A 107,556-nucleotide genomic window follows, 5' to 3' on the forward strand; every position below is an offset into this window, starting at 1 on the left:
ATTATTTTTTCCTAAAAGCACTTTTGAATGCTCATTTATATACAGGCACTCTCTAACATTGTCGATAGCAAAGTGTCTCACGTTTTATTATTGATGTCACATATAAGACATGCCCATTTTGTGGAAAATAGAAAACCACCCCGTGTCAATGTAATTTTCATTAGTAAATGCATAAAATATGGAAAAATAGGCACGCTTTGGTGGGTTATAAGTAGACGTTGTAGGTTAGAAACTTGGAAAGATGTTGAAAGCAGAACCAAACTCGCACCTCTAAGCAACCTCTTTTCTTTCACCCACATCATATGTAATGTGTGTGTATATATGTGTATATATCATTATTATTATTATATTTATATATCTTTGTGTATTAATGACTTATAAGAGGGTTTGTTAGCCAAAACGTTTGCATCAATCGCAGGTGTAAGAGGTTTGTCCAATCCCTCCAACTCTCTAACGGAAAACACTTTCCCATCTTCCCCCACCATATATTCTCTTCCTGTGTCTCTTTCTATACTCCCTTGTCTTTATTGTTAGTTTCTTATCTCTATTATTCCTCTCTCTCTCTCTCTCTCTCTCTCTCTCTCTTATAGCTTTAATATTCTTTACTCATCATAGCTTAGGGAAGGGAAGATAAATAGATCAAGCACAAGAGGGAAAAATATATACCCTATTCTTGAATTAGGGTTTTTTTTTCTTTCTTTGTGTTTCAGCTCCTAGCTAGGGAGAGATAATTAATATGTGCAGTAGAGGCCATTGGAGGCCAGCTGAGGATGAGAAGCTTCGAGAATTGGTGGAACGCTATGGACCTCATAATTGGAACGCCATAGCTGAGAAGCTCCGAGGAAGATCAGGTGAAATATGATCGTGTCATATTATTATCTTCTTATTCATTTTCTTCTTGTTTGTAACAACTTTTTGTCCATTCAAATCAAATAATTATATTATCAGAAAATACTGTGGTAACAATCGAACTAATATGAAAAGGTTAGCACGACCTAACTCCTTTAACTTTGTTGTAGTGATTGTGATAATAGTTCAACTCTATTAACTATATTAATAATTGCTTTATATAGTGTAAAAAATTTCTTTGCAACTGCACATGGGGTGGGAGGTGGGTGGGGGGGTATGAATGAATTTTTGGGATGAATATTGGATGATGTTTCTCTCTAACATAAGAAAAAAACTTTGATTTTGCTCTACTTGATAAATCCATTAGGGTTAGAAAGGCAGTTTGAAGAAAAATATAGCAACTAATTAATTATGTAGTAAACTAATAATTAAGTAGCTAATATATTAGCGAAGACTGAAGATTTCACTAACTAATTTATTAGCTTTTAATTTCTAAGGTTTGATTAAAAGATATGATCCATGAAAATATAAAGATTTCTTATACTATATTAAAAGCTAATATAAAATTAAAGCATATATAACAAGTGTATAAACTACCATGAATTTGCAAGTTTGTGAAGTTTAATTGATATAACATAATTAAGCTAAATTAACAAGAATTGTTGTGCAGGGAAAAGCTGTAGGTTGAGATGGTTCAATCAATTGGACCCAAGAATAAACAGAAGTCCTTTCACGGAGGAAGAAGAAGAGCGTCTTCTAGCTTCTCACCGGATTCATGGCAATAGATGGGCAGTAATTGCAAGACACTTCCCAGGACGAACTGATAACGCTGTCAAGAATCATTGGCATGTGATGATGGCAAGGATTCGGAGAGAAAGGTCTAAAAATTATAGTCCAAAACAGCCACTTTTTCCTCCAAACTTGCAGGTCGATCTTGAGACAAATTTTGAGACCATCCCTTCTTTTGTTGACAAGTATTATGAAAAGTACAGCCACCCTTGTGTCCCACTCACTCATAGCTCTTTTCAATTTCCCACCAAGAATTTTTACTTTCAAGATCCAAGTTCTGCTGGTTCCACAGTGCCTCGAGGTACATACATTTCATGCTTTCTCTACAACTTCATTCAATAACCAATTGCATTACAAAAAAAATGAAATACTAGTCGGAAAAAATAGTAGTTATTAAGTTTAGTCTCATTAATATAGCTTTTGTATGGTAACAATTAAACGGTTAATACGTTTATTATAAGGATGTGCTTGATAAAATTAGAATATAAGTTAACTAAAAACTTATAAATTGTAAGTCACAAGTTGAAAGCTAAAATGCTTATAAGCTAGAATTAATTGAATTGATGGTATTTGATAAGATTAACTAATAAGATAAGTGATAAATTAATTAAAATGACATAAAAAAACCATAAAAGAATGTCAAGTTAATAAGGATAATTTTTTTTTTGAAAAAAAAAGCAACTAACTAGTAGCTTATAAGTTAGAAGTTAATTAAAATAACTTATGAAATTAAATTAAAAATTACTAAAATAAATTTGTATATTAAATAAACTTATTTTAGTTAAATTAAATTGTTAATTTTTCCATATCATGGAAATTTTTCTGAAAAATGAATTAAAGGATGTTTTTTTTAGCACAAGGAATATTTCATTCTAAATTACAACATATAAGTTATTAGACAAGTCATTTATGAAACACGCTATAAGTTTATGATTATGATATAATTTTCCAATGGAATGAAATTATCTATTAATATAAAACAGACTAGCTATTAACAAAAAGTTTACTATTTGTGCTAACAAATTCGTTTTAATATTAGAAAAGACTATATTCACAAAGACAGGTTCAATAACTTGTTAGTATATGAAATATTCGGGGGTTCTGCTAATAACCAAGTCATCTTAACCAGTGTTTTTAAGAAATTGATTAAGAATTAAATAAATAAATACAAGTTTATATTAAAAATTACAATAGATCGAAATATATTAAAAAACACAAGAACACACTATTACACTTTCAAATAAATTTAATGGCTATTTACTAAAATATAAAATAATTTTAAATTTTCATTCAATCATAAATAATCATTTGTATATAATTTTTAAAATAATTATTATAAAAATCAATAAATATATCATATATAATAATTTATAATTAAATAATAATGTAAAATTATTTTATATATGCTAATTGAAAAAAAGACACTTCGTATTTCTATCTTTATTTTTTAAAAAAAAGAAAAAACAATGGTAATAGTTTTTTTAAGGGAAGTGACAATAATTACATCTTAAAAGTTTATGAAGAAAACAAAAACAATTATATATATTAAATTAAAGGATAAATTAATAATAAAAAATATGTACACTAAATAGGATAATTATTTTTAGTAATAGTTATAGATACCAATATATGACCTTTTTTTCTCTTCTAATAAAAAATTACTTGTAATTTTCTAACCATTCTCTTAAGGGCGCTAATTAGCATTACAATTGTGTATTGGGCACCAATAGTCCATTGGCCAAAAGTACAATACATTATTTTTTTCCCCATTGGGTGATGAGAGTTAATAATGAAAATCCATGTTTGATAATATTCCAGACAATTGTGAATCAGTAGAGTTCTATGATTTTCTTCAAGTAAATACCGATTCGAATAAAAGTGAAGTGACAGACAACGCCAGAAGAGACGAGGAGGAAGTAAGTCAAGATGCTGTGGGAATGAAGAATAAGGACAATGGTGTTCCATTCATTGATTTTTTGTCTACTGGAGGCTGCTAACATATATATAATTGCCAAAGTACAACCTCAATTACTTCCAATATTGATCAATTGATCGAGTCTGACTACAGAACAAAATCTCCACGTACGTAGATCCATTTATGTAATTAACTACCTACTGCATTCACAAAACAGTAATGTATTTAAGGATATATACATGTACATTTATAACATGTAAAAAAACTGCTTCTAAGAAGCTCCATGCATCGAAGATCAAAAACGTACATTGCATCAACTGAAGAAAATTAGAAATGCTATAGATGTTTGCATCTTTCAAGATTTTATGTTCCCAAATCCACTTGGATAGGGAGATCATGTGGGATCGCGTACTATATGTTTAAAATCAGGGCATCCAAAATGCTAATTGAGACTTAATTAATGAGAGAGATAAAAGAGAAAAAGAATAAATATTTTAAGTAATATGATAAGATAGGAAAAAAGTTAGAAGGTCCTTTGAGCTCTCCATGTAAAAAAAAAAAAAAAAAAAAAGTCAGAGAAATTATAGGTGTTAAATAAGTGTTTGAAAAGTTAAGTGTTCAAATATTATCATAGTTTTTTTTATTTTACCTGTGATCAAGTTCTTAAATCAAATAATGAACAAATATATACACATCAGATACATGTATCAATTGATGATATGCAGTTAGTTAAAGACTGAAAGAGATGACTTTATCTTTTGTATATATTAATCATGCATACACCTCAAATATCAACTAAACTAACACTTGAGTAGGATTTTTTCCGATAAAAGATCCATATAATTTCTACACTCAAAGTAATGAATGAGTATAATTTTTTCTTCTTCTTGAATTATATATATTACTTTGAGAACTTAATAAAAAGAATATAAACAACTGAATCTTAATTCTGTCTCATCGTCAATTTATCTTTATATTAGAGAAAAATAGATTTACTTTAGTTTGTCATTTTTGGAGTGTTAATAATAAAATTAAGTTAATACGGTTAAAAAAGTTCAAAACCAAATAAAACCAATTAATTTTGGTATAAAAAAAAGAAAAGAAAAGAAAATGGAAATTTAAAAATTAATTGAACCAAACTAAAACGATTTAAACTAAGTTAAAATCTCATATCTTTAGAATAGAATAGTTAAATATATCTCTGTATTTTTTAATGTCTCAAAAAATCGCTGATCGTTTTTAAATTTTTCTTCTTAATTTAATTTATCAGTTAATTATATATGTCTTTGACATAATTCTCTAGAACTAATATTTTTAATTTCGACACAAATTATATATATTGTTATTAAGTATTTTTTTACCTTTAGATTTATATTTCTTATTTCATTCAGATTTAAAACATACATGTATAACATATAAAATACTTCGCACTTGTAATAAAATAGACAAGAGACTCTAAAGAGTTATAAATTATAATGGTCCACTAATTGTGTGAGTCAGTCCCTCTATGCTCATATAGATAATGATTGTTATGGGATCTAGTTTAATTAGTTGGATAGGATGTGTAAATTGTAAATTTTTTTATAACATCGTGGATTCCTATCAATAAAAAAATATTGATAATGATCATCATATAAATAAACAAATGTGATAAAAATCCTTTAAAGCAAGTTTACATTTTAAAGCGAATAAATAAGAGTGTATTTATTATTTAATCAAATTTAAAGTGCATCGTGATTATTAATATTTTAATGACAAATACATTTTTGTTAACTGATATTGACGAGTATATATATATAAGATAGGATCTAGGTATAAGTCTAAATCCATATCGTTAATATAGATTAATCTTATGGTTTATAATATCTTAATAAAAGTCAATGTACCTTGAATAAAAGGTAAATATATGTGAACGGTTAAAGCCTGCGGAGTCAAAACGAAATTAGATTTGTATGCCCCCTTACGTTTTGTTTAGAAAATTAGCAAGGAAGGTTGAAAATTAGACAAACATGCACGAAAAAGAAGGATAGATGGAGATGTATTCTCCTTTTATTTGAATAATTAATAAGGGAAAGAAAGAATATGGTAAAGATATATACTAACTCTATTATCCAAAACCATTTATTCAAAAGCTTCTGAAAGCAAATTTGGATTATTTAATCAACTTGTTTTAAGAGTAACTAACATGAATGAGACTTTTATTAAAAATAAAAAATAAAAAAACACTCTTTTTTAATTGCTTTTACTCCACCTTTTAAAGTGGAAAAGAGGAATTTTTTTTTTCCCCTCCTTTTTTTTACAATAGAATGAGGCAAGTGTAGTGCAAAAAACGGGATTGTCAAATAATTGATGCTTAATTATTTTTAGAAGAATATTAATTATTTTCCCCTCCTTCATTTTTAAATACACTTTGTTGATAAATTATGGGGCATAAAATAAGTTTCTTGCAATTTCAAATAAGTCAGGCATGCAATAAGCTCTGAGTTTGTACACCACATAAAGGACACAGGTCCGAATGAGAAATAAGGGATTTGCTATTGGGCCTTACACTATTGCTATTGGCTCCTACAACGTGGATGCTTTTTCTCATTTTCCAAAAAATACAACGTGGGTGGTTTTTCTCATTTTCCAAAAAACTACCCCTATAGGCCTTCCTCATGAAAGTATGATTTTTTTTTATAGTGTAAAATGGAAACAAACTATTATTGTAATGTTTGAGGTGAAAAAAAAATACTATAAAACGGAAGTATAATTTTACTATATATTGCACAACAGAATCATATTTTTCTTATATATTTGTGTTGAATTTTGAAGTTTTGAATCCTACAATTTTGAAAGGACATAATTTTTGAATCATATGATCAATTTTAACATATAATATGTTTATTTCATATAATTTTTTGAGAGGAATGCCTGGCAAGTACCTTGAAGGGGACTTGTTCAAACATTTTTACAAGAAAACCTTTCCTTCTATCAAATTTTTGACTTTAAATGAATTTTTTATATCTAGTGCCAAAAGAAGGATTTATATCAAACATAACAATGAAAACATAATTTTGTTATGTGTCAAAATCTAGACGACAACCGAATTATAATTATGTTACGTGTTACAATTCAAACAACCAAATTGCAATTTTATTATTTACGAAAATCCAAAAAATAATTGAACCACCATTTCATTGTGTCAAAATAGTGTGATGAAAGGGGGTGAAAATTGTTTCTTTCTAATTTGAGAATAGCAGTAAAGCAACTTGGCAAGTCAATGTAAGATCATAAAAAAAATCCATCTCCTTTCTATCCAAAATAAAGTAACAACAAACAGCTTAATTTACAAAACTTTTAAGAGCTCTGAATCTTTAATAAGCAAACTTACCACAAAAGGCATTGAAAAAGTTTCTGACTTTGCCATGTAGGCTGTAGCAGTGGTAGACTGAACAGGAGGAAAATTATTAGGGAGAAGGAAGAATTCAGATGATAAATATTGCATAGCCTTAGAAAAAGAAGCAATTAAGTATGCAACAATCAACTTTAACATCCAGGACAACTCAGATGATAAAAACAAAATATGTTTATACTTTTAAATCTTGGCTTCTGCAAAACACCACAAGAAATATGTAACCAAAAGAAAACATGTCTACTTTCTACAAATTGGGGTAAATAGAACAAGTAGAAGAAGATACAAAGAATTCCAAATAATCATGTCAAATTCGGCATGGTTTGCTATCTGAAACGCAATGAGCAGTGACTGAAAAATACTTGAAAGTAAATTAAGCATATCAACAGTACATTGTGAAGAAAAAGGATAGTTACTTTTAAGTCTTAAAAATGATTGACCATTATCAGCTTTTCAATATCAAAGTGACAGTACATTGCTTGTAAGAAAGTACAGTACATTACTCTTACAATAGGCTTCTAGGAATTATTTCATGATAAAGTTTCTCTGTCATGTCATTCTCATCTTTTTCTAGAAGAGCACCAATAATTATTTCATAAGTTACAACATCAGGAGGCAACCACCATCTTCCATTTTTAACAGTATATTTAAAGCTTCACCTCTTTACAAACCCTCAGTCAAAAGATCCTGGAAAACCTCTTGTGAGCATTATTAAGGTTGAGTTTGGTTTAAAAAAAGAAGTAAATTACAGAAGATGAAAATATAGTGAGTACGTTTGGTTTGTGTGATTTTGGAGAGAATAAAGTAACAAATTTTTCTCTTTCCGATTACATTAAAATCATTTTTTTTTCATAAAATTCAATTTTCTTTGGTTTTAGACAAAAAAAAAACAAAATAATCAATGTTTTAGATACAAAAAATTGATTTTCTAGAAAAAAAATTGATTTTCTTTGACACAAAAAATATTACTTCTCACATATTTCTCTTAAACCAAACAACACTGCATATAATTCTATTTTTACTTTATTTCTTTCTTTTCAAATTATTTCTTTTCTATTTTTGTTTAACCTATTTCTTTCCTCTAAATTAAACATAGATAATTCTTCCACTTTTACACAATTCATCAATAAGAATAGTGTAAATATCCACATTTGGCTGAACCCCCCTGTCTATAATTTGTAAGTTACTGTATTAGCCACCACATTGGTACATCGCATTTCTTTAAATAAATTCATTACTTCATGATGCTATAACTCCGAACATTGGTATTTAGTACTAACTTACTATGCTAAAACTCAAACTCAAATGTGCAAAGGCTAAAGAATTAACAGAAGGAAAGCTTTGAGGTATCCACCTTTCATACATAAAGAATGAACAAACTACTCGCTCGCATACATCAAATGGCATCCCATTTTTTATAATTTGAACGAATAGATATGGATATGGTTAAAAATAGAGACTGCCATTTGATGTATGGGAGTGTAGGAAATATTAGTAATTTATAAAAGTATTACCATGAATGTTCACTCTTTAATTATTGATGTTTATGATTAATGTACACAAATTAAGGAGTATTTAATATGTATAAGATATTAATGTATTTAGTCTAAAATTCTTTTACTTAATATAAGATGTAATTGTAATTTGTTGTTTGTTGAAGTACTTTTTAAATATATACTTCATCATTTCTAATAAAGATTAAATCTAGTTATTTTAAAGAGATATATAGGAAGAAAAAAATTAAGACTTTAGTCCTTAATTTGGGGTTATCCCTTTTTTTCCTAAAATTTAAAAATATTTTTTTAAGTCCCTAACATAATAAATTAATATTGTATAATAGTTTTTAGTAATTTGTGACAATTTTAAAATATAAATTCAAGCGGTTAAGAAATAAAAATTAATTTATGATAACTAAAAAATATCACAAAGTATCAATTTAATTTGTCAAAGACAAACAAAAATTCCAAAATTTAGAGACATAAATAATTTTAAATTTTAGAAACTAAAAAAATCACACATGAAATTTAGGACTAAAGAAGTAATTAAGTAATGGGACTCAAAATTTATAAAACATAAATAGGTTTGAAGTCAAGGAAGACCGGAACGATGCGTACTATAAGGGTTGCAAAGCAAACAGGACAATTATTTTTCTGTAAAAAATAAATTCTTTGGACATCATGCATGTCTTTTTCAACTCTTCTTTTGCGGATTATTTCTCAACAACTCAACTGCTTTGTTAGATGACGGGTTCTAGTGTGCGAAGAAGGAATTGAGTTTCGTAGGTGCGAAATCTAGATAGGTCATCTAATTTAACAGGTCTAATTTAACAGGTCCTAAAATTAATGATTAAGATAAGTAAAAGAACATAGATTAAATTTAAAACAAAATTTATTTTTTAAACTTTTTTTCTTTCTCCCTTTCTTGTTGTCCCTTCACCTCACCAACTCCTATAGCTTCATCGTTGGCATCCTTCACCTCACCAACTCTTATAGCTTCATCGTTGGCATCCTCCACATTCAACATCGATGTCTTTTTAGATCTTTAGAATATTTGTTTGGATGAAAATAATATTTTTTTAACTAGAGGTATGAAAAGAGTCATTACCTCTTCACATTTGTACTTTACCATATCATTCTCACACAAGTGCTTTGATTGGGAGCGAAGGCTTCGAAGTGCACGTGATGACGACAAAATGACATTGTGCTCACTAGATCTGGTTGTTCTAACGCCACAATTCTCATACCTACCTCCCTATTGTCAAGCTGGTTGTTCCACAAAAGTCAAACCCTCATATAGAAATCCTTTTTCAGAAAACTCTAATGCTCAGCAACATCTCACACACGAGAAGAATCGATGTCGATACAAATGTCGCTGTGATGTTCAATATTTTTCGTAGACGGGAATATGAGACATGGAGCAAGAAACAAAAGAAGACGATCTACGTCGATGCATTCACGTTTGTATCTAACGTATCACATTACACAATGTTTTTATTTCGCACCTACCAAACTCAGTTCCTCCTTTCGCATGCTAGAACCCATGTTAGATTTGGCCTATAGTTTGAACTGTGCATAGCAACGAAACTTCCCTCTTAGTTGTCTTTTCAAGATTTTTTGCTTTCTGTTTCTCAACTGCCTGGTTAAATTTGGCATCCAGTCTGAATTGTATATGGCAACAAAGTTGGATGCTATCTGATGAATTGAGTATGAGAAGCATTTTCTGTCTCAAAATAGGTACTCGCAGATAATATCTGATAACATTTCTAACACTTATCATGTAGAGTTGCCCCAAAAGTGTTACAATTTGGATTTGCAATAATCTTTATGGAAAACTTAAATGTTGACACAGGTAGAAAATTGAGATGTTGAAGAACGTTCATAAGGACCAAAAAGTATTGCAAGAGTTTTGTTAAAGAGATGATAGTACACAGACGTTATCCCCAGAAGCACCCTTTGCCATCTAACAAGTTGCTCTGGAAGCTAGAAACCCACCCAACCCAGCTTCCCTTATAGTACACAAAAGAACTGCAAAATTACTATAATTTTCTACAGAATTCCCTATGAAATGAAGACAATTGCTCTAGTGGAGTTGAGAGGACAAAATGCCTACTCACACTTAATGGATCGATAAATGTGGCGGACAAAGAACAAAGCAGCACGGAATCCAACGGTTCCAAGCATTAAGAAGAAACCATAGCATATACAGGCCATGTATCCGAAGAAAAATGAGGTCTGCATGAATCCAGACATGTCGGAGCGTGCATAGTAGTAATACAGACAGTAGGCATAGATAAATAACCCAGTTGAACCACCACATAGGAATGATCTGTAAGAGGAAAATAAGAACACATAGGTCAAGTGAGCTGGTCATAAACTTAACTGAAACTCAAGCCTCATGGAACTCCATGTGATCATCCATTTCCAAAATGCAAATCGCAAAAATAAAATAGATCAAAATACTATAATAGTCAACAAAGAGATGAATAAAGCAACAAAGCCAGCACTCTTCGGAATGCATTTCTTCCTGAAGAATGGTGGCATTAAGGTCCAGATATATAAAAACCGACATAAAAACATGAAAGCAAGAATATTTATCCGTGCTTGTTCATGAGTCAGACACTTAACAAACCATCAATAAAAATTAGCCAATTCAGTTATTAAGTCCTAACGTCAGGGCCGTGTATAATGGTAGACAAATTAGGCATCAGCCTAAGGCCCCAAAAAAAAAATTTTTTAGCCCCTAAATTTTTTTATTACTAACTATTAACAAATTTGAACTGATCAAAATAAAATAATTTAGAATCTCTCTCTTCCTAAAAATTATCAATCAATATCATCTTTTTAAAAATTAACCAATATCACAATTAATGTCATTTAAAGTATTTTATTTATCCCAAAAAAGTAAATCCTATTAACTTTCCTTTAACCCATCCAATTCCTAACTAACGTATCTCACTCTCCAGACTCCATTTTCACGTTTTTTCATCTCCTCATCTTCTGTTCATGAAAAAAATTTATTCTTCTCCTTCCCTTGAATGAAACATATTGTCTATTGATCAAACTCTGTCTCCGCGGTTCAACCTCTCTGAATTTGACATCGTCTGGATTCGGAACGCCTATAAACCGCATACATCCCGGCGTCCCGCGTACGGAGCCTTTCATCTCCATCCCGGTGGATTGATAGAAGATTCATTTCACGGCATGACTCTGGGTATGCAAATGCAATACAACACGTATCACGTAGCACCCTTGCACCTGACACAACATCTAAACAACAAAATCTCTGTCTGTTTCCAATTTAGGTTCTATCGTTCTGTTATCATCATCATTTTCTATATTTATTTTAGAGTTTAGTTTATTTAGATTTCTTTAATATTTAGTTAATTTTTTTATTTTGATTATTTACAAACGAAAATGTCAAATAGAAAGTCTGAATATGGTTATGAAAAATTGAAGAAAAAATGAAAAGTTGAAAAGTTAATTGAATCTCAATGTGGTGTCATGTCTTTAGCAACTCATGAACTTGAAGATTTTGAATTTTTATTAGGAATGAATATTAGGTATAATATTTTGTTTGCTGTCAATTCTGTTAGCAAGATTCTACAATCAAAAGATATGCATATAGATGTTGCTATAGATAATTTAAAAGGTCTTATCACTTATTTAAAACATTATAGAAAAAACAGGTTTGCATTGGCTTTAGAATTTTATTCTTGTAAAAAAAAAAAGACCCCTTTAACATTTTCGCCTTAGGCCCCAAAATGTCTATACACAGCCCTGCCTAACGTTTGAAGTAACTTGTCAAAAGACTCAAAAACAATATTACCGATATATCTGTCTTGAGAAGTTCATGCATTCTGATCCATCCATCATCATAACTTATTTTCATTGGAAAAAGCTCTATCTGTTAATTATAAGATTTAAAAAAATTATCCTAGTATTTCATATCTACGGTACTTATCTAGGTTTCTCTTATCATATGAAAATTAGCATAAGTGTTGGGTTAAGCATTTAAGCTTATGAAAATGGCTTATGAACTCCATAAACTCTGTTAACTTAGAAAGCTGGGCAGAAAATGGTCGCTTGGAACTCCACTCTCACTATGGGACAGAGTAGTTTTACTATTTATATTTATAGTAAGGGGAAGTAGGTCGATTGAATTGATCCCTATCCCTACCAGTCTTTGGAACTAAATGGAACCCGGTCTCTTTGATATGTAGTTCCCATTGGCACTGACCCAAAGGTGAAATTTATCAAAATAAGCTCATGATAAACTCTAACTTAACAAGCGCCTAATTAAATTGTTTTGCCCAAGCCCTCCTAACAGCTAACTCAGGAATCAGTTGACATCTCAAATTCACTAACTATCCACAAGGAATTAAACATCAAGCCATGAAAAACAAGAAAGAAATTTGTGATAAACAGTGATTTCATACCTCCACCACCACTCATGATCCTCAGCAGCAAGCTGGAAGTATGTCAATGCCACAGTGATGAAAGCAGTAACAATCAAGAGAATGATGAAGACAATGAACAGGATGCTGTAGATGGTGTAAATTCTGTGGCCCCAAACACTGGCAAATATATAGTAAAGTTCAATGTATATAGCACTGAAAGGCAAAAATCCTGCCATCGCCATCTGAGGAATTGTTCCACGATACCAAGGCAGAGGTGGAATCTCCCTTGGATATTTAGTTGTCCGAACAGGAGCTTGAAATTCAGCCTTGCTATTCTTCCCAGCAATCCCTCCCAATACAAGCAAAGGAGACGTAACAAGTGTCCATATGAGAACTATAACCACAATCGTCCCAAATGGGAGGGCAGCAGTAGCTTTGTAAGCAATTGCAACAGTGTTTAGAAAGCAGAAAGTCAGAAACAGAGGTCCACAGAAAAGGCATCCAGTCAACAGCAGATTCCTAACCTGTCATAACAAAATGGCAAGAATAAAACCACTAAGCACTGAAAAACAAACACAACCTAATGAAAACAGCACCAAATAAAAGAGAAAAAAATTCACGAGCAAATACCCAGTTTGTTCCTTCCAACTGACAATAGAATGAAGTTGCGGTGTATCCAGCAATCCCCGAAGTAAGTGCATATATGACAACCAGTGCAGTAAACAGTGCCCCTCGATTGTATGGATAAAACACACCAACAAGAGCCAATATGAATATGAACACCGTACTGCATACCACATATAATCACAACTCATTCAGATAGATAAATAAACAATGAATAAATTATCACAGTTTTATTTTCCCAAAACAAGCTTCACTGATAGACAAATTTCAAACAGGCCAGTGCAAACTCACAGGGTAAACAACTGAGTGCCAGATCCAAGCGCAGCCGCAAACAGAGACTTAAACTTGGGGAACCTAAACACATCCCCATGGATATATTTCCACCCAGTCTCTTCCTGATCCTCCGCAGACTCCTCATCATGTGCATACCTATTCACAATTCAAACAAAAGCAACATCCATAATTCACCCCAAACAGATAAACAACCAACCAAACAAGGTTATAAAAACAAGGTTATAAAAACAGTCTGCGACCGCATTTATCCACAACATCAAGAATTGCAACAAAATCACAACAGAAATTGTGGCTACATATATCTGCAATTTCCTGCAATATCAAGTGTAGCAATAAAACTGTGACTGCAATTGTGACCGCATTTGTTCACAATTTCCCTAATATCAAGGATTGTGACAAACAGCAACTGTAGCTGTCCTTGTCTGCAATTTCCCACAATATCAAGAATTGCAACAAAACCATAGCCGCAATTGTGATCACACTTGTCTACAATTTCTGCAATATCAAGTACTGTGACAAAAGCTGTGCAAAAAAAAAAGTATTGTGACAAAACTGCAATCGCAATTTGAAACCCTTGTAAACAACATATAATGTTCCGTAACAAAATCTCACATACTTGACAAAATCGTTCTTGAGCACCCGCATCAAAATGGTGGCGAGGAACCCGGTCAAGAGCAGCACAGTCACACACGAGTTGATAATCGAGAACCAGTGGATTTCCAAATGATGCGGCAGCGACGAGGACTGAGAGTACCTGTCCATCCTCTTCTCGAACGGCGTGTTCGTCTCCTTCCACTTCACCGTGTACAAAAACTCGGCATCAACCTCAGAATCCTTGGTGAGATCCACGAGCGCATTGGGATCGGTGCGCACGTTGATCTCGATGACCCTGTCCTTGTTGTAGAACACGTCGAAGTGAATGTGCTTATACAGGAAGTACCTATAATCACTGGGGTCCTTCCCTTCCTTGTCCACCTTCCCTATGAAACCCCAAATCGGAAGGTCGTCGTAGTACATCTGGAAGTAGTAGTCCTTCCTCACCGCGGATCTGAACCGCGCTACGTCCTGTTTGGAGAGCTTCCTATTGCACACGGAAATCGACTCCTTGTCGCGCTGGAACTCCAGCTTGTATGGCGCGCTAACCAAACGGTCCCCATTCAGCACCTCCCCGAGCGCCTCCTTCTTCTCTTTCAAATCACCTGGTAAGTAAGTAATCACAATTCATCATAAACTTATTACTAATTAAATGAAATCAAGCAACATTATATACCACCGAGGATTCAATCAACTAACACAATTTTTGTTCGAGTTTAACCAAAGCTTACAAACACAAATTCGAGTCAGCTTAACTAGAATTCTCGAATGAAAGTCAACTTAATTTAAATTATTCGAATTTGAGTCGGCTCAACCAGTGATCTCACATTCGAATCAGTTTAACTCTGCTCTCGAACTCAAACAGAATTGTCTCTCATAAATATATATAAATATAAATATATATATATATATATATATATATGACAGATGTGCGTTATAAAAAGGAGAGAAACGAACCTGGTTCACAGAAGGGAAGGTCGAAGTAACGGTAGGTTTCGCTGGAGAGAAGAAGGAAAACGATAAATAATAGTAATTAATGAAGGGAATGCAATGAGAATGGAGTGAGATCTGAAGTACCTAGGGTTGTGGAAGGGGCCAACTTTGTTGGCGTAGAGAGGGACGGAGTCGCCTTCTTTGTAGCGGTGATCTGAGGGATCAGATCTGACGGCGGAGAAGGCGGCGAATAGGGTGGTGATGAGGAAGAAAGAGAGGTTCTTCATTGGGAAGAGGTTTGGATCTTGAAACCCAACCCCCACCGACGAAGAAGAAGAGAGAAAGAGACGAAGGAATAGAGTGTGCGGTGTGAGTGTTAATAAACGGAAGAGGGAAAGAAACAGAGTGACGTAGACTCGCCGCCACACTCTAATGTTTGATGTTTTACCTCACGCCACAGGACTATTTCTATTTCTTTTTCACTCTTTTGTTTTAGCTTTAATTTTTTCATTCAGCTGCATATCCAAAGCATTCTTTTAAATTAAATATCAACTATCTATTTAAGTAGATAATTTATGTTCCATTTTTATCTTTGTATAAAAAATGAAACCAATAATAATTACAGATTATGAGTAAAATTAATTTTTGCCCCGGAATAAAAAATAAAAGGACTAAAAGAGAAAATATATATATATATTAAATTACAAGATGAAAGATGTATTAAAGTTTTTTATTATTATTTGATTGATTATTTATTTTTGTTTGTTGTTTTTCGGTGAAATGGTGCTTTAACTGACGGATTTTGTGAGTGAGTTTGGTACAGGAGAAGGTTTATTTTGACTTGCTTGCCAATTACTCAAATTCGGTGGGACTATGGTTCCATTGCTTTAACTTGCTAAATTTTTAATTGAACCAGATGCTGCTTTTTAAGATTATAAAATTCTATTTATGATTTTTTGCCCTATACAAAATTTCAAACTTGCCTTTTTCTGGTTTGAAGAAATCTGACAACTTAAGTTAGGCACGTTGAATTAAAAAATATAATTAATTTTCGGTTTCGTTAAATTAATTAAAACATCTTTAATGGTACAATTTTGTTGTAATCTTAAATAACCCACTCTTAAATGATTATTGAGTGATCCGCCTTTAAAATGATAATAAAATATTTTTTAAACATAAATAATGATTGTTTATAGAAACAACAAAAGTTAATTTTAAAATTGCAACACAATAGGTAGATATTCTTCAATGATATAGAAAAATAATAAATAATATTATTAGTACTAGAAATACTCTTAGAAAATTTAATTATGTTTTTACCATTTTTTTTCCAAAAAGTATTAGAAAGAGAAACCATTATATGTGCATCCATGCAATTTACTATGTTTTAAATGTTAAATGCCTGATTAAAATGTTCAAAGTTTTTCTTTATTAATTAAAAAGAAGTTTTAAAAATACAGATTTAGATATTTTTGTTATGTTAGTATTAAATATGTATTATGTGATGATTTCTATTTGAACTTTCGAATCAATATATTTGCAATAATTATTAACATAAACATAACTAAGTGTGAAAATAAAGATAAAGAATTTTATTTTACAAGGTTACTCTTTAGTTTTACCACCAAATTAAGCTTTGGTGAGCATGTGGATGACGTGTTAGCAGGTGATTGGGCATGAAAATGTGAGAGTGCGTGACATGGAATGGAAATTGTTGTCAACTCCTGGGGGCAGGACCATAAAACGTCATTTGAAAAAGTTGAAAACCAGATCTGATTTTGGATCCACGTTTTGGCCTAAGGCACGTGTAAGATAAGTCCATTATGTGCCACAAACATAATAAAAAAAGAGTAGGTGAATTAGCCATTAGGGATGGAAAGGTGTTATGCATAATTATTCTTTAAAAATTTCAAAATTGTGAGAAGACTCATTGAACTAGGAGTAATGTTGATTAGTGAAAGATCTTAAATTAAAATTTAATATAATTGAGAGGACAGAATTTTACTGAAAATGATTAATTAAATATTTTAATAAAAAATAATAATCATATTTTTTTAATGGAAATCAGTTATCAATAAAGTTAATAAATAACTTGTATTAATAACATGATTACCAAAAACTAAGAGTAATATTTATATAATTCTTAATTTCTAACAAATTTCAGTTGTTTTTTTGAAGAAACAAATTTCAGTTAATATACGAATACATATTTAAAAATATCAAAATGTATTATTAATATTTATACTTTAACACATAAATATTATTTTGGTATTTATAATTTTTATTGAATATTAAAATATATGGCATTATTTTTTTATCAATAAAAAATATTAAAAGTAAGCCTAAGATCTAGTATACACGTCCAAAAGTCAAAAATCAAGGTTTGCATTTGATAACACTAATGTATTTTTTTTTTTGTTTCAATTTTTTATTCTTTTCTTTTTCTTTTAAAAATTTACAATTACACTCCTTGGTAACTATAAGTAGCCATATGTTGATATGAACTTTATCTATATTTTAATAAACCTTTTTGTTGGCTGAAATTTATGTTTAAAATATCTCCTTTTTTTCTGTTTTTACTCCATTTTTGGAATGGGCCATCAAACCCGAAGCTTTTTTCAGCAATTTTGATGTGGACCATAAAGCCCAAAACTTGGCTATTAAATATACCTTCCTCACTTTTTAAATGTACCTCCCTTTCACATTTTTTTTTCTTCAAAGACTAATTTTAAGATTCAGATTCAGCTCTTGTAAAAAGCTTGTGAAAACTCAAGAAAAGTAGTAAATCAAGTTATTTTTGGAGGTTTTTGCTTGTTCTACTGTGCGTCTTTGTTTTGATTGATTGCTGCAAATTTTGATTTGATTCCATATCCAAGAAAGCCTCCAATTCTTCAATTTGATCGAAGTGTGGACGAATAATGTTTTTTTTTTTAAGAAAACTTTTTATTTAAACTGAAGTGTGGATTAATAATGTAATTGCTACTTGTTCTCTTCAATTGTCAAAAACTTGCGTCTATGAATTTCTCTATGGATCTTGTCAAATTTTATAGTTCCAAATAGCTGGAGAAGGACTGTGAGAAACCTCTAATTTTGCTTCCCAAAGGGTAAACTAATAGAAATATGGGATGTTCTTATTTTCGTTAAGAAAGCTCCAAGGACCAAAACATGATGATTTACGTAAAAGATTAATATTATTTTATAACTTTAGCTTAAATTCAATTGTGAATTTGAATTTCCTGAATAAATTTAAAATCAGATATAAATCTCAATAGTTTGTTTTACGGCAATCCATACCACCAACACCAAAGCGAACAGTAGCATTACAATGCATTGAATAAACTTCTCAATTAATATTTATTGCAAAAGAAAATAAATGTCTTTAGAATTTGAGTTTAAGGTTAATTTAACCCCATAACTTAGTTGATGAGGGGATAATTATTTTTTACTTATATATGTACTATTTTATTCTTTTTTGTTACATTAATTAATGTATAATTTTACACATATCTTTCACGCCAACAATTAGATATTGAGTGTAAAATTACATGATTGTACATTTGTGAGCCGTTTAATAATGATATGAAAATGGATAATCCCATAAACTCTACAATAAAAATTATACGACTTTGGTATCATATCAAAACTTGACTTTATGTCTAATTCAATTAAAATAGTTAGCTTATGAAGTAAGACCTATCCCAAATAATATAAATTATTTTGGTTATATGATTAGTTAATGAGATTTTTAGCATAAAATATAAATAAATTAAACTTTCTTTCACAAGTTAAAATTAACTTATGCACTTTAACTTTTATAAAAGTTTTTTTAGCTAATTTTCTATCAAGATTGTAATATAAAAGTTGGTTTTAACTTTCAAAAGAAATAATTAGATTTTTTTTTCTTAGAATTGTTTGTTAATAGTTTATTTAAATATAACTATAATATACTAACAAATATAATACAATTAATAGATGATTAAATTTTTTAAATATGATAATAGAAAATTGATTTTCTAATCGTGCATATAGAAAAAGTTAATAGATGATTGAATTAATTAAGTATGTTGATAATAGTTTGATCTTCCGATCATGCATATGAAGAAAATTTTGTTGGAAGATCTAAAACTCACTTCAATGATTTCTATGTTTCGAAAATTAGTATAATATATTTGAGGTATGAGATACATTTTTAAAATAACATAACTATAGAATAGTGCATGTTTGAAAGTGATTATTTTTAGAAAACAAAATTATTTATTGTTTAGTAGCTCCCTCAAGTTCAGCTAGTCGGAAAAAATATACAAATTACATTTTTTCAAAAGTAAAAAAAATAATCTGAACAAACACACACTTATGCCTCTAAATCCTAAGCCAAACTACACTAAAACTCAAAGCAAACACAACCATCACATAGTCACATTCACAGCCGTAAACCCCATATAGGAAGACAATCATTCCAGCATCTAAGTGTGTCCAGACAATGCTGCCATGAATTTCTTATTTTATTTGAACATAGATTGATCCTAAGGGCTAAGACTCATATAATTAGACTGAAAAAAGTTCGAAGTTTTGGCCATGTGCCCTTTTTGGGTTTTTTTCGAAGCAAAAAGAAAAGTTAAGGGAATTGAATTGAATCACGAATTGCAGTGGCTCTGGAACTGGACCAAAGTCACCAAACCACAGTTTTTTTTTTTAAGAGACCAAACCATAGTTGAACACGTGTGGCAGATGTAAGAAATAATAACATAGGATAACAACACTAGGAAACATTGTCATTTTGTCGTATCCATTGGACCTTATTGTTACGTATCTATGTAACCGTAATTTCACCTATAGTACTATTGGACCACGATAATTTTGGCCGGCGTTAAATTGCCCTTTTTTATAATAAATAAAAATTAATTTCATAAGCAGAATGAATATTAAATATTAAATAATATAATACTACTTTTTTTTAAAAATGATCAATCAACAAGAAAAAAAAATCAATGTATATATATTGATAATGTAAAAATCTTTTATATTATCGTCAGATTACACATCATATATAATTACGGATCCATAAATTATTTTTAGTTGGAACTAAAAAAATATGATATTGTCATAAAAAAAATATTCTGAGCTTTTAAAAATACATTATGTGATAAAAAAAAGTCCAAAGTATCTATGCTTATAATTTCTCTCGATGAATTTTCATTTTTAAAAATCATGTATGCAATACTATAAAACATTAGAAAGCTAAAATGGTAATATTAATATCAATTTATTCTCTCTGGCTTAACTCTTGTAATATTTTAAGTTCATTTTAGAAAATCTCATGGAGACAATATCAATTTTTTTATGGGGCTAAAAAATAGAAATTATAGAATATATTCAAAGTAAAATCAAATAGCTTGTGGCAACAAAATCTTAAACCCATGACTGGCTTTTATGGATATAGAGGAACAAACAGGCTGGTGATGTGTTTGACCGTTCGAAAGGAAGTGCATCAAGTTTGAGATTAGTTCTTCAGACAAATCGGCAACTATTGAGTAAGGTGGAGCAATAATTCGTTGGGAAAATATATTTTGAGAAGGTAATCAATTTGCTGATGTCTTGCCCAACCATGCATGCATTGTGGAGTTGGATTGCATGATTTTTTTAGCAACACCCAACTTTCTCAGGTCCCATTCGGGTGGTTATCTGTTTTTAATTTTAAAATTATTAAAAATTAAATTTATTTTTAGTTTTGAGTTTTAGTTTCCAAATTTTAGAAGTTGATGTAAGTTAAAAATACATAAAATATGTTTAGTGTTTTATTTTATCGTGTTCTATTATGAAATTATGCAATATAAAAAAATTAAACAATAAAAATAATTAAAAAGTATTAAAAAAAGTTACAATTTTTTTTCTTAAAACTAAAAAAAATAATGACACAAACATAACACTAATAATAGTGTGTCAGGTTACATATTGTAAAACAAAAAAGTGGATAGTGTTTATATATAAAAAATGTGATAATAATAACAATTAAGTATAATATAATTATAGTGTTATATTAGTTGCATCTCATAATCATTGAGCCAATCGATCTAAAAAATGTGTCATTCAACAGGTATCTACTATAATCATACATTGTGGCCTCTATTGTTGTGTCATGTTATTCTCATCTAATTCTTCAACTTCTACTTCAATATTTTCTTTGACATATTGCCTAAACAGAGGATCCTCTTACACTTTGATTTTAATAAAATTATAAAGAATACAACATGTAAGCGGTATATATTTTTGTCTTTTCAAGCCATATGGCAACATTAATTTTAGAAAGGGAAAATGTGCTTTTAAAACCCAAAAACATCTTTCAATTATATTGCATAATGAATAATGCGTGTAATTAAATAACTCTTTTGGACTTTCAGAGTGTTTTTAAAACCCCAAAGCATCTTTCAATTATATTTTGTGGTCATATATCTTTTTTTTGTATGTGGGATCTTAACCATATCATCTCCAACCACTTCATTCTCATCAGTCATACTGAAATAATCTTAACTTAATACACACAATAATAAAAGTATTTTCGTGCTAATCAATATGTGAATACAAAAAACTAAAGACAAGCCTTGGCAATCCTACCTACCAAGTACCAATCCAGTCCAACCACATTAACATCCAATCTAGTATGACAAACCTTGACATTTAAATATTTTTAATCTCTAAGAGTTTTGAATTTCCAATTAAGATTATTGTCATATTATGTTAAAATCAAATGCACAATCATGTTGAAGCATTAATAGTGGTCTCGTCATTCACAAATTTATAGGATTAATTGATTTCAATGAAAAAAGATATATTGAAAACTCCCTGTTTCGTGTAGATTTTCTATATATATTACCAAAGTAACATACTAATTAGATGAATGTAGAAGAAATATTCAAACCATAAAAACATATGAAACAACCTGTTGAGCATTTGGAGTTAAATTATTGGATTTATACTCCATCAATCTTGTATCTTTCCTTATCTATCATCCCTTTCTCTCAACAAACTTGCATCAAATTCACAGACAAAAAAAAAAATAATGCATGAGAAAATCTAGGGGATAAATAACCCAAGATTATAACTCAAAACAAAAGGTAGCCCCACATCGATGTTCTGTTTTTGGCAAGAAAATGTATTGTTTTCAGCAACAGAGATATTTGCACAAATAGGGACTGAAAATTTACACAAAGATTTAGCTTAATTCAAATAGGGATTTGCACAAACAAAGATTGAAAAATTACACAGTTTCAACCTTAATCAAACAAGGATTTGCACAAACAAGGACTAAAAAATACACAAAGATTCAACATTAATTCAAATAAGGATTTGCAAAACCAGAGATTAAAAAATTACACAAAACATTTAACCTTAATTCAAATTGCACAGACATAGACTGAAAAATTACACATTGATTCAACCTTAATTCAATTAGGAATTTCCATGAATAAGGATTGAAAAATTACACAAATATTCAACCTTAATTCAAACAAGGATTTGCACGATGTCACACATTCAAGAATAGACCTTGAGAGAAAAAAAAAAAAGAACAAGAGAGAGAACGAAAACAAACTTGTTGTTAAAGGACTTACGATAAAGAATCATGCAAAAAGTGACGACGACAGAGAGAACTCATTGACATAAAGTTTAAAAAGTTTTACATGATCATTCAATCATAACCCACTCCATCATGTATAATAAGTTTGTTGACTTTTAAAATAATTTTCTTACAATAATTCAAATAATGATTTGTGATTAAATGATAATGTAAAATTATTTTATACTAATGTTAGTGCATAAACATTAAACTCTCACCTTAAAACTTTGTTACTTTGAATAATAAAATGTGTTTGATTTAAAAAAAAATAATGATTAAGTAATATATAACAATTATTTTCATGTTTGACGGTAAATAAAATTAAACATTTAGTTTTTATTAATTTGATCAAATCCTATATATTGAGAAAGATTTTATCTAACTATTACTTAATTTTAAGTATTGATCTCAATAAATAAATAAAGAAAATCAATCAATAATTTTCTTCATTTTGAGTTTTAGTCCTTATATATAAAAATTGTAAGTTTTAATCTCTACATATATATAAATTATGTTTTGGTCCAAATTATTAACTCCATAAAAAATTAAGATAATCATTAAGCTCATGAATCTTTTAACACAAGATTATTTTAACTTAATTAATAATATTGAGTTCGAGTTTTCTTAATATAATTATGTTAAATATTTGTAAAGAGAATTTAGCTACTCTTGACTTCTACAAAAATATAGAGTTGTTATATCTTTTTCTTAATAACAACAATGACAATTGTGAAAATTGAATCTAAATATTTATATATCTTTTCCAATCCCATGGCTAGACTAATCCTAGTAGGTTGAGTACAAGTTTTTTATAGTAATAAATCACTATAAAAAATTTTTTAAAGAGTAAATTTAGATTGTGTTTGATAAAATATTTTAGTTAATTTTTAGTTTTTTTAAATAGTTAAAATTTTTGTTTAACTTTTTGATAAATAATATTTTTTAAAAAAGTGTTAGCTTTTAACTTCTAATTTTTTTATATTTATTCTCTTTCTATGTTTGAATATTTATTAGGTTTTCTTTTTAGTCTTTTCGTAAAATTTTATTATTTTTTATCATTTTGATAATTTTAAATTTTTTTAGTTATTATAACAAGATAATGTTATCAAGCACAGATGATCAATTAACTTTTAAACTAATTTTACTAAATATAACCTTCATAAAAAAAAATCTCCAATAAAAACTAAATCTTAGTAATAGATATAATTATAATAACCAAGTGAATAGTTTTTTTTTTTGTAAAAAAACTAATCATATCACCACCAGTGGGACACGTGTACAGGCTGCACAAACACAAATTCAAATATATGCCTTTGGCATGCAAGATTTGGGTCAAGAACTTAAATTAACCTCATAAAAGTTAAACTGAATTAAAATAAGAATATATATATATATATATATATATATATATATATATATATATATATATATATATATATATATATATTCTTATATTCAGAGCAACACAAAACACCTATAGCTTTGGTCCACCATCATCACCATTCACCACCCTCAATTCATCAGCAGAGGCAGCAGGGAAGGAAGGGACAAGAGAACGCAGCGTACCCTCTAAACCTTTTACACGCAAAACAACAAACAAAACACACCCTCTGCTCCCAGGTGCTTTTTTTATGCTTCTTTTTTTTTTTTCAATTTTATTTTTTTACAAATTTCAATTTCTTTTGCCATTTTTTTGGGACCCCAGTTTTTCCTCTCGTCCCGGCAGAGCCTGGAAATTCGTTCTGGAACGTAAATGCCAGATCTTGATGGCAATTGGCAATTGGCAATTGGCAATTGGGGTTTCCTCTGTGAAAAATCCCCACTTTGCAAAAACCTTTCTTTTTTGTTTTTCGTTTCTGTTTGGTGAAAATTAGTGCTACCCATTTCGTTGATTGGTTCTGGGTGTTTGGGGTTTTCTGCAGTGGCCTTGGATCGGTGATTGGGAAAATCTCGAGAAGCTTTGGTGGTTGCAGTTTTTCTTTGGGACCGTCTCCTAGGTTTCGTTGTTTTCAAGGAAAATAGAAAAGTTTACAAATTTCTTGGCTTTGGTTGGTGAAGATTTTTTGTTCTGGAAGAAACAAGCATTTATGCTTCTGGGTTTGTTTCGGTTTTCTGTTTTATTCAGGTATAATAGAAACACAAAGGTGGCATAGTGCCACCACTTGGTTATGCCTGATACGAGGTAAGCTTTTGGATTTCTCTTCAACATGGTCAATTTTTCTTTTTTCTTTTAATGGGATTCATGGAAATATGTATTGTCTTTGTTTTCTTAAGTCTTTATTTGGAATGAAAGCTCTTTTGTGTTTTGTTTTGTTTTTTAGTTCTGAAGTCTGTTATGTGTTTTTGTTTGCTGGGTTGAGTTTAGGTTGGCAAGGGCTTGAGAATGGCAGACACAAATTCAGTTGAAGTGATTTTGGATTTTCTGAAGAGGAATCGGTTCACGCGAGCTGAGGCAGCTTTGCGTAGTGAGCTCAGTAACTGTTCTGATGTGAATGGTTTCTTGCAGAAGCTTACATTGGACGAAAAGGACTTGCATGGTGGGTTGCAGAATGATAAGGGGAAGCCCGTGGTAGAAAATCAAGGGTTGGATTCTCGTGACAGTGTTGAAGTTTCTAAAGAACTGATTGTGAAGGAAATAGAGTGTGGGACTGGTAAAAATGCTTCTGAAAGCAAGTGGAAAACTGTTGCTCCTACTGGTGAAAGCAATAAGTCTAATGAAGTGGTTGGGACGAGTGACAAAAACTTCACTTTCTCCAAGAGTTCGGAGGACAGTGTTCTTGATTTGTACTCATGGAAGTTTAATGCCAGCAATGGTCCTGTGGAGCCTTACCAAAATGATGGTGGAAGTAGGCCTAATAATGATTTAAAGGCCCCGGTATCTCAGCAATCAAAGTATCAAACTAGTGAAGCCCTTGATGCAACCAACAGGAATGTGAAATCTAGGGAGGAAAATAATGTGCCTGCCGAAAAAACATCCTCATGGCTTGGAAATAGTGGTAAAGCCTCTACGGAACCAAAGTATGACCTTATGCAGAGCAAAGAACCTAGGGAAATTGATCGGCAGTTTAAATTTAATGCTTCATCTCTTAAAGAGAACTTGACAGATAATGTCTTATCAAGAACTGATGAGAATGTGAATTCATCTACAGAACTATGGAAAGATTGTTCTGTCAAGACTGTTTTCCCTTTCTCAAAGGGGGATATGTCTACAAGCTACAACGGTTCAACTTATTCTGACAGAAAAGAGGAAAAGAGAAGGGCAGAAAACAGTGATGTTAGGGCATCAGTAAAAGAGCAAGTGGATGAAGTGGGAAGAGCTCTTTACCTAGGAAAGTTGCAAGGCAGTTCTGGCAGCTTAAGTTTTCCTCTTGCACCAGAAAATCAGAAGGAAGAGTTTCCTAGGCTTCCTCCTGTAAAGATAAAGTCAGAAGATAAGCCTTTTACTTTTAATTGGGGGGAGAAGTTTGAGTGTGATGGACTTGCTGTGAAACTCGCTGGTGCTGACAACACCTTACTTATTGGGTCATATCTGGATGTCCCTATTGGACAAGAAATTAAAAATACAGGTTAGCTTTTTATACACTATTAAATTATTAAAATATGTGCATATGCCCTTATATTCTTGACATTTGAATTAGTTGTTTACTATTTGGGCTCAAATTAGCTGTTTCATTTTTTAGTTTCTCGTGCTGATACTTTTGCATGCTCAGTGGGAATTTTCCACTTTTATGGTTTGTATACGTTCCTTTTTACACCAAGTTTTCAAGTGTTACCGTTGATTTGACTTCTTTTTTGGTATTAAGTTTGTTTGGCAAGTGTGATACATCAAATGCTGAACTAGTCCTTGCCAGTTTGCCTCAAGTTAAGGGTAAAGTTTATGTTTGGTATGGCAATGATCATTGTGTTGACTTCACTTCTATTTGATGGATGATTCATTCAATTCATGCTATAAATTCTTTCTCTCTGTAAATTTAAGTTCTCTTGAATGTTAATGTGATTTGAACTCATATTTCAATGATATTTTGTTTGCAAAAAGAATCAGTTACCTTAATGTCAATGATTCCATTTTGTTCTTGCTAGTTCATACACAAGGTATTGATTGGATCAAAATGATTTAAATGTTTAATTCTTTTTCACATTTTATCTTCTGAATCTTTTTCTTAATCCCTATCTTTTAAATATAGGAAGAATTTCCCTCTTTGCTAATTGACCATGACATTATTGCTTTTGCTTCCTCTGTTTTCCGCTAGAACTAACATCAACAATTTGTGCATATTCAATGATTTTGACTTTTTCATATATGTTTCAGGTGTGAGGAAGGCTATAGGGGGCAGTTGGTTGTCTGTAAGTCATGGGATTACAGAGGATACATCTGATCTTGTATCAGGTTTTGCAACAATTGGGGATGGGTTGTGTGAATCTGTTGATTATCCAAATGAATATTGGGACTCTGATGAATATGATGATGATGAAGATGTTGGGTACACGAGACAACCTATCGAGGATGAGGCCTGGTTTTTGGCACACGAAATAGATTACCCTAGTGACAATGAAAAGGGGACTGGGCATGGAAGTGTTCCAGATCCTCAGGAAAGAGGTCCAGCCAAAGATGAGGAGGATGATCAATCTTTTGCTGAGGAGGATTCTTACTTCTCTGGTGAGCAATATATTCTACCAAAAAATGTTGAGCCGGTCACTGCTTCAGATGATCCTATTGGTCTAACAATTACTGAAATGTATGGAAGAACTAATGGTAATGATGTAATGCCTCAATATGATAGACAATTGATGGATGTTGAAGAACTGAATCTGATGCATATGGAACCTGTCAGGCAGGGCTTTGTCACTCACAAAAATGATCTCATCATGATGGGAGATGGGAAGGTTCTGAATCATAGTGCGAGGTCACGAATTGAGGACATGGAAGATGATCAACATGGTTCAGTTAGATCAATTGGGGTGGGGATCAACAGTGATGCTGCTGATATTGGCAGTGAAGTGCATGGAAGTTTGGTTGGTGGTAGCAGTGAAGGGGATTTAGAATATTTCCGTGATCATGATACTACTACACACAGTTTGGATAAGAATTCTATTAACAAATCATTCAAAAATAATAAGAAAAATGACAAGACTGAGTCAAATAAATATGTCATTGACAGTGATAAAGATGCATGCTCACAGATAAAAGCACATACTGATGGGAACTTCTCATTTCCCCAATCTCTTAGAGATAGCCAGATGATTCATGCTGGCTCCAGTAAGACCCTATGGTCGAGTAATTGTAATGTAGAAGAAGCAGATGACTGTATTAATGCATTTGTGGGATCTGATGACATGCTTACTTCATGGAAGAGGAAGAGTAGTGATTCTTCGCCTGTTAAAAGTTCTAGGGATGAGAATAATGCTATTGCGGTAAGATCCAGAAACTCTTCTCCAACTACAGTCTCGAATTATGGGTATACTGATGGAGAGCTTGTCAAACTAGAAAAGGATGAAAAAGTTAGCATTGTAAGGGAAGATGATCTAGGTGCATCACTAGAGGATGAAGAGGCAGCTGCTGTGCAAGAGCAGGTAAGGCAAATAAAGGCTCAGGAGGAGGAATTTGAAACCTTCAATCTAAAGATTGTGCACAGGAAAAACAGGCATGTCTTAAACATATCATGCTTACTATTTTCATTCATTTGCAAAGTTGTTGAGGAAATTAGTACTTAAGATTTTTTTATGATATAGATTATAGAAGAAATTTAAAACTATTGAAAATACGGTAGCAGCTTTGTGCATCCTTCCATTATATTTTTAATTTTATGTTGATAACTATTCACTCTATTTCTCATCATTTGTGATATATTGCTACTTCTGTCCTTTTATATAGGAACCTTACGAGAAATTTGCTTGGTCCTTCTTATAAGAACCTATCCACATTGTTTCTTGAATTAATTATTTTTATTTACCAACATACCCTTAATTTACATTTTTTTGCAGTCAATAAACAATAAATGTTGTAAATTAATAAGATGAACTTTCTCTCTCTCTTGTGAGGATTAGGGAAAATGACTAAAAAGATGAAATTGCTTTATCTCTCGTGAGGATTGGGGAAGATGACTAGCTAGATGAAATTAATAAGATAATTTTTCTCTCTCTTTTGTTTTTCCCAAATCCCAATAATTTTAAGTGTAAATTTTTAAAAACAATACAAATTATTCACATCTTTATTGCCACTAACTAAATTAACCAACTTTCTTATTTCTTGTGAATTAGTTAAAGGGTCTTATATAAAGGGATGAAGGTAGTAATTATTAATCTTTGGGTTGTATATTAGACATTATTTTTAATCTTTAGACACTTGGACATTCGTAATAGCAAACATACATAACATGTTGTGAACTTTTTTTGTCCCGTTAACAATGGAAAATAAGATGACATTACCATGACAGTGGATCTACTATTTCCTTTTTGAAATCTCCATTGCTTTGTTCAAATTTGGAACTGAGTATATTATTTTGTAATTTTTATAAATAAAATACATTATTTATGATTAGCAATGTTGTGAACATCTGTTTGTTCCTTCGTGAGTAATGAATTTTGCACGGTCAAAATGTCCATGTATAATAAAGCTAGCTTCTTAGTTGATAGTATGCCTGATCATGTGATTCCATGCTCTATACTAGTTGATAACTGCATTAAATTTTAATCCTTTTATGCTTACATTCAAGAAATGAAGAAGCTACTGTAATTTAGACAATATAACATGCATGTTTTTGTTGTGATAATTCTACCAAGGATATATGGTGAAATTCTTTCCCCTCCTCCTAGGGCAGTTATATGCTCTGATATATACAGAGCTTTATAAAATATGAATACATAAGTATTAATTATTGTGTTATGTTAGGAGGCCACAATGAGCTTGTCATTGTGTAGGTACTATTGTTATGTTGCAAAGTCAGTATTCTTGTCATTGGTCTGTGTTCCTTTTGGCCTTGACATGCTATCTGAACCCATGTTTTGTTGCTCAGAACTGGCTTTGAGGAGGACAAGAATTTCCATGTTGTTTTAAATTCTGTACTAGCTGGGCGCTATCATGTCACTGAGTATCTGGGATCTGCTGCATTTAGCAAAGCTATACAAGCTCATGACCTGCACACAGGCATGGATGTTTGTGTTAAAATTATAAAGAACAACAAGGACTTCTTTGACCAAAGCCTTGATGAGATCAAGCTTCTTAAGTATGTCAATAAGCATGATCCTTCAGACAAGTACCACCTTCTAAGATTGTATGATTACTTCTATTATAGAGTAAGTGAATTTGGATGTTCTATTGTTCTACTTATTGCTATCATAATTTTCTTTCAATCAATAGTTGATTTAGGCATATTTGTATATTAAGAGTCTACAACCCATTATTAGATATAGTTTATTTTGGATGCTAATGGTTTTTGTGTATCACTTTCTCCATATTTTTATGTGCTATACAATGATACCACATTGGCTATTTGTGTTATTTTTAACTAAAGCCACTGAACTTTGTTTGTAGCCCTGGCAGGTTTCAATGCTTTCCAGGATATATTATAAAGTATAACTATTTTCACTGTCATCATGTTTTAAAACATTATGAGGGGCTATCCTTTTAAACTATGATGTTGAGAAATATCTGTTTACTAGTGATCATCTGACTTTACTACGCCTTGTACTGCAGGAACATTTGTTAATAGTATGTGAACTACTTAAAGCCAACTTATATGAGTTTCACAAATTTAATCGAGAATCAGGGGGTGAAGTGTATTTCACGATGCCAAGGTTGCAGGTTTGTGGTGTGCCGTGATATGTTCTTTTTATATTTACATATCATGCTGTTTGTACTGTGATCTTTAGTTTTCATCCTTTCTGCTAGTCTAATACTGTCATAAACACTTTTCAACTTATGTGAGCAGTCAATTACCATTCAGTGTTTGGAAGCACTTCAGTTTTTGCACAGTCTTGGACTAATACATTGTGACTTGAAGCCGGAGAATATTTTGGTTAAGAGCTATAGCAGATGTGAGGTTAAGGTCATTGATCTCGGAAGTAGCTGTTTTGAGACAGATCACCTTTGCTCGTATGTTCAGTCCAGGTCTTATCGTGCTCCTGAGGTTATTTTGGGGCTTCCATATGACAAGAAGATTGACATCTGGTCACTTGGATGCATCTTGGCAGAACTTTGTACTGGCAATGTATGATCAATAGATGGTTAATGTTATTTATTTCAAAATGGTATAAAGTTTTTCAAAATTTAGCATGTAAAGATTTATATGAAATTTCCCGTGGGAAGTACATTAACAGGTCTAAAATGTTTTGTACAAGATTTCTGGAAGGTTGAGTTTGGCCTAAAATCAACCACAAAAAAAGGGACTATTTTCAGAAAAAAAATATATCCCAAACATTTGTTTAAAGCAATGTCAATATATATCTCCCTGATGATGGGATCTTTGTAATCTGATATATACATGGATTTTCTCCATAGGACCATTTTTAAATAAACTCAATGAAGCATCTTTTAGATGTGAAAAATGATTTGATATATCATTTACATTGACTTCATCTCTTCTACTGATACTTTATTTTCTTCTTTGTAAATACACGCATAATTCTCTCTTTCTGATGTGACACTCGATCGTGCATTATTTATGTAGGTTCTCTTCCAAAATGATTCCCCTGCGACATTACTTGCTCGGGTGATTGGGATCATTGGCCCAATTGATCAAGGTTTGCTTGCTAAAGGACGGGATACATATAAGTACTTCACAAAAAATCATATGCTTTATGAACGGAATCAGGTAAGAATTTTATTTCTAATTTGAGGAGTGTTAAGAACGCATTCCCTAACACAGTCCTTCCAATACGCTCTCTAATTGGTTAAAATTTATTAAAAATTATAAAATCAGGAGAGAGAATCATTAAGTATGATGTGGGATTCACAAAGTTGTCATTTTTAATGAATTTCAACCAATAAGAGAGAGGGTGTTTAAAAGAGTGTGTTCCTAACATTTGTTTTTCTAATTTTCCTAGATTTGAATAAGACTGGCAAGTAATGTGAAATATTGATGTTTAATATGAGACGAGCCTTTTCATTTGCTTGTCTTTAAAACTAGAGAGAGTTCCTGTAATTTCTAATATTGAGTATTTCTATATTTATCATATATTTTAGATGAAAGGGTGGCGTATTGTCTTGTTGCACTTTAACACACAATATTTAAAGTTCTTGCCATTACCTCTGCATTTTACTTTCTTGAAATAATTTGAAGCTACTATTTATTAATAATTAATAATATATATACAGGAAAGCAACAGGTTAGAATACCTGATTCCTAAAAAGACATCATTGAGGCATAGATTACCGATGGGGGACCAAGGCTTCATCGACTTTGTTGCTCATTTGCTTGAGGTTAACTCGAAGAAGCGGCCTTCTGCATCCGAGGCGCTGAAGCACCCATGGTTGTCATACCCTTATGAGCCAATATCATCTTGAAGTATGTGGAGGTTTTTTCTCTTGGTGATAGTGTCAATATTTTACCCTAAGCTGGGTAAGTTAAATCGTTGAAAGGGAAAGGCACACCACCATACATGGTTGCCGCTTTTCATTATCTATTTTAGAGATGATATGGAAAGAGGAGTTGTGCACTTTCACATTCCTGCATGATGATGCATTGAAAGGAGTTTGGTTTTTATTGGTAATACTTGTCTTTCCCATCAATGATGTAATTTAGCATGTAAGATGTAATGTTATGTTGTTGATTTCTTTGCTTTGTTTGGTCTTTTGTTGAAAAGGGAATCCTTGAAATATTGCTTGTACATGATGTGGGATAATTCATTTAGTCTTCAGTAGTATTTTTAGCATGTTTGGTTACACGTTTTTTACGTTTGATCAGAAGTGTTAGTAGTTATTGCTTCTTCCTCGAAGATGAAATTTGTTCCTTTCTGATGGGTTTCCAAACACGCAGTTTGGGACAGCTACTTACTAGATTTTGCATGGGGTTTGATACCACCATTGGAAGCACCACAGTTAAGGCAAAGCTGGTGGCAATGTGAGACTCACGTAACACATGCTTTTGTGGGAATTGAGATGCAATTTTTTTTTTCTTGGGTTGGAAGCAACCAAATTGTATCTTGATGGTGTTGTGGAGCTTCATTTGGTTTAGTGGTAGCAAATGGGTTCAACAACAATTTCTGAATTTGCTGTTCCTATGTTTTGTTTCTTCTGTTATCTGTTATTATGATATTATCTTCCCCACATTCTCGAACCGAGTTTTTAACGTTATTTTTCTATGCAAATATTGTCTTTGCTATTAAAATGCTACTTATCTAATTAATTGGTTTGGGCTTTTTGTTTCTTGTAAAAGTAATACTGCATAAGATATAGCGAAATGTCAGCAATACAATCTAACCACGTGTTTTTGAACGTTTTTTTTTTGTTAGTTAAAATTTATTGAAAATTATAAAATTTTATGGAATTTCTTATTTAATGAGTTTTTTTAAATGAGATTTATTTATGATTTTTGTAATTTAATATGAATTTTAATTTATAATAGAGTATGTTAAATAGATATTGTTAACATTTATCTACAATATATTTTGGGCTAAGCTCAAGACTAAAATTTACAAGTATATAGTTCAAAAAGAGAAATATTTTTTTATCCATCTTTTTAATTTTTTTTGGAAATTTAATTTTAAAATTTATTAAATACTTGTTAGGAATTAAATTTATAGGAATGATGAAAAAAAGGTAGTGTAACTAAAATAATATGGTGCAAAAAACAATACCTTAGCAGATTAATCTTCACCGTCTATACCGAGACAAATACAACTAATCTTCACCGTTGATTTTGAAACTTATCTATCTAACCATCTCTATTAAATTAAATAATTAATCCATGATGGTCATGGACCACTTTTGTAAAGGCATTTTTAATTACAAGCAATACATGGCTTCGGTCATACAAAAGCAATTTTGGTTACAACCAAACGAAACCCTGAAAAATGAGGGAGCTTTTCTTCCTGCACCGTGGTTTTTTTTTTTTTTTAAATATATTTTACGAATTAATTTAAAATTAATGATCCATGAAAGACTTAGTTCTATGACTTTCACGTTATTAGCACGACACTTTAACCAACCAAGCTAATAAGTCAATCATGTTATAAAATAATTAATGTCGCTATATATAACACTAAATTTTTTAATGTATATTTAATGCACATATAGGTTTACATAATAAATTTTACGACAATTAATTTTGATCTAATAATTAATTTTTTGACATATATAAATTTTTATTAAATCTATGATTTTTATTTAAAATTTATATATAAAAAAAATACATTATTAGATCAAACTTAATTGTAATAAGATTAAAATCAGAAATCTACTTAATGTAATAATTAGCAAAAACTATAATTAAATTTATTAAAAAAACATTAATTTTTTAAATTTTTTTAAAAAAATCTAGGGGATACGGATTTGCAATCCCTAAGAATCATAGGGATTGAAAATTCTTATGAATTCGTATAAATCACACAGATTGTGAATTCATATAAATCACACGGATTGTGAATTCGTATGTTTATTAGCAGTTATAATTTTGAAAAATTGGAAAAAATATTGGGTATAGAAGAAAAAGCCACGGTACAGGAAGAAAAACCCAACATGAGGAACAAAATTGTACTACACTACAAACTGGACTAAGGCCCATTAGCTCATTTACAGTCCAACACTGCTTACTTTCCCGTTTTCCGACTCTATCAATTTCCTCTCATCTCTCGGCCGTTCAATTTTTCAAATGGAGCAAAACCCGCCGTCTCCGGCGGAAGACTCGGCGGCGGCGGCGCCATCCTCCGGCGAAGCAAAACCTTCCCTCTTCCCTCTATTTCCTCTCACAGCCTCCTCCTCTCTCCAAACCACCACCACATCCTCCACTCCCCAATGGCTCAGCAACACCAGCTTCACCACCGACATCTCCGTTATAAACGACGCCGTGGCCTCGCAACTCAACCGCGAAATCACGCAGTCGCCGCCACAAGACGACGAGGACGAAAATCGCGCCCAGGCGAATCCCCTCCCTTCTTCTAGGTACGAGATTCTGGAATCTTCCGAATCGGACGGAGGCGGAAGAGATAGAGAGAGGAAGAAGAGAAAGAAGAGGAAAAAGCGGAAGTGCGATTCGTCTGTGGAGAGAGGCGGATTCCATGGTTTCGGTTCGAGAAAGTCGCGCGTTCGAGCTTGGGCGGATTCGGAGGCCAAAGTTGCCAAGGATTATTACATTGATTCTCACGGAGATCGCGACAATCTCGCGTTCGGATGTATTTACAGGTGTTTTGGATGGAATAATTTGAAATTGAATTGAATCTAATGATATAATGGTCATTCTTACTTCAATTTTGCGAGTGATTTTTTTAGGATTGTGAATGGTTAATGTTTTTGTTTGTGAGTGTGTAGAATGGTGGTGCTTACTTCGGTCCTGTTAGCGCTGTTGATGAATTTATTGGGAGTTAGAATCCAAATGAAGTGTTGTATGTGCATTTTTTATCTGCATGATGCACAATGACTGGGAACCATGGGGTAGTGAATATTTTTGGTTTTGTTAACTATAGAGACAAACTGGTTTTTGGGGTTTAGGATTTGATGAGTATTTGGTTTTGTTTACTATTGAGACAGGCTGGTTTTATAACATTGTTGGGAAATCAAGGGGATAAATACCAGAGAGATTTACATCAATGGATCATGTCAACCATATAAGGGAACAAACCACACCTTAACTCAAAACCTTAAGGCTCTAGTTTATGGGTCTTGCTTTCACTTATTTGATGCTCAACCTTCCCATTCTTACATGATGTTGAACTTCACCTCACACTTGTATTCCAATAGTCTCCGCCTCGAGCGGAAGCCATTATCATCCACAAGTATTTCATGATGATCATTAGAGTTCACATGCTCTATATATTTGCATCGCCACTCTACCCATGGGACACGCCGCTTGAATCCACCACAAGGAACACTTTCGCTATTTTACTCATCCGAGTCGATCACTAAGTCGAACCATCAATTCTGATATCAATTGTTGAAGAAAAAAACACACTCATATCTTTATTGCTCAAAAATCACACAACCAAGAACAAGAGACAACACTATAAACAAAATAGAAAAAGATAACAAATTTGTTTAATGTGGTTCGGGTCCTTACCTCTACATTTACAACTTCAACCTCAACTTATTTAACTTGGTTTGGACCTTCATTCCTACATCCACAATCTCCTTAAAATAAGTTTTTTAGGGCAAGCTGGACAAACTTGTAGACCTTCCCTCAACATGACCCCCTCTTCAGTTTAGGTAATTTTTCTTATCTTAAGAAGATTTATATATAGACCTAGCATCATAATCTTAAAAGAGGAAACAAATATCAAATTTACATGATATATCTTTAATTCTAAAGAGCATCCTAGAAATAAGACTATCCTTTTTTAAATCTCCCAATCTGCTCCACGAGTATTGAATGGTGACACTGGACATGTACTGCCAACTACCTCCATTGGAACACGCCACTTGACTATCATATCATCAGGTAGACTTTCGACACAAAGACCCCACATAGATCCACCTTCATACTGGGAAAATTTACACCAATGGACCATGAGCAACCATATAAGTAAACTTCACACTACACCTTAGTCCAAAACCTTAAGGCTCAGGTTTATGGGTCTTGTCTTCACTTATATGGTGCCTAATCTTCTCATTCTTACACGATGTGAGACTTCACCTTACACTTGTATTCCAATAAATATGTTGCTCTTGTATCAGTTGTTGTTGAACCCTAGTGGCTTCTTTTTTGTTTATTCCTTGGTAATTGGTATGCATTCATTTATATGTATCTGTTAAGAATTGATGTTTTTATTATATTTAGCCGGTTTGGTGATATCTCAATGGGGACTAACGAGGGAGTTTGGGTAGAGGTTCTGAGTTAATGTAGTCAGAAAGTCAAATAAATTGTTGGAGTACAGAAAGAAATGAGGTAGGCAATCAATTTCATTGTTGTTCTCTTAGATGTCAGAAATTTAAGGATTAAATTGATGTGGCCCAAAAATGTAATTTATTTCCTGTTCAGCTTTGACTTCTTATTCATAGGTTGTCCCTGCCTCCCTTTACAAACCGATTATGGGTTCCTGATTATTTTTTTTTTTGTTAAATTTTTGATGAATGACAATTCTTTATAAACACCTTGCAGAATGGATATTGCCCTATACAGGCCTTACAATCCATTGAAACTGTCTGGGCTACATGTTCGAGGTTTGTATTGGTGGAATCGGAGTGGTTCACTATTGGAAAGAGATGGTGATATTGATTCATTGGATGCTAAAATGAAATCTGCTGGTCGTTACTGTTCTGGAAAATACATGGCTTTGGAACGACATAAGAGCTTTAAGCGTATTCGTCTTGTTGCTCCAGAATCGTCTCCTGTCTCTATGCAAGATGAGTTTATACCTTTGTCAGAAACAGATGCCGGGGCATCTCATGGAGCTGTTGACAGTGATTTGGTCTCCAAAACTTCAACATCACTCGAAGAATCTTGGGAAGATGAAACGTTAAACAAAACTAGGGAGTTCAACAAACTAACACGGGAACACCCCCATGATGAAAAAGTTTGGTTAGCTTTTGCAGAGTTCCAAGATAAGGTAGCAGGGATGCAACGTCAAAAAGGTGCTCGCTTGCAAACTCTTGAAAAGAAGATTAGCATTCTGGAGAAGGCAGTTGACCTTAATCCAGACAATGAAGAGATATTGCTTTGCCTTTTGAAAGCTTATCAAATGAGAGACAGCTCGGATGTGCTAATTGCAAGATGGGAGAAGATACTTTTGCAACATTCCGGAAGTTATAAGTTATGGAGAGAATTCTTGCACACTGTTCAGAGAAATTTCTCCAGATTTAAGGTTTCAGAGGTTAGGAAGATGTATGCACATGCAATTGAAGCTCTATCTGCTTCATGCAGCAAGCACTCTAGGCAGGTTCTCAATTTTATGCTTTATCCACTTTTTTTTATTTTGTCCGCAAAAGTGAATATTGTTCATCTATTTTTAATGTATTTTCTATAAAGGGAATAATCTGATCCCTTATTTAGTTGCACGATAATATAAATAGGGAGAGAGAAAACTGAGGAAGGGATCCTGTTCGCTGAACAACTACTTTTCTTTAATTTTGTTCTTCCCTCTTAAAGTGGTTGGAAGGCAAGGGAATTAATTGGCTGATAATAAAATCTTATGTACTTCATTTTTATCTATGCACTGTATGAACAAACAAAATTGAATTTCCATTTTTGTTTATATTTTGGAGGTGTATAAATTAGTTACTTAATACATCAGAGGTCATGAAGTTGCTATATGTAGAACTTAACAATTTAAAATCATTTGCATGACCTGTTTTCACTTTTGAATTTCATATGTCATGTGAATATTTTGGAAGTTCCTGAAATAGTTCTAAAAAAGGAAGAAAAATTTGTTTTTTGCAGGTTCTTCAAGCTACTGATCCTTCTTCACCAGATCCTGTATTTGTTCAGTTAGAACTTGGTCTTGTGGATATATTTCTAAGTCTTTGCAGATTTGAGTGGCAGGCTGGTTATAGAGAATTGGCCACATCTTTATTTCAGGCTGAAATAGAGTTTAGTTTGTTTTGTCCTCCTTTGCTGCTCACTGAGCAGAGTAAACACAGACTATTTGAGCATTTTTGGAACAGTGGTGGTGCTAGAGTTGGGGAAGAAGGGGCTCTCGGTTGGTCCGCATGGTTGGAGAAAGAGGAGGAAACTAGGCAAAAAGTTATGAATGATGAGCTCTCGCGTGAAAATGAAGGTGGTGGTTGGACTGGTTGGTCAGAACCATGGTCTAAAGATAATGAGGGTATTGTCAATGTTGAAAATGAAACCATCAATGATGTGGTTATGGAGGATATTCAAGATGAAGAGGAATACAAAGAAGTTGAGCCAGAAGTTGATACTGAAAATTTGCTGAAGATGCTAGGAATTGATATGAATGATGGGGATGGTAGCGAAGTTAATGACACTTCGACTTGGATCAAATGGTCAAAAGAAGAGTCCTTTAGAGATTGTGATCAGTGGATGCCTGTTCGCAGGAAATCAGGTAGGATTTTCTCTCCTTGCATTAACTACTATACTTCTCTCTGAATGTATTTTGTGTGTGTGTAATAGGCTTTTCTTGAATTTTGCTTTATTGCTTTGAAATGCAATTAATTTCATTAGAAACAAGCTGCTTATAAAAGTATGCTGATTAACCATGAACAGGTACAACCTCTCTTGCTAACGAAACACACAAAACAGATGAGGATGAACAACTCTTGAGAGTTGTATTGTATGAAGATGTGAATGAATACCTGTTCTCCCTGAGCACAACAGAGGCTCGACTATCTTTGTTATCCCAATTCATTGACTTCTATGGTGGGAAGATGTCTCAATTGTGAGTTTTCTGATGTAGATACCCTTTTGTGCACCCCAGTTGATATAGTGGGAATCAGTTTTCAAAAGCTTGAAAGGATTACTATGTGCTCTAGTATAGTAATTGGCTAGGAGTCCAATGTGCCATAAAGGTTTCAAAATAATCGGTTAACATGATTATTTTACTTTTCATACCTGATGGATATGCATGTGATGATCATGTGTGTTACTAGAGTTACAAGTGCTTTTAATGGCTCCGTCCTTCTGTGGTGGTTTGTGGCTTATACTTATTCGTGTTATGTAAATTAATGCCATTTGTTTTGTCTCTTCTTTCTTCTGTAGGTTTTGCTCAAACAGTCCAACATGGGCTGACAATATCCTTAGTTTGGAGGATCTGCCAGATTCTATGTTAGAGAAGTTGAAATGCATCCATGAAGTTTTGACTAAAACACAGAACAGTCCTACTGGTTACAGTTTTGAATATCTATCAGGAAGTTTCTCGAGGAATGCTGATTTTATGAAATTTATACAGAATGCTGTCTTACTTTGTTTAACCGTTTTTCCACGTAATTACATGTTGGAAGAAGCTGTTCTTATTTCTGAAGAGCTTTATGTTACAAAAATGAATTCTTCTGGTATGGTTACACCATGTCGATCTTTAGCAAAATCTCTTCTAAAAAGTGATCGACAGGTATTCATTTTCCTTGCTCCTTTCTGTAACATAAATAAATGTGTTTTTAAAAAATCTTTAGTGTCTACAACTATAACTATTCAAATATTGTGATATATCTAAATTGATATTTAGTTTATTAGATTTACTATCGAACTGGAAGCAGATAAATGTTACAGATGAAAACATAATGATTTCACCTTTCAATGTTTCTGTAACCTAATTTTTTTTTTGCAAGTGTTTAACTAAAATTTTAATTGAAAATAATCTTCCCCATGAAACTTTCCAATATATGATTTATTTCTGTTCTGATGATTAAAATTTTATGAAGGTTCTCAAAGAGTGATAAGAGAGGGCCAAATGGAATAATTATGGTTTGTTGTGATGATTTTACTTGAGATAAAATTGTATAGTAGTTACTAGAGAGAAATCCTTGTAGGACAAAAAATAATTATTATCTTATTGGATACCCCTCATATATGGAGAGCAAACATAGTCAAGCTGTACAGGTTTTAAAAATTAGAAGAGAACAAGATGCCAATGGGGACAATTTTTATGCATGAGCTTAAAATACAGCTGAGGTATCTAGAAGGCTAGAATTAGATGGTAGCTTGCGGCTATTCTCTCATTTATTAGGAAATGATTGAACGACTGTTTTTTATTGGAGTAACATTTGCTTATGATGCTATTTATCTTATTCTTTATTCTTTGTCATAATATTTCTTTTTGTTTTTTGGGTTATTTTAGGATGTATTGCTATGTGGTGTATATGCACGAAGAGAGGCTACTTATGGTAACATTGATCACGCAAGAAAAGTGTTTGACATGGCATTGTTATCTGTAGAAGCGCTTCCTGTTGTATGTATTGATTTCCTGCTTCAATGTCTCTTTCTATTTTTGGAGATTTTCTTTTGTACCTCTTTTTGTGTGGCAATTTGAAACACATGCTACCCTTAGGTTGGAGCACAATTTTTACTTTTAAGGAGTTTTGTGTGGTACAACACTTGATTTTTGATATAAGGTTTTAGGCATTTTGCATGTATTTGGTTTTAAGCATATGACCTATTTAATAGGATATCTCTAACAAATATGTTGATGGATTGGGCAACTTTGTTCTATTGAATTTCTCTTTTTCTGTTGATTGTTTTCTGTTTTGTTATTTTGTTTAGGATTCCCTGACCTCCTTTATCCTTTTGATTTTTGTCTCTTTATAACATTTTTTTAAGGAAGAAAAGATACAAGAAGTATGGATGATTGCTTTTTATCTCCTTTTGAGAAAACACTAAAACAACAATTTGTGTGTGTGTGCATGTGTGTTTTTAAACTTAGTTATTATACATTTTTTTAAAAAGAAATGTTATAATTAAACTTTTAAAAAAGAACAAACTAACTGGCCCTTTATTTTTAAATTAAATAAATTTAATACAGTTTATGTCACAATTCTGCCTGAAGTTTTATTCTTTTTCATAATTGCATTCTTTCACTTTAATGGAGTAGGAACTACAGTCCAGTGCTCCTCTTCTATATTTCTGGTATGCTGAGGTGGAGCTTGCAAGTACTGCTAATGATCGTGAATCTTCATCTCGTGCAATACATATATTATCATGCTTAGGAAGTGGCACAAAGTACAACCCATTTAAAAGTCAAGCATCAAGTTTGCTACTGCTTAGAGCACATCAAGGATTTAAAGAAAAATTGAGAACAGTATGGTCATCTTGGGTTCGTGGCATAATAAATGACCAGTCTGTAGCTCTAATATGTTCTGCTGCATTGTTTGAGGAGCTAACCACTGGATGGGATGTGGGCATTGAAGTTTTGAATCAAGCTTTTTCAATGGTGCTTCCAGGTTATGTCTCTTCAGTAATTGATCTTCTTTTAGAAAACATGGGACCTTTAAGACAAGTGTGATTTTATTTTAAAGTTCAAGTAGACATTCTTTATTTTTCTTAGCATTGCCCAATCTTCCCCTCAACGGTCTTCTTTGTCATTTGTTGACAACTGGTGACAACTGTAATTTTACTATTCAGGCATCCAAAACTTCCAAGTCTTCAACATGAATATACTGTTATATTGATTTTTATGAAGAGCCATGTTATAAATCTATGTGTGGTTGATGAAATTTAATCTTTACTGTTACGAAGTATACATGGTTTTTGAACTTGTATCGATCTCATTAATTATGATTTTAATTGGAATAAGTATGCTCACCTACCATAGGCATGCTGCTAGGAATTGATATTTGTTGTATCTTGATGCATGTTGCATGCCTATTTCTCCTAATAAATGTCATGATATTTCAGTTTGACCTATAGACACATGGATAGATTTACAATATATGTTTTTTGTATCTTTGATGGAAAGGAATTTAACATGATTGAAATTGAAACATGGTATATAATAAATAAAATTTCCATTGGCTCAGAAACACACAGGAAGTACAATATCATGTACTAAAATGCTCTGATATAGTTTCCTGTAGAAGCAGTTTGTACTGTCACCAGTCTTTGTTGCTGCATATTTGGTACTTATGATGTCTATCTAATACTTGCAACCTGCAGAACGAAGAAGTCAAGGTTATCAGCTTGAATTTTTGTTTAATTATTATATAAAGATGCTTCAAAGACATCAGAGACAATCAAGTCTGATGAAAGTTTGGGAGTCCATCTTGCATGGCCTCCAGATATATCCCTTCAGTCCTGAACTTCTAAAAGATGTAGTGGAGGTCGGCCATTATTACACTACATCTAATAAATTGCGGTGGATTTTAGATGACTGTTGTTATAAGTACGTTCCTTGTCCATATGGCTTCTGATTTTATTTTAAAATGTCATGGTTTGATTTGACAGAAATTTCAAGACAAAATAACAATGGAAGAGTTTAAACTCAAAAGATTTTAAAATGATTTCTTACCAGGGTCAACAAGCCCAAGTTAATTGTCATTTCTTAGGGAAGATGTAGACCATTAATGAAAATCTGTAACTTTTATCCCACAAGTGAATTTAAGTTTAAAGTTAATCTGATGTTACTAATGTGATGTATGTTTCAAATTTATAAAAAAATGACATCTGCTTCAAAAACTATTCTAGGATTTTGATGGGAAATATAAAGTGAAGCTTTTTTTCTTCCTGTCATATTTTGTTTTGATCCCAAAGGAAGTGGAACCCCTTCCAAGGTAGTCTGCTTTCGCTTCCCAACATTTGATGAAAATGAAAAATGGGGTTCGTTAATAATTTTTTTTAGTTTTTTCCTTCTAAGCATTACCGTGATGTTGCAAAGAGTGCACGTGGAGTGAAAACTCTAGAAGGTTTTGCACATCAAGAAGAGAAATGAAATGTCGTAGCTTCGTAAATAAGAAGTTCTGTTTCTGAAATTAATTGACCCCTATCTGTTACATTTTTTCTTCCCCTCTCCCCTTGTTTTAGGTTCTAAGTCATCTGTTTCTCCTCTTTTAATGGCAGCAATATTTTATTTGTTCTACTGATATACAAATCTCTTCTTTTATGAAATAAATATTGTATGTCCTCTTATTTAAGGATGCATATTTCCTTTTTATTACTGTTACAGTTTCACATGTATGGTAATTTCAAATGTTCTAGTTGGTTTATGCAAATTTTCTCTTATATAAGCTCAGCAATAATTTTGTAGGAAACCATCCGTAGTTCTCTGGCTTTTTGCGTTGTCATACGAAATGTTTAAAGGTGGTTCACACCACAGAATCCGTGGATTGTTTGAAAAGGCATTGAGTAATGACGGGCTTTGCAGCTCAGTTTTGTTGTGGCGTTGCTACATTATGTTTGAGATGGAAATTGCACATGATCCTTCTGCAGCTCGACGTGCTTTCTTCCGGGCTATCCATTCCTGCCCCTGGTGAGAACTATGTTTTAAATGACTGAATGATATTTCCTTAGTAAATTGATTTTGCCACAGTCGAGGCTGAAAACAATTCACTTATGGATGTGATGGGGCTTTGATTTCTAGTTCTAATTCTCACAAAAATGTTCCCTCTCCTATTGTTATTATATCATCATCATCATTACTAATCTTAATACTCATACCAGGTCAAAAAGGCTATGGTTGGATGGTTTTCTCAAGCTGAACTCTGTCCTTACTGCAAAAGAGCTATCTGATCTACAGGAAGTCATGCGTGATAAGGAACTGAATCTGAGAACTGACATATATGAGATCCTTTTGCAAGAGTCATGACATTCGCTCTCCCACTGCTGCTAGAATCCGACTGTGTAAGATAGGTCCATGATGCAAGATTCATAGCATTGGACTTGTATGTAAGATAGGTACATGATGTATATTGTGCTTCCATATAGCCTATGTGAGAAAAAAAATCTTGATATAGAAATTGTCACTCATCTTTTAGATTAGTATGATTACTGCAAAAACAGCATACATAATCCTATATTTTTAATTAAAATTTATAAGAGACTAGCTTTTACAAGAATGAAATATATTCAATAAAAATTTGGAGAAGGATGCTGAATAGTAGGAGGTACTAGCAAGTGTTAGGGTTGGCTTAGACTTCCTTCTAATTGTACATCAGTAAATAATACGAAGTAGAGTGACCAGTAGTAACACTGAATAAAAGAAGGCAACACTACACGCACATATGCTTACAATAGTGCATCATCATGTCATAATTAATGATAGATGGTTTAAGGCTGGAATGAGATTGTTTTCAGATAAGAGTGATGTGATGATATGAAAAGAAACTTGTTTGATTGAAATATGAAAGGGAGATAGAAAATGTTTGCATGACAAAAAATAATGCTACTAAAGTGTTAATATGACAGCCTGATATATACATTCATAGATTATTATAAATAACTAATAAATCAATTTCTGTACATGCACAAATAATGCATGTCACGTATTCTTAGGGTTAGGCAACAATTTCTTTGATTATTCTTTAACACAATGATTACAAAATGTTTGAATGGCCAGTGACAAGGAATTAAAAAAACATTGAATTAAAACAAAAATAAACTAACTAATTTTCAATACACAGACTATCATCTATTCTATGTCTTCAGGAAAAAAAAAACCCATCTATTTTATGTGTTTTTTTTTAAAAAAAATCTAACAACCAAGATGATCAGGTGGAAGGTGCTTCATGTGGAAGAATGTTGTGTCCTGGATATGAAGAGTAATAATTTCAATTATATCTTCATCATACAACAAAAGATGACACGTAAAACTCCTAGTTGGGAACAAGAATTAAAAATTAACAATAACATTTTAAAATAAACTGATAAGGGAGGAAGAAAAAGTCTTAGACATTGTCCATAATAATTAATTATTTCATTCAACATTAAACTTATAAAACATTATATTTGGTGTTAGAAATATGCCTATTTTTTTTTTCAGAAAACGAAATTACTAATATATATATATATATATATATATATATATATATATATATATATATATATATATATATATATGTATATATACCTTTTTTTTATATAAAGTAATATTTTATCAAGTTACAACTTCAATTTCTTAAAATTCATCAAGGATATAACTTGATAAGAAAAACTCTTAAGAAAAAGTGTGTTAATAAATTCTTGTAGAGTTTACCAATATATTGTTTTTAGAAGAAATATTTAGCAAATTATAACTTTGGTTTTCTTAAAGTACGCTTAAGATGTAATTTGTTAAAATATTTATTCTAAAAACAATTAGGTATGTTAGTAAATTTCTTTAAAAACAAATATATTAACACTAATCAATTATATATGGTTAAAATGAGTGAGATAACGTATACATGACTACAAAAGAATTTCTCTTAGAGAGGGAGAACATGACCACCTTCTTTTCAATACCATGATTGACATAAAATCATCAGATCAGAATGTTGGAAACCCGCTGTTGACTTGCAAAAACAGCCATCGAAATCCTAGTATTAGGCTTTTTTTACCATTCGGGTACAATCCCCCCCCACCCCCCTTAACATCTATTATGATTTATTATTATTTTTTTAATTGAAGTTGTACGATTTTAATGTAATTTTTTTTATTTACGACTTCAAAGTTATAGCACATGTGAGGACTTACCCCTTTTGGAAAATAATTTAAAAAACACTCCCATATGAAGAAAATGGAAAAAAATTACACCCGAATGATAAAAAAAGCCTTAGTATTCTTGTAATAAGATGTGACACATATATTTTTCAATTTCTTCTCTCTATATTTTTGACTTAGTCCTCTCATCATTTTGATAGGCTAAATTTTATATTTTAATAGTGGGCATCACATTTTACACCTTATGACATATTTTCTGTTGAAATTCTAACAAAATCTTTGTTCAATTAAGCCATATGTATAGGAATGGCATCTCACAATCATGGGTTTTAACTTGTATGATAAGATTAAGGGTAAGCAATCATTTTTGTCCCTAAATATGTAATTTGTTAACAATTGTATCCCTGAAAGATGAAAATACAAAATTTAGTCTTCGAAAGTGTAGAAAGTGCGATAAATATATCTGATCGTTAACTTCCGTCCATCACCGTAATAAATTAGCCTATGTGACACAGAGGGATGAATTTGTCACTGAAATGATTGTCAACGTGACCATGCTGACTAGATTGAATGAAAATGATAGTAATATATCATTTTTGGACATAAATGTCAGTAATGCTTTGTTAGACAAAAAATGTCAATATTTTTTATTGGAGGAAAATGCCATTAATTTGTTTTGGAGTTAAATGACAATACGTTCCATTGAACCAAAATATCAATAAGTTACCATTATTGAATGAAAATGTTAGTAATTTTTTATTGAACCTAAATATCAGTATATATCTATTGGACTAATTTGTTAAACCCAAATTTTTTTCCATTTAAGGATAAAATATAATTTTAAGGTAAATTTTCACCATTTTTTATCGTTATAAACATAACATTACAATAATCACTTAAAAAAAATATATTGACAAACATAATTTAAAACAAACATAATAATAACGATAATATTGATTATCAACCATAATTTGTTTGTCACAATAGAAATTATCTAAAATAAACATTATACCAGTTTACCAAAATAAACATTGTAAGAGTGTATCAGTAATTACAAATTTTTCCAAATTATAATAATTAGTTCACAATCTACTATAAATAAAAGATAAATATATCACGTGATACCCTCTACCCCAATATACATATTTATATAATAACATACACGAAAATACGAAATTACATAAAATGGAATTTTATTCAATGAACATAACAAAGTTCACGTGAGTAAAAGGTTCACATTCACTTCACCATTACAAATAAAACTCGTTAGAAATATTTTCGACTCAAAACATCATGCATTTAAAACAAAAACTCATGTCCTAATGTCACATCCTATCAAAGCATTGTGTTTCATCGTCCTCTAGCATGAGGTTCTCCATAGCTACACACCTAACTATCTGCTCCCACGAACACAAGGTTCAAGATCATCACAGGATACAAACACAAATAGCACACAGGAAGTGAGTTATCACATTCTTAACTAATAGAGAGAAACAGAACAACACATATCATATAAATGAAATAACACTTACTTAAACACTTCATGTCATTCCACCACTTGTCATATGACATCACATCTCAACACTACCCGTTCCACACATTTTCACATCATTCACGTACTCAAGTATCAAAACACAATATCACTCAACCAATCACTATCGATCAATTCATAGACGTTATGCAATAAATGTATTAAGACTTAATCGTATATGCAATGTGGTACCATGTTAAGGTAAAACCTCATTGGGCGCCTATGAGTACATGACAAGACAGACCACACACTGGTAAGTTAGGTCACTGTCACTAGATAAAATCATAGGGAGACCAGTCAGGATCACGCTGTTTTGTGAAAATGCTCCAACCATGTGCGATCAACACAGGCTTAAAGGAACACTCAAACCAGGTGTATTTACCCCTAATGCCTAAACTCCAAAAAGTCCGTCAGCGCCTCTCCTTCCTGATTCAGGTTCATCCCAAAAAATATTTTAGCACACAGACTTTATCTATGAACTATACAAAACACACAACTCTTCAATTGTTCTCAAAATAATTTTATCTCGTCGTATTTGTGATTAAACTCGTCGGGTCCCTGCAGTGGTTCCCATCACAATACTCATTGCACATTAACTCGTCGCCCTTAAAGGGTCTTATAGTTGTGTGATTATATGATTCATAGCTCACAACTCAATGCACACAACATTTCAATGCACATATATATTACAAGTCAATACATACTCAATTTATCACATACACTCGGTCTTAATCACAATGGTATAATCCCAGAATAACATGTTATCACACTTAATGAATCATATACGCTTTACCTATGAACTATGCAATGCATACAACTACTCAATTATTTTCAAAATCATTTTAACTCATCGCACCTCAAAGTGATTCAACTCGTCGGGTTCCCACAGTGGATCCCATCACAATACTTATCGTGCAAAAGCTTGTCGCCCTTAAAGGATCTTATAATTGTGTGATTGGACAGTTCATAGCTCACAACTCAATATACACAACATCTCAATACACATGTATTTTACCATTCATCACAAGTTCAATTTGTCACTTACTCACAATTTGAATCACAATTTCATAATCTCAATCTAACAATTTATCATGTCAATCTAACAAATTTTGTCCAAAGTACAAACAATTTATACAAAAATGTTTCTCAAAACATGGGGAGTAAAACCTCTCAAACAATTTCATACAATCATATCAAAATCAATGAATCAAAATCATAGGTCAAAACTACGAAAACACCAAAAACACTCAATTTTATCAATCAATTCGCATCAGGACATCAATTGGTTCGTTAAACAAAACAATATCGTATTTATAATCATAAAGAAAAAATTATAATTCAATAAACATCCCAAAATAAATTTAATTTAATCCTCTAAGGATCTCTACACATGTTCATTCTAACCCCAACTGCGGTAAACTCATCCCTTACCTCTAAGCGGACTCATGTGTGTAGTCCGATAGTGATAGCGGTGTCTTTAGCAGTTCCCTAAGATTCCTCAAGTTTTTCCTCTGTTTGTTTGGCTAGGGTTTCCAAGCGTTAAAGAGAATAAAAAGAGATTGTAGTCTCCATTTCACTGTGTCAACGTACGAGACTAATTTCTATCTGCAAAAACATTATTTCACAAATTCCAACAGATGCTTTGAGTTCTATCTATACATTGAATTTTTTTTTTCAATTCTTTGTGCAGGAATTTGTCTTACAATAGGTTCAATGGTTCCATACCCGCATCTCTAAAGAATCAAAACATTGAACTTGAGTAAGTTGATTTTTTTTTCTCTTCTTTTTTCATAGCAAGCAGCTACAATTAATAGATGTATAATTCTTTTCTGGTTTTCATACTGATTATATGTACTGATTATATGTATTGCTGGAAAAACAGTGAGAACTATAATGCTTCTGCAGAGATGCTCTGTTGCCAATTTCCTTCTTGTTGCTTAAATTAAAATTGACAATTTTTTATACCAAATAATATGATCCCAGATTTATAATTTCTAACTGAACTTTGAAATTGTGGAATTAAAAAAATGTAATGATGTTTAGTTGTTAAATTAATGTGACGGCATAATAATTTTTCTGAAGATCAAGTTTAAAGTGTAAAGGTGCATTCTGTTGGATTTCTCTAATTTTCTTAAATTAAAGTGCATTGTTAGTAGTTTATAACTTTAATTTTATTAAAATATATTCATACTGTAACTTATTAAAATATTCTTTCTAAAAAAAATAGTAGCCATAGTATATAGCAAATCTCTTTAAAAGAGTGAGATAACATAAATGACTAGAAAAGAATATTTCTCTCAGAGAGGGAGATCACGACCACCATGTTTACAGTACCATGATTGACACATGATCATTAGATCAGAATGTTGGAAAGTAAAAATTTATTGTAATCCTTCTGTTGACTTGCAAAAACAGCTAACAAAACCGTAGCTTTCTCGTAATACGATGTGACATATAATTTGATCTTTATTTTTCAATTCCTTCTCTGTATTTCTGACTTAGTGGACTCATCATTTTGGTAGGCTAAGTTTTATTACTTTAGCAGGTGGGTTTTGATCAAGATTTTTGTTCAATTAAGCCATATTCTGCGTAACAGGTGGGTTTTGATCATGTAGTTAACTAGCTTGCGGTTTCTCACAATCATTTTGGTAGACCAAGGAATTCAGCCTGATGCGTACACATACACGATATACTTTTTTATCTGCAAATGTTAGTTTCGTTAATAGAGGGATCAAACCTGCAACCTTTTTTCTCTTCATTTCTTTCTTAACCATTCAATTTACCTTATATTTTTACTATACTTATTCATGGATTGTGAAAAGGTAGAAAACTTAATAATGGAAAAGAGGTTTTTGAGGATCTTTTGATTAAAGGCTATCATCTAAATGTATCCACGTATAATGTTACGATCAATGGGCTTTTGTAAAGAGGGTTTCTTTGGTGAAGCTTTAGCCATACTGTCGAACATGAAAGATGGTGGTTGCATCCCTAATGTTGTAACTTATGAAATAATTATCTCAGCTCTTATAGAAAACAATGAGAATGACATGGGAAACAGACTTCATCGTGAAGAAATTACGAGAGGACTATTGTAAATGAGATTGGCTGCAAGTGCAACTTCTGCGAGCATTCTGGATTGAAGGTATCAAAGCCTCATAATTGTTGCATACACCTCAGTTTATTTGTGTGTTGGCTTATTAATGTATTGATAACTATATATTTATTCGTGTATGTGCTTAGCTAATAGGGGGAATTTGGAAGAGCTTATACAAAACTTGTAGGTTCGAAAGCTTATGACCTTGCTACAAAGTTTTTCAGCTTATTTTTATAAGTTCCAGAGTCAATTTTATTTTTTTTTTTTGCTGAATTCCAGAGTCAAGTTTATGAATAAGCTCTCATATAATAAACTTTGATTAAATAAGTATTCAACTAAGTTGTTTATCCAAATATATCTCCCATATTTTGGTCTTATTTTGTTGTTAATGTTGTCAAAAGATATCATATGTACCTATAAACTGTCTTGGACATCTACAAGTATCATGAGTCAGAGTGTGTATGAATTTATAAGAACAAGGGAAGAATACACCCAAAATACAAAAATATAAAGTGATCTTTTATTTAAATGCCAGGACTTCCTTTTCTATTATCTCCTTCAGCTCAAATGTTTTGATAGTTAGATCCTACTCAATTACGTCTTGACAAGTTAACAAAACATGAACAGCATACCCCCAATAAGTTATTAATCAAATCTTATTCCTTTAAATGCATGGAGTTGGGTTGCATAAGTAAATATAGAGATACACATTTTGATGATATTTTGCTGCTACTAGTAATGATTTCAGGGGTCTCCATCCCAAAGCTCTTCCAAGGTCTTGTAAGGCCCATTTTCTGATACAAAACTTATTCCACGAAACATCCTACGTTGTGGAATCTGGCTGAATTTCTGTGATTCCTCCTGGCTCAGTTCCCAGTCAAATATGTCAAGGTTTTGTTTCATCCTCTCCTTGTTGAAGCTTTTCGCAATTGCAATTGCCCCTTGCTCATATATCCATCTTAGTGCAATCTGCATCACAATGGCATTGCCCGTTGTGAATATACTTATAGTTTTCTTTTGAACAATCAACTATAAAAAAATATAAGCTTAAATACATTTAAGGTCCCAGGGAAATGATTGAATTTTGTTCCAGGTCCCTAATAATTTTTTCCATTGTTTTGAGTCTCTGACATATTAAAACTTTTAAGTTATTGGATAGTGCTTTAGTGCTGCTGAAACTTGTTCTAAGTAGTCAAGATTGAGCATACACCTCAGTTTATTTTTATTGATTGGTAGAAATAAAGAAATGTTACACTTCAAATATGTACTTGGCTAAGGACATATGAAGAAAAAAAAGTAGAGACAAGAAGAGCTTATTCCCATTATATTTTGTTATAGATTTTGAACTTCATGGTAAAAAAAAGTAGAGTTGTAATGGATGATGGATTAAGACTGAGATAGTAAGAGCAACCTGAGCCATGCTCTTCTGTCGTTCACAAGCTATTTCCTTAAGGATTGGGCTCTCCATAACTGCATTTGTACCATGGACACTTTTGTAAGCTCCTAGTGGTGACCATGCACTCACATGAATTCCTTTCTGCTTGCAGAATTCTCTGAGTTTCCCCTGCTGCCATGCTGGGCTTATTTCCACCTAAAACCAATGGAAGGAATCAATACTGCCCCCAAGTGTGCCAAGTGTTTCATCTATTGAAAGATGAAATAACTAGAATTTTATTCACATTTAATTGTGAATGTACAAGAGATATATATAGAGTACAGAGGATAACAAACTCTATTATCTACTAAATATCTATAACATGAATTTAAATCTATTTATAACTTCAATTTAAATTATAACAACTTACAACTAATTACTCTATCATATCAATTGGCTAACATCATCGCTGCGTAAATATCAATTCCCATGCAGTTGCTAAAGCTTCATACCTGATTGACTGCAGGAGGGATGGTTGCATTTTCCACGAGCTGGGTGAGCTTTTTGATGCCGAAGTTGCTAACACCAATGGACTTGGCTAAGCCCAATCTGTAACACTCTTCCATAGCTTCCCATATTCCTTTCATGTCAAAGGAGGGAAGCACATTCTCCTTTAATATATTATGGTACCCTTTGGCTTCAGGTTTCATCCTCAGTGGCCAATGAATCAAATAGAGATCTACATACTCCAACCCCAACTTCCTAAACAGTTTTGAGGAAACTTACACTATTACATAGCATGCAACCAGAGAAACAAAGTGTAGAAGAGATAATATACAAAATAGGTATAATTACTCATTTGGTTCCTATGACTGCATGATCTTTACGTTTTAGTTCCTCACATTTAGAAACTACTTGGATTTAGTTTCTGCACATACAATAAAAAGTGTATGTGTAGGTACTAAAACGAACAGCTTTTAGGTGTAAGGGCTAAAACATAAAAGATTGTGCTAATATAAGGATCAAATGAGTAATTAAACATAATATACTTTCTGCAGTGAGTCTTAAGAGTTGGAACAACAAGGTCAGGGTGAGCATCAGTGGTCCATAGCTTTGATGTGATGAATACTTTATCTCTGCTCTTTATAAGGCCTAGATCTAAGGCCTATGCCACAGCTTTGCCTAGAGACTCCTCACTTCCATACAGAGAAGCAGTATCAAAGTGTCTGTAGCCAACCTCAAAGGCAACAATAGGGATGGAGGTGAGAGCTTCATGTGGTGGAAGAGGAATTGATGCGGTTCCTAGGCCTATCACTGGCATCTTTTGCCCTGAGTTTAGTATCACTTCTGGGATTTTCTTTGCTTCCATATCTTCTGTTGGGTCTGATATGTGTTGAATGTTGTTAGTATATATGGAAGTGTTATCTGGTGCACAGTCAACTGTTTGTATCCACACGTTATGCTATGCCTTCGGAGAAAACTAGAAACATGGATTACGACCTGGAATTAGCCAAATTAACTGAATTTTCCTCCTTGGCATTTTTGTTTTGAGTCTTGGACACAACTTTTTTTTTTCTTTATTTATTTGGTTGATTCTTAGTAGGTCCAAACTTTTTTTTTGTTTGGCCAAGTTTTAAACAAAATCGGTTGATTTATAAAATATATTCATGAGCCCAATTCCAAGTTTTCAGAAACGTATATCTATGTATTTAACGGAAGGATAGTGTTTGTAGAAATATTGTGCATTAATTTTTTTCCTTCCTAAATTCAACAAATAACTAAGCAAAATCCATAAACATTTGCATAGAATGTTAGTGCAGTATGGTTGGTGGTGATGGTATGTATGCATTGATAACAGATATATATTTTTCATTTTTCCTTTGAATGGAAGAGGCACCACAACCTTACTCCTATGATAAAAATGCCACACTCTTATTCTACTCAAGGTCACAAGCAAGGGCACTTGTGAAATAAAACTAATTAAGGGCAGCTAGGTCCTTATATGAAGACTGAGCCAACCATAATGATAATAGTAGTACAAGACATCTTAATAACATGGAAATCAAATCTTGCTTATTTTCATAATTTTTATCCTAAAACATAGTTTGACCCTTGAAGAAATACTCAAACGTCTCCATCCCAAAGTTCTTCCAAGGTCTTGCAAGACCCATTTTCAGATAGCCACATGTCCCCCGTGTATTGCCTGCGCTGAGGAACCTGACTGATCCTCTCTAAATCTTCTTCACTCAGCTCAAAATCAAATATGTCCAGGTTCTGCTTCATCCTCTCCCTGTTAGTGCTTTTAGCCATGGCACTTGACCCTTGTTGGTACACCCATCTAAGTGCAACCTGAAATGACAGTGTCACCATGAATTAATAAAGCACACTTTCTGTTGGCTATTGGCATAAGTGATTTAAAAAATGAGTAAGACAAGAAGTCAAGAACCATTTTTTGTCAGTCTCTTGCTTACTTCATGTGTGGTTTTGATACAAACCAATTTGACCACTTCACAGTAAATGATAATGTTACTATTTACAAAAATGCTCCTGTGAAGTGTGTACATAGTGAAACTGTGAAAGGATTACTATTTTCTCAAAACTGCTAGCATCATACTCTCTTGATGTATTCTTTTGAACTCATTCTCTACTATGGACTGAAGTTTATGGGAAATTATATAATATTGTCAGTCCTACTACTTATTTAATCAGTCAAACTAATAATTTTATAGTTTTCAACAAGTTTCAATCAAAAGTGAAGAGTATTTTAAAAGGAGTGTATTGCTGGCACTTCTCTTTTTCTGTTGTAAGTGTTTGATTGCTTTTAAGTCATAAGCGTTGGCTTCTCTGTCTTCTCATTTTTTTCTAAGAATATGTGAATTTAAGTCACAGTTGATGAATAAGTTGCTCCATTTTATGCTGAAAATTTACCTGAGCTATGGTCTTCCCTTTTGCCTTTGCTATGTCTTGGAGGATTGGATTCTCCATGACAGCTCCAGAGCCCCAAAATATCTTATAAGCACCAAGAGCTGACCAAGCACTAACATGAATTCCTTTCTGCTTGCAGAACTCCCTGAGTTTTCCTTGCTGCCAAGATGGGTTCATTTCCACCTGAAAAAACAATAATTCAACATCATAACATGAGTACCAAGAAGTCCAAGACCATCATAATAACTATGTGCCAAACCAAATATACATCTCTGGAGTAATCAAATTATGGTACCTGATTGACTGCAGGAGGAAAGGTGGCTATTTCCAAGAGTTTGGTGAGTTTTTTGACACCATAATTGCATATGCCAATGGACTTTGCTAATCCCAACTTGTAACACTCTTCCATAGCTTTCCATGTCCCTTCTATATCAAAGGGCAGAAAATCTTCCTTGGTAAAAACAGTTGGATTTTAAAGATCATGTCTCAGCCTCACTGGCCAATGAATCAGATAAAGATCCACATACTGCGTCCCCAGCTTCCTAAACAACATTGTGTGGCACATAAAGTACTCAAACAACATTAGTAGTTATAGAAAAATAATAAAAGCAATTACAAAACTTAGATGTAGTTCTATTAGTGCTTTTGGCGCTGTTCTCCAATCAGAATTGGAGTTTCACTCAGGTAATCCGTGTAATAAAGGTTTCCATCAAATGTTAATGTGTATTACCGAGGTGAAACTCCTATTCAAGTTGTAGAACAACACTAAGCTTATATGAAACCGCATCTAAGTTTTGTCCACAAAATAAAATAAAATTAAAAAGTGAGCACAAACACAATATTAAGATCATTAGAAACAATGTGAGAATGGAGATTATATGTACTTTAATGTGGTCTTGAGAGCTGGGACAATAAGATCACGGCGTGCATCTGTGTTCCAAGGTTTTGAAGTGATGAAAACTTCATCTCTACTCTTTATTAGGCCTTTTTCTATGGCATTGGCCACGGCCAGGCCTATGGCTTCCTCTGTTCCATACACTGCAGCAGTGTCAAAATGACGGTAACCAACCTCAATGGCTTCAACATAGATTGAAGCAAGGGTCTCATTTGATGGACGATTCTCCACTGAAGTTCCCATGCCTATAACTGGCATTTTGTGTCCAGAATTCAGCAACACATGTGGGATTTTCTTTCCTGCCATCTTCTTTCTTTCTCCTTCTTTCTAACTTTGTCACAAATGTAACTGGAATGGGAGGTACTATCTCTTTTTAAGGGGTCATGTTTTGTCCTAAAGTGTATTTAATTTCAAAGGGATTGTGTATTATTGTGTTCATGATATATGGAGAAGGAAAAAAAGCATTATTTATAAGATTAAACTTTTTTTCAATTACTCATTTAATACTTATACTTGTAAAATCTTTACATTTCAGTCATTATATATTAATATCTCATTTTTCGTAAAATAAATTAAAAAATATTTTATTTAAAAATAAATAGAGTTTTAAAAAAATAATGAGGTTTTTATAATTAAATAAATAAGAAAAAATAATTTTATTTATTAAAATACTAGTTTTAAGGTAAATAAAATAAATATATGTCCTTAGAAAAAAAATATTTTATTTATTCATTTGATAGAGAGTAAAATAGAGTTTATTTTTATAAAATGATAAAATAAAAAAATAGAGTAAAGAATAAACGCTGAGTATCCTAATTATAAATAGAGACATATTAGGTTAGTTTTCAAACTGACTCTATTATCTCTATCATTTCTCTCCTCTCAATTTCGTTTTTTCCTTCTTCCTTTCCCAAAACCCCCCTCCTTTTTCACATACACCCAAACCTGTCTCAGTAAAACAAAGATCCCAGACTTAACTGTTGGATCGTCGTTAAATTTGAACACCAGGTTTGGAACTTATTTTCGCACATATCCATCGATGGGAGTTTCAAAATAATGTCTGTGGTGAGGGGAATGTCCCTTGCACATAACTCTTTGTTTTTTTCGTATACACCCAAACCTAACCAAGTAAAATTAAGATCTCAAACTCATTAACCGTTGGATCGTCATGAAATTCGGACACCAGGTTCAAAATGCATTTCCGCACATCTCCACCACTGGGATTTGCAGAGTAATGTCTGTGGAGGGAGAAATTCTCATTGCACGCAGATAATAAACTCGGTTTGAGTGCTCCTTTAAGCTTATATTGATTTCATATGATTGGAGCATTCTCGCAAAACAAAGTGACCCTAACTGGTCACCTTATGATTTTACTTAGTGAGGGTGATCTGACATATCCATTGTGTGGTGTGTCTTGTTATGTACTCCTAAGCGCACCAATGTGGTTTTTCACTGACATGGTACCACATTACATATAGGTTTGAGTCTTAGTATAATTGTTGCATAACGCTTGTGAATTATTTATTATGAAATTGATCAATATTGTTACGTTTTGAATCGAGTGTGATTAATGTGTAATGTGATTAGTAATTGAAAAATTAGCTTTAAAATGATAAAGTGGTGAAGTGACGTGAATTGTATTAAGTTCAATTATGTGATAAATATTTTTATAATATATTTTGCTTATGCATTTGTTTATCCGTACTTTAGTTAGGAATATGATAGTTCACTCTCTGTGTGTTGTTTGTATTTGGATCTTGTGAAGATCTCAAACTTTGTGTTCGTGGAAGCAGATAGTTAGGTGGATAGTTATGGAGAACCTCATGCTAAAGGACGTTGAAACACGATACTATGATAAGATGTGACATTGAGGCATGAGCTTTTGTTTTAAATGCATGATGTTTTGAGCCGAAAATATTTTTAACAAGTTTTATTTGTAATAGTGAAGTGAATGTGAACCTTTTACCCACGTGAACTCTTTTATATTCATGGAATAAAATTTCATTTTATGTAATTCCATATTTTCATATATTTTATTATATAAATATGTATATCGGGACAAATAATACTCATTTTATTTTTTACACATGCATTTTTTAATCTATTTTAATATGTATAATCTAAAATTTTAACTAAAACGAATTAAGAAGTGTATGAATAAAGATTAAGGATGTGTTTGGTTTGGCGTTTGACCATCCAAACTAGAGTTCATCTCTCAAAAAGTTATATTTGCATGTTTGACAAATCATTTTCACAGTTGAATTGACCGTAACTTTCTTTCAAATTTAGTTTGAGTCCAAAGCTACTATTCTCTTGTTTTTCAGTTGAGCGGAAAAAGTTTTAAACTTAAATGAAGTTGCATTAAACCTACATTTAACAAAACTTAAGTTATAAAGTTGAGTTCAATTAGATTCCATTTTTTCAACTGAAATTCAAACACACACTAAATGGAGTTAAAATGCATCCAAATATACTATGAAAGAAAAGATATATTGAACCATGATAAATTATTTTTGTGTGTGTTAATTTTGGTTCCCACAATGGAACCAACCCCGAACCAAACATACAAGAAGCATGCTGGATAGGTGGTACTAGTGTGAGAGTGTTGAGGTATCTTTCTAATTATGTAAGGGCAGTATTTATAATGTAAGAGAAGGTGATAATGTAAGAGGGTGTGTGATGTAACATCCTATTTTTTGTAAAATAAATTAAAAAGATTTTATTTAAAAATAAATAGAGTTTTAGAAAAATAATGAGATTTTTGTAATTAAATAAATATGGAGAAATAATTTTATTAATTAAAATAATATTTTTAAGGTAAATAAAATAAATGTGTTTTTTTAGGAAATGAAAAAAATGTTTTATTTATTCTTTTGATAAATAGTAAGATAGAGTTTCTTTTTATAAAATAAATAAAAATAGAGTAAATAATAGGCTGAGAGTACCTTAGCTATAAATAGATACATATTAAGTTAGTTTTTACATTTACGGTATGTCTTTACGCTCTCTCTTCTCTCAACTTCGTTTTTCCTCCCCTTCTCCTAAAACTCTTTCCTTTTCCCATACACTCAAACATATCTGAGTAAAACTACGATCTCGGACTTGTAAAATTTGAAAACCAGGTTTAGAATTCATTTTCGCACATCCCCACCGTTGGGATTTGTGAAATAATGCCTATAGTAAGAGAAATGTCCCTCACACGGAGACAGTGAAATGGAGGCTCCAATCTCTTCTCCTTATCTCTAACGCTTGAAAATCCTAGCAGAACAACCAGAGGAAAAGCTTGAGGAATCTTATGGAACCTATAGAGACATCACTATCACTACCACTACCAGACTATACACGTGAGCCCCCTTAGAGGTAAGAGATGAGTTTATCGTAATTGGAGTTAGAATAAATATATGTATGGATCCTTATACGATTAAATTGAGATTTATTTTAGGAGGTTTACTGTATTGTGATTCTTCCTTTTGGATTATAATTATGAGATTGTTGTGTTTGACGAGTCAATTGATATCCTGATGTGAATTGGTTGATAAAATTTAGTGCTCTTGGTGTTTTCATGTTTTTTACCTATGATTTTGATTCCTTTGATTTTCATATGATTATGTGAAATTGTTGGAGGAGTTTAATCATATGAACATAACATATTAATATTATTATTGTGTGACATGTATATAATGCATGAGGCGTGATAACATGTTGTCTTGGGATTATGGAATTATGATAAACTATGTGTAAGTGACAAGTGGAGTATGTGTTAAACTGTGAGATCACACATGTGTATTGAGATGTTGTGTGCATTGAGTTGTGAGCTATGAACCATATAATCACATGACTATAAGACCTTTTAAGAGTGACGAGTTAATGCACGATGAGTATCGTGATGAAATCCATTGTGGGAACTCGACGAGTTTAATCACTTTGAGGCACGACGAGTTAAAATTATTTTTAGACCAATTGAGGAGTCGTGTGTTTTATACAGTTCATAGATAGAGTCTGCGTGCTAAAGTATTTTTTAAGTTGGACCTGAATTAGGAGGGAAAGACCCTAACTGACTCTTCGGAGTGTAAGCCTTGGGGTAAATACACTTGGTTTGAATGTTCCTTGAAACTTATGTTGATTACATATGGTTGGAGCGTTCTCGTAAAACAGAGCGAGCCTGACTAGTCTCCCTATGATTTCACCTAGTGAGAGTGACTTGACGAAGTTTTTGTATTGATTGATATTGATTGGTTGAGTGATATTATGTTTTGATCCTTAAGTACGTGAATGATGTGAAAATGTGTTAGACGTGTAGTGTTGAGATGTGATGTTACGCGGTAAGTGATGGAATGACATGAGTTGTGTTAAAGTAAGTTGTATTTCATTTATATAATATGTATATCTATGTTGTCTCGTTTTTCTCTATTAGTTAGGAATGTGATAATTCACTCCTTGTCTATTATTTGTGTTTGAATTTTGTGATGATGTCAAATTTTGTGTTTGTGAGAGTAGATGGTTAGGTGCATGACTATGGAGAACCTCATGCTAGAGGATGTTGGAACACAATGCTCCGATAGGGTGTGACATTTGGACATGGAGTTCTATATTAATTGCATGAAGTTCTGGGCATGTAATTTTTATCATTTTGTTTCACATGCTGAGTCTTTAGTTCATTCTTTGGAGTTTTGGACGAGCTTGTTTTGAGCAGGAGATGTTTTGAATAAGTTTTATTTAGTAACAGTGAATTGAATGTGACCTTTTTACCCACGTGAATTTGTTTAAGTGATTTGAATAAAATTGATTTAATTAAATTCCAGATTTTTATATGTTTTTCTTAAGTATATGTATGTCAGGGTAGATGGTGTAAAAACATAAAATACGGAATCTAATTAAATCAATTTTATTCAATAAAATCGTATGTAAATGCACGTGGGTAAAAGGTCCACATTCACTTCATTGTTATCAAATAAAACTTCTCAGAAACATTTTCGGTTCAAAACAAGATTGTTTAAGTTTATAAAAGAACATAAGTTAAGTAGCACAATAAAATAAAGTAAAATGACATGTTTGAAACATCATTCAATTAAAACAGAAATTCATGTCCCAATGTCACATCCTATCAGAGCATTATGTCCCGACGTCTTCCAGCTTGAAGTTCCTTAAAGCAATCCACCTAGTCATTTGCTCCCATGAACATAAGGTTCGAGATCATCACAAGATTCAAACACAAACAACACATAGGGAGTGAATTATCACATTCTTAAATAGGTAGAGATAAAAGAAGACACACGTATATAATATAAGTATAACAAGCTCAACTTAGCACAATTTACATCATTTTACCACTCATTGCATAACATTACTTGTCCAAAGGATTTAATCACAAAATCACATTTCACACTTTCACATTAATCACTTGTGTAGAACAACAAATCTCAAGTACAACACAACATCTCACACTCACACAATTCATTACCCACCATCACGTAACAAGTCACAATGATCATTACACATGTGTTATGCAACAGATACACTAAGACTTAATCCTTTATTCAATGTGGTACCATGTCAATGAAAAATAACACCAGGGTGCCTAGGAGTACATAACAAGACACGCCACACAAAGGGTATGTAAGGTCATTCTTACTAAGTGAAATCATAAGGTGACCAGTCAGGATCACTATTTTTTGTGAGAATGCTCCAACTATATGAGATCAACATAAGCTTAAAGGAAAACTCAAACCGAGTGTATTTACCCATAAGGCCTAGACTCTAAAGAATCCGTTAGGGCCTCACCTTCCTGATTCAGGGTCAACCCCTAAAACAACTTTTGCATGCAGATACTGCTCATTGTGAATGTATGAATACAGGTTTTTGATGATGCCAAAGTATAATCAAACAAGATTGCTTCAAGAAACATTCAAGGTTAAACAAACAGAGATTGCTTCAAGATTAAATCAAGACCAAGAAAACAAAGATCAAGAAGAAAGCTCAGTCTTAGTCTATCTTTGTTAAAAGAGTCTCTTAGTGATTGCAAAGGTTTGGCCTCATAACATAGTTTTTAAATTGATTATAAAAAGGTTTTAGAATATTTTTAACATTTTCTGAAAAAAAAAACATTTTTTCACTGGTAATCGATTACCAAAAGTAAAATTGTTTTAAAAAGCTTTATCAGAAAGTTTAAAATTTGAAATTTGAAAAATTTAAAATTTAAAATTTGAAATTTGAAAAATTTAAAATTTAAAATTTAAAATTTAAAAATTTCAGAAAAACTCCTTAAAAAGACATATCTCTTCAAATCATTTTGAAAAGGCATGATGAGCTTATATATATGTGTCTAACTTAAAAAAAAAAGATATTCTAAGAGAATTTAATTCTCAAATGCTCTCTCAACAACTATTGGTCAAATACTTGCAAATTTATTGAGAATTCACCTAGGAACTTCAATTTGTATCATCTACTCTAAAGGAGAGAAATCTTTCTATTCATCTCTTAAACTCAGTTGTAATCAAGAGATTGATTGTCTCTTGGATTGTGAGAATATTGAACACAAGGGTGAGGGATCCCAATGTGTGTTCAAAGTCTGTAAACAGAGATAGTGAAAAATTTCAAGTGGGTTGCTTGAGGACTGGACGTAGGCATGAGAAGTGGTCGAACCAGTATAAATCAAGTTTGCAATTCTCTCTTCCCTTATCTTATTTATTTTATTGCAATCAATTTTGTCTTGCATGTTCAAAGAACATTATTAAATTGATTGTTGTTTTTTCTTCTGCATTCTGAGCCTATCATTTAAAAGGGGTTAAAAGTTTGTTAGTTGAAAATTTTGTAAGACTTAATTTACCCCTTCTTAAGTTATTGAGACCACTTGTCCAACACTCATGAATTATACAATACTCACGGCCTCATACTTATTTTCAAACACATTTAACACAATGCTTTACAATTTAACACCTCGGGTTCTTAACTTGGAACCCTACAGTTTTCTTTTAACACATCACACATTGCACTACAATTTAGCACCTGATGTTCCTAACTTGAAACCATACACTTTCTTTTTAATACATCGTGCATTGCGCTATAATTTAACACCTTAAGTTCCTAACTTGGAACCCTATACTTTCTTTTTAACACCTCGGGCATAAACTGTGACACCCTCTACCCCTCACATATATATTAATAAAGGAATAAAAATTCAAATATTAATTAAAAGTATTTTTAAAACATTTTTAAATACAAGCTTTTCAAATGGGTAAAAGGCTCACATTCACTTTCTTCTACATCATATTCAAACTTGTCCAAATAAATAATAAAGTCATCTCGACTCAAAGAAAGTCATATAAGTCTCATACAATTAATATAGAACCTATATCCTAATGTCACATCCTATCAGAGCGTGGTGTTCCCGTGTCCTCTAGCATGAGGTTCTTCATAGTCATCCACCTATTCATCTGCTCCCCCGAACACAAGTTCAAGATCATCACAGGATCCAAACACAACAACACACAGGGAGTGAGTTATCACATTCCTAGCTACTAGAGAAACAAGACAATTAAATATACATATTATATAAATGAGATACCACTTGCTTAAACATAGCTCACGTAACTTCACCACTTCGTCATTCAAAATTCACTTTTCAATTATCAATCACATTACACAAGAATCCCACACTTCGATCAAGATATAATAACACATCAATTAGCAAGCATATGCAATAGTTATGCTAAGACTCAATTCTATATGCAATGTGGTACCATGTCAGTGAAAAACCACCCTGGGGCGCTTAGGAGTACATAACAAGACACACCACACAATGGGTTTGTCAGGTCACTCTCACTAAGTAAGATCATAGGGAGACCAGTCAGGGTCACGATGTTTTGCGAGAATGCTCCAACCATATGAGATCAGCATAGGCTTAAAGGAGCACTCAAACCCGATGACCCCCAAGGCCTACACTCCGAAGAGTCCGTCAGGGCCTCTCCCTCCTGATTCAGGTCCAACCCCTAAAATAATTTTTTTTTTTTTACATGCAGAAGACACTGCTCATGAATTATACAATATCCACGACCTACACTCGTGTTTTAAACACGTTCAACACAATTGCGCTACGATTTAACACTGGTTCCTAAATAGGAAACCTACATTTTCTCTTTAACACTGCGCATCAACGCTTTTCTCAAGATAACGCTGGTCGGGTATTGTACAATTCATAGCTTACAATACAATTAATTTCACATCAAGTGTTAACTACACACTTATCCACAACTAGAACTCATTCACAATTTCACATCTCATAGTGTCACAATCCACCATCACATGTTTACACGTATCTCACAATTTAACGCATGTTCAACTTTACACTTATACTCAATCTCAATAACAATATTATAATCTCAAAGCAACATGTTATTCAACAATTCATCACATACTCACAATTTGAATTATCATTTCATATCCTCAATATAACAATTTATATAAAAGACTATCACAACATGAGGACTAAAATCCCTCAAATAATATTACACAATTATATCCAAATCATAGGTCCAAATATACAAATATCAAGAGCACAATTTATCAAGCAATTTTCATCAGGACATTAATATTTTATTTATAATCATAAAGGAAAAATTGCAATTTAACAAACATCCCAAAATAAAATCCCAATTTAATCCTCTAAGGATCCCTACACATGTTCTCACTAATCCCCAACTGTGAATAACTCATCCCTTACCTCTAAGCGGGCTCACGTGTCTTCAGCCAGCGATAGCAACATCTCTAGCGGTTCCCGGAAATTCTTTCAATTATTCATCCGACTGTTCCGATAGAATTCCCAAACGTCAGAGAGACGGAGAAGAGATTGAAACCTCCACTTGTACTGTCTTTATACGATTCCTTTTTCTCCCTCCACGAATATTATCTCGCAAATCCCAACGGTGGAAGCGTGCGGAATTGAATTTCGAACAACATATCCAAATTTCACAATAATCCAACGGTTAACGAAACCGGGATCGTAGTTTTACCAAGACAGCTCTGGGTTTCTGCGGGAAAGAAAAAGGCTACAATGCAAAGGGTTTTTCTCTTAGTTCAGACAAGATATCAAAATTCCCAACGGTGAGAATGCTCGGAATTGTGTTGCGAACATGATACTAAAATTTCACGACGATCCAACGGTGAACGGGTTCGAGATCGTCGTTTTTCTGAGACTGGTTTGGTGGGCTGCGGGAAAAAGAAAGGGTTTTGAGAGGAGAAGGGGAAAAACGAAAATGAGGCCAAAAGGAGGCAGCTGACTTAACATAACTATTTATACCTAGGGTACTCAGCCTATTATTTGCTCTATATTTATTTATTTATTTATTTATTACTAAAAATCTTTTTAAATTTATTTACGAAAAATTGGGATGTTACATAAACACTTTTCTCAAGGTAAACACCAGTCGGATAATTGTATAATTCACATATCAAAACACAAGTAATATCACATTAAGTATTAACCACGCACTTATTCACAACCATATCCCATGTTCACAATTTAACACGTCACAATCCATCATCACATGTTCACGTGCATCTCACAAATTAATACATGTTCAACTTGCCACTTATACTCAATCTCAACCACAATTCATAGTATACAAATAATATTACATATATAAACACATACTATATAAATAACTAAACACACAGATATTCTAATCATGAATTTACAAAGTGAAATATAATCAAACAAAACTACAACATGGATTCACTAAAATTTTTGAAGAATCTTATAGTTAAATAGACTTTGGCCAATTTTAAAGAATAACAATATGAAACAACATATAAACTCATACTAAATATTAAAACTAAAACAATAATCGAAAATGTCGTTCTGTTAGCTTATTCTAATTCCAAATTATAATTTTAATTCCAAACTATATATAAAAAACCCTAAAAAGCATGAAAAGGAGAAAAATACAAAATCAATATCTCACTCCCTTTTATGATAAATCTCTCTTTACTTAATTTTATCAATTCATGCTAATTAGAAAAAACTTAATTTATAGGTTTCACACTCAACACAAGAACATATCAATTTCACAACAATTTCGCATTGGGACATCAATTGATATGCCAAACACAACCAATTCACGAATAAAAGAATAAGAACATAATTGAAATTCATAAAACAATCCAAAAATAGTCCAAAATTTATCCTCAAGGGATCCCTATACATATTCATTCAAATCCTCAAGCGTGAGTAACTCAACTCTTATCTCTAAGCGAGTTGACATGTGTAGTCCAACATCGATAGCGGCGTCTCTAGCTTTTCCTCTAGTTGCTCTACTACGTTTCCAAGCGTTAGAGAAAAGGAGAAGAGATTGAAATCTCAATTTCACTCTCTCCGAGGGACTTTTCTCTCTCTACACACATTATTTTGCAAAGTCCAATGGTAGGAATGTGCAAAAATGAGTTCTGAAGGTGGTGTCCAAATTTTAGGATGATCCAATGGTTAACGAATCCAAGATCGTAGTTTTACTAGAATAAATTTGGGTGTATGCAGGAAAAAGAAGATTATGAGAGAGAAAGAAGGAAGAACGAAGTTGAGAGATAGAAAGTGTAGAAATGTATTGTAAATATGAAAACTGATATAATAATCTCTATTTATAAATAAGATACTTTGAGCTTATTATTTAATCTATTCTATTATTTCATAAAAAAGCTCTATTTTACTCTTTCATTAAATAAATAATCAATTAAAATATTTATTTATTTTCTAAAACATCATTTTATTATATTTATTTTTTAATACTATGACATCCTTATTTTAATTAATAAAAATTATTATTTTTTATTTATTTAATTCATAAAAACTTTAAATAATTCTTTTTTATTTTAAAAAAATGAAATGTTATTGTGTATCCACGATTTGCCCACTCACGGGGATGTTCTGTGACGTGCCAACTCCTTGGGGTATTTGATTTGGAATTCTAGGCCCACATTTTAGGCAATGTTGCATGTGACTCGAATGTCACTATTGATCTTTTCTTCTCTTTTGACATAGGAAGTCACTGTCGATCAGAGACCAAAATTATTGTGTACTTCAAAATTAAGAAACCACTCTTGTTCTGCCACGACTTAAAATGGTGCTAGCTAGCATATAAAGATATCTTATGGTTACACACGTTTGGGTGAGACAAGAGGAAGAAAGACAAAGAGAGGCATATGCAAACAATAATAAGAAATGAAATGCTGCAGAGCAGGTGCCACGTAGACAGAAGAATCAAAATGATGGCAACGGTTGACAAATGTGTCGGTTATGTTACGGTTAATATCCATAAATAAGATTTAAAGTCCAAATAAACTATATAATAGGACAATTTCATTTTATTTCATAAATTTAAGGATCTTATCGGCAAGAAAGTTAGGCTGTGTAATTTTCTTACCACAGGTCATTTTTTTTTTCTTGAAAAGCAATCTCATTGGAGATACTTTTGAATACTATTAAATTGGATATCTCTTTTAATTAAAAAATTTCTTGCTTTTAAAAAAAATCTGTTTATAGCATATAAATAGATAAAAAGAACGGACTTGTTACAATTTATGCTCTTGAATTTCTTATAAAAACTATTATTTAAAGACTAAATAGCGTACGTGTTGATAAAATATTTTTTTTTACATTGTTATCTAATAAAAAATTAACATACCCAATATGTTAATTTTTTTTTATAATAATTACTCTAAAAATCATAATTAGTTATTATATATTATAATTGATTAATATTATAACAACTAAGTTATTATCCAACAAACTTAAATTTGAATTTTTTAAAGGATGAGATCAATTCAAAATTACTTTTTATGTTTTTTATTTATTTAAAGAAATGTTAAAATGTATTTTTTTATATTATAGTAAATGTATTTATTTTGAATTTTTTTTATTAGAACATACAAAATTCAACATGTCTAATTCAAAATCGTCCCGATAAAATCGAATATTATCTAGAAATATATCAAAGGTATAAATAATCGGACTTTATTCGGAAAATATATGGAGATTAAACTCTTATTTGAAACCCTGTTTTCTAAAAGTAAACATCTTAAAAGAGCCGATACACATAGTTTTGCCCTTTAATTTGTGGATGAGGAGCAGGAGCATAAACAGTATTGTACTGAAATTCAAGTCCACTCAATCCCAAAAATCTTGTGGAGTTTTGTAAGGTCCAAATTCATTGACAAAACGCTCACCACTGAAACCCCTATGTTGTGGTATTTGTTTAATCTTCTCCGAATCAGTCTCACTTAGCTCCCAGTCAAATAGTTTAAGATTTTCCTTCATTCTCTCACTGTTGAAGCTCTTCACTATTGGAGTAGCACCTTGCTCTATTATCCATCTCAATGCAACCTGCAATAGCATATAATGAGTTCCACATGGATAAGAGTTACAAAGTTGACCTCATGATACTAAAAAGAGAAAGTAAGAAGAAAAAAAATTGTGAGTTTGATTCTCTCGACTAACAATTAATAATTAATATTTACTTATAAGAAAAAGTTCACATGGATGAAAAAATAATCTATATATTAAAATAAAACATGTTGTATGCATGATCTTCTATATATGTTTAATTCACCTGTGCCACAGTCTTGCCCGTTTTGATTGCAATGTCCTTTAGAATTGGACTGTCCATAACAGCAAGGGAACCCCACACAGCTCCATTAGCTCCCAGAGGGCTCCATGCACTCACGTGAATTCCTTTCTCTTTGCAGAATTTTCTCAGATTTTCCTGTTGCCATGCTGCGTTCATTTCCACCTGCAAAGGACGCATTTTACGGAATAACACTATACTTAAAGCCTCAATTTCATACTTAAACTAGTTAATTTCTTTAACTGTTGATGAAATAGAATAGAGTTAAATTAATAACATCAAGTTATATATATATGTAACAAAGGGGAAACATCAGTGCATTTGCTTGTAATTTAATTTTACTACTCAATACATAATCATGACAATAGTTCAAAACCTTGTGCAAAGTTTGAAAAAAAAAAGAGGGGATATATATATATATATATATATATATATATATATATATATATATATATATATATATATATATATATATATATATACTTATTCTTTTTTAATGAATTGTTTTTTTGGTAAATTTTGTAGAACAAAATCAAGAAAATGGGGCTTTTTAAAGGTGCCCAGTAACAAATGGACCTTTTCCCTAAAGCCCAGTTGCCTCTTTCTCAAAAGGACATTTACGAGACTACACATTTGTTACCGACTAAGAAAATGACACAACACATATGTCCATGCTAATGTTAATTATTTAAGCAAACGAAATGTGGAAGTTTTATTTTATTTTTCTAATTGATCAATGTTCCTAGTAACATAAGAATACCTGGACAAGAGCAGGAGGAACACGTGCATTTTGTAGAATTTCTGAAAGCTTTTTCACCCCAAAATTACTCACACCAATGGACTTGGCCAAGCCCAACTTGGAGCATCGTTCCATGTCTTCCCATGTCCCTTTCATGTCCAAAGGAAGAATCTCTCCTTTGCTGTACTTGGTCCCTTTAACTCCCTGCCTTAGCCTCACTGGAAAATGAATTAGGTAAAGATCCACATACTCAAGGCCCAACCTCCTATGAAAATGTAACCTTCAAATAATTAGACTTTTAGACAAAGGATGAAACTTGCATAAAACAAATAAACATTTTATTTTATTCTTCAATCAAAATTAAAATTTTATTTAATAATTCTTAGAATTTAAGTTGAAGTCTAGCCAATTCCAAAACTTAAACCAAAAGAATTGTTCCTTACTTTTATATATATATATATATATATATATATATATATATATATATATATATATATATATATATATATATATTATTTTAGTCATATTACTAGTGTTAGTTTGAAATCTACAACACATCTCCTTTATGCCAAGAATTGAGCATATACCGTGTAAAATTTATAAAACAAGTGTAATCCAATAACAAATGACATGGATGATGAATTCAACAATAATTGTCAGAATAAATCAATACCAATAATTTCAATCTGAATTTAACACTCAATCCCGAAAGTTAAATCTTGAAGAGGGATTGCTTACCTATTCCAACTTATACACTATTTTTTTTTTACTATATACATTATTTATATCATATAATTAATCATTAATAATAATAATTATATGATCAAAAAATATAATGAACCAATGTATAGAATTTAAGAAAAACAAAATTGTAACAATCAAATAAATGGGTAATAGAATTACTGTAATGAACTCTCGAGTGCTGGGAGCACAAGGCCAGGATGAGCATCAGTGCACCATAATTTGGTGGTGACAAAAAGCTCATTACGACTTTTAATAAGACCTTGGTCTAGTGCTAGTGCAATTGCTTGGCCAAGAGGTTCCTCGGAACCATAATAAGCAGCAGTGTCAAAATGCCTGTAGCCAGATTTGATGGCTTCAATGAATGCAGGGATGAGCACATGATGGGGTGGTAAGGGCACAGTTCCTGTGCCAAAACCCAATGTAGGCATCTTGTGGCCTGAGTTTAGTTCCACTTCTTGGATTGCCTTTGGTTCCATTGCTTCTATGAATTGGCATCAAAGGGACAACTTCAAAACTTAATTTATGGGAGAATTGCTCAAATCATATGAAGAATATTTTATATATATATATATATGAGTTAATTACAACACAGTCTCTAAAATTGGACATCTACAAATGGCACAATATTAATATTGGATACACTCTTGTATGATATTACCATATTAGAAATGAATTGGACCCAATTTGCTCTAAAAAGTTAGCTTTAAGAAGGAAACAGATAACTCAATCTTAAAAAATGAGATATCTTAACACTAATTTATTAAATACAACAAAAAAAAAAGTCTCATCTCATTAAATATATGTATTTTGTGTATGTAATAAAAGTTCGTGCGTGACGGAGTTAGTTTTCAATGTTTTTTTTTTTACAATTAGTTTTTAATGTTTTGCTGTTTGTTTTCCTTTCTTTTCACATATGTAATAAAATAATTATATATTTTGTGTATGTAATAAATAAAATTTATTTCAATAATACTATAATATAATGGATTAAATTAGAAGAATTTCTCATTTATTAATTAATATTTTATGCAGAGAATAAATACATTAAATGTTTACATTGATATTATATTATTTTTTATGGAAATGAATCCGAATTGTTTCTTTATGCATTAATTAATATTGTGTACTATCATGTGTCAAAAAAGTATTGTGTACTATCAAATAAATATATTTATATTTTTTCGTATGTAATAAATAACATTAATTTCAACAATACAATAGAATGGATTAAATTAAAATAATGTCTCATTTATTAATTAATATTTGATGCAGGCAATAATTACATTGATATCATATTATATTTTTTATGGAAATGAAACCGAATTCTTTCCTTATGCATTAATTAATATTGTGTACTACTATCATGTATAAAAAAATATTGTGTACTACCAAATAAATATATTTTATATAAATAACATTTATTTCAATAATATAATATAATGGATTAAATTATAAGAATTTCTCATTTATTAATTAATATTTTATGCAAGCAATAAATACATTAAAATGTCCCCCAAAAAAGTACATTAAAATGTTTACATTTATATTATATTCTTTCCTTATGCATTAATTAATATTTTTTTTGCTGAATTGTTTGCATTAATTAATATTGTGTACTATCAAATAAATATATTGATTTTTCTTTTCGGTGAATAAATGCATGAACTTTTAGATGTTATTGTCGGCGAAAGTGATTTCAACTGCTTAGGAAACTACTAAAAAAACAAGATATGTTGTTTAAATCTATTACTTCATTCTTTGTAATAATATTGTGTAAAAAAAATTAAATCAAAATTATAATTATTTTATTTTTTTTATGTAATATTAACTATTATTTTCATTTATATCCTTTGTCATATTAATAATATAAGTTACAAAAAATAAAAATGAATTAATGATTATAAGATTAAGTTTGTAAAATTATAATTATCTTTTATCTATTTACCAAAAATAATGAAACAAACTTTTCGGCAATATAAAATGTTAGAATTAGAAACTAATTGAATGACTTATCGAATATAGCTTATAATGAGATGATGGAGGAAATATTCGCCAAAGAAAAATCAAACAATCAATTAAGTTAAATTATTTATAAAATGATTGAATTACATTTGTGGGACTCTTACATTAATATATAAAAAGGTGAATTTTTTATCCAATCATTAAATTATAACTTTTACCACCTTGAATGTTTATTTTATTTTTAAATAATAAAAACATTTATATTTTAATATATTTTTAAAAGTATATATATTATAATTTTGATTATAAATAAAATATCAAATAATTTTATATTAATATAAAATTTTGTATATATAATTTATATAAAAGGTACTTTCATTCAAACAATGAATTCTAAGAAAATATTGTTGAATTACACAATGCTTAGGTTTAAATTCATTTGTTAAGAGTCTAATTTACTTAGTTGGATAATATACCTGAGTTATTATAATTCTTTTGAGATTATTTATTTTTTATTCCTACAAATAAAAAATAAAGGTTGAAGTCCATTTTAATATATGATCAAATTGCAAGCTAACACAACACACTGACCGCGGCGAGGATGATGAAAAAGAAGAAGAAGAGATACCTCATCGGAGCCTACACGTATGCTAAATGGTATGTATCGGTGCCATAAAGAAAAACTTTGCCTCTATTTCATCCGCATGCATGCTTACTATTTATTCGGATGTTATTATTACCATATTCTTTCCACGTAAAGATTCCTTAATTATTCTTAAATCTTGACTTTTTTTTTTTAAAGATTATTTTCACATAAAAAAGTTATAAATTTTAAAAGATATAATTTAGAAATGTTATGATTATTACATTTTTTAAAGATTTTTATTATTAATTTGATTTTAATTACTTTATAAATTTATAAGATTTGAAAGAATTATTTGAACATTTAAAAAATATTCAAAAGATTTAAATTTGACAAGAACTTTTTTTCAACTCAAACTTATTTGATTTAAGTTCATCAATAATTGAGTTCAGTTCGGATTACATGAATCAAGAATCAAATTTTTAATTCTTATATATTTTAAATTTTTAATTTATTAGTAGATTTTAGATAAAAATAATTATTTAATTTTATTATCAAAACAAAACTGAATTTATTCTATTAACTTAGGGTCACCAAGTTTGGAAAAAAAATAATTACAACAAAGTTGTCATAAATACCAACTATCCCACCTTATATATATAAAATAATAAAAAACAAATCCAATTATTATAAACAGTTTAAGTTTGATTCAATTATTTAAGGAGTTAAATTTTTAACTCAAATTCACTTTGATTATTTCAGTTTGTTAATTCAATTCACTTGATTAGGCAACTATATGCAACTGCGTTGACAGAAATGGTCTCAAAACACTTGATAGAAGTGGTGGGAAGAGAGGCGGGGTACTTGGTGCCTGGAGAGGAGGCTCAAGAGGTGGCTACCAGAGTGTCAAGAACAGTTGCAACAGATGTGGCAAGAACAGTCTATGAAGATAATCAACTAAGACTTGTAGAAGAGGTGGTAAGAAGAGTATATTATCAAGTAATAAGAAGTCTTCCTTGGTAAGATGTTAAAGATGTAACCAGAAAAGTAGCTGAGGTAGCAAGAAGTTAGGAAGTTTACGCATCCGTTTAGTTTCAATCTTGTTTAGGGTTTAGTGTGATGTATCTTTTTTTGTTTTTGGTTTTATATTTTTTTCTTCTTTTTATGTAGAAGACTTCAGCCCTTTATAATTTAAGTATATTTGACATTGACATTTCTTTGTTATCGTCTTATTTTTTGATTCTGTAACATTTTTATTTTTCTTATTCTATATGTTATCGTCTTATCTCCTAGTGGGCATAGGAGAATATTGTTGAAAAAGAAAAGCTGAAACAATTTTGTAATACATTTGTGTTCCATTCTTTTTAAGCAAACTCAAGACATATGATACTATACTATTCTATTCTCTAACAGGCATATTAGAATTTATAGCTCATAAAATACGGATGAAGTTCAAGCAAGCAGATGTTATAGATTTTTTTAATATAAAACACAAACATTTTTTATAGTGGTAATGTTGTGATAATTATTTTGTAACTTATTCCAATATTTATACAATATTTATACTTTTGTCTCCGTAGAAGTCAAATGAAAAGCTAAATATGGAAGCATGGGTTTTGAGGAAGGAACACACTATTACACTTTGACTCTCACATGTATGTATTCTGGTCTCTGGAGGAGTGTTTACATATATAGTACGTATAGGTCCGGCTGTTTTGGCAATGTAATTTTTGTTACTACTTACCACTTGTGTTGTGCCTTATCGTTGGAACCCTTACTTACTCATCACGCATGCGTCTTCTCTTTTTTGATTAATTCTCTAAGTCCTGCATGTGCCATTGGATACCTTGTTTTCCTTTTGTTGTGTTTAAAACCATGGCCTGTGCAAAATTCATACAATAAATCAATGATCAATATTAGAGAGAGTATTAATTTGATGCTTCAATATTGTTTACGAAAGCCATGATTTTACTAACATCTTTACGTACGTACGTGACGAGAGTATGGTAATAACATCTAAGTGAATGGTAAACATGGGGAGGTAATAGAGCCAAATTGTCACTTGGTGTTGCTTTTGACATATACACGGTGCATATACTAGCTAGGTCTAGGTAGGGGGTTCTTTTGCTTTTGTTTTAGTTGCTTATTAGACTAAGGTATATAATACCTGTGCCTTATGAAATGAATTAGGCTGATCAAAATATATATATAAAAAATTCAATATTTGAGAGTATTTGATGCTTCATATTGCTTGATTTTGTGAGTTCCTTAGTAGTTAGTGCTAACATCTTTACGAAAGCCATTGAGGGATCTTTACATGGCAAGAGTATGGTAATACTATACTAACATCTAAGTGAATGGTAAACATGGGGAAGAAATAGACCCAAATTATTATCACTTGGTGTACGTTGCTTTCTGAACAAGACTTACAAATTAAAGGAAAATAATTTTACACTGAGTAATCCCACCAAACCAAGTTCTCCTTCGTACATCGTATACCAACTACCAAGTACATGCAAGAGACAAAATCATTGAACCCAATTAAGGAAAATGAAAAATCCAACCAAGAGGAAAGAGAGAGTGTACCTTGCCAACAAGAATTCTAATAATTTAATTATAATTATATGGTTAATATTAACTTCTCTGATTCTCACTTTGTCACTAAATATGTGTAGGTACGTAGATAGATAGAGTAAATGAAATAACTAAATTTTTTCAATAAAACAAAGATATAAGTATATTTAATATTAGCTTCAAAGAATTAAGCGAGTATAGTTATCTCTTTTTTACATGAGAAACGCAATCTTTGCCATTTTTTAAATTTATTTAAGACAATAAAAAAAAAAACGATAAACATCACCAAAAAATTATCAATGAATTTATAAGGGTCATGAGCTATTTAACTATAAGCCTAAAAAATTTGTGCAAGTTTATTAAAACATTCACTTACTTTACATCATGCATAAATTAACACCTTGTACACAACATGAAAATGGAAGGCAGCCAGCAAATTTCATTACCTGACGACTGACGCGTGTCTCATCTCAACTGTGTATGTATGCAAATTACATGGCACGCTTAGCAGTATTGCTGTATTGAGTATTGTGTAACCAAATTTCGTGAGCCAGTTCTGGTGTGAATTGTTTCAGCATTTTTTTAAACTGCAAATATAATTATTATTAAGAAGGAAGCAAGATTGGTGCACAAGTAGTGGCATCCAATCTGCAACGTTTCAGCATTGTGGACCCAACCTTTCTGTGCTCTACATATCATCTTAAAGTTGTTAATGTGGGAAAGTGAATAACTTCCGCAAAGCAACAATCTATTCACCATAGATATATTAATTAAAAAATCCGATTTGCCATTAACTTGTTGTAAAGGTTTTATATAGATAGAAATTTTATAATTACAAATAAGGCCTACATGAATGCTATATTTAAAACATGTTTTAGTAAATTATATATAAAATATAGAAATATAATTTACTATAAAACATATAATTATATTTAAAATAAACATAAAAAAATATTTTATTTTATTTATATTAATTTTGATATTTTTGCTTTTATTAATAATGAAATATATAATGCATAGGACATTGTCAAGTCATCACTTAATATTATTAATCCACAACAAAGACTAAAATATTTTTTTACAGAAATTAAAATTTAAAGCAAAAAACTATGTCGCTACCCTGATTGCAATCGAGAGTCACGCTAGATTAAAACAAAAAAAATTTATAGGGATTAAGTTGTTATTTCTTTTAATTAAAAAATAAACCATCTCTTTCAATTTTAGATTATATATTTGTTGCTAGAATTGAAAGTAAATTTTTTTCTAATTAATGGACCAAAATACTCAAATTGAAATACACAAAGCTCGAAATAAATTTCCACGCACCATCAATAATATAAATAAATAAAATCCACTTTTACAAATAATTATTAAATAAAAATGTTATATGATGTATACTACTTGAAGACAAACAATAATACATGAATATATGAACTAGCTAGCTTTATTAGGAGCAGATGAGTTACTTCAATTGATGATTTGCTGCTGAGAAGACAAAAATCAATATTTAATTAAAAACGCCTTTGCTTCGGCTTCGATTAATGGAGGAGATGATTGAAACGATAGTCATGGAAAGGCATGCAACAAGGAGAGTAGCAGAAGCCACTATCCCTCGAACAAAAAACTTGTCATATGTGGTCCTTGTTGGGTCCTTCTTTGGGGTACCCACTGAGTCAAATATGTCATCCAAGAACTTTTTAAATTCCAAAGACACTGCAAAGCCAGCACCAACGCCCGTGGCCAGAAGCACACAAATTACCTGCAATTTCATATATACACCTTTTCATTAATTCAATTAATTAAACACATTATTATCCACATATACTAGTACATGTATATATTTTTAATTAAATTTAATCATTATTTAAGTATAAAACAATTTTATAATATTAATTAATCATAAATTATCGTTGATATAATTTTTAAAATACTCATAATAAAAACCAACAAAATTTATTATATATTACATCATCAATACAAATAACTTATTTTTTCTTTTTAATTTGTTCAGGCAATTAATAAACTAATTAACAATAAAATGGTAGGACCTTGTCTCCAAAGAAGTCAAATTCTGGCAAGAACCCATTGCGTATCAACCTCTTCTGCTTTACCGCATAATATATGGCAAATGGTAACTGCAGTATACAATATGTACCACCAATTATTGCAATCACCGCCTCGTACCTGCAGTTAATTTTCACATAAACATGACACACCAATACATTACATTACATTAATGAATTAAGTTTACGTGATAAAATTGTTAAATTTTATTATATATATGTACTATCAAACAGTATATAAATTAATGTTAAATAAAATCAATCAAAATATCAATATCTTCATGCCATCATAGTTGAACAATGAGAAATGTTAACACATGCAACACATCTTAATCTATTCTTTTAAACACACTTTTTTTTATATTATTGACAAAAATTTATTAAAAATTACTAATTTTTACAGGTATGTTTCTTGTTTAATAAGTCTCTATTAATGTGTTGGAGAGTGTGTAGTTGATTAACATTCCTCTTAAACAATTATTCCAAACCAAAAATTAGGATCCTAAATATATACATAGTAGAGCAGCATTGAAATTTCAATTATATGACAATCATCATGAATAAATGACTATGGTTATCAACACTAGCTAGCTTGAATGGTTTTCTTACCGGTATGAATAGAAATCTTGAAATCTCAACTTTGTTCCATCATCAAATTTGACCTTGTTTGTAAATAGCAGGGCCACAGTTGCAGCTGAGGCTGCGAGAGCAACAATCCTCAGAAAAAGCATCGAGTTGGCCACAGTTTTGGACACCATGTTCACTTCAAATTAAGGTCTTTTCCTCCAATACAATTAATCTTGTGTACCAACAGAAACCCCTTTTATATGCAAAACTAATAAGGAAGACTCTGTAAATTTATTTGTTTCTTCTCGTTAGCTCCAATGGCATTTGTTTTAATCTACAAAACCGCGTTTTTTACACTCTACTCACAATGTCCCTCATTTAGATGAATGTTGGAAATAAGAGCAATGCCAATACATTGTTCAATTAATCACCCTTTTGCATATATACATTTTTACAATTAATCTCCTTGAAAATATATATGTTGAAGCTTATGATGCAGCTTTTTTTTTTTAAAGACTGTTATATATTTTGAGGATGCATGAGAAAAAAAAACTAAAAATGATTTTATTGATGCTTTTACTTAACATGATTTTTATAAAATAAAATTGAAGTAGAGAAGTTTATTGAAAAGGGTAGTTTTTCTTAGGGGGAAAATGACAAAGAAATTGGAACTATATTCTTTTCGGAAAAGCCGAGAGATTCTAAGGAAATAGTAGAAACATTCTTTTTGTTTGTCTTATTTCAAATAAATTTTCGACGACAAGTGATTTTGTGAGCTGCACTGGTCTAAGGTTCCATTAATTTGGATTTGTCTCTCATAGGACTCAGCGAAAGATTTTGAAACTGACAATGGCTTAGGTTTGTTTGGAGTCTAAGTTGTTCACAATGGCCGGCTTCACGCGGCAAGTAATTATTAGAATTTGTTTACTAATGCGAATTATTAGAATTAAAGAAGAAATCCATATTATGAGAAAAGAACAAAAATAAAGTAAAAATACATAGATATTCTTGAAGGAATTTAAATTTCTTATGTTTTCTTCGAAGTTGCTCTACTTGAATGAATTCTGCATAATACACTTATTTATATTACACTGCATACTAAAGTTGTTATTAGTAATGGAGAATACTCATTTCTAAGCCATTGATATACAATAAATGATTTTTATCTATATGCAAAAATTGACAATGTTAATACAAGACATACGTAACAAATTTCCGCTATGGCTTGGATTCTTTGAGCCATTATGTTTCCACGAACCTTCTATCAGTGTTGTTTCACTAGCTTCCAGTTTTTGTTTACATTTTTTTTTTTGGTTCATTTTATTTTTGAACTGCTATTAATGTACTGTGTAGTTACATACTGTTTAATTTCACTTTTTGAAAACAATAATAATTATGAACTACTAATAATTAACTGCAATTAGATTACCTGTGGTTCAAATTTTAACTGCATTACCCATATAAATTTGACAAACATGGATTTTTAATAAATTAATCATACTACCCCCCCCCCCCCCCCCTCCCCAAGATAATAATAATAAAAAAATATTCATTTGAAGACAATGATATTAGATACGGACATCATCTCCGTAGATTTTTTTTTTGGTTAGGAACCCTCACACGACCATAAGTTGGAAGCCACAATTTCATGTCGTTTTTCTTTCCTATATATCCGATTTAATTTGTTAACACAAATTGAAATGTTGAACAACATAAATAAATCACTCTAACACCTGCCTCACCTTTTGTCAAAAAAATAAAAAAACACCTGTTTCACCAAAGAACTGATTCTAGAATATTCCCTGGAAAATGTCAGCAATGGGCTTTCTGCCTGTCTCGTGTGAATTGGGTTGTAAACAAATAGGTCAAAACTGCGCATGGTAAGCTTAATTAAGGTCCATGTCATTCACTTCCGTTTTTGGATTGTGCACTATTTACCTATTTTTTGTAATTTGTTTTATAAAAATATCTTCTTACATAAACTAGTTTCAATAATGTGGTTATGTTCTAATATAATACAGAACTAATTTTCACAATGTATAAACAAATTATATTACAAAAACTAATTTCAACAATATATTAAATTAAAACATAATTATGTTATGAAAACTAGATAATTTTCGTAAGATCTACGAAAAAGTGAAGGTGTGGAGATAGAAGGAAACAAGGGTATATATTTAGAGCACATTAAAAAAGTAGAGCTGTAAAGAGTAAAGAAAGGAACGTGTAAATAGCATAGGCCTAATCTAAAATAAGGGAACCCAAATAAGTGAGTGAGCTGTTTGCCTGGGACTTGAATCATGCACTTTTCAAGTTGAATCTTGCACCCCCATTGTTTAGTAAAAATACAATAATATTTTTAATGAAATTTTCACTTCTCATCTCCCAATCCAAACACCTCCCTTCTTCCTTCTCTCAACCCTAACACCCCTTGCAACAACATCTCCCTCGACAGCACACACCCACAATGTCATCCCTTCCTTGATGGCACCCCTCCCTCCTATGGTGACACCCTTCCCTCGACGACACCTCATCCTTCGATGGCACACTCACCATGATGACACCCTTCCTTCCCTTGACGACACCTCCTTCTTTGATGGCACACTCACCATGATGACACCTCCTCCCTCAATGGCACCCTTCCTTCCCTTGACGACACCTCCTCCTTCAATGGCACAACCATCGTGAAAACACCTCTCCCTCAATGACAGCTCCTCCCTCAAAGGCATCCCTCCTCCCACGGAGGCTCCTCTTTCCCCGTGCGCCCTTCATTCTCGTGCTCTCTCATCCTCTATACAAACTAAACCTAAAATTATAAAATAAAAAAATCAATCAAAATCAAATTTAATCAACTATAAAAAAGCTTCCAAAATGGTTTTTCTGTAAGAAAAAATGCTTCCGAAATGACCTTTCTATAAGCAAAAAATGTTTCCAAAATAGTTGTTCTAAAAGCATTTTAGCTTACAGAAAGGCGATTCCGAAAAGCAATTTTTTGAAATCCGGAACAACCTTTCTGGATTTGTATTTTGTATATTCTAGAAAGGAGATTTTGGAAATCATGATTGTGCTTATGGAAAGCCCATTGTGGAAGCAACAACTGCATTTTGTATCTAGTAGCCTTTTCTAGAATCGTATTTTGTATATCTTTTGGAAAGGGCATTCCGAAATACACTATTTTGTCTTGTGGAAAAATGAATCCAAAAGCAAAAATTGCAATCCAAAATAGCTCTTTTGGATGTTCATTTTGTATCTTCCAGAATTGTCGTTCTAGAAAATACTATTTTTGTTTACGGAAAAGGTGTTATGTAAGACTTTTCCTTTCGGAAGGGTCATTTCGTAAGAGTATTTATACCCTTATGGAATGCCTGTTTTGGAAATAGATTCAAAAATTAAAATAGGAATGTGATAAAATGTACATGTGGGTGGAGAGTTGGAGAAGGAGAGGAACTTCTGTGACATTGATTTGGACTTACTTTGGACCTTCGATGGTTGTGGGAAGAAGAGTTGATTTTTTCTGGACTTTCGCTGGATAACGAGGAAGAAGGGAAACAGAGCAAGAAGATAGAAGAGGTAGGTTGGAGTTTTCAAAAAAAAAAAGAGAGGTGCAGGGTGCAATAAGGGAGGTGCAGAATTCAATTGCCTGTTTGCAAGATAGAAACTTAACCTCTTAACTGGACTAAAGCTCGACGGGTCACAAGTCGATGAAAGCTTGGTCCATCAGAAAACTATAAATCCAGCAACCAAACCCAAAACAACAACTATGCAAGTAATGAAATTGAAAATCACAAAAAAGATAAAGGCAAATGCAACACAATTACGAGGAAAAAAAAAACAGGTAAAGAATTTCATATTCCAAAAACCCTTTTGTATTAATTTTTCTTGGAACCTTCTTGGTCTTTATCCCATTATTAAGAAGCCATTCAGGATAAGCTCCCCGAGTAGAATATTATATCTCTTGTTGGCCTTTAGAGATATAAACGTTGGTACCGAGGTATTGGAGAAATGGACCAATTTTCACGATAGATATTCCAATTTTTCAAAAAGCATGTTGAGATCATACTGAAATTATTAAGAGGACAACTTGTTAGCTAAATAAATAGACTAATTCGATCAAAAATAAAAGTACTTTACATGAAAGCTATTTCGCTTAACCTAAATGCCTTTCTGCGCCTAACAATTTTATCTTTTCAAGAATATGCATTTGCCAATATATCACAACAACTGCTTGTATTTCATTGAGTTAGTTATATTACTTTCTTTGTAAGCATTAGTTAACAAGTTTAAAAGATGACCCAATTCCAAGCATTGTGGCATATATATATATATATATATATATAAACAAAGTGTGGCTGCAGGCACAAAAAACTGAATTTGGATATAATAATCTCTGGATGTATGTTATATTACAGCCTGAGGAAGAAACCTAACAAAGGAATGTATAATATTTGTGACCTATCCTTAGTTCTATACAGTTTTATTGATTCATCTTATAAAGTTGGACTATATTCATCTCGTCTTCCAAAATATATATAAGAAGCACTGGGTGCAATACATACAATAATTTTTCTAATTTAAAAAATCAATAGAGTTATTTTTGTAAATAAGAATGTATAATTAAGGCAAAATGTATAGATAAATTGTATAGCTATCTTGATTTAATTAACAAGAAAGATCTAGTGCCGTTTAAAAGGTTAGCTAAATTAAAATGTGTTAGAGGTAAGGATAATTAAGAACCTAGTCACCCTCTACCCCATGGTAATTACATAGCTTACATTTGAATCCAAGAATATTAAGGGCTCATTAAACTTAGGAGCCATCTCTAATCCTTAAATCATATCTCACCTTTATGTAAGGGTTTATAAAGAATTTTATATTATTATTTAATCACAACTAATTATATACCATAAACTTCTTAATTTTTATAATAATTATATAATTTATAATAATTATATAAAAGTTAAAGAGAGATCCACTTATTTAAAAAATAAATTTAAAAATTAACTCTGTTTATTTTTATCGTTCATTTTCTTAAAATTTAATACTTATATTAAGTAAGTAATCTTAAGATTTTAAAAAAATAGATAATAATGATGAAAGAATTACTATTAAAGTAAGTGAATCCTTTCTCATAAAAATTATATTTATTATAGTATTATAATATTTTATTAATTCACAGTATAAAGCGTTTCATATTCACAGCTCATACAAATTAAACTCATGAAACAAATATAAGACTATACCATGAACAACACAACAAAATGTCATGTTATTTAATTACAGAAAACTTATAAAATTTATGAATTATGTTATATAAACAAATTATAGATTATATATTTTCTCCAATAATACTTGAATTTAATTAAAATATGTTGACCATGTAATCGTTTTTATATACTAACATCCCATAATAGATTGCCATTTAATTATGATAAAACCATTAAGTTTTGGTATAGTAATACACATATCTTACATATAATTCTGCATTTTCTTTGTCAATATGTCATGCACGCACATTCAAAAAAAAAAATTGTTCGAGAGTGAAGTATTTATAATTCTTTAATATATATAGTTTCCCAAAATGACTTAGCAGAAGTATGAACGATGATGATAGTTCCTGCGTATTTATCTCTGAAGATAGATCGGTCCATGACATGGGAGTGTCATCTTAATTTTACTGTATAGGCAAATTACTTTAAGGCTACAATGCATAATTTGAACATAGTTTTCTTTTGTAAAAGTATGGGACTTTTTTTATCTTTCGGATTTGATGCTTTGACTTTTGGACTAGCACAAGCAAACTGCTCTTTTTGGATTTAAAGATAGGTATCCCCCACTCACATGGTTTGTTTCATGAGTTATCACTATTCAACTTGCTAGAGAAAATTCTCATTGAGGGTTGTGGATCAAAAGAGATGCCTAAAAATTAAGAAGGGCCCCAACACCCAAATTGATTATTAGGGTTTGTTGGCTAAACTTTTTCCTCATACACTAGACAACTTTACCATATGAAGACTTCTGAAAATCCACACCTAAAAACATTTACACACAGCACAACAAATTCATGGAACCTTTAGATCCTTCCTTGCAAAGCATAAGTCAATTCATGGAAGGCTTTTGTGTTGTAAATAACACCTTCGTTATCTTTATTCTTTCCATTGTGTGTGACATGTTACCACTTATAACTTCTTTTTGGTTACTTTTTGTTTGTTTTACTTTCCCAAAATGCTTTGAGACCCAAGAAAACACGGAAATTCCATGCACTTGGTTGCCATGTCATGCTTCATGCAAAGCTAGTCTCATTTGGTTTGATGCACTCATGGGTGATCATAAGCCCATACTTTTAGGGCTTTTGTCTTTCATGTGAGATGATCCAGCCACCATCATGGTTGAAGGTGATGGAGAGGCACATGGAAACTAAAAAGGTCATCTTCCCACAAAAGAGTACACATTACAACCAAAAAGAAAAAGAGAAAAGGGATGAAAAGAAGAGAGAAAAAAATAATAATTAACAATATTTTTTTTTAAAAAAAAGGTAAAACAGCCCACGCTCCCCTGTCCTACTAGATAATGCTCTTCCTCAACACTCTCATTCAAGATCTTATTTATTTCTGCTCGTTGGGAAGAATAAAGGAATCAAACACTGCCCTGTCCCTGAGTTGGGTGTATCGGTATGTGTTATAGAGACACTTAGATAGTGAAAGTTAGGGAGAAAAAAAAAAAAAGATAATCAAGAGAGTGAGATTAATGTATGTAAGGGCATAAAAGAATCACGTAGACTAAAACCAAACATAGTACGAAACATCCAAGTAGAGCCATACTTTTTTTAACACAAGTGACAAATTAATATTTCCAAGGAATTCACTGGAATTCTAGCTAAATTGATGTGTGTATATGTCTCTTTGTATTTGACATATCTCCATTAACGGGGAGAAAGAAATCATTCCCATAACATATTAAGCTTATCTAATTAGAACACCCCCCCCTTTCGTGTCCGAGAGTAGTTATTTTCATCATTGCATTCTTAAACACTGGCCCTCATTATTGTTGGCTGCCATAAAGATGCATCATTTTTATAAAAATTCCTTCTAATGGTTTTCTCCGGATAAAAAGTTGAATCATGTGCTCATCACAGCTGCTTCGTCCCACCATTATTCCTAAACAGTAAATACCCCTCCACAAATAAAAGGAAGATACGCGAATATTACCCAAGTTCCATTTGGGTTTCTTAACGAATATATATTTTTGCATTCTTATTTTATTTTGTGCTTCACTGTGCAATTTGGAAAACAACAACTTTTTTTTTCTTCCATGATACAATTGTAAAAATATGTTCAAACAAACTACTTAAAACACCTCACACAATGACTTTTTTTTACCACCAATTAACATATACTAAAACAACTGAAATTAAAACAGATATATGTATAAATTATTTATGGGAATTTTTTGAGGTTTAAAAGAACAATAACTTAAATATTTAATTAAGTAGAGCCTTGATTTTCTATTAAGGAAAACCTAAGGTTTACAAGGAGAATGAGTGTTTTTCTTTTATAAGCTAACAAACTTATGGCCATTAAGTTTTTGGTCTGTCAATATTTCAAAATGTTGATTTTTGTCCGTATAAAAAAATTATGTGATTTAAGTCCATACATTTACGAAAAGTAACGTGGTTTTATTAGTCCTCGTTAGAAGAAAAAAAGGATTTGATTCTATCAAGATACAGAAAATAAAAATATAAAAAATTTAGGGGCTAAAACTAATATTCCAAAATATTTAGAAGGACAAAAAAACTATTTTACCCTAAATTTATTAACAAAGATACAAATAGATGACACATGGAGTACTCATCCATGCACCACAAAACAAAATGAATGCATACGTTTTACATTACTACTACGACTACCTATAATGTATAGTTGTATAACTACATATATAAAAAAGAAAAAGTAAGCAATCCAAGAGAAACATGATAGTACTACATTCCAATGGGTTAGTATACCAATCTGACAAAAGTAATCTCCCATTCTCTGGTTTTGCTTTGATCCCATACCCATGAGAGAGTTAATTAACAAATTTCGTTAACTGTAGGATGTCAATTAAAGTGAATCTATAATTGGAATACATTGTTGTTTCTCTTAAGCCGTAATTTCCAAACCGCCACATATCATAGTAATATCCAAACCCTTTTTTTTATTTTTTTTCTTTCACCATCCCTCAATGGCGGAGGTATTATTAGGTTGACTTCTTTTAATAAAATAATAAAATAACTATGCCCATTAACTTTCTGAGAATGTTTTTAAAAATATCATTACTTTCTAAATATAGAGAATTTGAAATTTTCATTTACTATATAAAAAAGTTGAGATATACTGTGAATTCTTCCATTGTTTGGTTCAACCTTAGTTGCCTAATAATGGAAATATAAATAATGAGTTCAAACATTAGCAATATAATTCAATATATTAACATTTGACATATTGATAATGCTTACCGATTTTCAATATTAATAACTTGTTTATTCGTATTGTATATGAATTTAATTAGTATACAATAACAAGATAATTTTTTTATATTATCATCTAATAATAAATTGTCATATATGATAAAATTATTAACTTTTTCTAATAATTAATTTAATTTCAAAGTTATATCTAAGACCATTTATAATTTATTAATTGTGTAATTGTTTCTATATTGACAGTAGTCAGTAGATGAATATTGAACGAATATTAAACTCGTTATATTAATTTATTAGTATAAACACGTGTTGTTCATATTAATAGTTTATATTTTGTTAGACAACGTATAGGTTAATTCAACTCTAAACTATTAACATATGATAATTCTTGTTCTAATTATAGTAGTATATCTAATATGAATGTAAAACGTAGCAACAGGGAAAGTGAGAGAAGTATGTGCCTTACTTTTTTTTTTCTTTTACGTTGACTGGGAATATGAGATAAAAATTATTCAGAAGTACTAATGACAAAATAAGTGTCTCCTATTTTAATAGACAGTATAAAAACAATTCTTTTTTAATGCTTTTGAAAATTAAGGCAAATATTTAATTATGATTACCTTAATTAATTCTCCATGAATATTACCTTCTGTCGTTGTCACATTTCCTTGAAAAGAGAAGTATCATTATCTTATGCCTACTTAATTAGACGTCAGAGTGGATCAATTAGTGCATGTGCATTGATTAATTATTAAATCAAGTTTTCAACGAGAGGAAAAAAAAGTGTGTTCAACGATCGAAAAAGCTTTTGCTCCTTGAATATATATAATGATAATGAAAATCCTTTCATTGAATTTTTTAAACTTACTAACGTAAGTTTAATTTTTTTTTATGGTGTGTATAAAAGATACTTTGATATAAGAAATAAAATTCACTTTAATAATCTCTCCACCTTAAACGTTAGTTTCATAAATATTAATTATAAAAATATCTTACTTATATATATACAGTGCCGAATCTACACTATAGTGAGATATATACTTGCATTTCCTTATTTTTTAAAATTCACCAATAATTTTTTTTTAAACTAAAAATTATAAATAAAATTTTATATTTTTATATTTTATTCTAAAATATAGTTAAATCTATTAATTTTATTTTTTATAATTTATCCCTACTGAGGGTCTTAATTCCATTACTATATATATATATATATGAGCCACAATCACAAGCAGGAATTGATCATTATTAGGACATAGACAAGAACTAAATGGCCATGTAGCCAACATCTCACACCCACCCCTTCACCACCTTGTCATAGGGTTTATGATACGATGATGAACAAGATATGTTTGTCTTGTGCAAAGTGATTAAAAGATCCAAGATCATGCATTGTGTGGAATTCAGAGAAGTCTCTTATATTTGTCCATATATATTTCAAACAATTAAATGAAACAAAAAAAGGGGATAGCATATATAGGGCAGCTGGTGATTATTATCAAACCTGGAAACATGAGAAAACAAGTGGCTTCAAATCAGGACATCCTCACAGGAAGAAACAATGATATAATACACACAGCGGAGTTATAATAATTAATGGAAGAAAAAAAATATAAAACTATTTAGAGGCTCTCTCTCCCCTCTTTGAGACAAAGACAATTTAAGAATATAATACATGTTGATGAAAAGATCTCACCCCCACTCATATTCATTGTGAACCCCACCACACCCTTATTTCTAACCATTCATTTTCTGCCCATTATGATCATTTCAACCCCAGTGATAATGACTGGTCAAAACTTGATTGATCACCTAAAGAAAGAATACATATACATGCAATCAAAAAGTAAAATCTAAAGAAAATTGATCATGCATATATATGTGTCTCCTTTTTTTTTTTCTTCTCATGGTGGTCATTAGTCTCTTCATCAATCAATTTTTTTCTTCTTCTCGATAATAAGTAATAACATAACCATTATGATTCATCGATGCTTCTTTTACTACCTGAAATGGTGACTTGCCTCGTAAACAAAGTCCTGAGTCAAACAGCTTTTCCCTACACGGAATATATATAGGCCCACTTTATTTTCCCATTTAAATTTTCTTTTATTCATTTTGCCATTTCAATTTAACTATGAAAGCTATATATATTAATATTATGTTCACCAATTTAACTTACTTTATTCTAGCTTGTTTAATTCTGCCCATTGTTCCAAAAAAAAATTGAATGTCATGGAATTTCTAGAAAGTATCTATATGGGCAATATTTTTTGCTTTACTTATAATAAAAGGACTGAACTTATATTAATGGCAATTAACTAAGCAAGTAAAAGAAATTGATATAAAAAATAATAACAAGCTAGTAGATGAAATCTTTTATGCTGTTTATAAGCATATCTTGTATTCCTTCATGTTGCCCATAATTGTGTTTTTTTTTTTGTCAATAATGACACCCATGGATGAACATGGACTAAGTGCAGTGAGAATTTATATTTGTCTTGGTGTGGAAACTTGAATATTTGGGCCAGGTGTTCTGAGTTATTTAAGGAAAATAAGATATTCTAGATTGCGGTAGTCCCGATTATATATATTTAATAGATGCTTTGTTTCTTTGTAATCTCACGTCAATTTCATAATAGTGTTAATATCCACTTGATTAGATAGTGGACTGTTATGCCTTGGGAAACTAGATTATACCAAGCCGATTCATTCTTTGCGATTCTTTATGATTAGACCATATTGTCTTTCTCATTCAAAAGTAGTAGTATAGCTAGATACCTAATGGCCTAATTCTTCTAATTACTTCAAAACAAATTCCTCAATATTCATGATGATGTCTTTTCCAATTATTTCAGTGACCAAACTCGTCACCAATATTGCTGTGGATAGAATCATGCATTGTCTACCAATTTGATCAAATTATTTTATTTGTTTTATTCTCTCGACATTCAGCTTGATCTGCATTAGCTATGCTCAACTATCAAGTCATAAGTGTATATTCTATCTCCAAATAATATATTCATTATCACAATTAATAAAAAGAAGACGTGGGCAACATCGATCCTAATAATAATAATAATAATAATAATTGAATTACCGAATTCAAACAAATAAAGCATCCCCATTATCAATTTGTAGATCCCTCTCCAAATCACTCCGCATAAACATGCATGGAAAATTAAAAGGGAAAATATTTTTTTTTTTTCACGTCAAGCATATCTTTAGTGGATTTTCAAACATTAGTTTCTTCGGATATTATTAAACTAGATTTTATCTTTTTCTACAATTGGTTATTTTCAAAAACAAATAGTTTGGAATTGAATTATAATTAATATTAATGTACTCAAAATACCCAATTATTTACCAATTTTATCAAATCTTTATATTAGTTATATTAATAAAAGTAAAGAAGTTTTTTAAGGAAATTCATATACATTTAAGAAAAAAATTAGAGAATTTTTTTAATCTATTTTTTAATTCATAATAATTATGATAAGTATATAATTCAAATTTGAAATTCTGAATAACTAAATTAATTATTTTATCAACACATATAAATTTTAGGAATTTTTTTATCTATTATTAATTTTAATTCATAAAACTATATAATTATGTAATTAAGGTAATTATGATAAGTATATATATTCTAATTTGAAAATTTGAATAATTAAATTAATTATTATCAACATAGATCGCGTCCATAGTTCAGAGTTCTTGAACACCATAAATTCTTCTAAACTCCTAAATTATCAGTTGAAACTAAAAATCAATGTTACTATAATGTTGTTAAGAAACATAGATCAATCTTTCAGCATGTATAGTGGTACTCAATTGGTAATTACTCATTTGAGAGCTTATGTACTTAAAGTTAGGATCATTAATTTAATGTTGATAAAAAAATATTCATTCCAAAACTATCATTAACTCATTCGGATAATATAATTCCCTTTAAATATTCTCTATCTTTTAAGATTAAGCTTATCTCATGATCGATTATATGTTGTAATGTCTAGGTTACTAATCGTGATGGGTAGAAAATTCTTATTCATGATAGTAAAGAATAAAATGCTTCAAATGTGGTGTATAAAAAAGTTTTTTAAAACTTAAATTAAGTTAGTTATTGTAATCATTACTCTATATTTTATATTTCACAATTCTTAAATAATATGTGATATATATAATACGATCCCCTTTAAATTTCAAAGATGTACAATTTGTAATAATTATATTTTTTGCAATGAAAATTAACAAAAAGTAAAGGACAATCTCTTAAGCTTATTAGTATTTATCTTTCAAGATCAATCTTATCTCATGGTTAATTTTATATTAGAGTGTCCTTCAGGGTTATCAATTGTAATGGGTTAAATTTTTTTATTCATGATAGTAAAGAACAAAATACTTCAAATGTGGTGTATAAAAAAGTTTTTTAAAACTTAAATTAGGTTAGTTATTGTAATTATTACTCTAGATTTTGTATTTCACAATTCTTAAATATTAAGAATTAATGTGATATACATAATACAAACCCTTTTAAATTTTTAAAAAAAAAGACATACAATTTTTAGTTAATAGTTATATCTTTTGTAATGGAAATTAACAAAAGTAACGGACAATCTCTTAAGTATATTTGTATCTATCTTTCAAGATCAATCTTCTCTCATGGTCAATTATATATTGCAGTATCCAAAGTTACAAATCATAATAGGTTAAAAATTCTCATTCATGACAATAAAGAACAAAATACTTCAAATGTGATGTATAAAGAAGTTTTTTAAACTTAAATTGGTTTAGTTATTATAATCATTACTCTAGATTTTATATTTGACAATTCTTAAATAATATGTGATATACATAAATTGATTAAGTTGGTCAATAGGTTTTAACACATGTTATAGTGAATGCAAGTGAAATTACACCCTAAATCAATCCTGTGGTGAAAGACAAGTCAACCAACAATGAAAAAAACATGTTGCTGAGGAACGAGGGATACAAGCTTTCATCACCAAGCCCATTAGATGATTAAGTAACAATGAAGAAAGAGCCTTATGATTGATATATCAACCTCAGCATTACTCATTATCAAGTTTTCATTTTGTTTAAAACTTATTTTCATGAAGTCTGAATGAAATTATTCATTATCAAGTGTGTAATTTTCTTCACTAAATTAGGTTAATTATTTGTATCATTACTCTATATTTTATGATTTATATCTCTTACATAATATGAAATAAACAAACATAAATTTAAATAATAAGTTTAATATTTTAAAGCATAATTAATAACAAGCTCGTCATCAAACCTAATCAACGACCTTTCCCTTTTTTTACTTTTTTATTTAAATCATCAAGTTAATCTTATAATTTTTTAAATATTTTTTTTTACATTGTGTGCACTACTCCACTCAGAGTGATCTTTATTTAACCAAGGGTCTAATGAAACTTTAATTATGAGGATAACGCTTGTTGGTCAGCCCACCACTTATTAAATTTGTTTGTATATACTCTAAAGCAGTAGATGGCATGCTCTTTCTTGGTGTATATCCAAACGATTTAATTGCCTCACCATATGCAAGAGGTAAACGGTTATTGTAACTCTCAAACAACCCAATTTTTCTTAATTGTCATACAATTGAAAATTTTGGCTTAAAATTTACAGTGATATAAATGTCATCGCTAAATTATTACTGGTTATCCTAGATGAATGTTCTAATATATACACTAGAGCATAACTCAGGTATACTTTGATGCATCTTCACGAGCTTGGGATATAAATTCCAAACAAGTGAAGCTGGCTAGAAACTTCAAAACCACATCCAGGGTCCCTCCAATCTTAGGCTTTTGATTTGACTCTATGATCTGTTAGGATCCCCGCAAACTTGGTGCTAGCCCAAGAGCTGCAATTCATGTAGCATCGAGACTCATGGACACCAATGTTTATTTGCATGTGTGTTTATGGGAAAAGTGTTTCGTGACTTTTAGGAGGTAGTTTATCATCATTGTTTTTAAGATTTAATTATTAGGTATTTTTACGCAAAAAAAAAAAACAGCTTTTGTCAACTAAGTAGACGAATTATACTAAAAAATAACTTAAACAAGTTAGACGATTTTAAAATAAAATAACTCATTAATCGTTAATGCCCTTACAAATAGATTTAAATCATTTAAATAAAAATTGATCTGAGTGACGGTGATATGGATGACGTTGATGATCCGATTGATGTTAATATCGATAATGGAATAAGCTTACTCACGGGATTAACAGCAACATATAAAGGAGATTATGATTTTGAAAGGTGATAGAGCACATAATTTTTTTTCCTTAATTAAGTATATATTTTACTTGCCCACTTTGAATTCGATCACACTTGACAAAATGCATGTCTTTAAAGGTCTTAAGTAGTTCGACATGTATGTAGCTTGTTATTTATCTCCTTAATTATAAGGAGAAAAATGTTTAGTTAATAGGTTAATCTCCACGTTAACTATTAAAACTTATTGTTCTTTAAATTAATATAAAAGTCGATTCACATAATATGAAGGATGTGAGAGACTTTTTTTTTTATCAGCAAAAAAGGTATTTGATCATTATTTAATATTCTTAAAATTAACATATTTGTTATTGAATCAATTAATTTAGTCCCAACTATCAATTTTATTTTAAGTCAACTATGATTTCATTTTATCTCTAAATTTTATAATCATGAGTTAATTTGGTTTTCACGTTTGAGAATTGATTAATATACATTAAAGTTAGATACTAAAATAACTTGAAGTTAACAAAATTATACATTTATAAATTGATAGACCCCAACATGAATAACTTAAATATCGACCGTTACCAAATCCAAAAACTGTTTTTTCATACTTCTGGTACTTGTTTAATGAAATATTCTTTTTTCTGTTAAAAAAAGAAATAATTCGATATTTTACTATTTGAATTAGAATTTAATTAGAACAAACTAGTAATATAAATTTTTTATACTGTTATTTAATACTAAATTATTATGTATTGTAAGATTATTATTTATTACAATAAATATTTAAAACACCGTACCTTGCTCCTGAATCTGATTTTCTTATTAGGTTTTAATAATAGCATTTTCCCTCTCTCAAAAAAGAAATAATAATTGCATTTTCCCACCTTAGAAAGGAAAAAAACTGAACGATATCCCGAACTAAAAGTGGTTTGGGTGGCAACATGTGGTCACCATTAGTTTGGCATGCGAGACACTCATACATCTTTTGATACCGCAAGACAAATGAAAGACACCAATAAAACTAGAACAAAAAAGAGAAGACATTGAGTGCATTATTAACTCAAATTAACCACAATTATGTTGTGGTTACATTACGTACGTAGCCCAATTCACTATCTACCCTGGAAGTTCAAAGCAAACAAATATATTTATCTGGTTCTCAAACTCAATTACGAAAAAGGAAAAAAGCACACGTGGTTTCTAATCAAAAGTGAATCTTCACTTTTCATGCCACGGAGATATAGATATTAATATACATATTTACGACATTGTTGAGTTAAAAAAAGAAAAGTATTTACAATATCATGTATGTGACGTATGAGATTATAATATATTATAAGTGTGGAACGTGAGGCAATGATTTATTCAACTTACTTATTAGAAAACTTTATTGCAGGTCATGGAGTAGTGGGTTTAGAGGGTAGACCAGAGAGTGCAGCATTGTGAGATATATTGGGTTTTTTTTTTTTTTTGTGAGAGATCACATGTTGTACTTTATGAAAGATTAATTTTATTTATAATACATAATTATTATTAAATATTGATTTAAAAAAATTTACATAAAAATGAAACATAAATTTAATTTCCTGATATGTGAGTATAATATGATCGTACATGATTGCACCAAATATATGACTTAGATATATTCGGTTTTATGTGGAAGAGAATAAGGCAAATAGAACCGCGAGGGGGGGCTTGCCACTGCCACTCCCTGTCTTCAAAGATATTGATGTCGGTAACGCACTCTACACTCCCACGTGTGCTACAAAATGTGTCTCTGCGTTTATCAATATTATAATTATAATTACAATCCACAAAAGTATAAAAAAGTATTTAGGTCACTATGTCTAGATTTTGGTTTCGTTCTGTCTAAGAAAATGTAAGAGGAAATGAAATTGCCCTCGTTAAGAGCGAAATATATATATCACATATACATAGATTAGTATAGGAGTAAAACTTTTTTTTAATATTTAACATATTTTGTATGTTCATACTCGAGCTCAATATTACTAGTCAAAGCTTGAATAATTCTACAAAAGTTTATTCATGTATTCAATAACAAAAGAATTAGATAAATCTGCATTATAGTAACAAAAAAGTGTTTGTACTGTATAATTTGAAATCAACTTGATTCTTTGGACTTTAGGATCAAAAGATGATTCAATCCTAAGATTTTTTTAAAAAAAAAACTCATCTTAAGAATATTTATAGAGAATTTATATTTACTTAAAGATATAAATACTGGAATTTGTGAGTTATCGAATAAGAGATCATTAACCTAAAAATAAAGAGTTAATTATATTAACACTCGCTAAAGTTTTGTTGCATTACACATAATATCTAGGCTTTTTTTACCCTTATAATGACCTCACTTACATGGTACACGGTGTAATATTATTTATACCTTAAGAGAGATGTGTTATGTGTGTAACATTAAAATGGGTGTGATCGATTGTAATATTATTTAAACAATTAAGGGAGATTTATATAAGAATAAAAAAAACAAGAATATTTTATGTTATTTGATAAAATTTTGGAGCTGTCAGTATAATTTACTAAAAAACAATGAGAGATCAATAACTCTTATTTACTTCATCATCTTCATGCAGTTTAAAAGTGACATAATACGATAACACAATTCACATTTTACTCAAATAAACCCAAATATTAGTTAATGTTGAATAGAAGGGAAATATTTTAAAGTGGTGCAAGGATGTTTAGTTCACAGTTACATCTAATTAAACCCACGTTGAAGTTCATCGATCTATAACTCATTAATGTTCCATTTGTGTATTGGACAATGCATGCCTATTGGATATAGAGTTTAAAAGGCATGCAATATATTAATATAAAACTTTTTTACTCTATTAGTCTATTCATAAATTATTTTTATTATAATTTTTAAAATAATTATTATAAAATTTTACATATATTATAGTTTGCAACTAATATTTGAAAGACACAACAGAAATATACACAATTATCTTTCATTTAAGAAAAGTGCTCAATAATGAAACAAAAAATTTAATTTTTTTTTTCAAAAATATTGTAAACTAATCCAAATTATTTGTTGGTGAGCCGTGAGCCCAACAATTAGCTGTATATAAATTCATCATTACGTTATTTATACTTTTTCAATATATATAGAATTAAATCATCATTTGTTTCTATGGAATAACAATATAACAAAACAAAAAGCAAATAACCTTGAACAATCTTCATCCCCGATCCAGGGTAAGAAGTTCTTGTCAAAATCATTGTCAGTGGGCGGCCAACAGACACGGCCCTTAGTTTTGGCCTGTCTTAATGCAAACTTGCATGTCTTCTTGTATGGCTATTCATCAGTATCAGCTGCATGCACATCCATAATTAAACTGTTTATTACACTCCAAACAAGACTCAATGTTCTGAATTGATGACCTAGAATATGCGATGCTTTTTTCTTTTTGAATTAATATGGTATATTGATTCCCGCATAGGCATGACAACTCTATCCAAACCTAATGAGTACCTGCAAAAAATACAAATAATGGATATAGGATAATTACCCAACTTAACTGGTATGGACTCAGGTATGAATAATTTCTCACAAATTTTAATAATTTTGAATGCGGATAGGAGTACCTTAGTATTAAACTCTACTCATATCCATAGTAATAATAATAAGAAGAAGAAGAAATAGATCACATTCCTTAATCCATTAAAAATAAAATTAAAAATACCACATTTTTTTTATTTGCTAAAATATAAATTACATTCTTTAATTGACAAAAAAATTATTATGTTTATATAGAGATGTACTGTGATCTTTATTAACTTAGAGATATATCATGTTTCTTAATTAAAAAAAATATTGCCTTTCTTAAAAATACAATAGTAATTAAATTAAAATCTCAAACAAAGGTCTTTATAAAACATAGTAATAAATATGAAAAATGAGAAAAGAAGCAAATAAGAGGATTCAGATCTCCTAAAGTTGAAAAATAACAGCAGGAAGTGCAATTTAACTTTTTACCACACTTTTTTTATTAATATTTTGTTTAATTAATAATTAAAAGTATGTGTTAACAAATTAAATTTCACTCTCAACGGTTATTTTTCAATTGCAGTGGATCCAAATCTTTTTATGTGCTTCTTTTCTGACTTTTAGGACACTAGTTAAAAAATTTAAAGTAGAATTTTTTATTAAGATGTGTGAAATTTTATTATCCATAAGGAAAGACACGAAAATGAATTTTTCCGGGTATTTGTTTGACAAACTGTTGTCTCTTAAGATCATTTTTTATTTTTTTCTATCATTATAGACAATATCATCTTTCTTTCTCTATCTATACACAATTTCCTCGTCACGACAATGAAACATGCCAGCCCTAAAATCAGGAAAAGCTTAGCTCCCACGTTTGAGCAATTGAGGCCGGTCACTCAGAAAATAGAACTTTAGCCCAAAAGCTCTACTACAGGGTTCAAATGATTATTTTTATGTTTTCTTATAATCTTATTATGAATACCTTTTCATTTTAATTTTTTAACTAATATCTTAAGAATATTGATTAGTAAGATCCTATATTTAATAAAATTTTGCTAATTAATGTCCTAAAAAGAAAAAAATATTTTATTGAAAATCTTATAAAATGCATATTAAAATCTAAGATAATGCATTTTTTTTACATTCCAATACAAAATCATTTTTATTTCCTTAATATATTAAAGAACCAGTGAACACTAGTTAGCATTGCCACTAATGGTTCATTAGTCCTTTTTTTGGTCCGATTTTATAGTCTTTTTTGGTAGCCATTAATGGTAGGGACTCAACTACAAAATTTGTAAATCTTATGAATTTAATCAGAAATTTTTAAAATGTAATATATGTTGTGCGTGTGTATATAGTAATTATGGAAACTAAACATATAATAGTTAGATATAATAATATATAGTATCGTTTAGTTGGTCTGTTGTAGACGAAATTAATTACACGAGATCATAAATTATTCTAGTATTAACTGATTTAATGATTTGTTATGAATATAAGAGCATGTCATCATTCACACACACAATTTGAACGGTTTAATATTTAAATATATTTGCATTGGATGATACTTGCAGGAGAAGTAGTAACATTCTAGATTTCGATTACAAGAGACCGAGGGAGTGTTTGTTTGTATATAAGTATATGATGTCTGTATGGTACATGCCTACACATACAAACAAATACATAAAGGACAAATAAGCATCAGGGAATAGTGAAAACTGTGGTAAGGGCACCCAACAACTCTGCGTACCCATGACCAAATTATTAAGCAGACAAAGATACCATTATTCACCCAACATTCATACTTTCTCCATATCCCAATATCTGATCCAATACACAATCATATGATCTCATTTAATTTTATAATTAATTTCTTAACGATCATGTGTATGTATATGGCCAGGAAACCCAAGCCAGCCTCACTTTCGTGTTTTTATTTTATTTATATAGTAATAATCAAGTATGTGTGTGCATGTGGTATGGATTGGAGGGCACACATTGTCAAACAAATTTTATGGAGAGAATTAATAAATACTAGTATAATCTAAAACTTTGGCGACAGTACAGTTGTAAAATTCATTTAGAAGACGACATAGATTACGAGGTGGGAGTGATCGATCGATTTGGTGAGATAAATAAGTGAAATAATTAATAAATACTAAAAGAGAGTATTAAATTATCCAAGTTTTAGAAAAGCGATCGACGAAATCTTCAAGCAATACCAAACTTAGCAACCTGAATCAATAGTTTTTTAATCGGACCTGGCTGTCAAACCAATCGAAGCTAATAACTACGATAGATAAAGATGAATTTTGAAAGATTCGGTAAATGTGTGGCAATGAATAAAGTGTAGGCTGGTGGCATATTTATGTTATCATATTATTCTGGTAACTTTTTCTATTGGATCCGTATTTTTATAGGGATAATTGGGATGTCACCTTCCAAGGGTGGTGCCTAGGTAAAAGTGTAAGCCCCTTCACATATTCCATAAATCCAATTTTTGACATTAATGAAATTATTAAACAAAAACAAAATAAAGATTACTACTTGAATCACAAATTCCTTCATAATAATCACCCAGCACTTACATTAAATAATGTTGAATTGTTTCAACTTATCTTAAATTTAAGTTTTAGATACGTTAAATATTTAAAAAGATAAATTTATCTTTGAGTGATAAATATTTACTGTTGAATTATTTCATTAACCTTTATTGAGTGTGCATTATGGCACACATATATTTGAAATTCTTAATAGTTTGAAATGATTTAATGTAGGAATTAATTATCGTAATTTTTTTTTCTTGTGTCAAAGATCATAAGTATTTTTAAATTCATAAGGGGTCAAAATCATCCTCACTTAGAGTGAGTGATTATTGTTAGTTTAAGAGAATCAAACAAAATACATGTTCTTCCATTAAACATATTGTTTTCCTACATGTAAATACAATCGAGTTTTAGACTATTGCATTAATCTTATCAATTTACGTTAATCAATTATCCTGGTTGAAATTAAGTCATTACAAATTTGAGTTATAAATCAATTTTCTTATTTGAAACTAGTTAAAAATATTTTGAAATAATTACATATTACTCTCTCCATTTCACCTAGGTTAACTAGTACTCCCTCCATTCATAATTACAATACTCTTTTCAAAATTTTGTTTGCTCCTTTTTATAAGATCATTTATTAATTTCTAGATACATTAATTGTTTTTTCTTACATATTTTTACTTAATTATTTTCTCTCGAAACATTAATGACGAACAAATAAGTTGATAGAGAGAAAATAAAAGGATAATTTCAAAATAATAGTATAAACAATTGACAATTTTAATGTGATGATTACTTTTTTTAATGAGCATGAATTAGTTGAAAGGATCTTATGAATAGGGAACAAAGAGAATATGTTTGTTTGGAAAATTATGTTGTTAATATAGTATATTAATCAACTTAATTGATAATTAATATTTGTTAAAAAAGTAACTAGTCACTTTTATTGGAATCTTTCTTCCAATCATGTCTTTTTTATTTACAACACTTAAATATTTGACTTTACTTAAAAAATATGAGTTCAATTATACTCGAATCAACCATACGAGAATACCTAATTTAACTATAAGAGACTTTATGTAACAATTAAACTCTTAATTTGTTAATAAACTTGTTCTCTAATATTACATTATTTATTTTAATTTTAATAATATATTTGGTCATTAAATAAAAAATTAAATTAACTAATATTTTTAAAACTATAATTACTTAAAAATATATATTTTTCATCTAAAAAATAAAATGTATATAAACATATCATTTAACGTTAATCAAATAGTTAACAAATGATTTTATTAATACTTCTAATTTAATAAATTAAATTAACAAGCTTAATTTTTTTTTTTACTTTCAACGAATTTTCAGTTACTTTCTCCGAACAAATTAAGTATACGTTTAGATTAAAATTTATAAACTTAAATTTACAAACTGAATTTGCAAAAGTACCGAGAGTTTTCCTTCTCTCCAACTGAATTTCCAAGCAAAACACACCCAAACTTAGGTATGTGTGGTGTAGTTTGATACCATTTTGACTTATGAATCAAAAAACAAAATTAAGTGTGATGGTAGCTATTTATCAAATTCTAACTAAATTATACCAAACTTTTTTTATTTGATTTGGTTTGATTGTTGCAGTTTGAAAATTTTACTAATAAATATTAAAAAATGCTTAAAAAATTTGTTATAATTAAATAAAACTTGAATAATTATTAGTTCAACAATGAACAATATAAATGATCAACTTAAAGTTTCAACTTGAATAATAATTATTTAACTTAAAAATAAAAATAATATGTAATACTTGCTTTTAAATTTCAATTACTAGACTTAAAAAAACATTCATAACATTTGCTTCTAACCATATATAGAAATTTACAAAAGTAGACATCCAACAATAAAATAATAATTACAACAATAATTTAAAACCATAAAAGCTTGAAAAAGATTTCTTACAAGAAAATATTAGATCTCCAACAATAACATTGTCCTTCCATGAGACAGGAGAGAATAAAGGACTAATTATATTAAGTGTTTTACTGTTAGATTTAGAGTAATTACATATATATAAAGTTACATATAAGTATATGATTCATATAACTTTTATATTAAACTAATGAGTACGATCTAGTTTAATTTGGTTTAATTTAGTTTAGTTTGGTTTAATTTCCTCAGTCAAACTAAAAATCAAATCAAATTATGTGATTTGAGAAAATCAAAAAGGAAACTAAATTAATATTCTTCAATTTTTTAACGGCTTACCATTTTTTAGATCAATTTTTTATTTTACCCTTGATTTGATTCTCAACTCTTCTACCCTAACTTGATACCTAAAGTCATATCAACATTTCACTATCCATGAGATGGTACTCTCAATATCTATTAGCTTGTCGTTTCAAAAGCATGCGTGAAATACTGTCAGGAAGTGTATAGCAAAGAAATCTCCCAAAATCATAGATAATTAAGATGGTACTAGTTTCGGCTATGTATCAACTTCCCGAGCCTTTACTTGACAAATTTAACTTCAGGAATTGATTTATATCTTAATTCACTTTACTTATTATGTACATTTAATTGAAAATTACCTTTTTAAGAGAAATGATTTTTTGGTGAGATGAATTTTGAAGAAGCTTAATAGAACCCTATTAGGAGGGTAGAAAATCGAAATATAGACGTGGAAAGCATTGCAATGTTTGAATTCGCATAATCACACTATACGATGTGGATGAGTTATTAAATTATCTTAGGGATTGAGAATGAGAGTTTAAGGATTAAGGAAAAAATAAATATATTTTTTTATAAGAGTGTTATAATTATAATTATGATTATTAATGCTCTTACACTCTATCTTAATATTTTAAATTATATGTGAATAAATTATTTTTTCATTACTGGTATGTTTTTATTTTGTATGCTCTAATAATTTTATAATTCTATTTTTATCAAATTTAAAATATATTTAACATATATATTTGATATTTTAATTTAATTTTACCATGCTACACACGCATAGTATACTAATAAACGATAAAAAAAAATACTTCTTGTCAATAATATTACATTACTATGCCACTGTGTTATTTTGTGTTCAAGTACTATATATTTATGTCACCTTCCAAAGTGGAAACTATCCTATAGCTTAATAAGTTAATTGACAGTTTGATACGAATTGTTGTAATTACTTATAACTATAATATGTGGAAAATTCCTCCTTTGTCTCTGTTTTAAGAAGTTTGGAGTATAAAATCAGGAGGAGGAGTTTCTTTGACGTCTTGGTGTATGATACTATTGTAGTTTAGTAAGTTAATTAATTAAGTACTTCATAATGAAAAAATTAAGGCGTGCATGCATCTTGTGAATGTATCTTTTAACTTTTTTAATTGGGTTAATGATAGCTATATAAAATTATACCGTGGGGCTAATATGATACGATAAATACAATATTACTATTTAATTCAGCCATCATTGTCGAGTGGCATAATTCTGAATCGTGGTTACTACGAGTTCAAAGTACAGCAGGATAAGAATTAAGTTAAAGAAATGATTCTCAAAAGCAATTAGAATTTGATGGATTTAATTAATCCCTGTTTATAAATATACAAAAATAATATTTATCTCATAAATAGGATAGGTTTTTATTTAAATTTAATATTCTTAACAATTTATAAATACTTGTCTAGATCAAAATTATTTATCCTTGTAAAAATAATTTTCACTTGATAAACTCTCTCTTAATTAATATAAAACGAATTCGGTATTGAGCAAAATTTGATTAGAAGACAAATATATATAGTTGAATAACTAAGTAGTATAATGAAACTCAATCACATGGTAAACACAATAATTTTCACAATTATTAAATAATCACTGCATAGCATAAAACAACGACCTTATATCAATTAATTGTCTTGTTTCATTCAATCGGCTTTCGTTTTCCTCTTTCCATCACGAATTAAAAACAGAATAATGGTTGTTATGGAAGAGTGTGAATCGACATATATGATCACAAACACAAAACAAAGATAGGTGGTGGATCACTTCTTCTAAACAAGTTTCTTTCTTTCATTAATTAATTAATCATTTAATGTCGTTTAATATATTATAATAATTTCACACTTATCTAAGGCTGCTCAGAATGATATATTAATGGCCACTGCAAATCATAAAACTACTTTTGCAGATGAATTTATTAACTTGTTGCATACAATCCGTTTTTGTTTTCTTCCTTCACAATATAAATAAAAAATTAAGTGTTTGTGCAAGAAAGACCGTGGAATGTATAATCTCAAACACCAAAAAAGCTAGGTGGTTCATTTATGTTAATTACATTTTCTCCATAAATTAATGCTTAACTTTAATACAACTAGAATTATTTCGCATATATATAAGGCTGGTCAGCATAATAAATTAATGAAGCTTTTATGTTCTTGACCCCATCTCAAATTACCAATACCTTTAAAAGCATAGTGTCATACTCATACGTATGAAAGAGAGGAGATGCCTGCGCAGCTTGTTCATGATGTGCATAGAATAATGATTAAAAACATACAAAAGCAAAGCTGCTAAAGTTGGTTTTAGCATTCAACATGATGCGATTAGGATTCTCAAACACATGCAACTTATTTAAGACCTTGTCCTTTGCAATCATCTTTCCCAAGTGTTCAGGATCCCCAATCCAAGCACACTTTCTCTTATGCTAATTAAATACACACTTATTTGTATTCTACTTACTTAACTACTTAGCTCATCCAACTAACTTAAAAAAAATACAAGGCTTATTATGCCAACAAATGAGATCTCTCTCCCTCTAAACAAACAAAGGAGATTCATATATTCCAAACCTCCTTTTTATTTTCTTCTTTCTTTAGTTTCTCTTTATATTTTTAATATAATAAAGATGAATTTCATTTATAATTATTTCTTTGAATTCCCCCTAATTAGATAATGCTACTCAACCATTTATTATAATTAATATATATATAAACTTTAGTGAGGCTAGCTTGTATATTTAGGTTTAAGGTGAATTATAAGATGAGATCATTAGAATTAATTAATATAAATGATTAAAATTATTATATATTTTTATTATTTTCATATACAAAATTCACTTATTAAATTGTGATAATATATAATTACTTTTTACAAGGGTCATTATTTTGATAATTTTGGTCTATTTTAATGTTCAATTATAATATTAAGATGTATATTTTAATTAGCTTTAATATCATAGAAAAAACAATTAAAGAGAGGAATAATATAATTATTAATTTAAGAGAGATCATAAAAAAATGAAGTCAATTATTTATGTTAACTCATTGGTAAGTACACCAAATTAAGTAATAAAGTAAAATGGAAGTCCAAGTGTCGAGTTCATAGGAACTTTGTTTGTACTTAAATTGGTGTTCCCAATTTTCAAGCAAGTAAAGGAGTTGAGAGATGGAAAATTAAAAGTAAATTGACATAAAATTAAACTAATTGTCTAAATCATACAAGAGCAAGAAAAATAAGCACTTTGGAAGTTGTGATGCGAAGGTTGATTCAAAATGTGAATATGTTGGGCCTATCTTCCCAAAACTACTCTTAATGTAATGTTAATAATTTTTCTTTATTTAATATTATTTCAATTATTACCTACATCTACTCATTTACTCTAACCATGATCTCTTAAGTGAAAGAACCTAATTTACCTAACTTCTCTCTCAATCCCTTAAGAGAATAAACTAAGTAAATTGCATTAGAAATAGAGATGCATAAAACAATATCATTCCATCCCTAGACATGAATCATTTAGATGCCTAAATCCTAAAAAAGATACATGAATATGGGTGATTAGACCACAAACAGTGAAATTAAGCACAAAAAAAAAACAATAATAATTAAAATAATATTAAATAGATAGTAAGAAATTATATCACGAATGTTTGGCTGTTAAGCTCCCAACAATGAGAGGTTTAACTTCTCATTGTCGTGAGAGACTTTACCATTGCAAGGGGTTGATGGGCACAGAAGATAGAGAGTGATGGAGATGGAGGGAAGGAATGACTCCTTAAGGTGGATTTCTTTTATTCCTGCACTAATCCTAACCTTTGCTCTCCATGAAAAGCTCTAATCTCATGGAGCTTTAGTATCTAGTTGTATGTCTTTTTTCTTTGCTTCCTTCTCCTTTTATAGGTCTAGTTAGCTTAATTTTTACGCAACCTCGCGCTGACCGAATATGGCAGTACTCTCGCGCTTAGCACGTGACTTGCTCTAAGCGTGCCTTCACGTATCAGACATCTCCATACTTCCTAGCGTTAAACGTCGGGCTCAACAGCTTCGGATCTTCAATTTGTTTTCTCGGGCTTTACTTAATTTTTCTATGGTAATTATTTACCAAGCACTATAAATTCACAAACTTGAACATTTTCTACACAAAAACTTAAATGATATTAAAATTTTAATTATTCACACAAAAAAAAAAGAAATAAGAGAGAAAAATTAACAATTCTTACATGATTTAATTTCAAATATACCTATGCACAACAATTATCAGTTTATTAGGAAAATCTTAACTTTTAAAACTACCCATTGACTAATTAGAGGAATAATATAATTACTTTTTTCACATTATATTTCTCTTGAGGAGATATTAGTAATTCATAATATTGGTTTGAAGAGTCTATTTATAAGATATAAGTATTTCCCTTAATTATTAGCTATCAATAATTAATAACTTATTTGTTTACTTTTCTTATGAAGAAATAATATTAATAATTAATAGTACTTGATCTTACAATAAAAACTTTACTAACAAATATACTTTGATCCTCTCCCTCTCTGTGTGCGTGTGTTGTTAGTCCTTGTGAGAAGAAGAGGCCTAAAGTCATTGCTTTAATGACCTTTACCATGTGGCTGACCATATTAATTTTATTTTTTTTCTTTTGGGAGCAAAGCTTTTTGACACACAGTGACAATACTTCCATTTTTTAAGTGCTTATTAATTTGGGGACTTGAATTCGTGTCCATCCTTACTAGTACAGCAATGGTAAATGGTGCAATCTAACAAATTTAATACCACTATCTAGGGGAGATATTAAGTATTCTTAATTTATAAAAAAAGCCCTTACAGTTTACAGATTTTATTAAAATAGATACACGAGGAAAGCTAGACAATAAAGTGTATATTAAATTTTATCTTATGCAAAAAAAAAAAAAACTTATTCATTTAAATTTGTAATGATTTTTAAATAAATATATTTGTTGAAAATATTATTTAAATTAATTTAAGTCGACAACAATTTAAATGGCGTATTTGTGATAGTATCTCGTAGTTTCAAAAGTTTAATTGCATTTGTACTTTTATTTTTTTGACTGGATACTTTAACTTAACTTATGTACCAAATAAAATACACTTTCACTTATGTGCAATTATAGGTTTTTTAACTCAAATTGTACACATTTATCTTTAGAGTTTTACAGATGTTAAAATTGAGTATGACACTTCCCTTTTTCATTCAATAATTGATAAAAATGTAACTAAAAAATAAGTTGGTGTGGTTAATAAATTCCAATCTATCTATATATCGAGTCGTATTAAAGAAAATATATCAGTCAACTTACTCAATTTTATAGTATTTTTAAAAAATTATTTGATAATTTTTTCAAAATGTATTGTTAATTGAGAGCTCCTTTCTTATATATTATTTTACAGAAAAAAATAATCTAAAATTATCTGATATGTCCTTTATATATAAATATAAATAAATATACAGATAAACATTAAATTATATCAAATATCTTACATTAATTATTACATCGTTTAGTAATTTTCAATTAAATAATTTATCTCAGACTATATTGTTTGATTGAAAATCTGTTTCACATATATTATATTATAAAAAATTATATTAATCTAAATTTATTCGATACACCATTCTTATACATTAAAATTAATGTATTATCTTTTTAAAACCTTAAAAATATAAATTATTTTCTTATTGTTGTTGGATGCTAAAAAAATTTGACACAAGGATCAGTGTGATATAATTATAATTTAATGATTGAATTAACAAAATTCACATTTAGATAAAAAAAAAATTATAATGTGATAATTAGTATAAGTTGCTAGGGTATCATTTGGTCCCTTCTACACATACTTTCCATAACTATACATTAAATTTTAATAATTTGATAATTGAATATTTTGATATTAATCTCATTTATCATACACATCAATTTTTTAATAATTATAAATTTATAATTAAGCAATCCTACAAGTGTCATTTACTAATATTTTAAAAAAATTATATTTTTGTTGAATTTATTTATAAAGTATTAAATAATTTTAAATTTTTTATAGAAAATAGTATAAAACTAATCTATTTAACAAAAAAAAACAATAATCTAAATAGTCATTTGTTTCATTTTATTCATTCAGAACCATGTTAGGTGATAAATAGTATAATATGGCAACAATAGAAAAGAAAAAGATAAGGATGAGAAGAGCAGAGAAAGAATAGTGAAAATTATGGTAAAGAGTGAGAGAATGGACCCACTGCTTTTGGCCCCGGCAGCCACCAAACACAACAGAAGCCCTCATTTTTGGCTTCCCACTCCTTTATTGTTCATCCCTTTATCATTTCATCCTCCAAATCACTCACTCATACTGTGCTGCCACCATACACAAACTTCCCTCCACTGCACCAATCACCACCGTCCATTCACCTTCATCCATTGATCTTTCATTCTATGATTTTTTTGTAAAGACAACTTGCCTTTTTAATAATAGAATATGAATAAGTAATACATGTATTCTTTGTATAGACTTTATAAAAGACTTTAGTATGAACTTTTACCTTCTTTGATAAGTGTGAGTTCTAATTCTCATAATGCTACTTTTCTTGCTTAGTAGGTAATCTTTTCTTGAAAGATCCCTTGGAGTTTAAGACTAGTGTAGTAATTTTTTAGGTGGGTGTTTATTTACAGTTTATATATGTTATGAATAGCGTTGTGTCTGACAGTGTTGGAGATCAGGAGATGCATGATGAAGCAGAATACCCG

General features: G+C 30.6%; 7 protein-coding genes and 1 pseudogene across 8 annotated transcripts; 3 read left to right on the forward strand and 5 right to left on the reverse strand.

Annotated features, from left to right (window-relative positions):
* The first annotated feature begins 241 nt into the window (after positions 1–241).
* LOC100811746 (transcription factor MYB52) lies at positions 242–3,929 on the forward strand. The gene is made up of 3 exons (XM_003533258.5): positions 242–851; positions 1,520–1,939; positions 3,457–3,929. Exons 1-3 carry the CDS (start codon positions 737–739, stop codon positions 3,633–3,635), a joined length of 714 nt encoding a protein of 237 aa, XP_003533306.1. The 5' UTR covers positions 242–736; the 3' UTR covers positions 3,636–3,929.
* A 6,374-nt stretch (positions 3,930–10,303) lies between these two features.
* LOC100798078 (transmembrane 9 superfamily member 3) lies at positions 10,304–15,724 on the reverse strand. The gene is made up of 7 exons (XM_041004980.1): positions 15,433–15,724; positions 15,313–15,353; positions 14,378–14,960; positions 13,759–13,896; positions 13,474–13,630; positions 12,883–13,367; positions 10,304–10,772 (listed from the first exon to the last, which is right to left on the reverse strand). Exons 1-7 carry the CDS (start codon positions 15,573–15,575, stop codon positions 10,553–10,555), a joined length of 1,767 nt encoding a protein of 588 aa, XP_040860914.1. The 5' UTR covers positions 15,576–15,724; the 3' UTR covers positions 10,304–10,552.
* An 8,633-nt stretch (positions 15,725–24,357) lies between these two features.
* Positions 24,358–33,166, forward strand: LOC100798608 (uncharacterized). Its single transcript, XM_006587386.4, has 9 exons — positions 24,358–24,520; positions 24,823–25,082; positions 25,266–26,466; positions 27,210–28,542; positions 29,914–30,193; positions 30,594–30,701; positions 30,829–31,107; positions 31,567–31,710; positions 32,214–33,166. Exons 3-9 carry the CDS (start codon positions 25,284–25,286, stop codon positions 32,400–32,402), a joined length of 3,516 nt encoding a protein of 1,171 aa, XP_006587449.1. The 5' UTR covers positions 24,358–24,520; positions 24,823–25,082; positions 25,266–25,283; the 3' UTR covers positions 32,403–33,166.
* A 1,477-nt stretch (positions 33,167–34,643) lies between these two features.
* Positions 34,644–44,384, forward strand: LOC100812285 (nuclear exosome regulator NRDE2). Of its 2 annotated transcripts, XM_003533259.5 has the most exons (10): positions 34,646–35,237; positions 37,147–37,924; positions 38,425–39,049; positions 39,211–39,382; positions 39,703–40,051; positions 40,778–40,888; positions 41,528–41,876; positions 42,589–42,814; positions 43,676–43,897; positions 44,089–44,384. In XM_003533259.5, the coding sequence occupies exons 1-10, from the start codon at positions 34,708–34,710 to the stop codon at positions 44,231–44,233; spliced, it is 3,507 nt and encodes a 1,168-aa protein (XP_003533307.1). In that variant the 5' UTR covers positions 34,646–34,707; the 3' UTR covers positions 44,234–44,384. The 2 variants fall into 2 exon arrangements, with proteins under 2 accessions (XP_040860915.1, XP_003533307.1); XM_041004981.1 differs by lacking the exon at positions 44,089–44,384 and having other exon boundaries at positions 34,644–35,237; positions 43,662–43,899.
* Positions 44,385–51,185: 6,801 nt separating this feature from the next.
* LOC100812826 (methylecgonone reductase-like) lies at positions 51,186–53,708 on the reverse strand (annotated as a pseudogene).
* Positions 53,709–53,925: 217 nt separating this feature from the next.
* Positions 53,926–56,217, reverse strand: LOC100799129 (protein REDOX 2). Its single transcript, XM_041004982.1, has 4 exons — positions 55,872–56,217; positions 55,283–55,529; positions 54,991–55,170; positions 53,926–54,411 (listed from the first exon to the last, which is right to left on the reverse strand). The coding sequence occupies exons 2-4, from the start codon at positions 55,394–55,396 to the stop codon at positions 54,187–54,189; spliced, it is 519 nt and encodes a 172-aa protein (XP_040860916.1). The 5' UTR covers positions 55,397–55,529; positions 55,872–56,217; the 3' UTR covers positions 53,926–54,186.
* An 11,710-nt stretch (positions 56,218–67,927) lies between these two features.
* LOC100799650 (methylecgonone reductase) lies at positions 67,928–70,452 on the reverse strand. The gene is made up of 4 exons (XM_003534072.5): positions 70,136–70,452; positions 69,254–69,497; positions 68,479–68,658; positions 67,928–68,252 (listed from the first exon to the last, which is right to left on the reverse strand). The coding sequence occupies exons 1-4, from the start codon at positions 70,450–70,452 to the stop codon at positions 68,037–68,039; spliced, it is 957 nt and encodes a 318-aa protein (XP_003534120.1). The 3' UTR covers positions 67,928–68,036.
* A 6,150-nt stretch (positions 70,453–76,602) lies between these two features.
* Positions 76,603–77,916, reverse strand: LOC102661703 (CASP-like protein 4D1). The gene is made up of 3 exons (XM_006588216.1): positions 77,768–77,916; positions 77,144–77,279; positions 76,603–76,854 (listed from the first exon to the last, which is right to left on the reverse strand). The coding sequence occupies exons 1-3, from the start codon at positions 77,914–77,916 to the stop codon at positions 76,603–76,605; spliced, it is 537 nt and encodes a 178-aa protein (XP_006588279.1).
* Between the last annotated feature and the right edge of the window lie 29,640 nt (positions 77,917–107,556).

Source organism: Glycine max, chromosome 9, assembly GCF_000004515.6.
Source record: "Glycine max cultivar Williams 82 chromosome 9, Glycine_max_v4.0, whole genome shotgun sequence".
Classification (NCBI taxonomy): Eukaryota; Viridiplantae; Streptophyta; class Magnoliopsida; order Fabales; family Fabaceae; genus Glycine; species Glycine max.

Excerpts from the sequence above, each read along its gene's own strand:
- LOC100811746 (XM_003533258.5), top strand. The coding sequence starts at position 737 with ATGTGCAGTAGAGGCCATTGGAGGCCAGCTGAGGATGAGAAGCTTCGA. Across the intron at positions 852-1,519 it reads GAAGCTCCGAGGAAGATCAG|GGAAAAGCTGTAGGTTGAGA; the intron begins GTGAAATATGAT and ends ATTGTTGTGCAG. Across the intron at positions 1,940-3,456 it reads TGGTTCCACAGTGCCTCGAG|ACAATTGTGAATCAGTAGAG; the intron begins GTACATACATTT and ends ATAATATTCCAG.
- LOC100798078 (XM_041004980.1), bottom strand. The coding sequence starts at position 15,575 with ATGAAGAACCTCTCTTTCTTCCTCATCACCACCCTATTCGCCGCCTTC. Across the intron at positions 13,897-14,377 it reads CTCAAGAACGATTTTGTCAA|GTATGCACATGATGAGGAGT; the intron begins GTATGTGAGATT and ends AATTGTGAATAG. Across the intron at positions 13,631-13,758 it reads GGCACTCAGTTGTTTACCCT|TACGGTGTTCATATTCATAT; the intron begins GTGAGTTTGCAC and ends TGTGGTATGCAG.
- LOC100798608 (XM_006587386.4), top strand. The coding sequence starts at position 25,284 with ATGGCAGACACAAATTCAGTTGAAGTGATTTTGGATTTTCTGAAGAGG. Across the intron at positions 28,543-29,913 it reads ATTGTGCACAGGAAAAACAG|AACTGGCTTTGAGGAGGACA; the intron begins GCATGTCTTAAA and ends TTTGTTGCTCAG. Across the intron at positions 30,702-30,828 it reads TCACGATGCCAAGGTTGCAG|TCAATTACCATTCAGTGTTT; the intron begins GTTTGTGGTGTG and ends TTATGTGAGCAG.
- LOC100812285 (XM_003533259.5), top strand. The coding sequence starts at position 34,708 with ATGGAGCAAAACCCGCCGTCTCCGGCGGAAGACTCGGCGGCGGCGGCG. Across the intron at positions 37,925-38,424 it reads GCAGCAAGCACTCTAGGCAG|GTTCTTCAAGCTACTGATCC; the intron begins GTTCTCAATTTT and ends TGTTTTTTGCAG. Across the intron at positions 39,050-39,210 it reads GCCTGTTCGCAGGAAATCAG|GTACAACCTCTCTTGCTAAC; the intron begins GTAGGATTTTCT and ends AACCATGAACAG.
- LOC100799129 (XM_041004982.1), bottom strand. The coding sequence starts at position 55,396 with ATGGAAGAGTGTTACAAGTTGGGATTAGCAAAGTCCATTGGCATATGC. Across the intron at positions 55,171-55,282 it reads TTCCTCCTGCAGTCAATCAG|GTGGAAATGAACCCATCTTG; the intron begins GTACCATAATTT and ends TTGTTTTTTCAG. Across the intron at positions 54,412-54,990 it reads AAGGGAAGACCATAGCTCAG|GTTGCACTTAGATGGGTGTA; the intron begins GTAAATTTTCAG and ends CTGTCATTTCAG.
- LOC100799650 (XM_003534072.5), bottom strand. The coding sequence starts at position 70,452 with ATGGAACCAAAGGCAATCCAAGAAGTGGAACTAAACTCAGGCCACAAG. Across the intron at positions 69,498-70,135 it reads GCACTCGAGAGTTCATTACA|GAGGTTGGGCCTTGAGTATG; the intron begins GTAATTCTATTA and ends ACATTTTCATAG. Across the intron at positions 68,253-68,478 it reads CGGGCAAGACTGTGGCACAG|GTTGCATTGAGATGGATAAT; the intron begins GTGAATTAAACA and ends ATGCTATTGCAG.
- LOC102661703 (XM_006588216.1), bottom strand. The coding sequence starts at position 77,916 with ATGGTGTCCAAAACTGTGGCCAACTCGATGCTTTTTCTGAGGATTGTT. Across the intron at positions 77,280-77,767 it reads CAAGATTTCTATTCATACCG|GTACGAGGCGGTGATTGCAA; the intron begins GTAAGAAAACCA and ends AATTAACTGCAG. Across the intron at positions 76,855-77,143 it reads TTGACTTCTTTGGAGACAAG|GTAATTTGTGTGCTTCTGGC; the intron begins GTCCTACCATTT and ends ATGAAATTGCAG.